We start from the raw sequence: 136462 nt of genomic DNA, 5'->3' as shown, positions 1-136462 counted from the left end.
GAGCGAAGAAATGGTATATGATAGAAGAATATGGAAGGAGAAAACATGTTGCGCCGACCCCAGGTGACTGGGAGAAGGGCAGGAGGATGATGATGATGATTTATTATATTTAGTTACTATAGAGCAGGGGTGGCCAACTTGATTAGAACCAAGATTTACTGTCTACCGATGAAGCACTCTGCGATCTACCAATGACCTTTCTTGAAATTTAATGAGACAATGTAGTTCAGTATACAAATAAGTAGCATATTTTATTTTATTAAAACTATTAAATAAACCTGAAAATATAGAATAAAAGAGAACTATTGTGTAGAAGAGAGGATAAATAATGTGAAGTAATGGTCATTAACAAATGATATAAGATGAAGATGATGATTTACTGGTGGTAGGACCTCTTGTGAGTCCGCATGGGTAGGTACCACCACCTCGCCTATTTCTGCCGTGAAGCAGTAATGCGTTTCGGTTTGAAGGGTGGGTCAGCTACATGCTGCTTGATGAGGCTGCTAGGGACGGAGTTGATAGATTTATTTAAATACTAACATATTTCTTAAGTTATAGAGGGAAGAACATATTGTAATAAAAAAAAATCCGCAAAATTATAATTTGCGTAATTACTGGTCGTCTTGTGGGTCCACACAGGTTGGAGCTGCAACCCTGTCTATTCCTACCGTGAAGCAGTAATGCGTTTCGGTTTGAAGGGCGGGGCAGCCGTTGTAACTATACTGAGATCTTAGAACTTGTATCTCAAGGTGGGTGGTGCATTTACGTTGTAGATATCTATGGGCTCCAGTAACCACTTAACATCAGGTGGGCTGTGAGCTCGTCCATCCATCTAAGTAATAAAAAAAATAAGATGATTACGTTGCGCAGTCTGTTCTATGTATTTATATTTTTTGTCTTTCTTCGATCAACTGAACTAATAGCCACGATGGACCGGTCGATCGCGATCTATCGGTTCGCCACCCCTGCTATAGAGGGTGTGGTGGAACCGATCCCGAAGAATCACAGCAGCAGTAAAATAATGCAAATGAAAACTTGTGTATGATTTGGCTGTGTGTACGCAATGTACGCAAAACAAAAGGCGTGCGAGGTCAAGTGACTTCACGATACATTGCCTGTTACAATATGCCCACATTAAAAGAAAAGCTCGGCTCGGCGAACGTTTTCTGCTAAGTTCAAAAGCAGTAATGTTGTCTGCTTTGTTAGTTTATAAATCGTTTTTGCAATCATTATGTTTGTTTCATTGTTATATATTCTCTGCTGTCTTAATCTTTCTTATATCTTTAAACGAGCAATTCTTGTATATATATATAATCTGACTCTCGGAAACGGCTCCAACGATTTTCTTAAAATTTTGTATACATGGGATTTAGGGGCAATAAATCGAACTAGCTACGATGTATTTTCAGAAAATGTTTGATTTATTCGTGTTTTCAATAATCAACTTTATCGATAATCAACTTTATGACTCTTCCCGACATCTATTGGCGAATAATTGTACTATTTTTCTTAATTGAGAGCGACCTGCTTTAAAGACACAAAAAGTTTAAGCTTTAAACACTAAAGCTACTTCAGCAGATGGCGTTGTTAAGTCACCCGAAGCCAATGAGTGTTTGGTTTAAGGTTAGACCAAGAAAATGAATTGTTTATATATATTATTTGTGTCTTTTTAATTCACGTGTTTACTTAAAAATGCCTAAACGATCTTGGAATATTTCATCATTTTATTAATATTTAATTCGTATTTAAATATAATTTCTAAAAAACAAAAAAATCATCTATTAAAACAATGTGTAGCGTCAGCCGATATAGTAGAAGATATTCGGCGAAACTTGAACCGCGGTGATGACAATTTCAGACACAGACCTCAAATCTTTACTATGGGAAGCGCCGTTATTACGTAAGTCATACCTGTGAACTCTAAGGGCAAACTTAATAACTATTTAGTTGATCCGATGTACATAGTCACATTGGATAGATGGGGCGTTTAAAATCAATATTTGTTTCCGAACCATTGCCGGCAATGCAGCATAGTTTTTTGTAAGGGCCCTCAGTGAACGATAGGTGGTGCGCGACCGCCTAAATCGATGTTTTGGTACAGCGGTAAACGGAACCCTTTAGGTCTGCAGCGCCCACAAGGGGGCGTTATCGCCCACTCTGAGAAAGGCTGATTTGAACAATGTCCGATGACTATATTTTGCGAGATACTATTAAATGTGTTTTTTTTTTTATTGCTTAAATGGGTGGACGATCTCACAGCCCACCTGATGTTAAGTGGTTACTGGAGCCCATAGACATCTACAACGTAACTGCGCCAACCACCTTGAGATATAAGTTCTAAGGTCTCAGTATAGTTACAACGGCTGCCCGATCCTTCAAACCGAAACGCATTACTGCTTCACGGCAGAAATAGGCAAGGCGGTGGTACCTACCCGTGCGGACTCCCAAGAGGTCCTACCACCAGTGATTACGCAAATTATAATTTTGCGGGTTTGGTTTTTATTACACGATGTTATTCCTTCACCGTGGAAGTCAATCGTGAACATTTGTTGAGTACGTAATTCATTAGAAAAATTGGTACCCGCCTGCGGGATTCGAACACCGGTGCATCGCTATATACGAATGCACCGGAAGTCTTATCCTTTAGGCCACGACGACTTACCCTTATCCTTTAGGCCACGACGACTTACTCTTATCCTTTAGGCCACGACGACTTACATTATTTTCATTATTTTAGTGTATAGTTAATTGTCTCGGTAAACATTTTAGCTCCGGATGACGTCAAACGTAATGATACGAAATTAAGCTACGTTCAATCACGTTCTTTAGAAATAATGGCTCCCATTTTAACGCAAAAGACAACCAATAGTAGTTTCACATGTATAGCTAGAATTAACTGAGCTTCGTTCGCTTCGAATTCGATAGTGACGTTCTTAAACGTGACAGGTCTTTTGGATGTGGTTATATGAAACCAGCATTCTCTGATCTCTGTTTTTATCGCACGCTTCGGTGATGGCAGACCCGTCAAAGTAGACGGTGTACCGTTAGAAGCAGTCACAGACCATAAGCTGAGCGCGTAGTACGTGTCTAATTCGTTACATATAAAAGTTGTTTGAGTATAAAACTTGTTTGACAGTATTTAAGTCTTTGTTTATTCGGTAAGTATTTATATTGAATACATAAAAATTTCGATTTTAAGTTCCTCGTGAGAGCGATGTGGCGAGTGTATGTGGGATCAGGGACGTCTTAAACTAGGATCGGGCCCTTGGGCACACAAGAATTAGAGGCCCTTTTGGAAAGTAAAAAAAGCGAATTATAATAACATTTTTTTACTGAGTATGAGACCATTTATTATAGGTAATCAAATACAGTATGATATAATATGTCATTAATGATATTAGAATGCTGCTGGTTCTTTGGTTACGATTTCGATAACGGTTTCTTTCTCGATTTCTGTTGAGCGAAATCTTCTATTATAGTCATACTATATGCCTTGTAAATACCTTCTGATTACTGATTTGTGAAAAAAGTGTAATGTGCCGACAAAAATGGTTTGAGAATAAACGTGTGCGAGAAATGGTCGGTCTTTCGGGGCCCCCTGAGAATGGGGGCCCTGGGCACGGGCCCCGCGTGCCCTTATGGTAAAGACGGTATTGTGTGGGATGCATGTTGGCTATTGGTACGGTCCCGTGCTACATTGTGGTAACCCATCCCAGTAAGCACCATTTCAAATAGGAGGCTGTCATCATCATTCTCCTGCCCTTCTCCCAGTCATTTGGGGTCGGCGCAACATGTTTTGTCCTTCCATACTCCTCTATCATATACCATTTCTTCGCTCATTCCCCTCCATAACGTCTTTCACGCAATCCATCCATTCTTTCTTAGCTCTTCCTCTAATAGGAGGGTGTAAATTCAAATTCAAATTCAAAATAATTTATTTCAACTTAGATGTCAGTATGACACACTTTTGAATGTCAAAATATAAATAACAATGTTAACTCTACCACCGGTTCCAAAAAAAAGCCACAGTCCTGAGAAGAACCGACGAAACAAACTCAGCGGGCTTTTTTTTGTTTTTTTCTCAAACATATTTTTTTTTTTAAAGTAAATAAAAATATTTACAATAAAGGAAAAAACAAGTAAAAAATACAATTAAAAAAATATATAATAATAATGAAAAATGAAAAGGCCAGGAGCGAACGCCTCATTCCCACGTAGTGCTATCTAGTAAATAATCCTTAACTTTATAATATGCCTTCTTGCACAAACGTTCCTTAATAGTTTTCTTAAATCTATGAACAGGTAGTAATTGAAAGTATTTACGCTTAATATCAACTGAGTCTCGATCCCCCGATGATTATAGAGAGTCTGCCCGTCTCGCCACAGCGGGAGTGGCCCTCGTTGTCGGGAGGATAAGGAGACTGGGCCTCGACGTGGCGCTCAGTAAATCCGAGGCCTTGTGGTTTCACGGGCCACGGAGAGCGCCACCTGTCGACGCCCACATCGTGGTTGGAGGCGTACGAATAGGGGTCGGGGTGCAGTTGAGGTACCTCGGCCTCGTGTTGGACAGCCGGTGGGCTTTTCGTGCTCACTTTGCGGAGCTGGTCCCCCGATTGATGAGGACAGCCGGTTCTTTGAGCCGACTGCTCCCGAATGTCGGTGGGCCGGATCAGGCTGTGCGCCGCCTCTACGCGGGGGTGGTGCGATCGATGGCCCTGTACGGTGCGCCTGTATGGGCTGAGCCACGCAACCGGGCCGCTATGGCTCGGTTCCTGCGCCGGCCGCAGTGCACCGTTGCTATCAGGGTCATCCGTGGATATCGCACCGTCTCCTTCGAGGCGGCGTGTGTGTTGGCGGGGACGCCGCCATGGGAGCTGGAGGCGGAGTCGCTCGCTGCCGACTATCGGTGGCGCAGCGAGCTTCGTGCTCTGGGCGTGGTGCGTCCCTCCAAAAGTGAGCTGCGGGCGCGGAAGGCCCATTCTCGGCGGTCCGTGCTCGAATCGTGGTCGAGGCGGTTGGCCAACCCCACGTGGGGTCTACGGACCGTTGAGGCGGTTTACCCAGTCTTTGATGACTGGGTGAATCGTGGCCGAGGACGCCTCATCTTCCGTCTGGTGCAGGTGCTGACTGGGCACGGATGCTTCGGAAAGTATCTGCACCGGATAGGAGCTGAGCCGACGACGAGGTGCCACCATTGTGGACACGACCTGGACACGGTGGAGCATACGCTAGCTGTCTGCCCCGCTTGGGAGGTGCAGCGCCGTGTCCTGGTCGCAAAGATAGGACCGGACTTGTCGCTGTCTGGCGTCGTGGCGTCGATGCTTGGCGGTGACGAGTCCTGGAAGGCTATGCTCGACTTCTGCGAGTGCACCATCTCGCAGAAGGAGGCGGCGGGGCGAGTGAGGCAAAGCTCTCCTCACTACGCAGAAATCCGCCGCCGCCGAGCAGGGGGTCGGGACCGGGTCTCGTCCGTAACCCGGCCCCCTAAAAGCTTCGGGCTCCACCCGTTTTGTGCGGGAAAGAGCCTAGGCGTGGGACGGCGTGGTAAGCCGCGTTCCCCCGACCGCTCCGGGGGAAGGTGAAGCGCGGCGCCATAAATGCGGGCTCTTGGCCCGTCGACCGAGGGAACCGGCAGTCGTGTCGCTGGCGGCCGCCGGTCCGGCGTCTGGGGGACGGCGGGATGGATGTAATATGCTCTGCGTAAACCCTGTCCCGCCGTCTCAATAGCTCCGACTGGGTTCCCACCCGGTCCTGGGGTAGGGCGCCGGCTGTGAGCGGCAGGAGTTTTTAGTGAGGTTCAACTCCCCACCCGCCGTGCGGCTGTTTTTTTATTGCTACGAACGGTGAATGAGCTCATAATCCACCTCCTTTGAGGGGTAAGTCAATCAAGTGCAATCATTTCTGTTTTTTTTTGTTTTTTTTATTGCTTAGATGTGTGGACGAGCTCACAGCCTACCTGGTGGTAAGTGGTTACTGGAGCCCATAGACATCTACAACGTAAACAATGGCTGCCCCATCCTTCAAACCGAAACGCATTACTGCTTCACGGCAGAAATAAGCGGGGCGGTGGTACCTACCCGTGCGGACTCACAAGAGGTCCTACCACCAGTAATTACGCAAATGATAATTTTGCAGGTTTGATTTTTATTGCACGATGTTATTCCTTCACCGTGGAAGTCAATCGTAAACATTTGTTGAGTACGTATTTCATTAGAAAAATTGGTACCCGCCAGCGAGATTCGAACACCGGTGCATCGCTCGATACGAATGCACCGGACGTCTTATCCTTTAGGCCACGACGACTTCAATGTTTTGTTGATAACCATCATATTTCCGAGCAATAAAGGGCTATTCATCTAGTATTTTTTTTTATTTATTGCTTAGATGGATCCCACATCATTTCACAGCCCACCTGGTCTTAAGTGGTTACTGGAGCCCATAGATATCCACAACGTAAATGCGCCACACACCTTGAGATATAAGTTCTAAGGTCTCAAGTATAGTCTCAAGTATAGTTATATGTTGGGAAATCCCAACCGTCTTGGATGAAGTTAAACGATACTCAGCCAACTATAAGAACCGCTTGAAAGCTCACCCAAACCCGTTGTCCAGCTTACTATTGCAGCCAAATCCGATTAGAAGACTCAAGAGAGCCGACGTGCTACCCTACTAAGGCGAGACGGAGCATTGGCTCTGTCCCTCCAAACCAATTGTTAAATCACAACTCACCTGATTATAGTCTTGGCGACTGATCGTAGGTGTTAAAGAAGGAAAAAAAATATGTTGGGATCACTATTCGTTCGTATTTAAGCCGAAAAATTGGTTTCAATAAACAAAAAAATGTACAGCTATACATACACATTCACCTTGTGAAGTCTATTAATTATACCTTAATTAGCATTATTATTGAGTTATTAAAATATAAATTTAAATCGCAAGGTTACACCAAATAAATATTATTTTATTAATACTTGCTTGTTGAAATACATTTGTTTGTTCGCTTGACTACGGCTCGGACGAGTTTTTATTTTAATATTCAAGGCTAATACCCGGACGGCACTGATAACTTTGATTTGTCCATAAGCAGGACAATGACTATGGAAGGTTTTACTGGTGGTAGGACCTCTTGTGAGTCCGCACGGGTAGGTACCACCACCCCACCTATTTCTGCCGTGAAGCAGTAATGCGTTTCGGTTTGAAGACCTTAGAACTTATATCTCAAGGTGGGTGGCGCATTTACGTTGTAGATGTCTATGGGCTCCAGTAACCACTTAACAACAGGTGGACTGTGAGCTCGTCCACGGTTCTAAGCAATAAAAAAATAAAAAATACGGAACGTGACGATTCCATTGCCAAAACGAAAGTAAATAAATTCATTGGTGCGGCTAAAATTAATTCTTTTACGGACGGTAGGGGCGCTGTTTAAATTCTATACATTGTTTCAGTGTGCTTAGTGTGAGTCTTTTTTTAATGTTCTCGATAGTGGCCGGAGGGTCGTCGCGTCCCCTTGCGGGGGCGCGGAGCGGGCCTCGGGGAAACCCCTCTGCCCGGGCTGAATCTCCCCGCCTATCTCGATAGCGTAAAAGTTAATCCAGTTTTGTATGCAGTTCCATTCCCGATCCTGCGGACAGAATGGAAAGCAGTCGACGTCGCCCCGAACACGTCATTTCGGATCCTCCCGATCCACTAACGGTGCTTTTAGGTACCGCAAGCACCGGTCATCGTTCTCGTCGAACCGAAGGGCTCGACGAGTAAATTAACCCTCAGACACAGCCCACTGAGTTTCTCGCCGGATCTTCTCAGTGGGTCGCGTTTCGGATCCGGTGCTAGATTCTGCGAAGCACGGCTCTTGCTAGGGATCGTGTTAGCAACGTCATCAGGTTTGAGCCCCGTGAGCTCACCTACTAGTTAAGGCGACGCTGATATAGCCTCTCAAGGCTATCAGCTTAGGTAGGAAAAAAAGCCTATATAATTTATTTCCTTTATATTTTCTGAGATCTATTTATTTATCAAAAGACCCCACGTTTGCTGTCAATGCATCACCTTTGGTTGACCGGTAGAAAATCTCTTAAATTACATCCACCGACGCATTGAAATCAATGTAATAAATGAATAAAAAAGAATGTGTTTTTTATTTTTTCAGAATACAATAATAATGAGCTATCAAATTTACTTTCGCTTGCTCGGCTATATGTCGACAATAGCGATGCACATCGGTAATCTAATTTACATGCGGCATACCATACTATCGGCTAATATCAGCGAAAAATCCCTGGATAATGTCGGAATAGGCACTTTCAAGAAAATGGAGTATCGATATTTTACTACTTGGACCGTGGTGAGTTCACAGATTTTGCTAGCCTTTTTTGACGTGACAACGTCTTATAATTCGATGGAGCCGGCTGCACGCACGAAAAAACATGACTCATGCGGCGTTACCTCGCTCTGAGGCGATGTGAGCGCTGCATCCGGGTGGACAGCTGCTATACAATAATACATTTACATGTTTTCGTCAAGTATGAAGTTCAGTGAAAAGTGAATGTGGTGTCAATTGTTTATAGCAACGATAATTGCGATAATTGAAAAATGAAACCATTCCATCAGTATTTTCTTATGACGTTGTCACGTTCAACTATCGTCAGTAAACCGACTTTACAGACAACCAATTTTTTTTGTATATGTATGCCAGTAGCCTCAGGGGGCTAATCTAGGTTCACCGTGATTGGTGACGAGCTCACGGGATTCAACCTGAGAGAACTTGGTATCCTAGCTCGAGCAGTGCTTCGCTGAACCATCGGATCAGAATCCCGACCTATGGAGAAGATCCGGTGAGAAACCTAGCGAGTACATGGTGCTAGGAAAGAGTCCCGCAAAGCTTGGAGCGGGCTTTTCTGGGGAACGTAAAGTAGTGCAATGAGGTGTTTCAAGAGCCAAAGCCGCAATCTTGTGCCTTATTAATCTGTGTTGTAAGCTCTATATTTTCTTTATCAGAGAAATATTCACTAAAAGTAAAAGAAAAAGGTTTCTGATATAATATGTTCGGGAAAAAGACTTTTCGCATTATAGTAAGTATAAACTTAGAGTATCTCGGCCACGTGCTCAGGAACGATCGATACATGCTGCTGCAGCTGATAATTATGGGCAAAGTGGACGGAAAGAGACGTGCTGGGCGAAGAAAAAAGTCATGGCTCCGGAATATCCGGGAGTGGACCGCTATTGCCTCCGTCGAACAGCTGTTCCGGCTGGCTGCTGACAGAAAGGAATACAGGAAGCTAACGGCCAACCTTCAGGATTGAAGAGGCACTGGAAGAAGAAGAAGAAGAAGAATAAACTTGTAATAAAATCTCTTTGGCTATACTAACTTATAATATGTAACTGTCTGGTTTTGGTACCATTAAAAGTTTAAATTTTAAAGAATATAATTCCAAATTCAAATTAGGAAAATGTGTGATTTTTATTTTACTTTTCGTACTGTCAAGCACTTATTTAATGAAAAAATTCGATGCATTTTAAAATTTTACTACAAAAAGGTAAAAATGTAATGCAAGCCGCGAAAAAAATTTGCAATGTTTATGGACCTAGTGCAGTGTCTGTGAGAGTAGTTAGATCATGTCCCTACTTACAAGATGGCAAAAAGTTATCGAACAAAATGGTACCTACATACTTTAGTTAAATGTAAATAAACTATATTAAAAAATGTGAATTTTCTTTAAAAAATGCAAAGAATCTTTTTTCCCAACCCATCATTATACAATATTCAGTGATTCCGATTTCATATGTGTCCGATTTTGTTTCAGGGTTTACAGATAGGATATGCGGCGCTGGGTACACTCTGCGATCTTCTGGTGCTACTAAATAAACACAAAAAGAACTACAGATTACCTAAATATTTGGGTTCGTCGCGGGAAATTATGTTCGCTGGTCTGGTATGGCCGTCTACTTGGGTAGGTACATATTGATTATCCTTCAAAAAGGTTCGGTAATGACACAGCCAGATTCACAAGTCGTCATGGCACTTCGATCAACAATAGTTGGCCTAAAGGATAAGACGTCCGGTGCATTCGTATCGAGCGATGCAACGGTGTTCGAATCCCGCAGGCGGGTACCAATTTTTCTAATGAAATACGTACTTAACAAATGTTCACGATTGACTTCCACGGTGAAGGAATAACATCGTGTAATACAAATCAAGCCCGCAAAATTATAATTTGCCTATTTACTGGTGGTAGGATCTCTTGTGAGTCTGCACGGGTAAGTACCACCGCCCTGCCTATTTCCGCCGTAAAGCAGTTAAAAGTTTCGGTTTGAAGGGTGGTGCAGCCGTTGTACTGTAAAAACTCAGACCTTAGAACTCATATCTCAAGTTAACTGGCGGAATTTACGTTGTATATGTCTATGGGCTCCGGTAACCGCTTCAGGTGGGCCGTGAGATCGTCCACCCGAATAAGCAATAAAAAAAAAAACAAAAAAAACGCACCTTCTCCAAGATGAAAGTCGTGTATTAAGGGAAATGTCGCTGAAACCAAAGAACCTCTCACCCTCGAGTTTATAATTTCAAATTTAATTTTAAAACCGGTCATTTGACCTGGCACGGTTAGTGTTAACGTAGTAGACATCAGTCGTCACCGGCACGCCTTCACGTATCGGGTCGAAATCTCCAGTGCATTGCCCAAATCGACGATATTTAGGCGGGATCTATAATTCATTTTTCAGGTAGTCTTCACTGTATTTTGGACTTTATTTAACTACGACAGAAGCCTGATATTCCCGGCTTACTTGGACAAGATCGTGACGCGTTTATCTAACCATGTCATACATACAATGATCGTTCCGGTCGTAGTCTGGGAGGTGATGTTTTGGCCCAGGAAACCAAAAAGCCACTACAGGAATATCGCGCAACTGGCGATACACATGTTGGCGTACGTCTTCGTGTAAGTGTTATGGCCAAATAATTGTATAGTAAAGGGTTTGAGTTTGAATGAGCTTCCAGGGTACTTCGGATTATTTGGCTACGATCATCGCTGAAGATCACACTGTAAACACTCGAGACAAAACCTTGAATTTCTATTGAATCAATTGCTATTGAGGCACCAATGGTATTAAATCTTAAAAATATATTCATCTCTTTTCTGCATTAAATCGAACTGTAATTGGGGCCTCTGCGCGACAGAGACACCCAGGTTTTTCTCGGCTCAGCGCAGATAGAAACGGATGAGGAGTATCTTTACAAAGCAAAGCCTTACTAGTCAAAGCTGATGAAATCTCGATTTAGGTGCTTCGATATATTATCTCACAGTTGCTGAAACCTTTAGGCCTTAAAAGTTGATGATATTCTCACACGACCTCACTCACATTACGCTCGACCCCCAATAGGCAGTTTTGCAGATCATCATAATTAGATGATGTGATTTTCTTTATTGTTTTTCCTCGTGTAAGGCATATATTTAGGAATGTTGGGAGCTGTATTTCAAGCACGGCATAATCGAGTCATTCTGCACGATTGCTATTTGTATCTTATCCATTAGGCTCTGGTGACCCTGGCTTCGCGCTTGGTATTGTGCTGAACATTATCGTTAGTTTTATAATGCATCGAGCGGTGAAACCCTCACGGCCAACCTGTTGTTAAGTGGTATCCATAAACCGCCGCCCACCTTTGGATTTATCTCAATTGTAGAAAAGATAAACTTGTGATGGATACACTGGGTGTCATATTCTTTACGCCAAGGTGATCTTAGAAAATCTGCTTTTACATTTTTAAGAGTTGATTGACACCTCGACCGTCGGGAAGGTACTTCGGATAAGACGTTGCAGCATGATATCTGAAACTACCAGTTATTAATGAATAAATAAAATTGTTTCAGGTTACATTTCACTTATCACGAGCACGGCGTCTGGCTGTACCCGATCTTCAAAGCAGTTCAAGGAACGATACATTTCTACCTGCTCCACTTTTATGTCGCAGTTATGTGCTTGATGTTCTACTGGCTTCAATGGTGGTTGAACTCTTTGATTCACGGCGTCGAAGACGTAAAAAAGATTCACTGAGTTATAGGAGTGGCTTACTTGGGCAGTGTTACACGAGAGATCACAAAACCGCGTAAAATATTTCACGCTTTTCTGATAGCCATATTTTTTTATACTTAATTAAATATAGAGGGTGTAATGGAACTGATCTCGAAGGATCACACCAGCAAGTAAAATAATACAAACGGAAACTTGTGTATGATTTGGTTTTGTGTACGCAATGTACGCAAAACAAAAGGCGTACGAGGTCAACTGACTTCACGATACATTGCTTGTTACCCGTGGCAACATTAAAATAACAGATTGGCTCGGTGAAAGTTCTCTGCTGAGGTAAAAATCAGTAATGTTGACTGCTTTGTTAATTTCATTACGTTTGTTTCATTATTAGACATTCACTTTTAGCTCACTGAGTTTCTCGCCGGATCTCCTCAGTGGGTCGCGTTTCCGATCCGGTGGTAGATTCTGCAAAGCACTGCTCTTGCTAGGGTCAGTGTTAGCAACATCGGTTTGAGCCCCATGAGCTCACCTAAACGTCAAGTAGAAACAGAAATAGCCTCTCAAGGCTATCAGCAACAAAAGGAAGGAACAAAAAAAAAGTCATTCTCCAGAAGATATTCGGGGAAACCCGAAACGCGGTGATGACAACTTCATGTCTTCTTCAGACTTTAGACCTCAAATCTTTACTGTGGGAAGTGCCTTTATTACGTAAGTCATACCTGTGAACTCTAAGGACAAACTTAAGAACTATTTAGTTGATCCGATGTACATAGTCACAATGGATGTATGGGACGTTTAAAATCAATATTTGTTTCCGAACCATTGCAGCAAACTGCAATCAGTTTTACCAAACTAGCAGGACGTATTGACATTCCATACGGGTAGCGTTCCATAGGGTACGGGTAAGCCAAATACATTCTCGCGGTAATCTGTGATATTGTTTACCCAATTATTAAGTCTAAGGGATAAGCCTAAAGGATGAGATGTCCGGTGCATTCGTATCTAGCGATGCACCGGTGTTCGAATCCCGCAAGCGGGTACCAATTTTTCTAATGAAATACGTACTTAACAAATGTTCACAATTGACTTCCACGGTGAAGGAATAACATCGTGTAATAAAAATCAAACCCGCAAAATTATAATTTGCGTAGTTGCTGGTGGTGGGACCTCTTGTGAGTCCGCACGGATAGGTACCACCGCCCCGCCTATTTCTGCCGTGAAGCAGTGGTGCGTTTCGGTTTGAAGAGTGGGGCAGCCGTTGTAACTATACTGAGACCTTAGAACTTATATCTCAAGGTGTGTGGCGCATTTACGCTGTAGATGTCTATGGGCTCCAGTAACCACTTAACACCAGGTGGGCTGTGAGCTCGACCACACATCTAAGCAATAAAAAAAAAAATTTGAGTAATAAGCTCTTTTTAGGAATTTGATTAATTGTATGTAATTGGTGTTTAGGAGTCACGATAAAGGAAATATCTTCCACGGAGCGAGTGAAATTGCTCGGTAGACCTTTGCTAAGGAAGGATCACTGGTGGCCCGGAGGTTCTTTTAATTTTTACCCGGACAGGTGGCGGTCACAGACTCAGCCAGGAGGAATGGGATTTGCTGACAGCTGCCCAATCCGCTGAGGGAGCTCAAGGACAACTGGTTCTCGAATGTATTTACTACCAGATCTGAATCGCGACTCGCCGAGAAGAACCGGCGAGAAACTCAGCAGGCTGATGTATAGGTTAGGTTGCACTACGAACACTTTGCCGAGTTCACGAGTACGGTTACCGGGGTCCCTAAGCCTGCTCCTAGCGTTAGAACTGAAGGCGTCTAATGTTAGAGTTAGTGGATCTGATAGATCCGTAAGGATGTGTCTAGGACGTCGATGGTGACTGGCCCCTGCGTTAGCCAGAGTCGGAGAATAGTCAACGGCAGCAACGATGAGGCGATTAATATGACGCATGGCGTTATCGAAGTTCGTAGGAGGATGAACCCCTTCCCCGAATAAAAAACTTGCTCTCACATTACAAAACTTATTCTCTCTGTCTGTCTGTCTGTCTCTCTCTCTCTCTCTCTCTCTCTCTCTCTCTCTCTCTCTCTCTCTCTCTCTCTCTCACAACTGTGGGTAACGTAAAGTACCTACTTAACTGACTCCTACATTTTTTTTATTGTCTTTGTAGGCAGACGAGCATACGGCCCACCTAATGGTCAGTGGTCGCCGTCGCTCATGGACGTCAGCGATGCCAGGGGCAGAGCCTACCATTAAGTACTCTCCGCAAGCCTCGTTTGAAGAACGACATGTCATAGCGCTGGGAAAACACCGTGGAGGGGAGTTCATTCCAGCCTTCCAGTATTTAACCTTCCAGGTTTAGCATAAGGGTTGACCGAAGAGGGTGATCCATTTGTTTTTTTTTTTTCGATCTAAGCTGAAAACCTAGGGAGTTATGCCAGCGTAACCGGGCGAGTAGGTAAGCTCACGGTTCGGTAGGTAAGCTCTAACCTAAAGACGTTTCTAACACTAGCCCTACCAGGAGCAGTGCTTCGCAGAATCTACCACGGATCGGAAACGCGACCCACTGAGAAGATGCAGCGAGAAACTCAGTGGGCTGTGTCTGAGGGTTAATTTACTCGTCGAGCCCTTCGTCGCAATTAACAACTTAAGCCGTAACAATGTGCAAACAGTGCTTGGAATACCTAAAAGCACCGCTAGTGGATATGGATAATCCGAAATGACGTGCTTAGGGCGATGCCGACTGTTTACCATTCGGTCCCCAGGATCGGGTGTGGGATGGTCCAAATCGGAACTTGCATGTAAGCTCATCTTGAAAATATCATTACCGAAATTCAGGCTCCTGTCGAATATCTTGTGTTAAATCATAGCTACCGTCACAAGTATATGGTTTAGCCACATTCCGAGGCTAACTATATACCGACGTTCGCTTGAGTATTGAATCTAATTTGTAATAAACTATGGTACAAATATTTGACGTATGATGTAACGTGTCTTTCAGTGAGTCAACATCTAACATTAACGACAAACATCATGAATTGCTAGTCATTCTATCGTGTTAACAAGTCTTATACAAAATTTAGGTACACGAGAAAAGTGATTGATATCTAACCGATATAAAGTGTAGTGTTTTGTTCGGTTTTCGTGTGACGTAGGCACAATTAAAACTACATTTGGAGTTTAATCTCGGGGTTTTTATTGTCGCTGTATCTATATCTATACTAATATATAAATCTACAGTGGTTTTTACGGATGTTCCTTTATAACTACTTAACCGTGCATCCGATTGACTTGAAACTTGGTATCCATGTAGAAAATACATGTACTTAATGGATAGGCTAATATTTATATGAGTGTTGGACTCCCTACACCAGTTGCGGGGGCGTTCATTAACGCGTTCATTCATCATTATGAGAATCTTTGTGGGGGTGAGAAATAATAATGTTAATTTTAAATGCCCAGCGAAGCGGACAGGTACAGCTAGTTATTTATAAAGTTGTGAATACTTAAAGTTATAGTCCGTGGTCGCGGACGGTAAAAGTTATAACACTGTCGTCTAACTTTGAAAACAGCGCCATTTACTTATTGGTCGGAAATAGCTTTAGGCGCCACGAGAAATTTAGAATAGTTGCTAAGATTTACTTTATCACATTTACGCTTTGCATAAACATTAAGGATCGCTCAATAAATTTTGAAAATCAACTGTTGTGTCAAATTGTTATTACACAATGTTGTTCCTTCGTAATCTATATAATATTAATACGTGAAGGAAAAACTTTGTATCCCTTTTTACGAAAATTGCGCAGACGGAGGAGTATGAAATTTTCCACACTTATAGAGAATATAGAGAAGGAGTGCAGAATGTTAATATTTTTTTAATTATGCCTAAAAAAAACAATTAAATCAATAAAAAACATTACACACACTACCATGTATTTGACGCACACACGCATGCATACCATTTATTTATTGTCAAAATTTTGTTCTTGACGTCGTGGTCAAATTGAGAATAGATTAAATATTGTTTTTCTTTAGTAATATTTTTCTACCTATAGTGTAGTATTGGCGAAATTTGTAATTATAGAAGTATAATAGTCGTTGAAAATACAATCATAATAGTGTACAAACTTACAATTTCAATTAATTATAGCCGAATTTCGACCACTGCGGGACCACTAGTCTTCATAAAGTGACCGTTGAAAATTGTATCTCCAATCCAGACGACGGGATAACAATTACCGCCGTTGCCTCAGATATTCGCCCTTTCGTGTTTTATCGATCAACTCTCATTACTTTTAGATGTTCGGCCTTCTAACGCGACGAAGAGTTCGAAGTGCAACCTATGCTATAGACGAAACCCATTGAGTTTCTCTTCAGATCTTCTGAGCTGGTCGCGTTTCCGATTTTTTTATTTTTTATTTCCTTTGTAGGCAGACGGGCATACGGCCCACCTGATGGTGAGTGGTTACCGTCGCCCATGGACTTCAGCAATGCCAGGGGCAGAGCCAAGCCGCTGCCTACCGCTTAATACTCTCCACAAGCCTCGTTTGAAGAAGGACATGTTATCGCGCTCAGGAAACACCGTGGAGGGGAGCTCATTCCATAGCCGAATGGTACGTGGCAAAAAAGATCTCTGGAAACGCACTGTGGATGACCGCAGTGGCTCTAGGTAGTATGGATGAACTCTACTCCGGTGGCGGGCGGTGCGATGGTAAAAACGAGATGCTGGTATCATCTCGAACAATTCCTCAGAGCACTCCCCATGGAACATACGGTACAAAATACAGAGGGAACCGAAGTCCCTCCGCAGACCCAGAGGCTCCAAACGATCCGAGAGAATGGGATTATCGACAATCCGAACGGCCCTCCTCTGTATGGAGTCAAATGGAAGAAGCTGGTATTTGGGAGCCCCGGCCCAGAGATGGGAGCAGTACTCCATGCGAGGCCGGACTTGTGCTTTATAAAGCAAGTCTTTGTCCAGGCGTGAAGTACCGCTTCGCTCTGTTGAGGACTCCCAGCATTTTGGTCGCCAACTTGGCTTTGCCTTCCAAATGACTCCGAAACTGGACATCGCTCGAAATGTCGACCCCAAGCGATCTGGTGGTAGATTAATCGAACTACTGCTCTTGCTAGACCAGATGTTAGCAAGCCTTCTTAACCTCTTGTCAATGAGTCAAGGTGAAGCTAGACTAGCCCTCAGAGGATAGATAATAATAATAATAATAATAATAATTTCTTTATTCTCCAAACCTTTTGCATTTTTGATTGGCAATTTAAAGTAGATTAACATAAAACAATATATTTTACAAAAATAAAATATAAAGATAAGATCTACACTTATACTACAAAATGCCTCTTTCGGAAAATTCCTCTTCCAACTCTCTCCACTGCTGTCTGTCTGTTGCTACTCTTATTCAAAAGGGTCCAGACGTAATTTTCAATTTCCATCCTGCCGTCTTCTTGGTTTGCGACAACTGGCAGATAGGTAGGCAAAAAAGAGGTCAACTTACCCACTACGACCATTCTTTAAAGTGTATTAAGCAACCATTAAATTGCTTGTGCATGTGATTATTATAATGGGATGGTTAGCTGCATGGTAGTGTTGGTTTTTCGGTCAAGGATAATGCAGACGAAGCGTATAGTTGAGTGTGAGGTCGCGTTAATTTGATGGCGTTTTGTATGAAGCTCCATATCTCCGTGAAATAATACGCGATTTTAGAACAGAGGTCATCAATCAGATCGAAAAAGTGCTCCGAAATTTTCTGAATACTTTCACTTCATTGTTTTATTAGAGTACATTATTGGTGGTAGGCAGCTTGGGAAACTGTACGGGTATTACTGGTGTTAGGACCTCTTGAGAATCCGCGCGGGTACCTAAGTACCACCGCCCTGCCTATTTCTGCCGTGAAGCAATAATGCGTTTCGGTTTGAAGGGTGGGGCAGCCGTTGATACTTGAGACCTTAGAACTTATATCTCAAAGTGGGTGGCGTATTTGCGTTGTAGATGTCCATGGGCTCCAGTAACCACTTAACACCGGGTGGGCTGTGAGCTCGTCCACCACTCTAAGCAATAAAAAAAAGGTACCATCGCCCAGCTTATTTCTGCCGTGAAGCAGTAATGCGTTCCAGTTTGAAGGGTGGGGCAATGTTTCCACTGTCGAACTGAAGACTTAGAACTCATTGCCATTGTACTGTAAAAATGGGTGGCTGCATTTACGTCGTAGGTGTCTTTGGGCTTGGGGGACTACTTAACACCAGGTGGACCGTGAGCTCATCCAACAATCTAGAATTTTTTTTTGCGCGTCCCTTTTCTTTAGCTTCGAATTATTAAAAATCTTTAGTTATCTTTTATATATTTATGTCTTTATATAAAACACATATGAAAAAAGAAACTGATGGACAGATATTGGCTTGTTTTGTTTTATCGTTTGTATCGGAACTTGTTTATATGCAAGCTTATTTTGGAAATGTTGTTAGCGAGATTCAGGTATCTGCCAAATATCTTATGTTCAATGATAACTACCCTCTAAAAATTTTAAATTGTATTCCATTAGAATGACAGCGAATGAATTGGAATGAACCGCGTGAGACTAAATAACGTCGCAGTAAAATTAAGGATATTTATTGAGACTTCAGGGGTCTTTGAACCCGCGAAGCCACCTCCAACGTGGTCAACCTCCAATACACAGATGCTAATCGGTTAATAAGCCACCATTAATTTTTACTTAAATCTGGAGCAATACTAAATAAATAAAAAAAACAATTCACATAACATCGCTTCTCGGTCTCCCGCCAAAAAGTCGAAGACATTATCTATGGTAGAGAGTAATTTTCTTTGTTTTTTTGTTGTTGTCTATTTGCGCCCTGTGTTACGTCACCTTTTAGGAAACGAAGTTCCTTTGCCTTATGTATTAAGTTCAGAATGTGTTAATCAATTTCTTTATCATATCCACAGATTCGTTCTGTCCTATGTTCTCTATGTAAGCGGTGGCTTTCTTCGCGTGATCCTCGTAGAGCATTTTAGTTTTATTGACCGCGTCCGTTTTCAGGATATTGAACTTCAAATCTTCGTAATCGACGTCTTTAACGTCGTTTTTCGCTTGATCAATGATTTTGTACAGATCCGGATTCATTTCTAAGGCGAAAAGAACCGGAGCGCTTGCCAGACAGAAGTGACCTCTGGAATCGGAGGTCAATTTCTGGAGTTCCGTAGCGGCCTGCCAGGCCAGACCCACGTGGCAACCGAAATGGTAAGCATACTTTTGGATGTCACGCCCTTGTTTGTCAAGGACCATGGCCGATTGGCAGCCCCTACCCAAAAGGCTGACTCCATTGTAGACTGTCCTAGCCGTCCATTCCTTTCGGGACTTTCCTAATACCTCGTCGACCGTAATGGAATCGGTGTCAAAGTTTATCTCCAAGCCGTCGTGCGTTTTAGGTCTTCCCGGCAACGGCATGTTCTGTTCGTCCCTTTCGCCGAAGAATTCTCCTTCCGAGAGATCTTTAAGCGCTGTAGAAATTATATAAGAAACGTCGGAGTTCCTCAGCTCTGCTAACATAGCGTTGGCGGTCACCAATAGATAATCGCCGAGAAGTATAGCGATTTTATTGCCGAATATCGCGGTTTCAGTGTCTTTTGAACGTTTCGCGAAAGGGACATTGATGATGCCCTTGTGTATCAAGTGGCCGGTTCGTATCATCTCCGTCAGCTCAGCCAGTACTCTCGTCTGTTCTTCAGCTTTCTTGGACTGGGCCCTGATCGATTTGGCCAGTAAGAGGATGATCAGGCCCCACGGCTGCAAGTTCTTAGAGTCGCCGTACAGAACGTTTTTTGCGGTCTGCATCACCAGATGATTGCTGCCGACCTGTGAATCAAATTGTGTACCAATTTATTATTATTAGCCAGATAATCAACTACCACAATAGTGGACATTTTTTTATTTTTTTTTTATTGCTTAGATGGGTGGACAAGCTTACAGCTCCCCTGGTGTTAAGCGGCTACTGGAGCCCATAGACATCTACGACGTAAATGCGCCACCCAGCTTGAGATATAAGTTCTAAGGTCTCAAGTATAGTTACAACGGCTGCCCCACCCTTCAAACCGAATCGCATTACTGCTTTACGGCAGAAATAGGTGGTGGTACCTACCCGCGCGGACTCACAAGAGGTCCTACCGCCAGTCAAAAATGACATGCTTAAAATATCGACGCACGATTCAACATCTAACTTATAGTAGTATTCTTGATCGAAGAACTTATACTAAAAATTTCGTGACGCATTAACAAACAGTGTGCTTAGTGCGAGTATTTTAAATGTTCTCGATAGCGTAAAAGTTAACTCAAATTTGTATGGAGTTGCAAGGTTTGCCTACGTTTGCCGCTAGTTGTTCCAACATGCATACATATTTGAGTTAACTTTTACGCTATCTAGTATTTACACTCGGCGTCGATGCGCCACTTCGATAAAGCGGCACGACACGAGAACCCTCTCATCGTGGCCGCCGGTAACTACATTCCCGATCCTGCGGAAAGAATGGAAAACAATCGACGTCGCCCAAAACACGTCATTTCGGATCCTCCCGATCCACTAACGATGCTTTTAGGTACTTCAAGCACCGGTCACCGTTCTTGTCGAACCGGTCGCTTGCGACGAAGGGCTCGACGAGTAAATTAACCCTCAGACACAGCCCACTGAGTTACTCAGATCTTCTCAGTGGGTCGCGTTTCGGATCCGGTGTTAGATTCTGCGAAGCACGGCTCTTGCTAGGGTTCGTGTTAGCAACGTCGTGAGGTTTGAGCCCCGTGAGCTCACCTACTAGTTAAGGTTACGTAATAGCCTTTCAAGGCTACCAGCATAGGTAGGAAAAAAAAAAAAAAGCTATCTAGAACGTCAAAAAGTCGCACTAAGCACACTGAGCCTCCTTTTAATCAAGTTCTACATACGCTTAGAATACTATCTGTTTTCTGGGTTATAAATAAACTAGCGACCCGCCCTCGCTTCGCTTCGGAAACATTAAAACACACATGAATACAAAAAAAAAAAATAAAAAAAAAAATAAAAAAAAGTAGCCTATGTTCATCAGGGACAATGTCGGCTTCTAATGGAAAAAGAATTTTTCAAATCGGTCCAGTAGTTTCGGAGCCTATTCGAAACAAACAAACAAACAAATCTTTCCTCTTTATAATATTAGTATAGAAAAAAAATATACAAAAAAACGACCAAGCTATCGCGTTCCAAGATTAAGGATGAAGCATCGATATTCGAATATTCCAGCAACCGGTTCACGAGTTCCGGTTTGCGAGGGAAAGTAAAGCGACTAATACGCTTTCACGGGGCTGTGGGGTCGCCTTGAACAACGATCATGACTCTGGTCCATTTTAAGGATACATCCTGAATTTAGTTTGAGCCCGAAATCGATAAGAAAATAATCGAGTAAAAAATTACGAAAAAAAAAGTGCGTGCGTACAAAGTACACATGTCAGAAGTGAAACTTTCCTGGCGAACTAATTTGTAAGTCTTGCTTATATTTATACAAATCTAAAACTTTAGATTTCCGAGACTTAGAGGAAGGGAAAAAGGAAGATATGTTCCCGCCAAAAGTCTGTCAAATGTCAATCTCAAACCTCAGTGTTGACAGTCACATTATGTTTAGATTTCTAAATTGTAAATGACTAATATTTTGCCAATTGAATTTTCACAAAAAAATTATAAAATATTAGGCTGTATGGTATGATACATTTGCCTTTTCAGTTGGAAAAATACAACAACTACTACTACTGACATTTGACAAGTACTTAATTTCAATAGTAGTTTGATGTCACTTCCGTTGCATACCTGCGTGACGTTCTGTAAAAATTTTATCCTCATGCGCCTAAAAAAGTTTCACTTCAAAAATTATAGTCGGTCAGCTGAATTAGCTTAAGTGACGGTTGGCTGCGACTTCGGTTTCATTTCGCTACCTATCCGCTGGTAGCCTCATGCTGCTTTCAGACTACGCTATAATATATTAGCGTATAGTTTTTTTTTTATGATTGAAAGATTACTGGTGGCTCGGAGGCCTTTCTAGTTTCACCAGCACAGGTGGGGGAGCAAAGGCTCAGCCAGAAGGGGTGGGATTTGCTAACAACTGCTCGAGCGCTTCCGAAGGAGACCTAACGACTCAAGAGCAATTGCTTCGCGAATGAATCTACTACCGGATCGGAATCGCGACCCGCTGAGAAGATCCGGCGAGAAACTCAGCGGGCTGATGCATGGGTTAGGTTGCACGTCGACCTCTTTTGTCGAGTTCGACGAGTACGGTTACCAGGGTTCCTAAGCCTGCTCCTAGTGTTAGAGCTGAAGGCGTCTAATGCAAAGGTTATTGGATCTAATGCAGTGCCGGATTAAGCAAGCGCGGGGCCTGTAGCAGGTTACTAAACTATACTAATAATAATGTAGACTGTTAATCTTACAAATAAATATATAATTTTAACAACTTAAATCGAGCCATCTCAATTCTGCTACACATCCACACTGTGTCGGGTAAGAGTGCTTGCATACGTCAGACTTTTTGTAGAGCTGATTATCAGGCTGATTGAAATTCTACACGTTTATACAAACAACTTTTTCTTAATAAGTCACTCAAAAAATTAAGCTCGGGCAGAGATGAGTGGGTTTAAATATGCGGGGCCCCCGTTCGCGCGGTGCCCGTAGCTATTGCTACTCTTGCTACATGGTTAATCCGGCACTGATCTAATGGATCGGAGCGTAAGGACGTGAGCGTATAGTATATAGCTCACAGCACAACAATATCGCGCACCATACATTGTTAAGGACACGTTCACACTGTACTGTACTATTTATTATTGGCTTAGTGCTATACATAGCACTGTAGTATAGGGTAGTCTGAAAGGAGCTGCAGGGGCCATTCCAGCTACGCGCGGACGAATAGGTGAGCTCACGGTCTCAACCTAACTAAATTTACCAACACTAGCCCTAACAAGAGCAGTGCTTCGCAAAATCTATCACCGGATCGGAATCGCGACCCACTGAGAATATATGGCGAGAAACTTAGTGAGTTTTGTCTGTGGGTTTAAGTGTCCGGTGTCACACTAATTAGCCTAACTGTTCTTCATAAGTATGCGGAGAAGAATATTCGTTTACATTTGGAAGATGAAACAATCGTTATACAGTTGAAACTTTGGCCTTCTTATCTATTGGATCCGGCAACGGTGTAAGGAAAGCAATGTACAATATCTCGATAGACCATCGCTAAAGGTGGATGAAAAGACGAAATCACTGCATAAATAAATGTAGTCCTGATATTAATATAATTTACTTTTTAGGTAGGACCTCTTGTGAGTCTGCACGGGTAGGTACCGCCATCCTGCCTATTTCTGCCGTGAAGCAGTTATGCGTTTCGGTTTGAAGGGCGGGGCAGCCGTTGTAACTATATTGAGACCTTAGAACTTATATCTCAAGGTGGGTGGCGCATTTAGGTTGTAGATGTCTATGGGCTCCAGTAACCACTTAACATCCGGTGGGCTGTGAGCTCGTCCACCGATCTAAGCAATAAAAATAAAACTTAGTGTCATAGACAAGACAAGTACAAGAATATGATGATAAAAACTCACCAGCTTCCTCAAATACAGAGCTAGGTTAGCAAATTCGTCACTCAGTAGGCATCTAAGATTCATAAAAGACGTTGGATAGCCGACCACTTTCTCGGCGTCCCTGATGGCGTTGCTCCAGTTCGAGAACGGGGGTCTTAGTAAAATCATTATTTCGTCCTTCGTGAAACTGGCCATTGTCGATTCGTGTCGTTTCTGAACGAAAATCGGCGAGGCGCGTCTCAAAACGCGCGAAACTGCATACGAGACGGCCATTTTGAATTTTTACAAATCTCTATGGAATCCAAACGTTTTGAGTTTGCTGTTCTTGCAAATTTATAATTTCACTGTCACTTTTATTAAATTTAAATAAAATATCTTTTAATTTTATTAGTTGATCAACAGTTGATCAGCACGTAGTGTGCCGCTAAACGCGTAGAAGTGAAATGCTACTGTCGGAACTCGGAATGATTGCAATGTGTTACCATGAAAAATATATACATTTCGCGGGATGTTTACATTTTTATTTAGTCGTAGGTCATAAACGACCTTGTACGAATGGTATTACCATGCTTATTGAATTCTTCGTATTTGTTTTTGAGGTGTGAATTGAAGACTACATAATTGGGATTGAAGTACATACATGAGCTGTTTTTTCTGCTTCAAAGTATAAAATATATTTAAATGTGGATTACACAATACTTTTTTATGCTTGGGATGGAGACGAGGTCAAAATTCTAATCGTATTGTAATTGTACTGTGGCAGTGGCTATAATAGAACACAAGGTATTTGACAGATGTCTAAATCTAGCTAACGTTAATTTCAAGATAAGCTTGCCTATATATACAAGTTCCGAACAACAACATTCGGACCGTCGATCTACCGACCCAAATCACCCGCTCGGGGGAAGATCTTCCTTGTTGTAAGTTCCAGCGAACTTTATGACTATCCTACTGAAATTGAAACGGATAACTACGTTGCAGAAATAGAATGATTTTATTATTTATGGAAATACTTACCAGTGTGAGTTCACGATATTCTACAATTAAGATTTTAATGAATAAGTCATAAGTTGATTTTGCATCGGAACATGCTAGTCTACTAATCTGCCGTTAGTCAGAAAACTTCTAAGTCAGAAGATTTCGTGCCATAGAAGTCTGTCTGGGTTTAAATCAGTAGAAACGGTCACACGAAGCGTCCAGGACCTGCTCCTAAAGGTTCGTTATTATTAAACCTTATTATTAAATCGAATCGTTATTATTAAAATAATCGAACGAACGAAAGGAATCGTTATTATTAAACGAATAAATCTCTAATAAAACAAATGTATGACGGTTGATAGTGCATGCACGAAAAAAGTTTATCCATTTACAAAGTTATTTTATTTTAGGAAAATATCAAGAATTACAGAAATATCTCGGAAACTTTTGTCTGCTTACAACACCGACGCTCTTGACCGTGAATTGGAAAGCGGCTATGAGCTACTCTCACTCCAAATGTACATTTTTATAAAAAAGTTCCTATGCAATCGAATTTAGACCTTATCGTAAGCCATTAAGAATAGCGGAAATATTCTGAACCAGCAAATGAAATTTGTGTTATTAAATTTAGAATTATAAAAATGCTCCGATTTTTTTAGGTAAGGCGTGTCATGAATTTTTTGGCTTTGTAGACATGAAATAAAGAACATTTCTAATTGGAACCTTAACCCATAAGAGACAAGGCAAAACATTGCATTAGCATAATCTATTTGTTATTAGAACATTATAACAGCAATAATAGAATGATCTACTTCTATGTACAGTTAAGAGGTGTCCGCATGTCTATTCCTATTGGTTTTTAGCTTATAATAATTTTTACACTTTGAACAAACAAGTTCTTACCAAGAAATGGTGTTTTATGTTGACCTAAAGACGTTTAGGTCGTAATATTTATAAAGATTGCCTTCTAGAACAATGATAGTGTGTCGCCATTTTGAATAAAAACATATTCCTCGGAAATAATGTGTAATTATTGTGGTATTTCTAATAATCCGATCGTGTCGCAATTTTTTAACTATCCGATACGATTTTTCTAATTTTTTAAGTCGTCAATTTGAATACTTTAGAAAACAAAAAAAAACGAATCAATCATTTAATTATTAGTTTATTGTTTTTAATTTATTTTTGAAACGATCGGTTTTCGCCTTCCCACCCACAGCATAGAGTACAAAATCCATTGTAATTTCTGTGTACCGTACAGAAATAACGCTATTATTGTAAAGGAGCCAGGTATAATTAGTAACTCATTGATTTTCCCGAAAAACGGGTAAATCCACACTCCAAAGTACATCTTGACGAATATTAACCTGAAAATATATACACACAAGATATTTAGGCATTTGTTCAGTTGTTATAATTTTTCTGTATGCACCTGTTTTGAATTGCAATCCAGATTTTTATAATAAATATTTAAACTTTAAATTTCTATGGTTGTAAATTGTTTTGTGCATCAATAAAGGAAAAAAACAACAATATAGTATTTTAGCGCATTTTAAGTCATCGTGGCCCAACGAATAAGACGTTGGTATAGACCGATGCGGTTGTGCCGGGGTTCAAATCCAACAGACAGATAACATTTTTTGTTGTTTTGTTTTCAAATACTTACTCAACAAATGTTTGACGAATATCTTTTTTTTTTTATTGCTTAGATGGATGGACGAGCTCTCAGCCCACCTGGTGTTAAGTGGTTACTGGAGCCCATAGACATGTACAACGTAAATGTGTAGGTACCACCGCCTTGACTATTTCCGCCGTGAAACAGTAATGCGGTTCGGTTTGAAGAGCGTGGCAGTCGTTGTAACTATACTTTTTTTTTCATCCTACCTATGCTGATAGCCTTGAGAGGCTATTTCAGCTTCACCCTAACGTGTGTAGGTGAGCTCACGGGGCTCAAACCGGAGAGTTGCTAACACTGACCCTAGCAAGAGCAGTGCTTCGCAGAATCTACCACCGGATCGGAAACGCGACCCACTGCGAAGATCCGGCGAGAAACTCAGTGGGCTGTGTCTAGGGGTTAATTCGCTCGTCGAGCCCTTCGTCGCAAGCGACGGGTTCGATGAGGACGGTGATCGGTGCTTGTGGTGCCTAAAAGCACCGTTAATGGATCGGGATGATCGGTAATTACGTGCTTTGGGCGACGTCGACTGTTTACCATTCGGTCTACAGGATCGGGTATGTAACTATACTGAGACCTCAGAGCTTATATCTCAAGGTGGGTGGCGCATTTACGTTGTAGATGTCTATGGGAGCTCATTACTGCTTCACGGCAGAAATAGGCAGAACACCTCCGAATCCGCTTTCACCCATTCAAGTATTTTTATTTCATAAGCATATATGTACTTATATTTTAAGTTGTTTATATTCATTTAATATTATTTCGGTTGCTGACCGAACTAGTTCGTCAGCCAGCCATTAACCACTTAACACCAGGTGGGCTGTGAGGTCGTCCACCCATCTAAGTTATAAAAAAAAACAAAAAAAAACTCATTACCGTTTGAAGTTCTTCTGGATTGTACTCACGTCAAAAAATAAATCACTTCCAAAGATATGACAGCGGCTGCTCGCCAGAATACATTTGCAGGTCGCTCTCTATAGTAAAACATCATCTCCCACAAAACGAACGGCAGTATATACGTGTGCATGATGTGGTTAGACGTTGGAGTTATAGCCTTATCGATTGCAGTTGGATATATTAGGTCCCTGTCCACCGCGTAGAACAACCAGAACATCATGAAGACCAGCTGTAACGGTGCAACGGTGTTATCCAAAAAGGAGCTTAAATAAACCAATTTAGAGTACACTTTGGCTCGCACTAAGCAGTTGACATTGAAAATTATTAAGCAAGTATAATATTTATAGTGGAATCACAGAGGCATATATGCCCAATAAGTTTCTCAGTGGGTCGCGATTCCGATCCGGTGGTAGATTCAGCGAAGCACGACGCAACGGTGTAATCCAAAAAGGAATTTAAATAGGCCAAATTAGAGTATACTTTGGCTCGCCCTAAGCGGTTGACATTGAAAATTATTAAGCAAGTATAATCTCTATAGTGGAAGCACAGAGGCATATATGCCCAATAAGTTTCTCAGTGGGTCGCGATTCCGATCCGGTGGTAGATTCAGCGAAGCACGACGCAACGGTGTAATCCAAAAAGGAATTTAAATAGGCCAAATTAGAGTATACTTTGGCTCGCCCTGAGCGGTTGACATTGAAGATTATTAAGCAAGTATAATCTCTATAGTGGAAGCACAGAGGCATATACGCTTAATGAGTTTCTCAGTGGGTCGCGATTCCGATCCGGTGGTAGATTCAGCGAAGCACGACGCAACGGTGTAATCTAAAAAGGAATTTAAATAGGCCAAATTAGAGTATACTTTGGCTCGCCCTAAGCGGTTGACATTGAAAATTATTAAGCAAGTATAATCTCTATAGTGGAAGCACAGAGGCATATATGCCCAATAAGTTTCTCAGTGGGTCGCGATTCCGATCCGGTGGTAGATTCAGCGAAGCACGACGCAACGGTGTAATCCAAAAAGGAATTTAAATAGGCCAAATTAGAGTATACTTTGGCTCGCCCTAAGCGGTTGACATTGAACATTATTAAGCAAGTATAATCTCTATAGTGGAAGCACAGAGGCATATATGCCCAATAAGTTTCTCAGTGGGTCGCGATTCCGATCCGGTGGTAGATTCAGCGAAGCACGACGCAACGGTGTAATCCAAAAAGGAAATTAAATAGGCCAAATTAGAGTATACTTTGGCTCGCCCTAAGCGGTTGACATTGAACATTATTAAGCAAGTATAATCTCTATAGTGGAAGCACAGAGGCATATATGCCCAATAAGTTTCTCAGTGGGTCGCGATTCCGATCCGGTGGTAGATTCAGCGAAGCACGACGCAACGGTGTAATCCAAAAAGGAATTTAAATAGGCCAAATTAGAGTATACTTTGGCTCGCCCTAAGCGGTTGACATTGAACATTATTAAGCAAGTATAATCTCTATAGTGGAAGCACAGAGGCATATATGCCCAATAAGTTTCTCAGTGGGTCGCGATTCCGATCCGGTGGTAGATTCAGCGAAGCACGACGCAACGGTGTAATCCAAAAAGGAATTTAAATAGGCCAAATTAGAGTATACTTTGGCTCGCCCTAAGCGGTTGACATTGAAAATTATTAAGCAAGTATAATCTCTATAGTGGAAGCACAGAGGCATATATGCCCAATAAGTTTCTCAGTGGGTCGCGATTCCGATCCGGTGGTAGATTCAGCGAAGCACGACGCAACGGTGTAATCCAAAAAGGAATTTAAATAGGCCAAATTAGAGTATACTTTGGCTCGCCCTAAGCGGTTGACATTGAAAATTATTAAGCAAGTATAATATTTAAAGTGGAATCACAGAGGCATATATGCCCAATAAGTTTCTCAGTGGGTCGCGATTCCGATCCGGTGGTAGATTCAGCGAAGCACGACGCAACGGTGTAATCCAAAAAGGAAATTAAATAGGCCAAATTAGAGTATACTTTGGCTCGCCCTAAGCGGTTGACATTGAACATTATTAAGCAAGTATAATCTCTATAGTGGAAGCACAGAGGCATATATGCCCAATAAGTTTCTCAGTTGGTCGCGATTCCGATCCGGTGGTAGATTCAGCGAAGCACGACGCAACGGTGTAATCCAAAAAGGAATTTAAATAGGCCAAATTAGAGTATACTTTGGCTCGCCCTAAGCGGTTGACATTGAACATTATTAAGCAAGTATAATCTCTATAGTGGAAGCACAGAGGCATATATGCCCAATAAGTTTCTCAGTGGGTCGCGATTCCGATCCGGTGGTAGATTCAGCGAAGCACGACGCAACGGTGTAATCCAAAAAGGAAATTAAATAGGCCAAATTAGAGTATACTTTGGCTCGCCCTAAGCGGTTGACATTGAACATTATTAAGCAAGTATAATCTCTATAGTGGAAGCACAGAGGCATATATGCCCAATAAGTTTCTCAGTGGGTCGCGATTCCGATCCGGTGGTAGATTCAGCGAAGCACGACGCAACGGTGTAATCCAAAAAGGAATTTAAATAGGCCAAATTAGAGTATACTTTGGCTCGCCCTAAGCGGTTGACATTGAACATTATTAAGCAAGTATAATCTCTGTAGTGGAAGCATAAGGGCATATACGCCTAATGAGTTTCTGAGTGGGTCGCGATTCCGATCCGGTGGTAGATTCAGCGAAGCACGACGCAACGGTGTAATCCAAAAAGGAATTTAAATAGGCCAAACTAGAGTATACTTTGGCTCGCCCTAAGCAGTTGACATTGAACATTATTAAGCAAGTATAATCTCTATAGTGGAAGCATAGATACGCCTAATGAGTTTCTGAGTGGGTCGGGATTCCGATCCGGTGGTAGATTCAGCGAAGCACGACGCAACGGTGTAATCCAAAAAGGAATTTAAATAGGCCAAATTAGAGTATACTTTGGCTCGCCCTAAGCGGTTGACATTGAAAATTATTAAGCAAGTATAATCTCTATAGTGGAAGCACAGAGGCATATACGCCTAATGAGTTTCTCAGTGGGTCGCGATTCCGATTCGGTGGTAGATTTAGCGAAGCACGACGCAACGGTGTAATCCAAAAAGGAATTTAAATAGGCCAAATTAGAGTATACTTTGGCTCGCCCTAAGCGGTTGACATTGAAAATTATTAAGCAAGTATAATCTCTGTAGTGGAAGCATAAGGGCATATACGCCTAATGAGTTTCTGAGTGGGTCGCGATTCCGATCCGGTGGTAGATTCAGCGAAGCACGACGCAACGGTGTAATCCAAAAAGGAATTTAAATAGGCCAAATTAGAGTATACTTTGGCTCGCCCTAAGCGGTTGACATTGAAAATTATTAAGCAAGTATAATCTCTATAGTGGAAGCACAGAGGCATATACGCCTAATGAGTTTCTCAGTGGGTCGCGATTCCGATCCGGTGGTAGATTCAGCGAAGCACGACGCAACGGTGTAATCCAAAAAGGAATTTAAATAGGCCAAATTAGAGTATACTTTGGCTCGCCCTAAGCAGTTGACATTGAACATTATTAAGCAAGTATAATCTCTATAGTGGAAGCATAGATACGCCTAATGAGTTTCTGAGTGGGTCGCGATTCCGATCCGGTGGTAGATTCAGCGAAGCACGACGCAACGGTGTAATCCAAAAAGGAATTTAAATAGGCCAAATTAGAGCATACTTTGGCTCGCCCTAAGCGGTTGACATTGAAAATTATTAAGCAAGTATAATCTCTATAGTGGAAGCATAGATACGCCTAATGAGTTTCTGAGTGGGTCGCGATTCCGATCCGGTGGTAGATTCAATGAAGCACTGCTCTTGCTAGGGCTAGTGTTAGCAAAGCTCTCCGTGAGCTTACCTACCCGTCTGCGCGAAGCTGGCATAGTCCCAGCGAATAAGTAGGGAAAACTTAGAGAAATATAAGCTGATTGTCTAGAGTCTAGAGAGACCATATCAGCGTAAGCTTAACTAGTAGGTGAGCTCACGTAGCTCAAATCTGACGACGTTGGTAACACGAACCCTAGCAAGAGCCGTGCTCCGCAGAATTTACCACCGGATCGGAAACGCGACCCAATGAGAAGATTGTTACTGGACCTTAGAACTGATATCTCAAGGTGGGTGGCGCATTTACGTCGTAAATGTCTATGGGCTCCAGTAACTTAACACCAGGTGGGCTGTGAGCTCGTCCCCCCATCTAAGCAATAAAAAAAAACCGGCGAAAAACTCAGTGGGCTTTTAAGAAGCGGATAGCTGTCATAACATATTTGACTTTTGTCTACTGCATCTGATCAAATAAGAAAACAGCTTTCTAAATCGGCTTAAATACATATAATTAACAAAAAGAAGACTTCCACAAAATAAATTGAGTAGGTAGGTATCTATTAAATATGTATTAATATGGATAACACAAAAAGTACAGGTCGAATTTTGATAAGCTTTAAATATGGCCACTACAAAAGAAGCCTTTTATTAAAAATAATCATCAAAATCGTTTGACCCTATTTTCTATTTATTTATTCATTGATTTCTTTTATTTTTGAATTAATTTATGTTATTATTATTTTTTAGTTACACCAACAAAGTGACCAAATAAAAATCAATAAAACATTGACAAATTGGCAATAAGTACATGACAGATGTCACCTCACATAAACATAGGTGCAATCGACAGTGCCATAGTTGACAACATCTTGAAATTAGAAAAATAAGAATAATTGAATAACAATACAATTTTAATATATACAGTCATTACAAAAAAATAATTTTAAGTTAATAATACATTCTCTTTTTTGAAGAAGACTGAAGATTATTTGGTTAAATATTAGGAGATCACTCACCGTGCTCGCTGGCCACACGATCGTATTGAAGAGTTCAACTCTCGCCTTCTCTAATATCTCAGGTAGCCTGTATGCTTTGTTCTTAGCGTTTCTCATAATCCCAACATCACAGTAGAGACTTAAGCCCGAAAAAACGACCTGGAAGAACTGTGTCGCAGTTCACGTTAATTATTGATTTATCATTCATCATCATCATTATCATCTCAGCCTGTCTACTGTTCACTGCTGAACATAGGCCTCACCAACTGATGTCCAGAGCGGCCGGTCCGTTACCACCTGCGTACAACGTGACCCAGCAATTTTCATCAGGTCGTCGGTCCATCTGGTAGGTGGCCGTCCCACACTGCGGTTGCCAGTACGTGGTCTCCACTCGAGGATCTTTCTGCCCCATCGGCCGTCCGATCTTCGCGCTATGTGACCTGCCCATTGCCACTTCAGCTTGCTAATCTTACGGGCTATGTCAGCAACTTTGATTCTTCTACGGATCTCCTCATTTCATTTTCGATCTCGTAGAGAAATACCAAGCATAGCCCTCTCCATAGCTTGCTGCGCGACACTAAGCTTCCTAAAAGGATCCCTTGTGAATATTATCATTTCATGTAAAGTGTTAATGTATTCACCGAGAAGTTCTCTATGATGGCCTGGAGCTTGACTCAGACAGTAAGTATCTACAGTCGGCATCATTGCGCCACTTCGAGAAGGCGGCACGACATGAAAACCCTCTTGTCGTGGCCACCGGAAATTACACACCCGATCCTGTGGACCGAACGGTAAGCAGTCGAGGTCACCCTAAACACGGATCCTCCCGATCCATTAACGGTGCTTTCAGGTATCTTAAGCACCGGTCACCGTCCTCGTCGAACCCGTGTGAATTAACCCATAGACACAGCCTACTGAGTTTCTCACCGGATCTTCTCAGTGGGTCGCGTTTCCGATCCGGTGGTAGATTCTGCGAAGTACTGCTCTTGATAGAGCCAGTGTTGGCAACACTCCCGGTTTGAGCCCCGTGAGCTCACGTACACGTCAAAGAGAAGCTGAAATACCCTCTCAAGGCTATCAGCATAGGTAGGAAAAAAATTGTAGCGGCAATGAGCGGCCGCGTAAATAAATAGAATGTTTCAGTTCAGTATCCTTAGTGCGAGTTTTTTAACGTTCTCGATAGCGTAAAAGTTAACTCAAATTTGTATGGAGTTGGAGCGTTCGACTACGTTTGCCGTAAGGGGCCCTGTTACAACTGCACAGAATTAACTTTTACGCTATAGAGAACGTTAAAAAACTCGCACTAAGCACACAGATTTTTAAGTATTCCGGGCGACGCAGGTGTGGACATGTCACGGCTGTTTTGGCCGATTCCTGGACCTCGACGCCCAGAGGGAGCAATAGCTGCAACAAAGCAAAAATACAAAAGCAAAAAAACTTCAATTTAACTCACAAAAGTCCAACAGGTGAAGAAAAAGGGCTGCATCTTCTGATAATGCCTTATCTCCGCTTCCTTGATATCGTCATCACGGAAGGAGGACATCATGATCACCGCATTTGCAACGTGCAAAACTATAGTCGTCATGTAACCAAATATCCGAAAATGAATCGCATCTGGCATTTTGCTGGAAAAGAAAAAATTTGTGTATTTTTCCAGGTATTGCTTTAGTCACTGCCGATTAGGATTGCCGGATCATCAGTCGTAAAACCGAAGGACGTTTCGACGAGGACGGTGACCGGTGCTTGAGGTACCTAAAAGCGCAGCAAAGCACAGTAAAGGTCTTTTTTTTATTATTAAATTCTTTATTTCAGATAATAATCCATATAAATGTTAGTAACAGTTATTTCTTAAAAATAAGTTAGTAAGGACACAGTAATAAAAGAAAACAACAACATACATACTACATACTTTTTGCCATGTACCATCCGGCTATGGAATAAGCTCCCCTCCACGGTGTTTCCCGAGCGCTATGACATGTCCTTCTTCAAACGAGGCTTGTGGAGAGTATTAAGTGGTAGGCAGCGGCTTGGCTCTGCCCCTGGCATTGCTGAAATCCATGGGCGACGGTAACCACTCACCATCAGGTGGGCCGTATGTTCGTCTGCCTACAAGTGCGATAAAAAAAAACCGTTAATGGATCGGGAGGATTCGTAATGACAAGAACCGACGATGGGGTACCACCACTGTAGCTGCGCTGCGGACACGGCTGAACATTAGCTTGCGCTCTACCCCACATGGTTAGGGCAGCGGAATGTCCTCGACACGCCAACAGGACGAAGGCGATGCTCGACTTCTGTGACTCCATCATGTGACAGAAGGAGGCGGCGGAATGAAAGAGAGAGATGCGCTCATCCGTGTCCGCACCGATCCATCGTAATCGGGTCACCGTGCTCACAGTATCGTCATATGAGGACGTGTGCGAATGAGCTAATGGGCTCCCGATCCTGCGGACCGAATGGTAAACAGTCGGTATCGCCCAAAACACGTCATTTTGGATCCTCCCGACCCACTAGCGGTGTTTTTAGGTACCCCCAGCACCGGTCATCGTTTTCGTCGAATCCGTCACTTGCGACGAAGGGTTTCTCGCCGAATCTTCTCAGTGGGTCGCGTTTCCGATCCGGTGGTAGATTCTGCGAAGCACTACTCTTGCTAGGGTTAGTGTTAGCAGCAGTTTTGAGCCCCGTTAGCTCACCTACTTGTTAGGGTTACGCTAAAATGGCCTCTCAAGGCTATCAGTATAGGTAAGAAAAAAAAGAGCTAACGAGCGGCGGTGTATCGCGTTCCCGATCCGGCAGGCTGTTTCTGGCCCAGCGGGATATCCCGGAACACTGTTGAGGAGATTTAACGAGCCACGGTACAGTAACGATCATTGTCGAATCTTCGACTGTCGCCTCGATTATTCCATTGGCCAGACGTTCTTGAAGGGAGTCGCACGTCTGGTCGAACTGTTGATTACGGGGATCCCCCCACTTACCCTGATCCGAGTTCCGCCTCGGGCGAGAATGGGAGAGAGTGATCGATGGGGTTAAGCCGGTAGATGTCTTGGAGTCCGATATACCGATATAGCCCGGCATGATCCCTATCGGCCGGTAATCGTTAAATTGGATTTCCCATCGTAAAAAAAAGGAAAATTTACAATATTGAAACAAAAAAAATAACAAAGGATAACTCTAATACTACTGGACGGATCTTAAATAAAATCGGCTCACCTATAAAAAACACACACATAAAAAAAACGATTCATTTTTTTTTATTGCTTAGATGGGTGGACGAGCTCACAGCCCACCTGGTGTTAAATAGTTACTGGAGCCTATAGACATCTACAACGTAAATGCACCACCCACCTTGAGATATAAGTTCTAAGGTCTCAGTATAGTGACATTGACTGCCCGTTCAAACCGAAACGCATTACTGCTTCCCGTCAGAAATAGGCAGGGCGGTGTTAACTACCCGTGCGGGTCCAGGCGGCTGGCCGATCTTTCGGCTGGTCGTAGGACTGTCGAGGCGATTCGCCCAGTCCTTGTGGACTGGGTGAATCGTGACAGAGGACGCCTCACCTTCCGGCTCACGCAGGTGCTCACTGGGCATGGTTACTTCGGTGAGTTCCTGCACCGGATTAGAGCCGAACCGACAGCAGATTGCCACCATTGTGATTGCGATTTGGACACGGCAGAGCATACGCTCGTCACCTGGCCCGCATGGGAGGGGTGGCGCCGTGTCCTCGTCGCAAAAATAGGAAACGACTTGTCGTTGCCGAGTGTTGTGGCATCGATGCTCGGCGACGACGAGTCGTGGAAGGCGATGCTCGACTCACCATCTCGCAGAAGGAGGCGACGGGGCGCGTTAGAGACGCGCAAGCCCGCCGCCGTCGAGCAGGGGCTAGGGAGGCGGATCTCGCCCAAGCCCTGGCCCTCTAAGTGTTTCGGGTCCCCCTCACATGTCGGTCTGGGGACCAGCGAGGGGGATCTAAGAAGACGACGTGCAAGCTGCTCTGCACGCGTTTTACGCAAGAGCATCCGGGTGATGGAAGGCCGGCTATCCTCGACCCACGCTGGTTCTGACCCAGCGGGGTATTCCGTAGGATAAGTCATTCTAACCGGCGCCATCTAGGCGGGCTCCGGATAGCCTGCCGACCGAGAGGGCTGGTGGTCGTGGCGCCGACGACCGCCAGTCCGACGTCCCGAGGGGGAGGGTGATGGGAGAGATGTGCTCCGCAGTAAGCACTTCACTTTCCCCCCTTTGCCTTTTCATGAGCTCTGTCTCATGCGAGGTTTGGATGCTGGTTGTTGAGCGACAGGAGGTTTTAGTCGGTTCGACTCGGACATGCCCCGCCCTCCATCCCCAGTGAAGGGCGGAAGTACGGCGATTTCCTCTTGACAAAAAAAAAAACCGTGCGTACTCACAAGAGGTCCTACCACCAGTAAGACAGTTGGCAACACCCACCCTTTTTGAAGTCGATTAAAAAACGTAAATTTCCTTTCGAAGCAAAAACAGTGTTATTGGTATTATGTCAATGTATTATCACACGATTTCTCTGTAATAATGAAGACGCTAACCACTGGTTAAAACTTGATTAAGATAGATCACACGATATGCATCAGCAAGCTATACAATTGAGGCTTCCGGCCTCATCTCTCAATCATTGGCTCCGCTTAAGACCAGTTGGCCATGCGCTCGCCCATCCCCATATGTAAATATATAAAAATACCTTTCTTACGTTGTCGATTATGTTTTAAATGTCAATATCACTCCAAAAACAGTAAATTTAATGAATATTGTTCTTGAAGCAACTATAGACAATAAGTTATAAACAGCTAATGTTTATTTAATACAATTTCCACTAGCGAACTATTAATGCTTTTAATTAGGTAAAGTCTAGTAATAATGATTACAGAATATTGATTGTTATATATTTTAATATGCGTTAATTTGTCTTCGAGGATAGTTGACTAGAAATTTTAGTTGTCAGCGCCGCTTTTTTTTTAAATTACATAATTAATATCTTTTGAGTCCATCTGTTTGATCTGAGATTGCTGTTAATTATAGAACGTGGATATTGATAATTCTTAACCTAGCTACGTTAACAAAAGCACTTTCTAAAAGGGATATGTCCGACTAAATGTTTCTGAATAATCAAATATTTAATATAATTAAAATATATTTAAAATAATTATAAGGTTTTAATAATAAAATAATAAGTTTTGATATGTACTTAGTATGTATGTAAGTCGAATTAAAAAGTGAATTGATCATGGTTTTTATTCTGGTCAGGCTTTAAGGCTAAAGTAATATCTATACATTTAAAAAGACACTCCGTCTGTTTGTAATGTACGATGTACAATATACAATGTGTAATGCAATCACAGCGATTCGGTTCTCTTTATCACCCCACTCCATTTTAATATCGCAAAATATTGTACAATGTATTGGCGCCAAAATGAGAAAACTCAATGAGCAATCATATAAAAATGACAGATTCCAAATTCAAATATAATATTTTGTTTATTTTTAATTGTAACAGTATTTATGGCCAGACTAAGTATATCTCTATTTCGTTGAAAGATGTTCGCCAGCACTCACATCAATGCTTTTTTGTGTGTCCTTTAAAGGCAAACCGGTGGCTCACTATATGGTATTTCCTCTTTACTGGTGGTAGGACCTCTTGTGAGTCCGCACGGGTAGGTACCACCACCCTGCCTATTTCTGTCGTGAAGCAGTAATGCGTTTCGGCCGTAGAACTCATATCTCAAGGTGGGTGGCGGCATTTGCGTTGTAGACGTCTATGGGCTCCGGTAACCACTTAACATCAGGTGGGCCGTGAGCTCGTACACCCACCTAAGCAATAAAAAAAAGGTCGCTGTCGCCTATGGAGGTAAGCAAGGTCAGGAGCACAACCAAGCTGGCGGTTATCGGAGAGGAATCTTATCAAGCCACGTTTGAAGGACATCAGGAAACACCGTATTTGAGTTCAGGAGTTCAATCCAGAGTGATGTAAATGAATGAAGGCTTCCAGGTAGCAGGGACGAACTCTGTCGAGCACTGAATCAGAATGCTTCCTTCTTAGTTCTGTACCATTTTTTATTTAAAAGAAATCGATTGAATCGATCGAAAACGGCATGATTTTCAACTGAGACACTTGAAATTAGAACTTTGACGCTTCGTAATAGAGACTAGGGCATTGATAGCTTATTTTTTGTTTTTAATTCTATTAGCATACTGTGCAGTGTGGACGCACGTTTAGTTGTGAAACCTCGACCTACGACCCATGTGTTAGTCGCCGTCGGCTAGTAAAGTAATATACCTACATATATTATACACTTAATATGGTCATATATTAGTCCGACTGAACGATTGATTAAGTTTATGATTTGTTTAAGGCCATTGGTAACTCGACATTTTGGCCATCTTGGTTTTAATAAGAGGACCATTGGGGTAACTCTCAGAGGAGCCCTTCATCAGCCAAGTCATAGATAATAGACACAGGCAAGTGACAGAGGGAAAAAGATGTCAGCTTTACTATAATGTCTTGTAGCAGTAGCTATGAAAAGAATACATTTAATTTTGTGGGAGACATTTTCAAGATAAATTTTTATTTAAATAAATCTCAGACAATAAATATCGTTTATCGTGTCTAAACACGCAAAACAAGGAACCGTCAATTCAAAATTAAAAAAACGATAACTTTTTTTTAAATTTTAACAAAATACAGCAGATACAGTAACGCATTCTCGACGAAAAAGGTTATGGGAGTAAAAACATTTGAAGCGAAATAGTGGAAGATTATTTTAATACACACGCTGGATCAATCACATTTCACACAAAATATATTCGTTTAGAAAGATTTTATAGGGTGGCAGCGCGACCTTTAAGCCAAGTCTTATTATTGTCATAATCCGTCATATGAAAAATTATATGAAGTTGATTAATTTGAGACTTTTATTAAATGGGATGAAGTTAAATGAAACATAATGGGATGGAATGAATTAAAGTCTCACTAAAATGGTGGTTATTAAGTAATCTTTTTCAGTAGACTTTTTGAAAGACCTCGAGAATCTACGTCCAGCGGCTTTGTTTCATTTTCTCACATTTGAGCACTTTTATAGATACCGACTAGTTAATAAGCCACCGCTATTGCAAATGTAAGCCTGAAGAAACACTAAATTAGCAAATCAAAATAATTCACACAACGTCACTAAAGTTTACACAAATGCTAGCAATTCCGTTGTACATAAAGACTTGACAAGATAGACGAGCCACCATGGCTTTGGAAAATTATAAAACTCAAACAGATACGTTTCTGAACAAAATCGAAAAGTTGTCTGTCAAAATCGTATCTAAATAACCTGGACTTTTTGGCGGGAACCCGAGGAGTGAAGTTGTGTGATTTGTTTTATTTTTTCTATTTAGTGTTTCTTCAGGTTTAAGTGTGTAATAACGGTGCTTTATTAACTCTATAATATCTGTGCAAGTCACAAATATGGGAAAATCACATAAAGCCGCTGGACGTAACTTCTCGGGATCCTCCAAAAATTTCACTGAAAAAGTCTCAGTAAATTACCACAGTTTTACTGAGATTATATTTCATACCATATCATTTAATTTCATATTACTTCACTTCACTTCATATTATCATTTTTCAAAAAAATAAGAATATAAATTAAAATAAGACTTGACCTAAAGGTCTTAGTAACCAGGTTCTAAAATCTCTTAAAAAAAGTAAATAACCTTTCAAAACATAATAAAATGAATTGTGTTTTATTGTCGCTATGTGTAATAATAAATAACTATTGCATGGTTTCAAAAATGATTGGATATTACATGAATATCAGGACACGTATTTAAAAAAAATATCAGTAATTTGGACTATTTTTTACAAGCCAGTCCCGAACTTTAAGCTAAGGAAAACTGGCAAGTCGTTGCGGTTGTGCCTATTACACCGGTGTAAACAATGAAGACATCTGACCGAAGGAACGTTACCTACTATACTAATGATTAAGTCGGATTACAACAGTAAAATGTATTTTGTCAGACGTAAATACATACAAAACATCAAACGTGTTTCCGTCAATATGAAGAAAAGAAAACGTTTACAATTCTTGTACAAAAACTAAATTGTAAATCACGATCTTAAGCAATTTGTTCAGCCTTGTATGAAGCCACGAAAATCGACGAATATTCGCAAGGATGGTATATCTGCATCTCATTCTAACTTTATACTTAAACGTACATGCTGGCTAGATAAATTACGGCGCTCTCAAATCCATGAATGCACAAGACATGTTAAGATTTCTTAACAATTTATCAATGCATGAAATACATATATTTTAGTTCACAAATTATCAGGTAATGGTGAGTTTTGATGTGGAGTCCGTTTTAATAGACATACCGATTGAGGAATGCCTTTATTTAAATAATGGGAATTTTAATGAGAATTTCTATTTTCTATTTATTCTATTCTATACATAAATAAATTAATCAATATCAATAATGTATCAATACCTATATTAGTGGCTAAAGATTTCTTTATTCACAGATCTATTTGGTACATCAATACATAAACATTGATAAAAAGGATTTAATATGTAGCTATCCAACCGAATATCTTTTGTGTGTCATCGTTAATCATTATGATCAAATACTTCAATTAAATGATTTTTTTATACATTGACACGAGAAATCAGAAATATTGTAACTTACATTTTGGGCAAGTAACTTTTTACCCTATTGTATTATACATAATAATATATGGCTCTTGTGTAAAGTTGGGTTTTTCAAGTTATGACAATTTCTGTTTCTTCTGTAGATATGTACTTTTTTTATTTATTATTTTGACCCCTAGAAATGTATCCTCCATAATCCCATAATAATATATGTGCATGAACATTCCATATTCACGGTTTCTGTATTCGTGGCACATTTATGGAACAAATACCCTGCTAATAAAGAGTTTTTACTGTACTGGTCAGTTTCTTTTGTTGTTCGTAAAGCAATGTTATAGAAGCCTAAACATATATCCATCTATGCCAATCTTCTCAGTTTCTACATAGCTATAGATCAAGAGAAGTGTTTGAGCCAAAACACTGGAGCCCATTTATGGAGGCTGCACACAAGACAATACGGAAACAGTTTTTAGGCTGTTCTGCACAAGATGTGCTTGGAATGTTGAATTTCAACCCAAAGTAGTTATATGTCAACAATAACAACAAAACCAACCAAATTCCATAAAATACAAATTGTATTTTTTATTCCAAATAAATATTTAAGAGGGAGCAAAATAATATCCACCTATCTGTTCATTTATTTATTCCAACCTTTCCTCACCAATGAATGTTTCCTCTATGATGAATTTTACTTGCAAGTTATAACGGTAACTATATGTATCTCCTCTGTGAACTAAGGTATCTGATGTCTATTTGTGGAATTTGAAAAGGCAATGCAATCTGTTCGACAAAATAAAAGTTAATAACTTTAGATCACAGTTACATGGTGTTACATAAGGCAAAGTTTTGGAAATAACTTGATTATTTAAATATGAAATAATTAAATATTATTGATCATGTGCATTAGAATGTGCATCAGAAACCGGCACAAATCAATAGATGCTTAAATAGTGAAATTATTTTAATGAAATTATCTGCCGTTTATGTGGTTTTGTTGTTATTGTTGACATATAACTACTTTGGGTTGAAATTCAACATTCCAAGCACATCTTGTGCAGAACAGCCTAAAAACTGTTTCCGTATTGTCTTGTGTGCAGCCTCCATAAATGGGCTCCAGTGTTTTGGCTCAAACACTTCTCTTGATCTATAGCTATGTAGAAACTGAGAAGATTGGCATAGATGGATATATGTTTAGGCTTCTATAACATTGCTTTACGAACAACAAAAGAAACTGACCAGTACAGTAAAAACTCTTTATTAGCAGGGTATTTGTTCCATAAATGTGCCACGAATACAGAAACCGTGAATATGGAATGTTCATGCACATATATTATTATGGGATTATGGAGGATACATTTCTAGGGGTCAAAATAATAAATAAAAAAAGTACATATCTACAGAAGAAACAGAAATTGTCATAACTTGAAAAACCCAACTTTACACAAGAGCCATATATTATTATGTATAATACAATAGGGTAAAAAGTTACTTGCCCAAAATGTAAGTTACAATATTTCTGATTTCTCGTGTCAATGTATAAAAAAATCATTTAATTGAAGTATTTGATCATAATGATTAACGATGACACACAAAAGATATTCGGTTGGATAGCTTCATATTAAATCCTTTTTATCAATGTTTATGTACTGATGTACCAAATAGATCTGTGAATAAAGAAATCTTTAGCCACTAATATAGGTATTGATACATTATTGATATTGATTAATTTATTTATGTATAGAATAGAATAAATAGAAAATAGAAATTCTCATTAAAATTCCCATTATTTACTAAGACTACGATGGACTTTTTTAAGAGCACGAGATGTCTCCTCTGATCTTTCCGCTCTTCACAGTTGTATATTTTTCTAACACATAATGGGTCATGATCCACCATTATTATACATATTAAACTTACAAAAAATACTTTATTGACAAATAAAACAAACCACATCAGATCACTCATAGTGTTCTCGCCAAAATATTACGTATAAAACTTATAGAGATATGTAGCTTGTTGACAAAATACAACAGAACGCTTAGTATCAGTTTTAATCTTCCCTCCAAAATCATTGAACTGTGATGTTGCCATATGTATAAGTTCTTTTATAGCCCTTGAAAGCAATCTTGAAGACAGCTGCATTGTAATTATCGTTATATAATTAGTAATTGTAATTACGAAACACCTGGTCAAAATAGCTGGTAGGGAGTGGATGCGAATAACAATAGAGCGAAGGGAATGGAGTGCATGTAAGGAGATCTACACTCAGCATTGCGTGGACACTGGTACAAGAAGAGAAGTCTATAAGTGTCTATGTGAATAATAATTAAAAACTTAATGTTATATATGAGTCGACTATTATCAAAGCCCGCAATCTGACTTTTGGACAATGATTGGTAAATCAGAAAAACGAATTATTGACTTTGTATTCCATTGGCAGTCACAAAACTCTTCGGAACGAAATCTTAGATAAATAACAGGTTAACTATTAACCTTTATTTAGTGAAGGTTTTGAACCGTATTCTTTGAAGGAGACGATTATATTCAAATCAATCTGTATTGACATATCAATAACATTTTTTTGTCCATATGCACAGATTGCCACCTTTGATAATAGACGACTCATATACCTAAATGTTGTTCAATTTACAATTATTTGCAACCAATTGCCATCTGTTGATCACCAGCGGAATAATTTGTAATTTGCAGATCTTTTTTGCGAATGAAATGATTTTCTGCTTTATCAAAACCAATCCAGATGGCGCTAGAAATTCAGAAATGAAAGTTTTTCCGTTGGCTTAAAATTTAGTCGGATTTTTATCACTACTTAGTGCGAGTTTTTTAACGTTCTCGATAACCTAAAAGTTAACTCATATTTGTATGCAGTTGGAACAGCGCCCCTAGCGGCAAACGCGGGCAAACGTTCCAACTCCATACAAATTTGAGTTAACTTTTACGCTATCGAGAACGTTAAAAAACTCACACTAAGCACACTGTTGATATTATTTTCATTGTTGTAGACGGTTGAAGTATTTAATCCTCACTCGGTGTGAAGTGATCACCAGGGACCGTAGATACAAAAGTGCAAGCAGAAACTTTGAGATCGACGTCATACTTTCAATAGTATGGTAGAAGTCTATAAAAAGGGCTCTTTCAGTCTTCAAAAAGCAGTCCTTTATAGCTTAATAGCGACCCGCTCTCGCTTCGCTTCGGAATCAGTAATTTATTGTTGATTTCTTCACTATTTAATGGATGTTATTATACATATAAACCTTCCTCTTTAATCACTCTATCTATTAAGAAAAACCGCATCAAAATCCGTTGCGTAGTTTTAAAGATTTAAGCATACATAGGGATATAGGGACAGAGAAAGCGATTTGTGATAGACTATGTAGTGATTGGCAGTAATACCATAGACAAAACCAGCTGATTTTCTCGCCGGATCTTCTCAGTGGGTTGCGATTTCGATGCGGCGTTAGATTCAGCGCAGCACTGCTCTTGCTAGGGCTAGTGCTAGCAAGTTTTCTTAGGTTGAGCCCCTGAGCTCACCTATCTGTTGGTAGCGCTTTAGGCTACCAAAGATTAGGTACGAAAATGGTACCAATAGCTGGCTAGGCTGCACTGTCTGGTTGAAGTTTTGACCGAGGTAACCCCCTACCTCACCCGGTTTCTGACCTCGAGGGGGACCGGACACTTGGGCGAGATTGCAGGGGAATCGTTTAGTGAGTAGGGCCCTAAATTCCATCTCCTGGGCCCGCCATTCGCTTTCAACATATGCGGACCGGTCCAACATAAATCGCCGGGACCTCGTAGGAGGTTCGGTTACCGGTCCGAAAAAAAAAGAAAAACGGGTGGTGGCACTCAGCCTTGCTGCTTCAGAGTACGCGGTACCATTGATACATACCAGTATGCCATAGCGACATATCATCAACAAAAACGTGCTGCTTGGAGTTGGAGTTGCGTCGTCGTGCCCTAAAGGATAAGACGTCCGGTGCATTCGCATCTCGCGATGTACCGGTGTTCGAATCCCACAGGCAAGTACCAAATTTTTCTAATGAAATACGTAGTTAACAAATATCCACGATTGACTTGCATGGTGAAGGAATAACATCGTGTAATAAAAATCAAAATCGCAAAATTATAATTTGCGTAATTACTGGTGGTAGGACGTATTGTGGAGTCCGCATGGGTAGGTACCACCGCCCTGCATGTATCTGTCGTGAAGCAGTAATGCGTTTCGGCTTGAAGGGTGAGGCAGCCCATGTACTTACTGTAAAAATGGAGACCTTAGAATTCATATCTCAAGGTAGGTGGCGGAATTTACGTTGTAGATGTCTATGGTCTATTATTTTACTGGTGGTAGGACCTCTTGTGAGTTCGCGCGGGTGTGTACCACCACCCTGCCTATTTCTGCCGTGAAGCAGTAATGCGTTTCGGTTTGAAGGGTGGGGCAGCCGTTTTAACTATACTTGAGACCTTAGAACTTATATCTCAAGGTGGGTGGCGCATTTACGTTGTGGATGTCTATGGGCTCCAGTAACCACTTAACACCAGGTGGGCTGTGAGCTCGTCCACCCATCTAAGCAATGAAAAAAAAAAGGTCTTCCGTAACCACTTAACACCAGGTGGGATGTGAGCTCGTCCACCAATCTAAGCAATAAAAAAAATCTTGACTTCAAATTGAGAAGAACAGTCAATGAAATCATTCGTTGTTTTGATTAGATCGAATTTTTCATAATGAGATTTATTTAAATACTTCACAGCTTTTGCGGCCACGGACGACTAGCAACTTACACACATTAATAGAAACGTCGGTAATAATATTATAATAATTATTAAAAAAAAACTCGGGATTAAACTGTAAAAACAGTTTTTAACGTGTCTACTCCTCGACAAAATCGAAGAAAACACTTTATTATAAACTAGCTGACTCAGCTGACTTCGTAGTGCCTCAATCGATAAATAAAATACCTAAACTTTTGTATAAAATAAACTTAAATCATACACATCAAAGAAAAATCAAAATTGTTATTTTTATTTAATTCCGAGCATTTTCATACTTATCTACCTTTTAAACCTTCTCTGGACTTCCACAAATAATTCAAGACAAAAATTAACCAAATCGGTCCAGTCGTTCTCGAGTTTTAGCGAGACTGACGAACAGCAATTCATTTTTATATATAATATAGACATAGATTTCTAAATAAAATTTTCTAAATTCAAATTTGAGAGCCACTGGATTACGTAGGTTATAATGTTATGATTCCTGATTCGATCGAGTGTATTTCCGCGTAACAAGTATTATTAGATAAGGTCATGTGGGAAATTGTTTTAAAGAGCAAATTTTTTGAGGTTTATTATTTATTTATTAAGTTGCACCAACAAAGTGTTCACCAATACAAAACATTGTTAAATTGATAAAAGCTCATGGTAGATGTCACCTCAATTATAGGTGCAATCGATAGTGCATTAACAACAAGAATAAAAAAAAAATATATAACTAAGATTTGATTAAATTTGATTGATTGCTTAAAATTAATTTATATTTAAGTATTAATTTATATTTATTTATATATTAAGTTATATTTTTATTTTTTATTTTTTTATTGCCTTTGTAGGCAGACGGGCATACGGACTTCAGCAATGCCAGGGGCAGTGCAAAGCCGCTGCCTACCGCTTAATACTCTCCACAAGCCTCGTTTGAAGAAAGACGTGTCATAGCGCTCGGGAAACACCGTGGAGGGGAGCTCATTCCATAGCCGGATGGTACGTGGCAAAAAAGACCTCTGGAAACGCACTGTGGACGACCGCAATGGCTCCAGGTATTATGGATGAACTCTACTCCGGTGGCGGGCGGTGCGATGGTAAAAACGAGACGTTGGTACAAAATACAGAAAGAACCGAAGTTCCTCCGCAGACCCAGAGGTTCCAAACGATCCGAGAGAATGGGATTATCGACAATCCGAACGGCCCTATTTATAATAATAATTTATATTAAAGAAAACTAAATCTGTGTGAAATGAATAAATGATTTTTTTTGTTATTATACATCTGCCAGGCGAGCAACTAAACCGCAAGAGGCACAGCCAAACTACTGCTTATTTTGAAGGCGATATTCTATAATTGAGACTTCAAACTCAATGTCAGTGGTGTTCAAATTCATTTAGTCCATTCAAGTTTTGATATCAAATGGGTTCTAGGTAGTTGGGCCGTAAGCTGGACCACACACGGTTTTTTTTTATAGCTTAGATGGATGGACGAGCTCACAGCCCACCTGGTGTTAAGTGGTTACTGGAACCCGTAGACATCTACAACGTAAATGCGCCACCCACCTTGAGATATAAGGTTTTTTTTTAAATTAGTTATTTATTTAGACACACCAACAGCAATACACACAAAACATTCAAGCTTAAAATTAACATGCATATAATTAAGTACTGGTATGTAAGCCATTTACAGGCATGTACAATCTCTTATAATACACTATGACATGTTACAGCAATTTTACAAACAGCGGAAAAATAGGCTAAATTTAAATGTTAACAGTACGACAAAAAAGTAAATAATTGAAAAGAACATGAAAACAAGAGTTAACTGCTTAACATTCTCTCATCAATTATAAACAAAGGGACTTGGATACTAGTTTTTTTTTGAGACCAGGACATGTGTCGTTAAAAATGTCAATGTCGTCAATTAATGCACATATTTGGTTATATTCACTACAAATCTTTGATAAAGGGTAATTAATATCTAAGGAGGTTTGTTCTACTTGCGGGAATATGGAAAATTTCAGTGATAGTACGGCGCGGGTAGCGGTATATGGAACGCTAAAGTTGATTTTCTGAAGTAAGTGGCTACAATCTATGCTTCCGGAAATTAGTTTTTTTAGGAACATGATATTAATTATTCTGCGACGGTTGCCGAGCGATATCGTTTTAAAATGTTTAAGGCGTAGATCATATGTGGTATGGTGAGATATGCTAGAAGAATGGAATGCCAAGTGCCTAGTGAATGCACGCTGTACGCTTTCAATACGCTGCGAGTGAGTAGCGTAATGGGGACCCCAAACTACTGATGCGAACTCAAGTTGACTGCGAACCAGTTCTAAGGTCTCAGTATAGTTACGACGGCTGCCCCACCCTTCAAACCGAAACGCATTACTGCTTCATTGCAGAAATAGGCAGGGCGTTGGTACCTACCCGCGCGGCCTCACAAGAGGTCGTACGACCCGTAATTACGCAAATTATATTTTTTGCTTGTTTGATTTTTATTACACGATCCTTCACCGTGGAAGTCAATCGTGAACGTTTGTTCATTCATGGGCTCTTATGTAAAACTGATTTTATCAAAAAACGGATGCTATATTAGAATCGCAATAGGCACACGGAATCGCGCGAAATAACTTGGCCCAACCCGATCTAACGTACACAACCATATTATATTTATATGTATATTGCGTAACATTAACTTAATGTAAACAAAATTAATGTATCTAATTCGATTAATAAAATTATGATTAATAATATAATTAATTATGTTATGAATGATCTTAAATATTAATTGATGTGAGACAGGGGTGAGGAACAGCTTTGAGTTCGATTTAATTAATAATATTGTGTTGATTGAATTTTTTATACACTTTTAATCTCATCCCGTCTTATTTTATCATATCTTAAGCCGAAAGCCGGGACTTGTGGTGCACAAGATATATACGTCATTGGTCTCATTTGCAACGAGCTATCGGAGATATATGAATCCTTTATAAGAAGACTCGAGTGCTCTGAGGAATTGTTCGAGATGATACCGGCAGGGACGTCTTAAATTAGGCTGGGGCCCTTGGGCACACAAGAATTTGAGGCCCTTTTGGAAAGTAAAAAAAGCGAATTATAACAAAAAAAAATTACTGAGTATGAAAATTTATTATAGGTAATCAAATAAAGTATGATATAATATGTCATTAAGGATATTAGAATGCTGCTGGTTTTTAGATGCGTTCGGAAATATTATTAATTAGTACAGTAGGAATAGGCGCAGTCATCGATATAATGGCGTATATGCCTTGTAAATACCTTCTGATAAGATTACTGATTTGTGAAAAAAGTATAATGCGCCCGACAAAAATGTTTTGAGAATAAATGTGTGAGAGAAATTGTCGGTCCTTAGTGGCCCCCTGAGAATGGGGGCCCTGGGCACGGGCCCCGTATGCCCTTATGGTAAAGACGGTATTGGATACCGGCATCTCGTTTTTACCATCGCACCGCCCGCCACCGGAGTAGAGTTCATCCGTACTACCTTGAGCCACTGCGGTCATCTACAGTACGTTTCCAGAGTTCTTTTTTACCACGTACCATCCGGCTATGGAATGAGCTCCCCTCAACGGTGTTTCCCGAGCGCTATGACATGTCCTTCTTCAAACGAGGCTTGTGGAGAGTATTAAGCTGTAGGCAGCGGCTTGGCTGTGCCCCTGGAATTGCTCAAGTCCATGGGCGACGGTAACCACTCACCATCAGGTGGGCCGTATGCTCGTCTGCCTACATGGGCAATAAAAAAAAATCTATCTAAATAAACGTCATAAGTTATGTATGTGTGTTCCTATACGTTTCCACTCGTCCGTCAGCAATGAAGCTTGGTAGAGTAATTTTAGGTATCCCAGGGAAGTTATCAGTGATAGTACCATCACCGTACGATAGGTGGCGCTTGAGTAGTTTCACGAAAAATAAGACTGACAAGAAATGCTATTTTTAGTTTCTAAGCGTTTTTTTTGTGTTCGAGTTAATTGTTAGTTGTGATTCGATTTGTAATTAAGAATACATCTTTATCATCGTATTTTAATTACCTTGCTCGATTTAGCCTCTTTCGTTATCCGATAATATAGTCGGTAATGTAGTCTTTGAATTGGCATCTGATCAAAGACTTAATTCCATTTGAATCAATAATTTTTCAACAATGGCTAGTTATCAATATTTGTAATTTCAATTGTGTTTTCAATAGCCAAAGCTATGCACATTAATATGGTTTTGCTGAGTGCACATACTATTTAGATTGCAATCCAGATTAGATCTAGGTACTACTTGTACGATTTAGCTGATATGTACTGTAATGACTGTAATTTGTTTTGTGCATCAATAAATAAATAAAAAATCAACACAGAAGAAGACGGATCGTTTTGAACCTCTACGAAGCCATTCCCGATCCTGCGGACAGAATGGAAAGCAGTTGACGTCGCCCCAAACACATCATTTCGGATCCTCCCGATCCACTAACGGTGCTTTTATGCACCTCAAGCACCGGTCACCGTTCTCGTCGAACCCGTCGCTTGCGACGAAGGGCTCGACGAGTAAATTAACCCTCAGACACAGCCCACTGAGTTTCTCGCCGGATCTTCTCAGTGGGTCGCGTTTCCGATCCGGTCGCGTTTCTAAAGATCTTTTCTGCCACGTACTTTTTTTTACTTTTAGGAAGGAGTGTTTACTGTTGGCCCGCAAACTTAAAGGCAATTGCTTCGCGAATGCATCTACTACCAGATCGGAATCGCGACCCGTTGAGAAGATCCAGCGAGAAACTTAGTGGGCTGATGTATGGGTTTCACATCAAACTCTTTGCCGAGTTCGACGAGTACGGTTACCAAGGTCCCTACACCTGCTCCTAGTGCTAGGAGCTGCATGCGTCTAATAATAGTACTAGTAGATCGGAAGAATCCGTAAGGACATGTCTAGGACGTCGACGGTGACTGGCTTCTGCGTGAGCCGGAGTCGGGGAGTAGTCAGCGGCGGTAACGATGAGATGATTATCATGACGCATAGCCTTATCGAATTACTGTTCCGACGCTAACTTCAGGTGTTTCCTGATCAATACAAGACTCAGATCGTCGTGTAGGTCGACGCTCCTCACGTGCCACGGTGCTCCGACGGCTAACCTACAAAAACTTGGTTGAAGGGATTGGAGGGTGTGTATGTGGGTTGCGGGCCGCGTGAGCGAACACCACACTCGCGTATGTCATGCCGGGGCGTATGCATGTTTTGTAAAGTGTCATCTTGTTCCGAAGAGACATTTTACTTCACTTACAGATCATAGTGTAAAGCCTGTCGAGGATAAAGGCGGCACGTTTGGGGAAAGACTGCCATGTACTATCCGGCTTTGGAATGTGGGGAGTCAACGGTATTTTCAGAGCGTTATATCATGTCCTTCTGTAAATGTAGCTGACGGAGAGTACTTAACGTCAGCGGTTTAACTCTACCCCTGGTATTGCTGAAGTTCATTTTCGATGGTGGCCAGCGATGGTTAGTGTACCATCAAGTAGGTGTTATGCTCGTTTGGCTACAAGGAAAATAAAAAATAACTAATAGTTTAAAAAAACTAACAAAATACGCTTTTATAGAAAATCCAACTAAAAAATAGAAAATATATTTTAATAAATTTTAATTAAAAATAGAGTAAGAAAAAATGATTTTATTGTAAAAAAGCGTGGGGTGCATGGTATAAGTAGCTATAATTATTTTATGAACAGATATGAGTAGAAGGGTTATTTTGATAATATCCTGAAAAGCACCCCACGCTTTTTTTATTTTGTTAGTTTTTTTAAACTATTATTTATTTTTCATATTTTAGTTGAATTTACGTTTTCAATTTTTTTTAAATTTTTTTTTTAAGTACTGATTTGTCATCGGTCCTTAATAAGTATACCAAATTTCGAGTTAGCTCGACGTTTTGAAGGGGGTCAAAATCATGTTCAAAGATTCCGTTACATACTAACATACATACATATGTCTGAAGCTAATAAAAGCGTATTAAAAAGGAAAAAAATCGTTTCAGTTTCAATCGCAGTAATCATAGTCGCACCGTCATACAATCCTCAAATAGTCAATAACTCATTAAGACTTTAATTACACGTATTATGTATCATTCTTGCTAAATCATCTGTTTATATTAGGAACAACGATGATACAGCGCTATCAAAGCGTGCTTCTAAGCAAATTCGTTTGGTGACTGTCATGTTTTTACCGACCAGTTTACTGGTGGTAGGACCTCTTGTGAGTCCGCACGGGTAGGTACCAATACCCTGCCTATTTCAGCCGTGAAGCAGTTATGCGTTTCGGCTCGAAGGGTGGGGCAGCCGATGTAACTATACTGAGACCTTAGAACTTACATCTCAAGGTGGGTGGCGTTTTTACGTTGTAAATGTCTATGGGTTAACACCAGGTGGGCTGTGAGCTCGTCCACCTGTCTAAGCAATAAATAAAATTTTGATTCTGGACAGAAGGGTAAAAAAGCGTTTATCGAGCCCGCTCGAGTAGGTACCACCGCCCTGTCTATTTCTGCCGCACAGCTGTAATGCGTTCCAGATTGAAGGGTAGGGCAACCGTTCTGCTAACGATTTACTAACTAACTAAAGTTGTGCTAACAACGACTTGAGATTTGGAACACATTGTTACGGCTTAAGTTGTTAATTGCGACGAAGGGCTCGACGAGTAAATTAACCCTCAGACACAGCCCACTGAGTTTCTCGCCGGATCTTCTCAGTGGGTCGCGTTTCCGATCCGGTTGTGTAGATTCCGCGAAGCACGGCTCTTGCTAGGGTTCGTGTTAGCAATATCGCGAGCTCACCTACTAGTTAAGGTTACGCTGAAATAGCCTCTCAAGGCTATCAGATTAGGTACGAAAAAAAAAAAAAGTTTATGCCACCCATTTAACACAGGCTAGGCCGTGAGCACCTTTACTAGATTTAACAATAAAAAAACAGTTTTTTTTTTTATTGCTTAGCTGTGTGGACGAGCTCACAGCCCACCTGATGTTAAGTGGTTACTGGAGCTCATAGACATCTACAACGTAAATGCGCCACACACCTTGAGATATAGTTCTAAGGTCTCAGTATAGTCACAACGGCTGCCCCACCCTTCAAACCGAAACGCATTACTGCTTCACGGCAGAAATAGGCGGGGCGGTGGTACCTACCCGTGCGGACTCACAAGAGGTCCTACCACCAGTTCATTATAATAATTTATTAACGGTTATATTCTTTAACAAGATTCATATTTTTTTAATAACCAATCCAAAAGTTTTCGAAGCCGTCGTCTGGTCAACTGCAAATAAAACGATTATAACGTAAAATACAACATAACAGAACGTCTTATCGCCAACAAAGATCTAATTATCAATTAGTGAAACGAATCTATTTTAAAAGATATCTTTACTGCTACACCGAACCGGTTCTCACGTTCATATCGCCTTCCTCGTTCTCTTTTTTCCATTGAACCCAGTTCCGTTCGTCGGGGTCAAGCTTTGAGGTCTATGAGGTTTTTCATTTGTTTCCCAGCCCAAGCACATCGCTTTCAGGACATTCATAAAGGAACTCATTTACCAAAATCATATTTTTTTTACATGTACCCGTAATGTTAAGCGCCCCGCGTTGTCTGAGGTCGTTGACCTCGGGTGACAGGCAACCCCTGAAAAAGGACTTCAGCAATTTTATATTATCACATACCGCATTAAGTGTCAGAAGTGCAATACTGCGATGCAGTCGGAAAATGATAAAAGAGGATTACCAATTTGAACATCATAAAATGAGGAACACGTCAATCTAGTAGAACCCACAGATACAGCCCACTGAGTTTCTCGCCGGATCTTCTCAGTGGGTCGCGTTTCCGATCCGGTGGTAGATTCTGCGAAGCACTGCTCTTGCTAGGGCCAGTGTTAGCAACACTCCGGTTTGAGCCCCGCGAGCTCACCTACACGTTAAGGCGAAGCTGAATTAGACTTAAGGCTATCAGCATAGATAGAAAAAAAAAAACCACTGCGTTCATCCACAGTGCGCTTCCAAAGATCCTTTTTGCCACGTACCATGCGGCTTTGGAATGAGCTCCCCTCCACGGTGTTTCCCGAGCGCTATGACATGTCCTTCTTCAAACGAGGCTTGTGGAGAGTATTAAGCGGTAGGCAGCAGCTTGGCTCTGCCCTTGGCATTGCTCTTGCTAGGGCTAACGTTAGCAACATGAGCTCACCTGCTAGTTCTGTGAATCTGATGTAACACCTCGAGATTACTAGAATAGTAAGGAAAATAATAATATTAATAACTAGCTGTACCCGTCCGCTTCGCTGGGCATTTAAAATTAACATTATTATTTCTCATCCCCACAAAGATTCTCATCATTAACGCCCCCGCAACTGGTGTAGGGAGTCCAACACTCATATAAATATTAGCCTATCAATTAAGTGCATGTATATTCTACATGGATACCAAGTTTCAAGTCAATTTGATGTACGGTTCAGTAGTTATAACGGAACATAAGTAAAAACCACTGTAGATTTATATATTAATATAGATTAAAAAGCTTACGTACTTACTTACGTAAGAATTTTAATGTCTTTCTACGTGATTACGTCATCAGATCAAGCGAAAAATAACGCTCTAATTATGCACGTTATTTATCAACGAGGGTCATCAAACGTCAAGATATAAATATTTATTATAAATTCATAATTTATTTGTAATAAATGCGTCCTGTTTTCATTGTTTGTTTTAGTGGGTCGTTATTTCGATCCGGTGGTAGTTTCGGCGAGGCACTGCTCTAGTTAGGGCTGATGCAACGTCCCTTAGGCGGAGCCCTGCGAGCTGTCATGTGGTGGCGAAAATAGCCCTCCGAGGATACCGGCAGATAGGTAGCCAAAAATCGTTTGGATACTTAAACTGACTGATTTAAAAAGATATTAAAAACATTTTTTAGATTATTTCCAATTATTTGTTGTAGTCATAATTACCCCGGTTTTTTTCACCTTAAATTTATTTTTTTATTCCATTCAATACAAAGTCAGGATTACAGTTTTCACCAAAACGCCTGACTCGTTAACACAAAAACATTATTGAAATTATTTTCTAAATAAAATAGTTTTAGAATAAAGTATTCCCCAACTGTCGGCAAATACGTCAGCATCCTGGATTTCGGACAGAAATTTGTTTAACAGCGCAATTGCCCTGGCCGTTGGACAGTTCCCAGCTGTACGGGTCCTCAGCCCCGCCAACGCCGCGAATAAGTGGTGGTGGCGCCGCACTCCCGCCCGGGCATACTGTTGCCCGACAAATAGTGTCTTTTGCCGTAGTGCCAAGGGATTATTGACTCTATTCTGTAATAAAGAACAGTAATGTACGAGTAGATGCATCTGTATTTTGTACCGTATGTTCCATGGGGAGTGCTCTGAGGAATTGTTCGAGATGATACCGGCATCTCGTTTTTACCATCGCACCGCTCGCCCCCGGAGTAGAGTTCATCCATACTACTTGGAGCCACTGCGGTCATCCACAGTGCGTTTCCAGAGATCTTTTTTGCCACGTACCATCCGGCTATGGAATGAGATCCCCTCCACGGTGTTTCCCGAGCGCTATGACATGTCCTTCTTCAAACGAGGCTTGTGGAGAGTATTAAGCGGTAGGCAGCGGCTTGGCTCTGCCCCTGGCATTGCTGAAGTCCATGTGCGACGGAAACCACTCACCATCAGGTGGGCCGTGTGCTCGTCTGCCTACAAGGGCAAAAAAAATAAAAAAGAAAAAAAAATGCAACTTTCGCCTGTGGTTTAGGGTATCCAGTCCAATCATACCTGCGCAAAGCGACGGAAACAAAAACGGATAATAACCATATAACCTCTTATACATAATAATATGAAAATATCGTGTTTATAAATCGAGCGACAAACTTCACAAAAGGGTTTGAGATGCACCAGTCTGTCGCGCCGCGTCGGTTGAGAGCCACTGGTCTATCCTCTCTTCCTCCCTGAGTCGCATTCCTCATGTCTGAGGGTCGTGACCATCTCCTCCCACTATCCTTCTTTGGGTGATGTTTCGCGATTTTCCTCTGTTCTCGGCGGTGTGTATGGCATCATAGACGGTGTGGTGCCGGTTTGGTCGGAGCAACGCATTGGATTGCGGTCGCGATGTCTATCTATATATAGCTTTGTTATTTCAAGAAAATGAAAAATTACAGTAGATTGGGAGTAATAGGGACTAGAAGTAGAATAGGGACAAATCTGGGACGTGACAATACTTTTATTGAGTTGTTTTAGTTTTAACTTTGTCGAACTGAAAATGACTTTTATTTAGTGTTTATAAAAATATTAAATAGTTTAATTTAGTCATTTCAAAGTTTTGTAACTCATTAAGGATATTAAAAAGTTAATCACCTAAAGTTAGGTACCTACCTAACAACTAAATAGTTGGATTTGGAAAGGGTCCCGATGCCCCCGATCTTAATAAAGGAATAAAACCGTAATGTCAAAATTGCAATATTAGTTATAGCTGTTATGTCAATGTTGCAATAATCTTGATTATTCACAACAAAAAAAAAAACTAAAATGCATTTATTAGTAATTAATTTTTGACAAAACTATTTTTAATTAATTTAATTCCGTAACTATATAATAAAGCTGTGTGTTCAGTTTGTGCATTAGATTATCATCCACTTTCACTATTACGGTATAAATGGAATCGTGGCGCATAAAATAAAATCATTCCACTATTGCACTTTTATTCTTCTTTTCCAAAATCTTCTTTATTAATAATAATAAAAAAATTAATAATATAAGTATGTACTTAACTGACAACTTTTTACGCCTTACGCCTTTTAGCTCATTCAATCGTCTCTGCCATCTTGTTTTTTCTCTTAATGCATTCCACACTATTTCAATGCGTTCCGTTCTTACCAATCCTACATTATTGTGCTTGATTTTGGATTCCGCATTCAATGTGATAATTTATCGGAATCATGATATTAATGTTTAGCGGTAGCTAACACAGAAATAACACAGAACAAAGCTAGAACAAGAGACATTTGAGACGGATGTCTGATATGCGGCTAATTAGATTTTCAAAATAAGTTTTCATAGATACATAAGAAACGTTTCTAGATTCATTCAGAATTTCTTCGTCGATAACTCAAATTCATTTAGATTTTGTTTGCTTCCGATTTATCTAATTGGAACCAATACGATAATCCTAAAACTTAATGCTACTGAGATTTTTTTTATTGCTTAGATCGGTGGACGAGCTCACAGCCCACCTGATGTTAAGTAATTACTGGAGCCCATAGACATCTACAACGTAAATGCGCCACCCACCTTGAGATATAAGTTCTAAGGTCTCAGGTATAGTTACATCGACTGCCCCGCCCTTCAAATCGAAACGCATTGTTGCTACACGGCAGAAATACCCGTGCGGCCTCACAAGAGGTCCTACCACCAGTGTGATGACTAAGCTACGGAAGGATGGCTTAGTGGATTGAATTCCCTTAGGATCTCAGCAGGTGGTTGAGGGTTCGAAACGAAAACAAAAAAAAATCCTAACATGTTTTTCGTTTAGAATCGAAGCCTTCAAAACCTAATTTACAACTGACAAGGGCCAATTAAAACACTTTCACATACACACACACACGCCTCGCCAGTCAAATCGTCCGCATCCGAAAGAAATCGCAGCGCCGAATTCACGCACGAAACTTTGTTATTAGAACGAAATCTATATCAATACTAATATTATAAAGAGGAAAGATTTGTTTGTTTGTTTGTCTCGAATAGGCTCCGAAACTACTGGACCGATTTGAAAAATTCTTTTTCCATTAGAAGCCGACATTGTCCCTGATGAACATAGGCTACTTTTTTTATTTTATTTTTTTGGTTTCATGTGTGTTTTAATGTTTCCGAAGCGAAGCGAGGGCGGGTCGCTAGTAAAAAATATATCTATATACATATATATGAGAGATAAGTATCGATGAGAGATAATGATCTGTATTTGAAGTTCAACAGGAAAATATATTGAGAACTATAACTACGCAGACATTTTTTAAGTTTGTGGTGTCCTCCGGCTTCAGGCGGCTCGGTTAGTGACGAGCGGAAGCGATTCTCGTTATTTTAAGCGAACTTTGTTATTTTATTTTAGTTTTTCGCACGAAGAAAACTTCAAGCGATAGTCTTTTCTCGTTGATCGTGAGAATAAATTAATTAATTTGTTATTTAGATGTGGTGTAATCAGAAGAAATCCAAATTTGATATTACATTCTAAAAAAATTGTATTAAGACGTGTTCTTTGATTGAAAAACTCTATGAAGCTAATTCAAAATTCGGTTATTTTACAATTCGATTATTTATTTTTATACATGATATATTCGGTAGTATCATTATACATTCTTAACTTATGGGCTTTATTCTTAGCTCTCAAAGGTAGCAGGCTGAAGTGGCAATGGGCCGGTCACATCTGTCGAGCCAGCGACGCCAGGTGGGAGAGGAAAGTCCTCGAATGGAGGCCACGGATGGGTACCCGGAGCGTGGGACATCTTCCAAACAAGTGGACCGACGACTTAGTGCGCACGGCGGGAAATCGTTGGATGCGGAAGGCGGAGGACCGTATTATGTGGAAGGCATTGGCGAAGGCCTATGTCCAGCAATGGGCAGATAAAGGCTGATGATGATGATGATGATGATTATACATTCGGTTATTTTACTAATTAGGTCGTGATTTAAATTGGTTTGCGGTTCTAGTCGCTGCTGAGAATCAGATAAGACATTGGTTCCTAGCCTAACTTAACTATTTAGGACAGCTAACAGTGCATGTCATTATGGTATTAGGGTACTGGCTATGAAATCCTGCAGGAAGAGAAGGGATGGGATATCTGATTGAAAAATGACTGAGGTGAATCTTGGTCAACGAAAAACCAGTGTCTTATATTTAATGATCTGTAAACATTCTTTTGCGTTTGGTAACCAGACACTAGAAAATAGTAATAATAAAAATGTAGTCGGAATGATACCATGACCGAAAATCTTGTATAGCTATAGGTAGAAGCCTAATTGTGTCACCAATATTGCCTAAAAGGATTACTTTAAAATATACAACATTAAAAAAAAAGCATGGAACTATCCGTTTTTAAAAAGACTTAAGACATTTGGCTGGAAAGATTTCATTAAACAAGCTCTTCGGAGTGCCGAGCAAAGTAGTGGTAGCTACCATTTTGGGCTCACGACGCCCGCATCAGTTCTTACGCGAATTATTTTATTGAGTATCATCGTTACGTTGCAAAGAATAAATCTAAGTTCCTCGCTCATTCGTCCGCTGTCGCTTATGTTACGTGTCAGCCTCCCGAAACAAATCGAGCGACTGGTAAATACATCGGCGTGTACAACCAACCCCCTATATAAGCTTGGCTTCGGTTCTCGCTGCAACAGTTCCGTGACACCCTTCCTCCAGTGAATCGTTGACGGAGCAGCCCCTAAAATTAATTGGTGAATTGAAAAAAATATATATTGGTGAGTAATATATAAATTTCCTGGTGTCATCACGTAACCTTGACCTAAAATTCGTTGTTTTAGTTCGGAATATTTTATTTTGTTATTGTCGCGTATGTTAGATTTAGTCGAAAAAAAAAAAAAAACCCCACATTATCAATCTTTATGTATTTATTTCATAATTTTTTTTATACATGTATTATATAGTGTCAATTAAGAACAGAATTAAAACGTTTTGAAGAAAGAATTGCGTGAAGCAATTTTAGATTAGATTAATCGTAATTTTAGGAATTATAGTTTTGTTATTGTCATATTGTTTAATTCGATAATAATTTAATAACTAACAAAGGACAAACCAATCAAACAATGAAAATATTTATTCAAAAGCTATACCATTTATTACGAGCGCTCTAAATTTAAAATGAGTTATGGTGAATGAAAAATAACCCCAAACTTTATTATTAACTCAATAAAATTATTCTGAGATTTACTTTTAAGGTCTACTTATTAAGGTTTCTTTCAGTTTAATTAAACGGATAATTCTAATTTAATTCTGTTTATTTAAAATTAAATAAAATCGTATGTGCTATACTACTGGATAAACGCGATGTTTCCCGAGCGCTATGACATATCCTTCTTCAAACGAGGCTTGTGGAGAGTACTTAACGGTAGGCAGCGGCTTGGCTCTGCCCCTGACATTGCTGAAGTCCATGGGCGACGGTAACCACTCACCATCAGGTGGGCTGTATGCTCGCCTGCCTACACGGGCAATCAAAAAAAAATACGCATGTAGATTGTAGCAAACAAAAATAAAATCGCGCCTTTTATTGCAAATTTAACTAAAAACGCTTACTTTTCTCCCATCCTGAAAATTGTACCAAATATGTATATATAAAAAAAATTGTATAGTCAAAAGTAGCTGAAACGCGGACAAATTTTTACCCGCATATATGAATCTGCAAAGACCTGCATATATATTTACTAACAATATTTTTTTATATTTACTAACAATCACGCCGCGTTAACTGGTCCCGTGCTAAGTTCGTAAAGAACTTGTGTTACAGGTACCATATAGCGGATATAAATGTAAGATTTTTATTATACACATACATATATTTAATATACATCCATAACCCTGGAAAAGACATTTATATTTATCATACAAAAATCTTCCCTTGGCGGGATTCGAACCCGCGACCCCCTTGTGTAGTGACCATGTCACTTACCACTACACCGGACGGTATATATGTACATATATTCGGATAAAACTAATAAATGCGTTTTAAAAAAATTAGGCGGACTTTTTAGAGCCTCACGTGGTTCGGTGTGTCTCGTGAATTTCACAGAAACTAAGAATTGATACAAAGAATAATAATATTATTATGTATCTTTATTTCAGTAAATAAACCATAACATTTTGTTAATAAGTATTATACTTATAATCTACTAGCGACCCGCCCTCGCTTCGCTTCGGAAACATTAAAACACACATGAAACCAAACAAAAAAATAAAAAAAAAAAATTAAAAAAAGTAGCCTATGTTCATCAGGGACAATGTCGGCTTCTAATGGAAAAAGAATTTTTCAAATCGGTCCAGTAGTTTCGGAGCCTATTCGAAACAAACAAACAAACAAATCTTTCCTCTTTATAATATTAGTATAGATGTTAGTAACTTAAAAACCTAACACATAACTATTTGACTATTTATTACAATTTTTTTCCAAAGCCATTTGCTACAAAGACTATCAATTATTAGTCCCTCGATATATAATTCCCGGAAGCTACGTGTGTATAAAATATCTCTATACTCCCGGAGATCACTTAACAGCGGGTTGGCCGTGAGCTCGCTTAGACATTTGAGCAGTTTTATTTATTTATTGCATAGATGGCTTGACGAGCTCACAGCCCACCTGGTGTTAAGTGGTTACTGGAGCCCATAGACATCTACAAGTAAATGCCGCCACATACCTTGAGATATGAGTTCTAAGGTCTCAGTATAGTTACAACGGCTGCCCCACCCTTCAAACCGAAACGCATTACTACTTCACGGCAGAAATAGTCTTAGTGGTGGGATTTACCCGTGCAGACTCACAAGATGTCCTACCACCAGTAAATAAAAATTAAGAATAAAACAAGCATAAAAATATTAAGATATGGAGCGGCTTGGCCATGTCACAGATGTTCCCGCAATGGCAATAAAAAATAATACTGTTACTAAATATTTCCTTAATTCTTATTGGCACGACGGGCAAAGGAAATTCTTGCAACCATGCAACTTCTCAATGCAACTTAAATTCCATTAAGTATAAGACGCTAAGATTTTGAAAAGTTACGGATTAATAAACAAGAAAAAAAACGAAGAAATTGCGTCGTTCAGACCTCAAAGGTATAACACCCCACATCGATAAAGCGGCAGACATGAGAACCCTCTCATCATGGCCGCCGGTAACTACATTCCCGATCCTGCGGACAGAATGGAAAGCAGTCGGCGTCGCCCCAAACACGTCATTTCGGATCCTCCCGATCCACTAACGGTGCTTCTAGGTACCTCAAGCACCGGTCATCGTTCTCGTCGAACCCGTCGCTTGCTACGAAGAGGTCGATGAGTAAAGTAGCCCACAGACACAGCCCACTGAGTTTCTCGCCGGATCTTCTCAGTGGGTCGCGTTTCCGATCCGGTGGTAGATTCTGCGAAGTACGGCTCTTGCTAGGGTTCGTGTTAGCAACGTCGTCAGGTTTGAGCCCCGTGAGCTCACCTACTAGTTAAGGTTACGCTGAAATAGCCCAGGCTCTCAGCTTAGGTAGGAAAAAAAAGGTACAACAGACTGAATGAACATAAACAAAGAAGTTCGGAATAAAACTAAAGTTTAATCTTTAAAATTCGACCTTTCACCTTTTTCGAGGCGAACCAGCGCGGCGGTCCCTTCCATCGAGATTTCTTTACAAAAGCACAAGCTAAACACTTTTAAACGATGTTATATCATCACGACCACATTTCGGGTGGACAGGGCAATCTTAATAAAAAAATAATAACTGCACAGCTTATTCTCGGATGCCTTACAGTTTTCGTATTTGAAGACGGTCGTCTTAATTAGATTTCTAGAACAATTGCTGAGTGCTTTAACCTACGAAGCTTGTCGGAGCAGTGGTTTACATCATATGAAAATACCAAAAATTGGGTTGATTCGTGGATAGCGTCAAAAGACGAGGAGTTCTTCGGACGTGGAATCCGAACTCTGCCTGAGAGATGGAAAAAAGTGGTTGCTAGTGATGGACAATGCTTCGATCAAATTCAAATTACCGTCCTTTCATAATAAATATTACTTTTTCGACAAAAAAACGGCGGAAACTTACTTGTACTCCTAATATATATTTTCGTGTGTGCATACTAGACATTCTTCCCTCTTTGTTGCGAGAAAACGTCAACGCATACTCTGTAAAGTAAAGCGGGAATATAGTTCGCAATTCGGTTTTTAAGCTAGTTAATCGCAGATAGCCTAATGGACTATACTAGGCCACACTCGGGAACTGAGAAAATTTAATTAGTCCACTGAGTTTCTGTCCACTGTGTTTCTCGTCAGATCTTCAAAGTGGATTGCGATTCCGACCCGGTAGTAGATTCTGCGAAGCACCGCTCTTGTTAGGGTCTGCTAAGGGCAGTGTTAGCAAATTTTCTCAGGTTGACTCACTTCTTATTAGGGTCTTGCTAAGGCTAGTGTTAGCAAATTCTCTCAGGTTGACTCACTGCTCATGTTAGGGTGTGCTAAGGGCAGTGTTGGCAAATTCTCTCTTGAGCCTGCGAGTTCACTTATCTATCCACGAGAATCTGAAGTAGTCCTTTAAGCTACCAGTAGGGAAAAAACCCTGACTCTGACCTTGAGCAGTGCTTTGTTGAACCTACCACCGGATCTGAATCGCGACCCACTAAGAAGATCCGGGGAGAAACTGACCGGGTTGCGTCTATGGGTTAGTTCGCATGTCGAACTCTTCGACGTATTCGACGAGAAGGTTTTTAAGTGAACAAAACGAACGTAATTCTTTAATCCGCTAAGCTTGAGCGAGTTTACGAAACCTTTGAAACGCTTCGTAGTACGTACGTAGGTACATACGTGTAACATTATAACACGCTATTGTTTGTCAGTTTAGATAGCTTACAATTCGATAATATATTATTTTACTAGCGGTAGGCACTCTTGTGAGTCCGCGCGGCTAGGTACCACCACCCAACCTATTTCTGCCATGAAGCAGTAATGCGTTTCGGTTTGAAGGGTGAGCCAGCCGCTGTAACTATACTTGAGACCTTAGGACTTACATCTCAAGGTGGGTGGCGCATTTACGTCGTAGATGTCTATGGGCTCAAGTAATCATTTAACATCAGGTGGGCTGTGAGCTCGTCCACCCATCTAAGCAATAAAAAAATCTATATATAGGCAGAGGCATATCCCTTTTTTTTCTCCCTACCTATGCTGATAGCCTTGAGATGCTATTTCAGGCATATCTCAGGGTATTTGCAGAGATTTTTTTCGCCACGTACCATTGGGCTCTGGAATTATCTACCCTCTACGATATTTTCAGAAGGACATGTTGTTCTCCGAAGGTTTGCGGAGAGTAATAGGCAGTAGGCAGTTAGTTTGGCTGTGCTATTTAACATCAGGTGGGTCGTATGCCTAAACTAATTCAATCAAAACTAATAAACAACTGGAACATTTTTTTAATTTTCTTTCTTTCTCTCACTATCTGCTGAAGATTTAGTGCTATCAATAAAAAAATAATTATATATATAATTTTATTTACATAACAACAGAAGGAATACATATTATGAATTTTAATCTTGACCTCATTATCTAATTCAGTCGTATGTACTTGAACTAGTTACCAAATTTTATATAAGATGATTATTTTTTAACGTATATTGCGAATTCACGGAAATTATATTAAATGAATATAAACAAAGACTTTTGCTTTACAAAGTCCGGCCTCGCGTGGAGTACTGCTCCCATCTCTGGGCCGGGGTTCCCAAATACCAGCTTCTTTCATTAGACTCCATACAGAAGAGGGCCGTTCGGATTGTTGATAATCCCATTCTCACGGAGCGTTTGGAACCTCTGGGTCTGCGGAGGGATTCGGTTCCCTCTGTATTTTGTATCGTATGTTTCATGGGGAATGCTCTGAGGAATTGCTTGAGATGATCCCTTCATCTCCTTTTTATCATCGCACCTCCCGCCATCGGAGCAGAGTTCATCCATATTACCTGGAACCACTGCGTTCATCGACAGTGCGTTTCCAGAGGTCTTTTTTGCCACGTACCATCCAGCTTTTTAATGAGCTCCCCTCCAGGGTTTTTCCCGAGCGCTACGACATGTCCTTCTTCAAAACAGGCTTGTAGAGAGAGTATTAAGCGGTAGGCAGCGCCTTGGCTCTGGCCCTGGCATTGCTGAAGTCCATGGGCAACGGTAACCACTCACCATCAGGTGGGCCGTATGCTCGTCTGCATACAAGGGCAATAAAAGTATATGGTTATGAGAAGTATATACGTGATGATAGCTCTGATAAGTGATGCGTGACCACGACCACTCTGTCAATAGTGTACGACTAGGAAGAAGCTTATGAGATTAAAAATACTTGTATGAGCTCGAGAGGTTATTGGAGGGAAGGGTGAAATGACGTATGACTGTTTCACCCACAGCAGGATAAGGGAAGAAATAGAACAAGAAATTATTAGTACTAGAGGCCCCGCAGTAGTCGAAATTCGACTATAATTAATTGGAATTGTAAGTTTGTACACTATTATGATTGTATTTTATACTTCTATAATCACAAATTTCGCCAAGACTACACTACAAAAAATATTAACAAAGACAAACCATATTTAATCTATTCTCAATTTGACAACAGACGTCAAGAACAAAAGTTTGACAATAAATAGTATGCATGCGTGTGTGCGTCAAATACACGGTATGTAGTGTGTGTAATGTTTTCTTTATTGATTTAATGTATCTTTTATGCATTATTTTAAAAAAATATTAGCATTGTGCACTTCTTCTCTATATTCTTTATAAGTGTGGAAAATTTCATACTCCTCCGTCTGCGCAATTTTCGTAAAAAGGGATACAAAGTTTTTGCTTCACGTATTAATATATAAAAATTCGCTAAATACTTATCGGTCTTCTGTTTCGAAGCGGCGCGTCGGAAATTTAAAGACTAACTCATAAAGAAGTCAGCGTAATATTAAATACTAGCGACCCGCCCTCGCTTCGCTTCGGAAACATTAAAACACACATGAAACCAAAAAAAAAAAAAAAAAAAGTAGCCTATGTTCATCAGGGACAATGTCGGCTTCTAATGGAAAAATAATTTTTCAAATCGGTCCAGTAGTTTCGGAGCCTATTCGAAACAAACAAACAAACAAATCTTTCCTCTTTATAATATTAGTATAGATAGTATAGACGAGATATCACTCGAATATCACCCGAAGTCGTCGCGGCCTAATGGATAAGACGCCCGGCTCCGATAGCCTCTGAGCATTGAATAGGCCATGACTCCAGATGGTTGGACGAGCTCACAGCCCACCTGGTGTTAAGTGGTTACTGGAGCCCATTGATATTTACAGCGTAAATGCGCTACCCACCTTGAGATATAAGTTCTAAGATCTCAAGTATAGTTACAACGGCTGTCCCACCCTTCAAAACGAAACGCATTACTGCTTCACGGCTGAAATAGGCAGGGTGGTGGTACCTACCCGCGCGGACTCACAAGAGCTCCTACCACCGGTATAAAGTAAATATAATCTCGTCTGAAACTGTAAATAAGCGTAAAGTAAATAACGTTTCTTTTCTGTGATTGATTACACCAACATCACTGTAGTTCAGTAAATATGATTTTTGGCCAATCGTTTGGCCAACCGTCTGGCTAACACCGGAGCTAATAGGTCCATGTTTCAATTGTATTATTGTAGCAGTAATCCCATCTTGTGAGGGCCCTATGTACCAGCGGGATACCCTAGGACTACAACAACAACAACAACAACAAAAATCCCATCTCCGATTGTACTCATGAATAATACGCAATGTATTAAAACAAACGCGCAAGGTACGCGGGCTTACAGTAAAACATTAATTGCTTTGTATTGAAAAATGAGATGGAAAAAATGGTCCGACGATCTATTGAGGTTCGGGGGGATCCGTTGGATGCAGACAGCGTAAGACCGGTCTTTGTGGCGAGGCTTGGGGGAGGCCTATGTCGAGCAGTGGACTGTGGCTGATAAGGAGAAGAAGAAGAAGAAAAATCAATAAGTTTTTGGTTCGGGTACAAGTGATTGGAAAAACAATTTTGATGCTGATTAGCATCGCTAAGGAATTCGGGGTTCCCTTCTCTTGCATTACTGAACGCTGACGATAGATCCGATCTGTCGCGGTTTTGTCTGGTGTTTTTTTTTTGGTAAATAAACCTTCGCTACTATTTTTTTTTTTTTTATTGCCCTTGTAGGCAGACGAACATACGGCCCACCTGATGGTGAGTGGTTACCGTCGCCCATGGACTTCAGCAATGCCAGGGGCAGAGCCAAGCCGCTGCCTACCGCTTAATACTCTCCACAAGCCTCGTTTGAAGAAGGACATGTCATAGCGCTCGGGAAACACCGTGAAGGGGAGCTCATTCCATAGCCGGATGGTACGTGGCAAAAAAGACCTCTGGAAACGCACTGTGGATGACCGCAGTGGCTCCAGGTAGTATGGATGAACTCTACTCCGGTAGCGGGCGGTGCGATGATAAAAACGAGATGCCGGTATCATCTCGAACAATTCCTCAGAGCACTCCCCACTAAGAAGATACTTTAAATATTCCTCCTCGCGTCGCGCTTATTTATATATTTATTGCCCTGGTAGGCAGACCGGCATGCCGCCCACCTGATGGTGAGTGGTTACCGTCGTCCATGGACTTCAGCAATGCCAGGGGCAGAGCCAAGCCGCTGCCTATCGCTTAATACTCTCCACAAGCCTCGTTTGAAGAAGGACATGTCATAGCGTTCGGGAAACACCGTGGAGGTGAGCTCATTCCATAGCCGGTTTGTACGTGGCAAAAAAGACCTCTGGAAACGCACTGTAGATGACCGCAGTGGCTCCAAGTAGTATGGATGAGCTCTACTCCGGTGGCGGGCGGTGCGATGGTAAAAACGAGATTATGGTATCATCTCGAATAATTCCTCAGAGCAATCCCCATGGAACATTCGGCACAAAATACAGAGGTAACCGAAAGCTCCGCAGACCCGGTCTTCTCTTAATTGAGAGTCGTGACTCCCCCACTGCATTATTTCTCATGTACAATTGCTCTCTATCTGCTGTGATTCTTGGCCTCGTGGAGGGAGTCGTGGAGCTTGATGTCCAAACAAGATTTGGTCTAAGCATCTCGTGGGACTGCGTCATCTGCGACATATTAACTTGGGTCATTGCGGTTACGATTATTCACGTTTTCAAATATCATTTTTGCTAATTACCAACCAGAATGGCCATTATGGTGTTTCCTGAGAACTCCAACGTGTTCTTAACTGTACAAATTTCTACAATGGCGAGATATAATTTTACTAATTTATTTTATATTTTGTTCGCAGGTTAATTGTAATTTGGAAAATGGACCACACCGAATTCCGTGTGAAAGGTAAGTCGGAACTACTGTTTTAAATACTATTTAGCTTGTCATAAAGCTCCTCCCGATCCACTAACGGTGCTTTTAGGTACCTCAAGCACCGGTCACCGTCTTCGTCGAACCCGTCGCAAGGGTTCGACGAGCGAATTAACCCATAGACACAGCCCACTGAGTTTCTGGCCGGATCATCTCAGTGGGTCGCGTTTCCGATCCGGTGGTAGATTCTACGAAGCACTGCTTTTGCTAAGGCCAAGGTTAGGAACACCTCTGGTTTGCGCCCTGTGAGCTCACCTAGACGTTAGTGTGAAGCTGAAGTAGCATCTCAAGGCTATCAGCAAAGGTAGGAAAAAAAAGAAATTAATTTTTTATTTTTTTATTGCTTAGATGGGTGGACGAGCTCACAGCTCACCTGGTGTTAAGTGGTTACTGGAGCCCATGGACATCTACAACGTAAATGCGCCACCCACCTTGAGATATAAGTTCTAAGATCTCAGTATAGTAACAACGGCTGCTCCACTCTTCAAACCGAAACGCATTACTGCTTCACGGCAGAAATGTGCAGGAAGGTGGTACCTACCACTGCTGGCTTTTTTATTAGAAAGCTGACGCTTCCCGTGTGGTCCCATTATAATTTAGTCCAGTTCTGATAATGGTATCCATGAGAAAACCATATAAGTCTTAAATTAGCATTAAGTACGTGCGCGACAAATAGATGAATAACTCAATAACTCAATATCACGCCAACCAATTTCGATGATTATTGTTTTTAGTGTATATTAATTTGATTTGGAATATCTTTTTTTCTGTATTTGAAGTTGGTTTTTGTTAAAGCATGCCTATTTACACTTCTTAATCTTTAAATTGTCCAGAAATTTTGATTGACCCTTTCAAGCGTGCATTTGAGGTTTTAATTGCCTTACATAGATCAATTGACCTCAATCACGAAAAAACAAGATATCCTATTTAATAACGCCATTACAAATAATCTAGACGTAAGTACAGAGTAATTTTCGAACAATTATTTCTTTATGCATCAAGTTAGACAAGCTCTGTTTCAGACGTTGATAGAATATTAAAATAGTTAATTATTGTGTTAAATAGATGTTGTCTTGTCTGGTTTTGTTGTTGACCTTGCAGTTAACAGTTGGTATGTTCAATGACGTGCGGATTGTCTGAAAGTTGGAGGGCGTTCAACCTGGTGCACTTTTGTTTTTGATTCTTTATTTTTTTATTGCTTATATGGCTGGACGAGCTCACAACCCACCTGGTGTTAAGTGGTTACTGCAGCCCATAGAAATATACTACGTAAATGCGCCACCCACCTTGAGATATAAGTTCTAAGATCTCAAGTATAGTTACAACGGCTGCCGCATCCTTCAAACCGAAACGCATTACTGCTTCACGGCAGAAATAGGCAGCGTGGTGGTACCTACCCGCGCGGATTCACAAGAGGTCCTACCACCAATAAAGTTACTTTTTCTGTACCTGTACAAATAAAGTTTTGACTGTCGCACAACCTAGGGTTCTCATTCACACTAACTAGAACCACTGAAACCGGTCACCGCCCTCGCCGAACCCGTCGCCTGCGACGAAGGGCTCGACGAGTAAATTAAACAACAGACACAGCCCACTGAGTTTCTCGGCGGATCTTCTCAGTGGGTCGCGTTTCCGATCCGGTGCTAGATTCTGCGAAGCACGGCTCTTGCTAGGTTAGTTAGTAACGCTCCCGGTTTCAACCCCGTGAGCTCACCTACACGTTAGGATTCGGCGAGGACGGTGACCGGTGCTTGAGGTACCTAAAAGCACCGTAAAGTTCCGAACGACAACATTTGGACCGTCGGTCTACCGAGCAATATCCGCTCTAATCTTTAATTCCAAACACACTATAGAATTTTTGCTTGAATTAGGGTTGTAACGACGCTTAGTAAGGCGATATTCAGTCAGCTTCTTTTTTTTTTCCTACCTAAGCTGGTAGACTGGAGCGGCTATTCCAGCGTAACCGTGTCCTAGTAGGTGAGCTCACGGGGCTCAAACCTGACGACGATGCTAACACGAACCCTAGCAAGAGCCGTGCTTCGCAGAATCTACCACCGGATCGGAAACGCGACCCGCTGAGAAGATCCGGCGAGAAACTCAGTGGGCTGTGTCTGAGAGTTAATTTACTCGTCGAGCCCTTCGTCGCAAGCGACGAGTTCGACGAGAACGGTGACCGGTGCTTGAAGTACCTAAAAGCACCGTTAGTGGATTCGGCAGGATCCGAGATGACGTGTTTCAGTCAGCAATATCGCGTCTAATACGACAATGTCTAACAAAGCTCCTATTGGATAAAACGGACTCTAATAAGACATACATCGGCCGGGCTTAACTGAGACGTCGGAGAAGTTTACATGTATGTGTGTTTAGCATATTATTGTGTCATAAATTCGTATTACCGACAATGAAACAAATGTCCCATTCTATATTGTTTTGTTTAGACGTTCACGCGATCGCCAATTTCATTCTATTTACGGGCTTTGCGACCTTTGAAAGATGGGTTTCGATTTAATAAAAGAATACGTTCGCTTTTTTTTTAAGTGACTTCAAAAAAAAAGGAGGTGTTCAATTCGACTCTATGTTTTTTTATAGGTTTGTTACCTCATAACTTTTGACTGGGTAAATCGATTTTAATGATTCTTTTTTATTAGAAAGCTAATGCTTCCCGTGTGGCCTCATTATTTTAGTCCAGTTCTGATAATGGTATCCATGAGAAAACCATATAAGTCTTAAATTTGCATTAAGTACGTGCGCGACAAATAGATGAATAACTCAATAACTCAATATCACGCCAACCGATTTCGATGATTATTGTTTTTAGTGTATAGTAATTTGTTTTGGAATATCTTTTGTTTTTTCTATTTGAAGTCGGTTTTTGTTAAAGCATATCTATTTACAATTATTATTATTTTCTTTCGCAAACCTACTATATTATTACGCATGGACTTGTAGTTCACATAGACGACATAATCGTCTTTAGTGAATATGTCTTAGGATAGATTTTTTTTACAAAAAATGTTATCGGGCTGCGAGATTCGAACCGGGACACAATCACATCGTTCGATGCGAGTATACCGGGCGTTTTATCCTTTAGCCCATTCGATTCAAATTCTGGTGCCTGCTTTTTATCTTTTTAAAATGATAAATCTACATACCTATTTTAATAGTTATTATAGTATAATTACGAGTATATATTTGGACTGTAAATATCTTTTTTTTACTTTCATTACTATTTGTGGTTCCTTTTCTAACCGTTTAAGCGGAGTTTTCGCGGTTTTCTGGATGAAATTCTTCAATAACTTTATACTAAATACATGGAGTTTTGCGATTAAATAAAATATTTACTTATTTATTACTATACAATTTTGTTTTATAGGCACATTATCACAATAAAAAAAATCATGTCATCTCTTAATACGGATTTACATTTTCATTCGGTTCGATTTGCACAATAATCTATATATTAATACGTGAAGCAAAAACTTTGTAGCCCTTTTTACGAAAATTGCGCGGACGGAGGAGTATGAAATTTTCCACACTTATAAAGAATATAGAGAAGAAGTGCACAATGCTAATATTTATTTAAAATAATGCATAAAAGATACATTAAATCAATAAAGAAAACATTACACACACTACATACCATATATTTGACGCACACACGCATGCATACTATTTATTGTCAAACTTCTGTTCTTGACGTCTGTTGTCAAATTGAGAATAGATTAAATATTGTTTGTCTTTGTTAATATTTTTTTATAGTGTAGTCTTGGCGAAATTTGTGATTATAGAAGTATAAAATACAGTCATAATGGAGTACAAACTTACAATTCCAATTAATTATAGTCGAATTTCGACTACTGCGGGACCTCTAGTTACACTCAATATATAAAGTCACTTTTGTAAATTCGTTAAAGCGGAACTACATAGTCTGAAGTTTCCGTAGAAAAAAACATATGTACACATATTACATATCATTCTAATTTTTTTTCCGCGCATAACAAACAATGAAATGAGTATGTGGATAAGACTTTTTTTTTTAAAGTTTTCAATTACAATCGCTGATGAGTTCGAGAATCGATTCGCATGAAGTGTTCGATACAAAGCCGACTCCGCTCTTAAACACAAAGAAGCTAGAAAATAGATTCGTTACACTCGATAAGAAAGGAGTGTGTTGAACGACTGTTTTTTTCTGTCTTAGCTGTTAGTCAGATACGAAAATCGATTGGAAAATCGATACAAATCGAATTTAGAGAATTGCTGCGTGGTGCTATAAGCAACATGACTTGATTGTGGAAGGTATTGTTAACCAGCTCGGGCAGGTAGCGAAGTTCTGCCTATTCCTGCCGCGAAGCAGTCACGCCTTCCGATTTAGACGGTGGAGCAGTTGTTATACAGTCGATATTTCGAGCTCATATCTAAAGGTTGCGAAATTAACAAGCCATCTAACGTTTACTTATTTTATTTATTTATTTATACTTATTGTACACAAAAAGAAAATACAATAAAAACAGATTTAAAGAATGTCTAAATACTATGTACAAAGGCGAGCTTAACTCATTCATGAGTTTTCTTCCAGCAAACCATTAGCAGAGAGAAATACGATGTATAAGAGGGGAATAATGTACAATATAAAAGCTATTAAAGCATGATTTTTAAACTAAGCTTTTAAAAAAAAATCTAATATAAAATGAAAAATACATATAAATAAGAATATATAAAACAATAACTTAAATACAATTAAAGTGATTAACGAGTGAGTAACGTTATTATCTATACTAATATTATAAAGAGGAAAGATTTGTTTGTTTGTTTGTTTCGAATAGGCTCCGAAACTACTGGACCGATTTGAAAAATTCTTTTTCCATTAGAAGCCGACATTGTCCCTGATGAACATAGGCTACTTTTTTTAATTTTTTTTTTTTTTTTGTTTGTTTCATGTGTGTTTTAATGTTTCCGAAGCGAAGCGAGGGCGGGTCGCTAGTTTATAATAATTTTACTATCCATATTAAGTCCGTTTCAGTTTTTTTTTTTATTATGAATTTACTTCATCTACAAGTCACCTTCGAGAATTTAACTATACTCTTTCTGTTTAGTTAATTTTACACTAGCGATAAATAAATTAATACAAGCTAATGTGTACACCATAGTCTAATTTTACTAGCGGTCTTGTGAGTCCGCACGGGTAGGTACCAACGCCCTGTCTATTTCTGCCGTGAAGCAGTAATGCGTTTCGATTCGAAGGGCGGGGCAGCCTATAAAAAAAAATGAGACCTTAGATCTTATATCTCAAAGTGGGTGGTGGTATTTACGTTGTAGATGTCTATAGGTTCCGGTAACCACTTAAAACCAGGTGGGCCGTGAGCTCGTCAACCCAACTAAGCAATAAATAAAAAATACAATCGAGATTACGATAAAGTGATATTTTTTTAATTTCGTTCTAATAATAAAAAAAAAAACATTATTTTAAGCCGTCTTAAAACTTTATTATGGTTCTTATGAAGCTGTGTCTACATTACCGTAGCCCATGGACAGCAAAGCATCCAAGCCACTAGACATGAGGTCGATGTGCCATTTGCATAACACTATTGGACTCTTCTCAGTTTAGCTAATGATTCATATGCTGCTGAAATGGTGAGGACGCTTATACCTCCTTTGCGGTTCTGGGAATAGGTTATAATAAATGAGCATTGGTTAATTTTATCTCTGGATTAATCAAAATCAGCTACATACCTGATCAGCGTAATCATAGAACTGTGGTGTCACTTAATTAGATCTGTCGTATTATCGACTTTATTCCCATTAATTAAGGTCCGAAAGATGGACGCCTAATTGATATTATCCTATAGAGTCACCTAAGAATTAGGGTACGGAAGTTGCTGAGCAGAGATGAAATCAACTCTGAAATCATCTCGTGTTTCGTACCCCCGCATCCTCGAAAGAACCCAGAGCTACGTTTTTCGTCAATTTTCAACAGAACTACATACATTGTAAAAAACCGTATATTTAAGACCAGACTGACACCATCAAACGATTTTTGTACCTTTATTTATTTATTACAACACATCATGTAAAATGTACGTTGGCGGACTTAATGCCTAAAGCATTCTCTACCAGTTAACCAAAGGTAGTGCAGAGTAAAGAGCGGTAAGGTCCGAAAGATGGACGCCTTATGGATAAATTGATATCTGGGTCTACAATTTTACAACGTATGTTCCCTTGGTAATACGCTTTTATTAGCTTCAGACGTATGTATGTTAGTATGTAACGGAATCTTTGAACATGATTTTGACCCCCTTCCAAACGTCGGATTAACTCGAAATTTGGCATACTTATTAAGGACCGATGACAATTCAATATAAATAAAAAATTGATAAAATTGAAATTTAACTAAAAAATGAAAAATAAATAATAGTTTGAAAATACTAACAAAATACGCTTTTATAGAAAATCCAACTAAAAAGTAGAAAATAAATTTTAATAATTTTGAATTAAAAATAGTGTAAGAAAAAATGATTTTATTGTAAAAAAGCGTGGGGTGCATGGTATCAGTAGTTATAAATATTGTATGAACAGATATGAGTAGAAAGGTTATTTAGATAATATCCTGAAAAGCACCGCACGCTTTTTTACAATAATCTTTTTTTCTTACACTATTTTTAATTCAAATTTATTTTTAATTTATTAGATTACCAGCTATAGCATTGCCTCCTAACTACCCTGAAGTAGCGGGATGGCAGACGGTAACCACTTAACATCAGATGGTATGCTTTACCCTGCTTGTTTCTGCCGTGAAGCCGTAATGCGTTTCGGTTTGAAGGGTGGGACAGCCGTTATAACTATACTTGAGACCTTAGAACTTATATCTCAAGGTGGGTGGCGCATTTACGTTGTAGATGTCTATGGGCTCCAGTAACTACTTAGCACCAGCTGGGCTGTGAGCTCGTTCACCATCTAAGCAATAAAAAATAAAAAATGTTCGATAACCTCGCAGAAGATGTATCCTTCTATTCTCGAATCATACTAGTACTTACTAGGAAAGAAGCACGGTTTTGAGGCTTTTCTTAGTTTACTATTGCTACCTATTTTATTACTATTTATCATAAAATATTCTAAGTTACCGCAAAAATCGAATTCTTGGTCAGATTCTTATTGCTTAATGAATTTTAGTTTGTTTTTACGCATTATGTTGCCAGTTAAAAAATCGTGCAGAAATTTTTTGTGTTCATAGTTTTATCATCCTAAGTGTCAAATGAGGTCCAGTAATTCTATTCCATTTCTCCCTTGTGGTGCAGCTAAGAAAACCTAAACCTTTCTCTGTTGTGTAAAGGCCGTAAGTTCCATTTGATCTAGTGTAGGAAAGAGATGAATATATACCCAAGATGTCCTACTCAAGAAATTCCTAATATGGTGTAATTGTGATCAAAACTATTGGTGTGTAATGGTGGCGAAACAATTCGGTATTAATAATCTCCAAGTATTTTTTAGTAAATTATCCAATCTAATAAAAAAAAATTGTTATTTTAATGTTTATCAGTGTCTCAGCATCAGTTCAGGAAATCCTAGTTTGGAGCCAAATGCAGTGGTGCATTTATACTAGGGGCAATCGGGGCAAGTGCCCAGAGCGGCAACATTTTGAAAGTAAAAATTTTTTTTTTAGTGTTATCAAGATTGCCCTTAATTAATTCTAATAATTAATATTTTCTTTTTAATTGATAATTCAATTCATCGATTATTTGTGAATTATAATTTTGGCACTTTAGTTAAAAATTAATAATCAAAATGATTTAATCAATTTATTTCCTTGGAGATTTAAAATAATATTCAATTTTTCTATTTTCTGTAATTAAAGAAATTTAATTAGTTTTTTTTTTTTGATGCAATATAATAATTAAGAGTCACCCTTAGTCAAAATTTATTAACGAATATTTATTTATGTTTTTGGAATATATGACTTAAGATAATGTTTCTGCAATAAATTAGTTATTTTAATTTTGAAAAATAAAATATATAAATTTAGCTAAAATTCCAGTATTGGGGCGGATTTTTTTCCGGTGCCCAGGAGCGGCATTAAGTTTAAATCCGGCCCTGGCCAAATGATCGTGTGTGATTTATTTATTTTATTTATTCAATGGAAAATATCTGGTGATTTTCATTATACCGTTCCTTTACAGCAAAAGAGATGGTGGACTACATTGCGGACTATTTGGAGAACATCAGGGACCGCCGAGTCTACCCGGGGGTCCAGCCTGGCTACCTCCACAAGCTGTTGCCGACCGAAGCTCCAGAAAAGCCTGAGAAGTGGGATGATATTTTCAAAGACGTAGACCAACACATCATGCCCGGGGTGAGTTTTTATTGCTTAGATGGGTGGACGAGCTTACCGCCCACCTGGCGTTAAGTGGTTACCGGAGCCCATAGACATCTACAACGTAAATGCGCCAATTACTGATTTACAGCAGAAATAGACAAGGTGGTGGTACCTACCCTAGCGGACTCACAAGAGGTCCTACCACCAGTAATTACGCAAATTATAATTTTGCGGGTTTGATTTTTATTACACGATGTTATTTCTTCACCGTGGAAGTCATTAGAAAAATCGGTACCCGCCAGAATCAACATTAAGCTTTGTCAATTCGCAACTTTAAGCAATTGCCATGTCAAGTTCTATTGTCTCTCACACAGCTGGTCCATTGGCAGAGTCCGCACATGCATGCGTACTTTCCGGCTCTGACGTCATATCCTTCAATTATGGGGGACATGTTATCGAGCGCTCTTAACGTCCTCTGCTTTACCTGGGTAAGTTTAACCTTCTTCTTCTATATCGTTCCCTCAATACTGAGGATCGCAACCACATGCGACGTACTTCCAATGTGCTCGATCATGGGTGGTATGAACTGCATGGTACAGACTACCACCAAGTGCTTCTTTTGCTAGATCTGACCATGTGGCTGGTGTTCTGCCCACGGCGCGCTTGCCCTCTATGCGACCCGTAATTATGAACTTCTCTAATTCATGTCTGGGAGACCACATGATGTGTCCGAAGAAGCTCATATCACGTTCCCGGCAGATGGAAGAGAGCCTTTTTCGGATGTCTAGCTAAGTTTAACCTAGGCAGAATTAATTATGTTTGGAGCTTCACGTGAAAGCGAAGGTCTTTCCTTATTGACGAAGTCGTTTGGTAGACCGATAGTTCCAATTTCTTCCGAAAATTCCAAAAATCTTTTGAAAATTTCGATAGCGAGATTAAGGAACCTATCAAATATCTTGTGTTCTATGATGGCTACCCACTATATTAGGAAAGGAACGTAAGTGAAAAACGTTGAGCAAGTTGAATTATGGAGAAGATTATTTTTCTTTGCACATTAAATGACCAGGGCAGACGTGATTCTGACTACATGGAATTAGAGGGTGCATCTTGGCCTGGAGTTATCGGCAGCGTTGTGCATATTGTTCTGCTAACCAAGTTTTAATTAAGAATTTATTTGCAATAGGCAGTGAATTGTGCTTTTGAAAAGACCGATGTGTATTGCTAAGGTCTGTTTGACCACATTTTTTTAATACGCTTTTATTAGCTTCACACGTATGTAACAGAATCTTTGAACATGATTTTGACCCCCTTCAAAACGTCGGATTAACTCGAAATTTGGCATACTTATTAAGGATCGATAACAATTCAATATTTAAAAAAAATTGAAAATAATGATGTTCAACTAAAAAATAAAAAATAAATAACAGTTTAAAAAAACTAACAAAATACGCTTTTATTACGCTTTTATAGAAAATCCAATAAACTAAAAAATAGAAAATACATCAAATCATTTTTTCTTACACTATTTTTAATTCAAATTTATTAAACTTTATTTTCGTTGGATTTTCGGATTATAAAAGCGTTTTTTTTTTGTTTTTTTTTAAACTATTATTTTTTATACTTCAAAGGTTTAAAAGGATATGCTTTTGATTAAAATACACTAGGCATCTTCTCCGGCCGGTACTGAATTGGAGACTATAGCGATGAACTGGCTGGGCAAACTCCTGGGATTGCCGGAGTGCTTCTTAAATGAGAAGAATGATAGCCCGGGCGGCGGAGTTATCCAGGTATGTTTCTTAGAAATTTAGTGGTGGTATTCATTTTGCGACGTCCATGGATTCGATTGCCGGTAGCAATGCCGCGTGGAACATTAAATTAGTTTTCTTTTATTATTTTTTATTGCTTATATGGGTGGACGAGCTCACAGCCCACCTGGTGTTAAGTGGTTACTGGAGCCCGTAGACATCTATAACATAAATGCGCCACCCACCTTGAGATATAAGTTCTAAGATAGCATAGTTACAACGGCTGCCCCACTCTTCAAACCGAAACGCATTACTGCTTCACGGTAGAAATATGCAGGGTGGTGGTACCTACCCGCGCGGACTCACAAGATGTCCTGCCACCAATTAAAGTCTAGATGGGTCATGTGTTCCGCACTAAACGCTTCATTTTCCCCCCTTTGCCTTTTCATGAGTTCTGTCTCATGCGAGGTTTGGATGCTGGTTGTTGAGCGACAGGAGGTTTTAGTCGGTTCGACTCCGATATGCCCCGCCCTCCATCCCCAGTGGAGGACAAAAGTCCGGTGATTTCCCCCTGACAAAAAAAGAGTCTATCTAGATGGGTTGAGAGAGCTTTTTACGATGCGAGACTTTGATCCATTCAAACAGACTACGGCAAGTGAAGCGACTCTGGTCAGTCTACTGGCAGCTCGCACCAGGGCTTTGATGGAGCTTTCCAAGCTCAATCCAGAGCTCCAAGCGGCAGAGCTGTTGGGACATCTCATCTGCTACTGTTCGGATCAGGCGCATTCTTCTGTCGAGAAGGCCGGGTTAATTGGTGAGTCCTTATTCAACGATCTATCTGAATTTTAACGTAATTATCTTTTTCTGATGCAAAAAGTAGAGCAACTATCAGGCGTTTTTGATGTAGAGAAATGTAAAAAAATACTCATGTAAAAATGTTAACAAAATAATTCAGAAATAATCTTCTGATCATTTGGTATTTGATGGAGAAAATTATGAAGAAATTTGAACGTTTTTTTCTCTCTCAGGCTTGGTTCGTATGAGGTATATCGAGTCTGATGAAGGGCAGAGCATGCGAGGTCCTAAGCTGGAGGAAGCCATCGCTGCCGACAAAGAAAAGGGCCTGGTGCCTTTTTGGGTGAGTCTCCACTTGCCTCAAATTTTGATAGGAAAGTCTTTTTACCATTAGGTAGATTGGAAAGAACATTTCCAAAGTACTCCAGTCTTCAATTAACCAGTCTTATTGATCGTCCAATGTTGTGATGTTGTTGTGAATAATTAATAAGTATCATCTGCGTTTCTTCTATTATTTTGATTTCTGCCATAATTGGGTAGGATACGATAACTACCAGCTACTAAGATGGTACCAAGGTCCAACCAGGTCCTGCCAAGGTCGGTTGGTGATCGCAGCGTCTTGATATAATACTGAAAGAGCGTTGTTGGTCATTATCTGATGAATTTCTTACTCGTGTTCCACACCAACAGGAGAAGTAAAGTTAGATGGTACTGTTTTTAGTCTAATTACCCAAAAATAAACACGGCGGATTCAGATATTGAAATTGACGTGTTTGCTGTTAACCTTTTTATGGAAATCACTGCGCACGACTGACGCATGCGACCTTTCAAGGGCAAAATATACTCTATCAACGAACTATAGAGGGTAGAGGTAAAGAGGATTATCTTGTATAGGGGACGAGTTGAAAAAGTGATCACCTCTAAACAGCAAGTTATTGTTGGACGACTTACCGAAATACTTAGTGGTAGTGGTAGGAAGTGGAAATGAATATAGCAGTTTTAAGCAGAGTGAAGTGTGCCGGATTTAAGTGAAACGTGGTAGTTTATGGCTTGCTATCATGGCGCACATTTCATTGGCACCTTTCCAGCTGACACTTTTTAGTATGTGGCGTTTAAGAACGCACCTTTTTATAATGCGTAAGCCGGAACGCACGAGAGGTGGGTATAAGAATATAGTCTGTGTCACGGGACCTTTTTACCGCCGAAAATTTAAAACGTAAAAACAGTTTATAATGTGTTTAATGACTAATATAATATAATAACCTAGAATTGTTTATGCCGCTACAACAATCAAATGTCTATTGTTTCAACTGTGGTGTTAATTACATAAAACACGACTTTACGGCGAAATAAAGAAGAGACTCTATATGAACTCCCTCAAGTAAATTAAGATCCTACACTAAGGCTCCTTACTTCTACCCTCCATACAATGAACGAACCCATTACTGACAGTTGCAATAATTCTGTTGGTGATATTGAACATTTCATATTTATATGTGAGTGCTTTTCGTTCGACAGATTGATTCTTGTCAGTGAAATTAGCGACATAGTGCAAAATCAAGTGACAGTGCAAGATCCCTCTCGCCGCCTGAGTGATATGTTAAAAAATAATTCCTATTACGTGCCTCTATATAAAAATTCATCAAAAATACAGAGGGGAAATTATAATAAACCGAATAAAAGTACTCAAGACTTGGCCTAAAGGTCTAGATACCAGGCCATAAACTCCAAAACATTACTGACAGTTACATTGACATTAATAGTCAACAGTTTGACATTTGACAATTTGCAATATGTCTGTGGCATTGGTGCAGTGTTGCCATGTGAATAACTTAGATATCTAGTCCAATACGTGGAAATCTATACTGTTGTATATCTATTATCTCTAACATATAGTACATGCATATATTACCGCTAAAACACACTTTAAATTTCCTCTAAGCGATTCAAACAGTTACCACTTTATGCCTATGCCACTGACGGTGAAAATAATAAATTTAGAATACAAAGTAATGAAGGAATTAAGTACAAAATGAAGCACCATCAATGAGAAATTTAAATGTATTACTTAGCCAAGGTATTAGCGGGTGGGCCAAGTTATAAAAGAAATACCGGTAGCCAATTAAGTTCTATAAAGCACGGTTTTAAGATTAATTGCATGTAGTAGTAGGTCTGCGAGAAATCGTTTTTTACGAGAAAACGGATTTATATTAACATAACCGTCGTTATTAATGCTAATATACTTTTTTTTTGTTTAGATGGATGGGCGATCTCACAGCCCACCTGGTGTTAAGTGGTTACTGGAGTCCATAGACATTTACAACGTAAATGTGCCACCCACTTTGAGATTAAGTTGTAAGGTCTCAGTATAGTTACAATGGCTGCTCCACCCTTCAAGCCGAAACGCATTACTGCTTCACAGCAGAAATAGGCGCGGTGGTGGTACCCACCCGTGCGGACTCACATGAGATCCTACCACCAGTAAGACAACCACAGGCCATAATGTGAATCTTTATCAGCGTAAATCAAACACTTATCCACAGACACAGCTCACTGAGTTTCTCGCCGGATCTTCTCAGTAGGTCGCGATTCTAATTCAGTGATAGATTCTGCGAAGCACTGCTCTTGCTAAAGCTAGTGTTAGCAAATTCTTTCAGGCTGAGCCCGTGAGCTCACCTATCCGTCCGGGCGTAGCTAAAATAGCCTCTTAGGCCACCAGCGAATAAGTAGGAAAAAAAATCATAAATCATTTAAGAGCCTAAATAAAATTCTGTGAAATTCACTGACGATCAAACGATTCATCATCAAAATATAACGATGCGAAGGAAGCAAAAAAAAAACGCTTTTCTCTCGAGAATCACACCAAACTTTTCAGACATTTATAATCCTTGCTTCAACACAAATTGGTCTCAATGGGACGGACCACGTTCCTATGTTTATAGAAATGAAAACAATCCCATTTTAATGATGAAATTGAAAGGCTTTGTCGCAATATCATTTTAAAAATATTATACTTTCTGCAATGGGATTTGTGGTCCTCCATAGACTGGAGAGATGCTTTTTAAATTGACGATAATTTATTGTTTGGTATTACGCGATAAAGTTTAATCAAAAGCGAGAAAGAAAGACATAATAATTATTTATTACTCAATTCAACATGTTCTTATTTTTTTAGATGGGTAGACGAGCTCACCGCCCACTTGGTGTTAAGTGGTTACGTACCATAGACATCTACAACGTAAAAAAATTAACGAATAAATATATTGCAGTTGTCCTAGTCCAATTACTACTAGTGATAGTAATCCTACTGGTGGTAGGACCTCTTGTGAGTCCACGCGGGTAGGTACCACCACCCTGCCTATTTCTGCCTTTAAGCAGTAATGCTTTTCGGTTCGAAGGGTGGGGTAACCGTTGTAACTATACTGAGACCTTAAAACTTATATCTCAAGGTGGGTGGCGCATTTACGTTGTAGATGTCTATGGGCTCCAGTAACAACTTAACACCAGGTGGGCGGTGAGCTCGTCATCCCAACTAAGCAATAAAAATAAAAAAAACATGATGTCTATGGACTCCGGTAGCGTAATAATACCCGCATGAGCAATTAAAAAACTTAAATTGATCGACATAAAACAAACTTAATTTGTCGTACGCTCGCCAAAATGACTCGTAAATTTTTTGTCAACAAGCCTATTTTACCTAAAGGGAGAGATACGCAAAACTCCTTGACACGGCAAAAAGTAATTAGAAGCCTATATGAAACTCGGAAGGGTTCATAATTGAATAACGCCTGAAGATAGCGAGATGGCTCCATCTTATTATTACATGATTATCGAAAAGCGCTACATAATTAATTGACTTAAAATCGATTTCGAAAAAGAGGTATTTGTCGATTATTATAGATGAATTATATACGATATAAACGGAATAAAAAATTAAGGATAATAACCAGGGCAATGTTTTCTTTAGTATTTTGACTGTAAAAAAATTGCAATTGTCGCCTTTAATATGTGTAGCAAACGACTTTCATTAGGATATAGATTTGCAAAATGAAATTCTGATTTGAGGATGGGTTAGCTATTGTACAGTAGTCTTGAGAGCTCGACTCGACTTAGGCTATGTATTTTTGGAATCCGTCAGCCACTTAACCAGGCGGGTCGTGGTCTGGCCAATCTCCCCCTTGCACCCCGATAGATTAATCCCGAGAAAGTTTGCACAAAGCTAAATCATATCTCAGCTTTCTAATCTAATCGATTGCATCGTTAGCGTCCCGAATCGTCTCGTTAATGTTTGCAAAATATAATGTTAGCGATTTTAATAAAAGCTCCGATTAGAGCTTTATTAAATTGCATTATTCAGTGGTACTTTAGGTTTCTTTTTTACGTATTCTCATAACACTCTCTTCTCTTCTGTTCTTCAACCTGCGTCCACACAATGTTGAGTGGGTCTCTTTGTATGCATCCCATTCTTTTCCTTCTTTTTTTAAATTTCTGCCTATGCTGATAGCCTTGAGAGGCTATTTCAGCGTTGCCCTAGCGTGTAGGTGAGCTCTTGGGGCTCAAACTGGAGGTGTTGCTATTCGCAGAATTTACCACCGGATCGTAAATGCTACCCATTGAGAAGATCCGCCGAGAAACTCAGTGGGCTGTGTCTATGGGTTAATTTACTCGCTGAGCCCTTCGTCGCAAGCGACGGGTTCGGCCAGGACGGTGACCGGTGCTTGGGGTACCTAAAAGCACCGTTATCCTTTTCCTTCCGATCCTTATCAACTATTTAGACCAAGTCATCGGTCCACCTCATTGGCTATCTGTTCACGTTACGACGTCCAGTATGCGGTCTCCGCGCAGAATGATGCCTGACGTGGTACGCCTTACCACCAGTAGTTCAAAACCGAGAATTCTCAAAGAATATAATAGGCCTGAAATTAATTAATTCCCGAAGAAAACAATAAAATAATAACTGTAGATATGTATATTCAGTGGTATATGTCTTATGTGTTTTCTTTAATAATGTCGTAAATGGCTTGGTCGATCTTGATTTAATAGCACATCGCAACACACTGCTGTATCTTTTTCAGTATTTCTCTGAATAATTTACTGGTGGCAGGACCTCTTGTGAGTCCGCACGGGTAGGTACCACGACCCTGCCTATTTCTACTGTGAAGTAGTAATGCATTTCGGTTTGAAGGGTGGGGCAGTCGCTGTAACTATACTGAGACCTTAGAACTTATGTGTCAAGGTGGGTGGCGCATTTGCGTCGTAGATGTATATGGGCTCCAGTAACCACTCAACAGCAGGTGGGCTGTGAGCTCATCCACTCATTTAAGCAATAAAAAAAAAATTGTCGCCGCAAATGTTTGTTGCCGCATTTTGTGCAATTACACCTACCAACCTGTTGATAGTTTTCGAATTTCAATTGTGTTTTGGTGTACAATAAAGTCTAGTATATTCTCTCTGTCTCTGTCCCTCTAAGCTGCAATTGTTTTTAAGATTGAGTTTGTATTAAATAGAAAACAAACTAGAAATAAGTTTTGAAAAGTGATTTGGCTTTGGGGGACTGAATTATCAGTTCATTTTGGAAATTGAACCGTCTTACCCAAATACTTTGGGAATCTCCAGTTTTCTTCTTCTATATCGTTCCCTTACTACTGAGGATCGCGACCACATGTGACGTTCTTCGTCTGTATTCGATCATGGGTGGCATGGACCGCATGGTGCAGATCTCATGATCACTGTCATTTCCAGTTTAGATGACAGTTATTATGAAAGAGAAGGTGAAATTCCTTCACTGACATTTTCATTTATTTAAATCTTTGGCGCGTTTCTGTGTAGTTTAATTAAAACATTACTAATATGAGTACGGCACTAGGGCAAGGCTATAATATCTTGGTATTGTTATGCTGGTACGAGTAACGCCATCTGTCGTCATTAAGCTAAAACTGATATCGAAACAACTTGAAAATCTTTTGAGTGTTCTGGAAAATTCTAAACGCAGCCGACTAAAAAGCGTGGCATAGAGAACAAGAGAATGCAGTTCTATTTGAAGCGAAGAACGGAACACAGATAGAGATTGAAGAAGTAGATAATGATAGTTTTTTTCATGGGATGATGAAGAGCTCACGGCTCGCCTGGTGTTATGGTTACCGGAGACCATAGAGATTAAGAACATAAATGTCGCCACCTAACTTGGCACACGAGTTTTTACTACTAAGTCTCACAGACTTACACAACAGAAATTAGAAGTTCGTAAAGATGCACAAGCAATTAAGCAAACTACGACTTAAGAAAGAATAAGAAACATTGGTACCCGCCTGCGGGATTCGAACATCGGCACCGTTGCATCGCTCGATACGAACTCACAAGGCGTCTTATTCTTTAGGCCAAGACGACTTCAAAAGCATACCATTAATTGCAATTATAATTACCTTTAATTTTGATAGGTATTTCAGTGAAGAGTTTTTAATTATCTTGAGTTGCAGATCGAGACAATATTTAAAAAAAAAACACTCGCTATTTTCAGGTGTGTGCAACATTAGGCACAACAGGATCTGTGGCGTTCGACAATCTCCGTGAGATAGGTCAGGTCTGCCAGAAACACGGAGCCTGGCTACACGTGGATGCGGCATATGCTGGAAGCGCTTTCGTTTGTCCCGAATACAGGTATCGCATATCCTAATTCGCAAAAATAATTTTCTAATGAGTCCCCATAGCGTTGTTTTCTTTGAGTGGTAAATAGTTTTTTTTTTGCAATGAAACAAAGCTGTCTAGCATTAAGTGGAAGAAGAATAGGAACCTATTGGGTTTTCGGAAGAAGGAATGGAAGGAGTGGAAGAAGAATAGGAACCTATTGAGCTATAAGAATAGGAACCTATAGGGAGAATAGGAATAGGAGCCTTAGGTCTATTTAAATAACTTTCTGCAACATAACTGATGATGGCATCTTGGAGCGGCTCAACGGGCAAGAGAAGTCGAGGGAGACCACTAACCAGATGGGAAGACGATCTTAGACGAACAGCTGGCCCAAACTGGATAGACGTAGCACAGGATAGAGACGCTTTTGCGCAGGGACCTCGTAGGAGGTTCAGCCCTCTACCCGAAAAAAAAAAAAAAAAGATAGAGACGCTTGGGCATCTTTGGAGGAGGCCTTTACCCGATCCGGGGTTCTTGCTAACTAAATTTTACTGATTCATTACAAAACTTTTACATCCTAAATACTAATACATACATTTATATTTATTATATATTTTTTTAAACTTTGTAAACCAAGAAATAAACGACTTATTATTATTATAATAACTGATGATGGGTATACTCAATAGGGCACATGCTCAATTTCTGTTCGCAATGAACAAACGCACTCTATACATTCACTTTATATAGTGAGAAATTACAAAATGAACAATTTTCAGACATTGGCTGGATGGCGTGGAACTTGCCGATTCCTTCGCTTTTAACCCGTCTAAATGGTTAATGGTGAACTTTGACTGCACTGCGATGTGGTAACAATTATACTTATTCCTTTTTTCAATGAACAACAAACAGTAAAGAAAATTTTCAAGCGATTTTTTTTTTTTGCTTAGATGTGTGGACGAGCTCACAGCCCACCTGGTGTGAAGTGGTTACTGGAGCCCATAGACATCTACAACGTAAATGCGCCACACAACTTGAGAGATGAGTTCTAAGGTCTCAGTATAGTTACAACGGCTGCCCCACCCTTCAAACCGAAACGCATTACTGCTTCACGGCAGAAACAGGAAGGGGCGGTGGTACCTACCCGTGCGGACTCACAAGAGGTCCTACCACCACTATTTCCCAGAACTTATTTTTTGAAATCTTTGGAGAGATAATTTCCATCGAAGTAAATTTTAGAAATAAATCTACGTTACAATCATATCAAAATTACCTCAAATTTTAATGTGTGTCTCTGTATCTACGTTTTTATACGGTTGGATGGAGTTTGATGTTTCTTATTTTTTGATTGTTTTTTTCAATTTAATTTGTTTGACATCACTATTATACTGAAGGAAGCTGGATACAAACCCCAAACCAAACGCAGACACCATAAGGCACGTCTAGTTTGGAGTAGATATCCAAAATAACTTCTCAAATTGGTCCAAGATATAGGCGTTTTGGTGTTGGTTGGTTGGTTTTGGTGGTTAAATATCCAGATGTAAAAAATATAACTATGAAATAAATCTACGCTAGAGACTAGCCTATTATCGTTAATATCCAAAATAGATTAGACCGATATATATCTGATCGCCTCTTCGATCTACTGGTTAATTTGACTATTGAACTTTTGCACGATTGTTCGGTGCCTGATCTGAGTCGTTCAATATTTTTTATGAAAGATACTATGGATATTCGAAGACTGAATCTCTTAACTCAGAAGAAAATTCTAGCTTGGCTAATGAGTCTGAATAAATTCTATTTAAAACGGTTGTAGTTACGGGAGAAGTGGGTTAAAGCAAGATTACTGGTTGTAGGACCTCTTATGATTCCACACGGGTAGGTCACCTATTTCTGCCGTGAAGCAGTAATGCGTTTCGGTTCGAAGGGTGGGGCAGCCGTTGTAACTATACTGAGACCTTAGGACTCATATTTCAAGGTGGGTGGCGGTATTTACGCTGTAGATGTCTATGGGCTCTAGTAACCACTTAGCACCAGGTGGGCTGTGAGCTAGTCCACCCAACTATGCAATAAAAGAAAATTATGAAAAATCAAATGTATAAATGAGTTTTCTAGGTTATACGAATAGAAATAAAAGTATTACAGACTTGTTCTCTTTTATAGGGTAAAGGACAGTACTGCTCTGCATCGAACCTTCAATGTCAATCCAATTTACTTGAGACACGAAAATTCAGGTAATTGTGTTTTTTTTAACTTCCCGATTACAAGCATATCGTCTAAAAGTGGCTTTAGTGAGCACTTGTGAGTCGATCGACAGCCTATGACATTGTATTGTAATATTATTTACCTTTAGTACATTTAGGAGTAATGAGAGAAATATATGTATATGAATATATTTACCAACATACTAGCATACTATATTTTGCCACAATTCGACTCACCTGTTTGTACGCTGTGGCGTATTTTATTTACAATCAATAGTATTTATGCATTAATACATTTAGTTTCATTTTTCAACAAAACTAAAACCGTTTACTGTAATTTGAAATTAATTAAACAAAAATAATGTTTTCTTTAACAGGAAAAGCAATAGATTACATGGTAAGTTTTTTTTTAAGATTTCATTTTTTATCAGTTCGAAATTTTAACGGTTTATTTTGTTTCTTTCTTATTAACATTCCGGTTTTTTTTTAAATGTGACTAAAAACTCAGGTCGGATCCCAGAACGAAGACATAAAAAAGTTGACACTAAAAAAGATAAACATTATGAAAGATATTGATCATCCGAAAGCCGAGGATAACAAAGTTGATAGCAAATTTAACAAAAACAATGGGGTAATCACACAAATTGAGAATCGTAATATTACCAAAGTTGATGCCGTCGAAGTGAGTACCGATGTTGATGGTGATATTGGTAAAGATGACGATTTATACGATGCTGTTGGCGAAACAAAGAACCTTCATGGCTACAATAAAATATCACACGGATGTGGTAAAACAATACAACTGGAAGATCCTAATAAGAAGGAGCTACTTGTGAGATGTTTGATGATAGGTGATGGGTTTTTGGTGGTGGGGTATTTAAGCTTGGACAGCGCCACGTTGCCAACGCTGCTGGGGGTTGATGCTTAGTGCATGGGAAATTAAAACTTAGTGCTTGATTTTAAGAATTCAATACTGCTCAAATAAAAACTATTGATTCGGTTGGTAGACAACAGCGATATTTAGAATCAAAAACTGTGAATATAAATTTAGGACTGGATACCAGATTAAATGTATTTAACATTCATAAAGTCACGAGGTGTTGGTAAGCATTTAGCACCAGGCGGCTCTAATAGAAATTGCAAACGAAAGTTTTAGTGCACAACTTAGTACCTACTAACTGTAAAATGAAAATACGATATCTAAGCTATACATTTCTGACCTGTAACTGCAGACTTAAGCAGTCAAAATTTATCCGATTGAATACGTATTCGCGAGATAAAATCCTTCAATAGATGCATGATGCTACATTCACCTCTATAGCGGATATTGGTAGCACATTTAAAAAAACATAAAAGACAATTAAGAAAAATGAGGATTATTTTAAATTTGCAGCATTGGCAGATCCCGTTGAGTCGTCGTTTCAGAGCTTTAAAGCTCTGGTTTGTCCTGCGAAACTACGGTGTTGTTGGTATTCAAAAACATATTCGTGAGGTGAGCAATAGTTAACTCTATTTTCCTTTTGAAAGAAGAATCTAGAAAACTACTCTATTGATTACCTCAGCGTGCTTTTAACAATGTGACGTACTGTTATTAATATTAAGTTAGTTGGGAGCCAGGACACTTTGAAAGCAATGTCTTATTTATTAATTTGCTGCCAAAAAATTGTATGAATTTGAAGAATAGGTCTTTATTCAAGTTATTGAAGATGTTAATTGCAACCGTTCACATTTTTATATCTACATACCAGAGATTTGGGCAATTTTTTAAATTTGTTTTATCCTAAATTCCATTTTTTAAACATCAAAACTTATATATTATTTCAGGGTGTGCGCTTGGCCCAAAAATTCGCGGCTCTAGTGCTGGCCGATCCGAGATTCGAAATTCCACAACCAAGTAACTTGGGTAACTTGAGCTTTTTTTAAAGTTTTAATTCGAAATTCGCTTTAGAAAACTATCAACTTATCAATAATCGGGGCCGCGTTTGATGAAAATTAGACTGATTCGCAATAATATCCGTATAGGCTAATTGAATTAGTAGTTAATTGAACTAGCTTCATTATGCATAGGGTGCTTTTCGGAATCGAGATTAAGAGAAAATCTGATATATACAACTCTGTAAGGGCAACACGGTATTCTTAGAATGAGTATGCTTAGTATGCACAGTATAATATGAATGGTCTGACTTGATCACAAGGTTTATAATTGTAGAACCCACACCCCTGATAAACTTTATAGTGGTAATATCTCTTAGGTATGGTGGCATTCCGTCTGAAAGGCGACAACGCTTTCACCGAGCGTCTCCTGAAGCGGTTGAACGCTCGTGGCTACATCCACGCCGTCCCCGCCTGTTTCAAAGGCATCTACGTCATCAGATTCACCGTCACCTCTCAGAGGACGACTAATCAGGATATTTTGGGTATTTTTCTTTTACACTGGCCCGATTATTTGTCAATGTTAAGAGGGTTAAGTAATGGAGACAAAAGCTTCATATTAAAAAAAATGAAGTTACAATTGAGTTAGTAATTAGCTACCCTCCTACGAAGGCTAACAAGCCGTCGTGGTCTAAATGATAAGCGATGTACTCGTATCCAGCGATGCGAATATTCCAGTGATTCAAATCTCTCAGGCAGATAAGAATTTGACTATGTAAATCTGTACTTAAGGCGTGCTTATGACTTCCAATGAAATCGAAGAGCAAAATTATTGGGGCTTATGATATTGTTACGCGCTGAGGGTTCAGGATAAATAAAATTTCACCAAAGTATAACTTAAAAACTGTATTCAACACTTCACAAACACTTTAAAACACTCAACAAACACTTTAAAACTCTCAATTCGCTTGTTCCGCTCCGATTCAGGTGATCCGTTCGCTGTTTCGCTTCGAGTAGTTCCGATTACTGACTGACTGCGTGCCATCTCTACAACGTTTTTATAGCCGATACCTCATCCCTAGAACTATCGAGAATATTCTACACATCTCTAGTAGTTGTTTCCGCTATCTGTCAATAGATGGCGTTTTACTTCTCGAACGTTCTAGATAATACTATATCCTTCGATATTCGCTCGACTATTCGGCGATTGATGGCGTTACTCTTACCGGCGTAACAATATCTATGGACTTCGGTACCTAATATGACTGTTGGTTAAAATTCTGGAGCCTTGAAATCCAGCTATTCACAGATGAATTCTTCAATAACTGTTCGGTATTCAATTGTGACGCGACATTTGCATTATGTTCTTAAGAGAATTATGTATCTGTATTTCAGACGATTGGAACGAAATCAAAATTGTAGCTTCCGAGATATTAACCGACGCGTTTGGTTCGGAGAACGGTAACATTGCTGTGGTCAAGAAGCCAAGAATCTCATTAAAAGGTAAGGTTTTTGTTTCCAACTTACAAACTGTTATACGGAATTGAGAGTGGATCTTTTAAAAAAAAATTCGTGGCAGCGTAAAGGGATCAAAAAAAGTAATAAAATATCTGCGGTATCCTCCAAATACCTTCAGAAAGCAATAAAGTGAAGTGAAACATAAAAGTGTAAAAGAATACTTAAATACAAAAGTGTATAACAAATCTTAGGAGTGAAAATCGAAGTGTAAACAAGATAAACTTGTGTTTACCTAATCATAAAAATCTAAAATTCAAGTTCATCTGTTCGAGCCCGTCTACTTTTGTTCGTCTACGCAAATGGGGTGAAGTCGAGCCCCAACTACATCTCCATCCTGAGGCCACGCAATCCATCAAGCCAAGACCAAGCAACAGAAGCCACAGCATCACGCCTCCGAAATTCTTTCTATGGTGGTGTTCATCTATGTAGTAAGTGAACCAGTGCTATCTCGAGTCAAGAAATTGTGGATTTATAGACATTACCTAATTAAAGTTTAACATATTATATCCCCTTAATATTAATTAGTATAATCTGTAACGAAAATTATTTAAGAACTTTTGTATCCGAATGTAAATTATATTAAACTAATTTTAATAACTTAAGTTACAATATGTTTAGTCCTTGAGAACATCGAATAGCTTCGTCGACTATCCAGAACTTATCACGTCGAGATGGTAGCGTTATCGAATTACTTGTTTGTCCGACTATTACACCGTGACGTAACTTCATTGTTGCTTAAATATTTCTCAAACTTCAACAACCATGTCTTAAAAGAAACGCAATGGAGGACAGCAATAACCCGCCAAACGAGTGCAAAAAATATGCGTATCGAAAATTTAAGCGAACAACACTCACCCCAAACTCCAATAAAAACAGTTATTATCAACAAATCGCCACACGATTCTGAATCTATTTATATTAAACTACTAATATCTTCCATAAATATAGGTACCTTATATAAAAATAATTACTTCTGTTTCTTCGAAGCCATTTTCATTGGTTCTTTTTTGATGAGGGTAAATAAAAAAACTTGTCAACTCACGCCCGGTCATCGAATGACAGTTACACGAATATCGCGCGCTTGGTACGAGCATCTGCCGCTTGTTACATCTCAATATCTTAGACTTTTGCTACTTTTCTCTTACGAACTCCTACGGACGATCATCATCGTCGTAGTGCGAGTGTTATACCGGTTTAGTGAGCATAACTAATTTAGAGGAGAGTTCTCAAGCCGTCAGGCCGACTGCCGCCATTACGCGTCGTCCAGCAGTCAAGTTTCTTGGATTCTGCAGCCTACAAGGAGCCATCGACGGGTTGCCAGGTACGTCTACTACTCATTTTAAAATTACCTAGCCTCGGCCTCTTTTTGTTCATCCTTTGGCGATACTCGCCCCCCCACAGGAACCTACGGGATACTAGAACCAGTGCACCGCCGTAGTGAAAAATTCTAAAAATTTAATTTTCCCCCGCCAATCGTTATTAATTGACACAGGTGCGTCGTCTATTATCCTGATATCTAATTTGTCAATCGAAGTGTTACCTGAAATCACTCAAAATATTATTAAGTTCAAATTGGCTCGTCGGGTACAAAATCAACCCTTGGGCATATCCCTAATCCAATTCGACGCACTAAAACACAACTTTGACGTTGTCACCTTACGATAGTACACCTAATCGGGAATGACTTCTTTAATGCAATGCACGGAAAAATCGATTACCCCAAACATCAACTAAAATTAAATAAAATTCCCTTTAAGTTACAATTTAACAAGTCTGGCGTAATTCCAAGATTTCCGAAACTAAAATCGAATGTACTGTACTAAACACTAAAATTCATGAAGGTCTCATTTTAAATCAACATCCGTACCTACATTGCCAACTGGATCATCAAAACCAAAAAAAAATCCAGAATCAACATATCCGTCGTGAATACATACGAACAACCGTACTAAAGTTAAGATTGACACCACTGGATAAAATAGGACAAATTCTTATCGCCCATCTAAACTATGAGGAGAAACCACAATTTTTCCAACCTTGCCAATAATTTTCAGATATTTTCCATCTCCCTGGCGATCTGTTGACATATTCAAATGAAATAAAACACGAAATAAAAACGACAACATCTACCCCCCTCTATGTTAAAAAAACCTATCGCTTTCCGGAGTGCCACAACCAGGAAATCGATACACAAATCCGTAAAATGTTAGAATAAGGTATCATTAAGCCTTCAGCATATCCCATCTCTCTTGGTCGTCTCCAATCTACCCAAAAAAGAAGACGTTTCTAGTGAAAAGAAGTGGAGGGTAGTCATAGACTACCGAAAACATAATGAAATCACTGTCTGGGACTCATACCCCATTTTAAACATCCGAAATATGAGATCAACTTAGTAGAAGCAAATATTTTAGCACATTGGATCTCGCCTCTGGGTTTCATCAAATCCAAATGAACCCTGAGGATTCTACGAAGACTGCTTTTACTGTTCCCCAAAGCCGATTCAAATTCAGCCTTGGCCTTAAAAACGCATCATCTACATTTCAGATTGATTTGGCACTTTCAGATTGCAGTGTTTTGTCTATTTAGATGACAGATCCTGATTTTGTGAACTCTAACATCAGCTTTTATTTTGATCCGGTTGGTTCACGAACATCTAAGTATAGTGATACCTGTAGACATATATTTTATCAAGCCTCACCTAGATATATATAGGCAGCTCTAAAAGTAGCATGTACTCTATGTTACAAGAGTCAAATATTTGTAGAAATTGAATGCGAAAATGTTATTCAACCTCTTGAAGTCAGATATGCAGACATGCTCATAATTTCGACTCATTTCCTCATCTCCTTAATCATATGACTAAGAGGTCCGCATGGTTGTCCAATATTGTTGAAGCTGGATTCAAATATTTATTCGGCACCATGGATGAGGACGACGCTATTCATTACGACAACGCTGTTCAAACTCTACAAAAGGACTTTGGTCCTTATGAAACAAAACATTGTCATTTCTACCTCTACTCTTAAAATATTCTATGAAATTATCAAAAACCTCGTAGCTAATATAAAATCCTTGAACAGCATTGTCAACTGGATATTAGAAAGATCAAAAAATGTGACTAAAGAATCCTTTAATTAAATATTAGAACTAAAATTATGAAAGTTGTTTATATGTTAGAAAATAGCTTAATCACTTTATCATTTAAACTAAAAGATATTTCTAACGTTCTAACGTTCAGTAAGAATAATGTTCTTTATGTTGCTATATGTTCTCCTCAACAGCTATGTAATGACTTAGTGGGTAACTATAGACTCCTACCAAGTTCTAAAGAGCTTCCAATACATTTAAACCCATGTAATGTTCATACATTAATGGATGTATCTTGCTTAAGTACATTTTGTCACAATAGCAAAATCATATTTGTTGTTATGATACCTTTAGTTAACCCTTTATATGTATCGTGTGTAAGAAATAAGCATGTATCGTGTATTAACTTACCAGAAATAAGTATGTATTAATTGTCATTTAAAAACGAATCTTACCTTACTACGAGTATTATTCCTATTAATATTTATATTGCGTTTTCAAGAGACAGAAGTCAATATTGTGATTTTAATGATTTAAGTAAATGTAAGTTAATATCCGAAAATTATAATTGTAAAAATGTCAACACCCTGTCCAGTATAACCTATTCTTATATGTGTAAGCGAGATTGTTACAAAGATATTAATTTCCATGCCTGATAATCGTGCGATTAAAACGATAGTATACCTAATCGGGAATGAGTTCTTTAATGCAATGCACGGAAAAATCGATTACCCCAAACATCAACTAAAATTAAATAAAGTTCCCTTTATGTTACAATTCAACGAGCCTAGTGTAATACTAAGATCGAAACTATAATCGAGTGTACTGCACTAAATCCGAAAAATAGCGAAGTATGGTAGGAACTAAACGGGAACAGATGGATATTTAATTCCACACGGCTGTATATTGGAATGGTATCCAAACGTTTAAACAAAAATAGGTCATTTTACCGGTGACTTTGAAATTATCAAATACATTTCAAACCATCCAAATAATTCTGATCCAGCCGTGTCCTTTCCTAGAACTCGTCTTAAACATACTAGCCTTTTCATTTCATAACTTCTAAATTTATTGACTACTTCGTTTATTAACTAGAAAGATAACCTCGAAACTCTTAACAGTAAGCTTAACAAGATCATTGAACAACCTCAGGTACTTATAGGTGACGATTATTTCATAAATAAATAAATTTCTAATTGTATACACTATTGTGATAATTTTAAGTGTAGCTTTAGTATATAAACTGTTTAAGATTCAATTATTCCCATAATCCAGATGTATCTCCAGATCCGGAATCCTATTTCTAATAATCCTAGAATCCGCATCATTACACAACATAACATAAATTCACCATTAAGGGTGTGGGTTTAATCCTAGCCGGGGGGCAAATTGGTGGCAAAAGTGGGATACCGAGGATCTTTTATTATGTTTTTTGATCCCACCGCTGCTACTTATTTGCTATAAGGAATTGAGAGAGGATATTATTAAAAAATATTTAATAATAAAATATTAAGTATTACAACGACAATGACGGTATTCGTGCCGTGTCGAATTAGGAATAGGACTGATTGGATTGGAGAAAGCAATCCCTTTCTAATAAAGAATCATGAGTGCTGATGTTATCCAGGAAAATTGATGATGAAAACAAAGTTAGAAACCAGAGGGTATCGTAACAAAACGAAATTCATCTCAATCTTAATATCCTAAAAAGGCTAATTTAAATCGTTTCAATAATCAATTGAAGTCGTCGTGGCCTAAAGGATAAAACGTCCGGTGCTTTCGTATGTAGCGATGCATAAGCGTTCGAATCCTGCCGGCAGGTACCAATTTTTCCAATGAAATACGTACTTAACAAATGTTCACGATTGACTTCCACGGTGAAGGAATAAAATTGCGTAATAAAAACCAAAGCCGCAAAATTATAGTTTGCTTAATTACTGGTGGTAGGACGTCTTGTGAGTCCGCACGGGTAGGTACCACCACCCTGCCTATTTCAGCCGTGAAGCAGTAATGCGTTTCGGTTTGAAGGGCGGGGCAGCCGTTGTACTGTTAAAAGTGTGATCTTACAACTCATGTCTCAAGGTGGGTGTCGGCATTTACGTTGTAGATGTCTATGGGCTCCGGTTACCACTTAACACCAGGTGGGCCGTAGGCTCGTTCCAATCTAAGCAAAAAAAAAACTTTTTTTCAATTGGAGTTGACATTCCAGAAACCCGAGAATTAAACGCGACTTTCGGGACAAGTCTTCTTCTCGCAAACAGTCCGATGAGTCCAAAAATCGTGAACGGAACTCACGCTGCCATCTGTGATTACGAACAGGTTCTAACATCGTGCGCGCAGACTTTTGCGCAACTAAAAATGGAACCTAAGGACAGTCCTGGTAAGTTTTGATTCTATTAAATCCTTGTCAATATTTATTTAAATCAGAAGAGACCAAAACCGCTAATATATTTATACCTAAACATATTTGTTTACCAAGAGTCAATCAAACACTACTAACCTAACCCACAATGCTTGTACTTACTAACCAGAGATGCGCCGACGTATCCGTGGCATCAAAATGTGTGGCAAGAAGTTCTCTCTTGACTCTTGCATGGATATGGTCCAAGGCATGATGATAGAACAGCCTCTGCCGCAGTTCGAGGAAGAAAGAGAAGATGCTTCCAATGGTGGGTTTACGTATTAGACGCATTGGTAGCTATATGTGTTGCTAGTGAAACGGTCAAGCTTGTTTTAGTATCATTGCGTGTATTTGCTAGCTATTGTGAACTCATATTTTCGTTGTAATTTTATCACCGTCTATTATTTCATTCAAAACCTTGCTCAAACCGAACTTTTCATATTCATTTAGATTTAACACGAAGAACAAAAGTAGAGCTTTATCTCATGGCTAGTTGTATCGCGAAGTGTGAACTAATAATTTTTCTGTGATTTTAGGGGCAAACACTGAAACAATTGAAGCCAAAATATGTTGAGGTAAAATATTATCTACAGGTGGAGGCTTATAATTAAATGAAAAATAAAAGAGTACCATAATTTGAAATAACAATTTTATACTAAAACAAAATCTTTGATCAACTACCTAATTTACTTACTAACTATGTAATCAGCTAGCACTGTGTGTATGAATGCTTATTTATGATTTCGTTTTCTAGGCTCGAGTCCTGGGGAAAGGTCATCATTGTCTTCATCACCAGTTATATCAACAGGAACGATCAAACAAGAGACCAGCGTTGATGCCAATCAACTGCAACTTCCAGCACCATCGCGGCAGCACAGATCCAAATCTGTAGACGTGGCTTTAACTGGCCTGTGCCTTGACGATGCTAAAATAACAATCGACATGAAGAATAGCGAAATCATAATAACTCCTACGGGATCCAATAAAATCGTTGAAGAAACTGAACACAAGCCAGTCCAGTTAAGCGATATCCAAGATAAATTGAATATTGGAGATAAAATAACCCAAGCTTTCGAGAATTTTCAAGATGGCCTACAAATGCTTAGCGATTATCGTAAGAATGATGATGGATCTGAAAAAACTCAGGATGGTAATACTAAATTGACTATCAGAGGACCCGGAAGCTACATTAAAAAGTTAATTCAGCAATTCAGTGAAGGACCTTTTGACAATGAAGATTCTAAGCCTGAATCTGAGAGGGCTGTTTCGACTCAGTCAATCAAGAACAAGGCAGATGCAATTTGCAAGAAATGCCTCCATTACAAAGGCAAAACTTCCAAGTAAATTAAAACTTGGTAGTGGTAATTAATACGGATACTTTAAATTAATTGCTTCAATGATTCTTTCTTGTATAGCATCCAAATGTACTGTCACTGTGAGCAGAAAAATTTGCTAGTTTTAGAGGAAAAAACTGCTTAAATTAGTATTGAAAGCAAATATAATACATACAAAGGCGTAAAACAATATATCGTCTATGTTATCGATTAGATTAGATTAGAGCCTAATAGATCCGCGCTTATAACGTAGTTTGCACAATAATAGCGCTTAAGTATTACATTAGGTATCAACTGTTTATCATAACAAGATTATAACATAAGTTTTGCATTAGAATTTAGAAAGGTTCTGAAGAAAAAATTTAGTAAAAGTTGATCATATCCTTTACGGAACTCTATATTCAACGTTACATAAAGAGTTGGTTTTAGCATATGCTTTTTGGATAGAAGTATATATGTAATAATAAAACTATATATCTAATTAAATCTTTGAAATATACTCTACTTTATAATTTAGGGCTTAGTAAATTAAAAAAAAAAAACTGCTGTGCTGCATCAATAAAAATTTGAGAAAAATAATAGTAATTAAGATGTAGATGAACACATATCGATAGAAATATTATCTTCTGTTGAACATAATTGTCAAATACTGTAATTATTATTAATTGTAGGTTCAAATATGTATTATTGTAACTGTGATGGAATACTTCAGCTATTTTCGAAATCAGAGGCTCCGATAGCCATTTTTTACTTTGTTTAATTTAGCGAAACTTCTATAGATGCTACAATTTATTGTGCTTCTACTTAATAAGTTCAAATGTGGTAATTTTACGATAAGACTTCTTTAAAGAATCGGTTAAAAAATCACCGAACACCCTGAAAAGACAAATACACCTGAATTCGTGTTGGAACGATTTTTTTGATGCTTTTAATGATTTTTATGCTTCTAAAAATGTGTAGCCTGAGGAATGAAACCTCATCTTTTTTCGAACTGAAGTTTATGATTAAAATAATAAAACATTTATCATGTATTAGTAGAAATAGAGGAAGGCGTTAATGTAAGCGCGAATAAATATGTAAGTAGTTATTGTTAAAGCTTACGAAATATATGTTACAAAGCAAAAATGGCTTTTAGTTACAACTGTTTCTTTTATTTATATTGAACCAAAACGACAAGAAAAATCTAACCAAAGAGTTCATAAACACCACGACATACTTATTATATATTGGTATATTGAAAAAGGGCGACTGATTTCTGCCAACCTTCGTGGCTACGATGCCCAATGGTGAATAATTCTGGAAGGTGATGCTTCTGTGAGTCATTTTTTTCTCTACATAATCATGGGGCTATACCATCTACACACGGGTAGGCGAGCTCACGGGCTCGACCTGAGAGACTTTGCTAACATTAGCTGTAGCAAGAGCAGTGCTTCGCAGAATCTACCAATGGATTGGAATCGAGACCCACGCAGAAGATCCGAGCGAGAAACTCAATGGGCTGTGTCTACGAAACCTAACAGAATTCAACGAGTTAAATGCTTATCAACACGGCGATTATGCATATAATTTTGTATAAAAATTTCACACTCACTAGATTTGGTTGCAGCCAATAAAAAACTCTATTTTGTTTTAAATAAAATTTTATTCGTAACTTAAACATTTAATAAATGCACAAATTTAATTGAACAATTAGCAAAATTGAACGAACTCTTTAACAATACAATAATAAATTATCTGCTCATTAGAACTGGTAAACAATGTTTTGTTATTACTTTGAGAGAAAATACAGCAAAAATTTGGACCGATTTCGTGCATTAACAACTTGAAAGATACACAAGTATTATCTAACGAAAATCCAACACTTACATCAGTCTTAAACTAGTTATTAACAAATAAATAAATGCGATTTATACAATAATATCGATCGATCTTCCCATATCTCGTTCACACGGAAAGCGCTTTAGATCTTCATTCACTAAGACAGATCAGCTAACATCAATCATCGATCCATCAGTGACTTTCCCGAAGTCACATATCTACCAAACGCAAGAGAGGCCATATAGCCAATATTAGCTCTGAGAATTTCTAATCTGAAATACCTGAAATTATTGCAGTGGAAGAAAACCATGTATATAAAGTATTGACTATAGCCGACACTTGTATCCGCAATTCTTTAGATATTTATAACCTATCAGCTGTGGGTTTGGCTGATAGTGAAAAAATTTCAAATACCTAAGAGTTTTTTATGTACATTGCTTTAATGCTTTTAATCTAATTAAATACACGAATATGATAAAATCAAAACATATAGTACTTATTAGTATCCAAGCTACTTCGAGGCTCGCATAAAACGAATATAAATTTGTTAATTTTCCTAATTTTAGATGAGCGTTATTCTGTTGTGAATAAAGTCGGTTTTGTGCATGCAGTATTTCTACTAAATTCACCCCTAGCGAATATTTCTCGAAGAGGAAAGTACCACTGACGATCTGTTAGATTATATCTTCTAAAGTCGTGGTTAGATAATTTACTTAGAAACTTGCACAATTGGACGTGTCGTCTTTTGGAATTAAGTAGCGCATGTTGCTTTAGTCAATTTAATTGGTGCTTAGTCAAGATCTTCGCGAGAGCGGTGACATAGCTCTGCCCTTTATTGCACGGACTGATGCCTTCGAAGTGTGATTGGTGTTGGAGGCGTATTCTGATGATACATGGATCGCGCTAAGCTCTCAAACCAGTCAATGCTGTCAGAACTCAAAATCAACTCGCGAGTGTACAACATTTTGCGAACAGCGCTTTCTCAGTTAGCTTGGCCATATAATGAGAAGTGGAGACGAAAGAAGCTTGGAGGGGTTAATTGCTTAAAATACAGAGGGGAAAAGTCAACTGACCAAGCACCAGCTCGATGGACCGACCAGCTTAAAGACGAAGGACCATCTCAAAAATTCTATGATTTTATGAGTGACGAATAAGAACCAGAGTCACCTAGCCATCTCTCATCCTTATTCCCGTTGATCTACGGAAACCTTACAAATTGGATTTTCGTAACAAAAGCGCTTTCCCATTCATAGAGAGCTTTTATGGTTTCTAATAATAAATTATTTTGTCACTAATATTATTTACATACAACCATACATGTTTCACGCACACACACACACACAAACAATAGATTCATTAATTCAATTCTAATGAAATGATATCATGATGATGACAAAGATGAAGAATTGATGAATGAATTAAGCTAATAAACTGATGTAATTATAAATAGATTTTAAAGAAACCCAAACCAGAACAACAAGCTCTTGGAGCTTTAAATCTCTCTAGGAGCTATGAGAGAGCAGATAGGCATTTTAATATAATATTTAGTTTAGTTTGATCACTGCTACAATTGCAGCTCCTATTTTGGTTTGCCTTAATCGTTTATTTGATTTATTTATTCTCACAAAGAAACGATGGTGGGTGATGAAATGGTTCTGATTAGCGATGATTCAGATGATAATAAAGTTGATCATGAAATGAATCGTGTTATGCTTACTGTACATGATAAAATTATTATGAAATGATAGTAAATGTAAATCGCGTCAATTTTATACTAAATTTTGAGCGGAATATGAACTTGAACTCTTACAAGTCTTTTTTATACATCCGTTGATTTGTGCTTGAAACACAAAGTAGTCGTAGGTTTTTAAACCAATAACAAAGAATAATTACATTTTACTAAAATTGGTAATTAGCACCAGAATATGCCGAAAGAGTGGCCGTTTTTTAACCCGCGAACAATTAGCCCTTAACAGCGGTGATACTCTTCAGCCAGGGTTTATAGAAGGTGGTCCTCATGTAGACTCCAGGTAGGAATGGAGCTGCGCATTTGATGCCATGAGATACAGTGCCAACCAGTTGCCAACGGCCGTCGTCTCTCTGTAGAACCAAAGGTCCTCCACTGTCGCCCTGGGGTAACACAAAATATCCATTTTACTCTGGTATGGAACCAGCATTTTACCTAGTCTTACCGCCATGCTTTTTGATAAGGTATTTATCATCATATGAAATAAAGATTTTAAAGTTTCAAAATGCGGTGTCTATAAATTCAGGTAATCTTTTGTTTTAGTCCTTTTTGTTTTGTTCTGAGAGTTAAGAAATTACTGTTCTGAGAGTTCGTTGAAGAGTATCGATTTCTCAATCACGATAACTCAAGGCTGTGAGAGCATATTACTATGTCATCTAGCTAGACTAAACAATATGAGCGGTATTCCGTTAAATATTCCGCTAAAATGACACGAATATCTGGTGCCAACCTTTATCGGATCTAACGAATGGCTTGTTAGAATGAAGATTCAAGCTCACCTCACAAGAATCCTTCTGGCCATTAGCGTAGCCGGCGCAGAGGAAGGACGATTTGATGACCTTGTCGTGACCCGCTGTGTGGAACATCTCTTGGCAGGCGCTGTTCTCTATTACTGGTACCTAAGGTTGGGCAACAACGTTAAATTGGGATTTTGTTTATGAATTGTATAGATAAGTGGGATAGCGTATAGCACACTGGGAATTGTGTGGTTATAAGAATCCGTATTACAGTGCAAATTCGTATATAGGCCTAAATATCTCGATTATGTAGTATAACAGAACTAATCCTCAAACTGGAAGGTATTGTTGCTTAGCCACAGAAATAGCCAGGGCGATGGTCCATGCGGACTAAGTAATTCCATCCGTGCTTTTGGATATTTTAATTATCTATACTAATATTATAAAGAGGAAAGATTTGTTTGTTTGTTTGTTTCGAATAGGCTCCGAAACTACTGGATCGATTTGAAAAATTATTTTTCCATTAGAAGCCGACATTGTCCCTGATGAACATAGGCTACTTCTTTTAATTTTTTTTTTTTTTTTTTAGTTTCATGTGTGTTTTAATGTTTCCGAAGCGAAGCGAGGGCGGGTCGCTAGTGTAGATTATAAAACCAACAATGAAATAATACATTAAGTAGATATTTTCATCTATACTTCAGCATCATGAACTAATTAATATTAAGTCCCTTCTTACTTTCGACACACAGGAAAGAAATAGTGACAATTACTATTTTATGATCGATTTTTGGTTGCGGTCTGCAATTTAGCAATTAGCGTTCGAAGTCTATGTTTTTTCTAGTGGTCTTGTTTCGTCGCGTTTGTTTCCAGGATTCAGAAGATCTTAGCTTGTACATAGAGTGTTTACTTATTTTACACTTACCTGAACTTCTTGGAGCACAGCAGGTATTCCACCACCATATTTGATTCGACCCCAGCCCGTGACTGTTGCAACTCTGCCAGTGAAATCAGCGTCATCAGGAGGCAGACAGATGGGTACTGGAATTAAGAAAGTCTGGTAAATTCCAAAAGTTGCCTTATATACGCCATGTTTACTACGGCTAACATAGACTGCCTACAAAGGCAATAAAAAAAATTAAAAAAGACGTCAACGATGATAGGGACAAATAATTCTAAAAGGATAATGTCTATTGTTGAGTTTCAAAAACACTGAGTTTGGTACGAATGGTTCAATATGATTCATTAGTGTTGAAGTGTAAAGAGATAGATGTTGACGCAGTAGGGATTGATGATGAGTGAGGAAATCGAAAAATGCACGATGTCTGTTAAATTGAATACATAAATATATTATAAATAAATATATCTCAGAGCAATTTTTGTTACGCTTTGTTATATCAGCTAGAAATGTATCTGTCTATGTAATGGAATCTTTTAATGTAATTTTCAACAACTAATTAATTTTAAGTTTATTAATTGAATTAACTTCAAGATTTGCAAACGTATGAGAAGTCGATGACGTTATAAACATTGCTTTGCCTTAATATTCTGAAATGATCAATAGGATAGAAAATTAAACAGAGTTTTTGTTTGGCTTGCTATTTAAGTTTATTTTTTTAATCCAAATTATAAAGGCGCATTTCTCAACAGCAATCAGCAAATTGACGAAATAGAATAGATTTAATGATACTTCTTGCTGCAAAGTGCTCAGTGTATGTGCGGACTCAGAATACGTACTACCACTACTACCAGTAAAAGCCGTGTGTATACTTTTATTTCCTTTTGTTACTAAGCTACCTTTTTCTAGTAAGCTGGAGAGGTTATGCTTAGTTTCACCGAACGTGCTAGCGAATTCATGGGGCTCCGATTTTTCCCCCCTACCTATTCGTTGCTAGTCTAAGAGGCTATTTCAACTTTACGCGGCCCTGTAGGTGAGCTCACGGGCTCAACCTGAGAGAATTTGCTAACAAGAGCCCTAGCAAGAGCAGTGCTTCGCTGATCTACCATTGGATCGAAATCGGGACCCATTGAGAAGATCCGGCGAGAAACTCGGCGGGCTGTGTCTATGGGTTCATTTACTCGTCCAACTATTTTCTCTCACTCACATCTTAATACACTATTCCACATTATTTCCATGCGCTCCGTTATTACCAATCCTACATTACTGTACTTGTTTTTGGATTTCGCATTCAACGAGGTAATTTATCGGAATCATGATTTTAATGTTTAACGGTAGCTAACATAGAACAGGAGATATTAGAGATGGATGTCTGAATCGAGCTAGTTACATTTTCAACATAAGTTATATCAGGTGTCACCACTGAGTCACCGATATATCAGGTGACTTAGTGGTTGCGTGTGTGTGGTACTTTAAGCTTACCTATATGAGAGTCAAATTTGATTGGAGTTTCGAGTTCTAAAATCGCCAAATCGTTTTCGAAGGTCGCAGGATCGTACTGCCTGTGCACGATGACGCGACGCACGTTGCGAGTGACCGGAACCTTTGGCTCCTTGTCACCTGATATATCGTTCTCCCCGAAAACGGCTACTAGAGAAGCCAAGAATCTGGAATATAATAATGGACGCTAGTTCAAAGTTTGGTCATCAAGCTAATTCCATGGTTGATCTGCATTTTATGACATTTTGAGCGAGATTGAGATAGTTCGAGGCCATTGAGTCTGTTTGTACGAATATTTATTTTTCTAAACAAGATCAGAGATTCTAATTCAAACCATTTATTATGAAAGTGTCCTTATTTTTATTTTTTTTATGACTTGTTTGCATTAAATTCTACAAATGCTTCATATATGACGGATTTTTTCAGTAAATGGAACATACCCAGGTTGACAATGGGCAGCTGTGGTCACAAATCTGCTGGTAATCAAGACACCGCCACATTTGTTCTTTACGAACAGTCCAAGCCATGTAGCTTCTCTGACCAGGACCTGCCAAGGCCAGTCTCCGAAGTGCGCGTTCTTTCCACCGACGATACGACCAGATTTCGATAATGGTCTAACACCGCAGACTGAAATGAATTATTTATTTTGATGTAAATATCGGTAATGCATGTCCGTCTGGTGGAAGCGAAAGATGGTGATGAGCCAAAGTGAAAAAGACCGATATACCGTCAAACTTTGATTTATATACAGTAAAATTTGAGCTTCAACCTCATCTTGAACTGGATAAGGACATCCGCGTTGAGAAACTTGTGATTTATGGCAGCGATTAACATGAAGGAAAAAAAGACTTAATTAAGAAATTATTGATAATAACGACGAGGGATTTTAAACCCAATTAAGTGAATTCCCTCAGGGAATTTTGGAATTAAATATAGTAGTGGTATAGTTAATATAACAAATGGCATATTATTATTTGAGATTAATTATCAAATTACAAAATGCTCGATTTCGGTGCCAAAGTTACTTTGTTTTGGAACTTCGAACTTACGATTCTTGTCATTGTAATCCACGACTTGATCGGCGAGGTTTTCAATAGTGATGTCATCGTAGTCGACGGTTGACGTCGGCGCGACCGTGGTAGTCGCTTTCTTGGTGGGTTTGGTTTTTTTGGTTGTCGTGACCTGGAATATGGTGGAGTAAAGGCCGGCGTACAAGTTATGTGTGAAAGAATTGAAAAATAATAACACTTTTTAAGCTATTGCATAGATTTTATCGCGTTCTTTGAGCGCGGCGACTGAATCAAGAAATTCCGTAACGAAAATAACCTGACACCTCCACTACGCCTACTACGTAGCTCGCGTTCAAAACATTCACACGTTGCGCTTGTGTAGTGTTTGTGAATAAGCGCGTGGTGTGACGCCACACTGCATGCGCATCATGAAAAGTCTGCCCATCTCTTTCTCGCGCGGTCTAGCTTATGAGTGTAAAGGGGACAGTTATTTTTGCTTAAATGGGTGGACGAACTCACTGGCCCACCTGGTGTTAAGTAGTTACCGGAGCCCATAAACATCCACAACGTAAATTCCTCCACCCACGTCGCGACATGAGGTCTAAGGTCTCAATTTTTACAGTACGTTACAATGGCTACCCCACCCTTCAAACTGAAGCGCATTATTGATTCACAGCAGAAATAGCCAGGGTGGTGGTACGTACTTGTGCGGACTCACAAGACGTCCTACCACCAGTAAAAAATATTAAATAGCACGTATTATATCGTCTCTCGGTATAACAGATCCATCTTTGATGCCAACTTACAGAGCACCTTGTTTATAAAATTGTATAAGGCTTGATGAAATCGTTTTTGTAGTTGATTATGGATGTAATGTTTTAGCCGATTCTAGACAGAGTCACAGCTCTGAGAAACAAGGGGGCGCTTTTATGTATATGTACGTATTCATTAAATAAATATTTAATATGCGAAAGCGCAATGGAAGCTAAACTAGGGGTGTTGCTTGCTAATTGCATTACATTGCCTGAACTCAAAAGTTTTTAAAATTTTGTAAGGAGAAGACCAAGTGACATGAGAGAAGCAGATCAAAATACTTATATAGGATTCGCCCTAATTTTTTAGGTCATCGAAAGCTGAAACGCTTTTCTGATGGTTTGTGATAGTGTTGTTTACGGACACACATAATATGAAGGTCTTATCTACCGTCAATGCGGTTCAAACCTCATTTACTTAAAATCGTTGGATGAGGTTGGTTGGGAATGAGTTTGGTTGGTTGGGCACTTAGCTTTGTGAAATCTTTTACTTATTTAATTTGTTTCTAATGTCGATAACTTTATGGTAAATGAAAGAAATGCTTTTTTAAACTTAAAGCTGTGTATTAGCATTTTTGCGGGCATTCCCACCAATTATGTACTTACCGGTTTCTTTGTTGATGCAACGGTTGTTGTGGGGGCAGCAGTGGTTGTCGTTCTCCGAGCCGCAGTTGTCAATTTAGTTGGCTTTTTAGTTGTCCGGGTAGTCGGTCGTCTTGTCGTCGGGGTCAACCTCACTGGTTTCCTAGTCGTAACCAAGGGTTTCTTGGTTGTCGCTAACGTCTTCTTCGGTTTTTGTGTGGTCGTTGTCAAATTCGGTTTTTTATCCAGAATTACTATGTCATGTAATTCCTGGAAGGTACCTTGAAGACTACCCACTATTTTACTGACGAAAATGTTCATTTTGTCCTTGAATTTATCGTCTTCCTTCCATGTTGGCGTTGTGAAATCAATGTCATGTAATATATCCAGCTCGTTGTCAGCTAAGGAAATGCTTGTGTTATATAAAGCGGTATTAGAGCCTGTAGCGTTGAGCATAGGGTTACGGACGGGTGGGAAGTTTATCAAGTCATCCGGAGAAGTTTGCAATTCCGGTTTGTATGTGGTCGGTGATTCGGTTTCGAAGGCCGCTGTCGTAAAGACCGGTTTAGTCGCTGCCTTAACCGGGTACGGAGTTGTGTTTGGAACCGGCTTAGGTGTAATTACTATGGTGGGGGAAGATGGTTTTTCAAATGTTTGAGGCGGTTTTCCCATGTAAATGTTATTCGTTGATTCGATATGATTGTTAACTGTTATCTGACTGACTGGTTTTTTGAATGGTTCCTGAGATATCTCGACGAATTCCGGTTCTTTTTCAGGTTCAGGGGTTTGGAAGCCGTTTAGAACTATAACCGTTGGGGTCACGCTGGAAAATGAATCAGGTGCTGAAGCGTAACTTGGCATTGGAGTCGGTCTTCTGGACGGCTGAGTTCCTATGACGTAGCTGGTAGACGGTGGCCGTCTGGATGTGGTTGTGGGCTTTGTTGTAGTTGTAGTACTAAAATAAGCAAACGTTGTAACTTTATCTCCAAAGTCATTTGGATCTGTTGGATATCTATTAAAGGCATCTATAGCCTGACTAGAAGGATTCAAAGAAACGTAAGGTTTTGTAGAAGTCTTTTCATCATCTTGAATGGTATTAGCAGTTGTATACGATGGTAGTTTGTTTGTCTGTGGTCTGTTTGTTGAAATACCATTGGTCTGTGAGTATGTACTTGAGTATGAAGACGGCTTTAAGGTCACGTAATGACCTGATGTTGGGTAATGGTTTGTACTGAACGAAGCTGATGATACCGTCCCGATTGGAGTAGGAGACGATTTGGTTTCTAAGACATCTTCAATGGGGGCTTTAGTTGCATCATCATTGAAATTCGGCGTTGAATCATTAAGCATGTTAATGATTGTATTAATTGAGGTTAGTTCGGGCTTCGTGGGTTCTTTCATAATAGTGGAAATCATGATATAATTTTCTGTTGTAGTTGTCGGTTTCGGTCTAAAAACCGGCTTAGAGTAAACTGGTCGGTGGGTTGATATGGTCATCGGCGAAGCAGTGCTGCTGGTCGTCGGTGACGCTGTAGGTTTTGTTTGCATCGACGACACTTGGACATTGAAATCCGAAGGTCTGGCTACGTCGTCAACAATGCTTCCGTTCGTGTGCACCAATATAGTCTCAGGCACGCTGTGGTCTATACCGCTGTACGTGTAATCTGGCTTCGGTTTTACATAAACAAAGCTACTGTCTTTCGGTGGTGTGCTAAGTAGAGTGTTAGTTATTTGTGTCAGTCCTTCGGATAGTATTTCGGCGGAAACACTTTGCGTTTCTTCTTCCACCGGTTTAGTTGTCGTTGTTTTGTCGGCTGGTCTATAGCCCGGCGTGACTACAGGCTTGAAACTGTTATGCCACGCGTTTATTTGTTCGACGTCATAGTCTTCAGTGGAATCCGCGTCCGGGTAGTCTAAGTAGCTGGTCATGACGACACCGGGGCCTTTGGGTATGTGAGATTGGCTGTCGGATTTGAGTTGGCAACAAGCTCCGAATAGGAATCCGTCCATACAAGCGCCAACGACCTCTCCACCTCGTTGCCCGCATTCATGATTGAACATGCAAATGGTCTTCCCTCTATTGTATTTGGCGACGCGGCTCGCTTTGCAGTACATAGGCGTTATCCGGTATCCGCCAAACAGTTTCCTCGAGTCTGAAATAGAAAAGAGATAAACATTAAAGATTTTTATTTATAACTAGCTGACCCGGCAGACTTCTTAATGCCTCAATCGATACATAAAAGACCTAAACTTTTGTATAAAATAAACTTAAAACAAACAAAAGGAATCCGTCCGACGGGGGACACATCAAAGGAAAAACAACATTGTTATTTTTATTTAATTCCGAGCATTTTCATATTTATATACTTTTTAAATCTTCCCTGGACTTCCACAAATAATTCAAGACCAAAATTAGCCAAATCGGTCCAGCCGTTCTTGAGTTTTAGTGAGACTAACGAACAGCAATTCATTTTTATATATATGTATAGATGAATATTTTCGCTCAGACGAGTGAAAATGCTCACGGTGCCTAGTCTAAAATAGTTACAGAACCTCATAGGCATCAGAAACGTAAACCCCGACACTCAACTTAAGACTCTAATTCTAAGTCTCGTTTCTAGAGGACAACGACTACCCGACCCTTAAAACCAGAAGGGATTACTGTTTCGCGGAAGAAATGGGTTGTGATTGTAATGGGTTATATGGACGTAATTTATGTAGATGTGTTAAGAACATATTATTTCATTGGAAAAAATGCAGCCTGTCCGCGAGACGGAAGTGGAACTCATCCTTTAATTCGAACATCGCATATTTAGCACACTAATTACACTAGTTAAAACCAAATTAAGGAATAAGATGATCAATAAAAGACCCAGATCTTTTATATTTTTTTATTGCTTAGATAGGTGGACGAGCTCACAGCCCACCTGATGTTAAGTGGTTACTGGAGCCCATAGACATCTACAACGTAAATGCGCCACCCACCTTGAGATATAAGTTCTAAGGTCTCAAGTATAGTTACTGGTTATTTGACCTTAATAAGCGAAAATTCCGTATACAGTCCTTATTCACGCTTCGTTCGAAATATATGACCCACTTTCTATGTTCGTGGCTAAAGATTTCATTATTCCCTGATCTAACCGGTACATTGGTACATACACATTGATAAAAAGGATTTTAATGTCTAGGTCGATCCAATCCAATTGAATTTAGCGGCCGTCTGGTGTGGTGGTAAGTGACATGGTCACTACACAAGGGGGTCGCGGGTTCGAATCCCGCCAATGGAGGATATTTATATGATAAATATAAAATGTCTTTTCCAGGTTTATGGATTTATATTAAATGTATGTACGTGTATAATAAAAATATTACATTTAATTCCGTTATCTGGTACCTGTAACACAAGTTCTTCACGATCTTAGCACGGGACTAATTAACGTGGGGCGTGATTAAAAAAAATCAAATATCCTTAGTAAACGAAGTCGTCGTGGCCTAAAGGATAAGACGTCCGGTGCATTCGTATGTAGCGATGCACCGGTGTTCGAATCCCGCAGGCGGGTACCGAGTTTTCTGATGAAATACGTACTCAACAATTGTCCACGATTGACTCGCACGGTGAAGGAATAACATCGTGTAATAAAAATCAAACCCGCAAAATTATAATTTGCGTAATCACTGGTGGTAGGACCTCTTGGGAGTCCGCACGGGTAGGTACCACCACCCCGCCTATTTCCGCCGTGAAGCAGTAATGCGTTTCGGTTCGAAGAGTGGGGCAGCCGTTGTAACTATACTGATACCTTAGAACTTATATCTCGAGGTGGATGGCGCATTTACGTTGTAGATGTCTATGGGCTCCAGTAACCACTTAACATCAGGAGGGCTGTGAGCTCGTCCATCCATCTAAGCAATATAAAAAATAAAACCGAGATTGTGCATATTCATAGTTTCTGTATTCGCGGCATATTTTTGCGGAACATATGCCCCGCGAATCAAGAGCTTTTACTTTACTTGTTGTTAGAGACGAGGGGAGAAAACTTTTGTCAACCAGTATTTAACGAGTGCAAGTGAAAGCTCGTAAAATCATTGGAAAGCTCGAAGAAATTTCAACAAAAATATATTTTTAGTTTTTGGTTCGTTACGTACACGGGTGAAAGAGCTTGCAGCGCACCTGATTTTAAATGGAATCGTAGACGTAAAAGCGCCATCTACCTCGTGTTTTAATTGTTTAGTAATTACGCATATTACAATTTTAACGGGTTTGATTATTATTCTGCGATATTGCTCCTTTATCATGGAAGTCGTTAGTGAATATATTTTCTAGAGATACGTTTTTTTTATTGCTTAGATGGGTGGACGAGCTCACGGGCCACCTGGTGTTAAGTGGTTAATGCCGCCACCCACTTTGAGATATAAGTTCTAAGGTCTCAAGTATAGTTACAACGGCTGACCCGCCCTTCAAACCGAAACGCATCACTATTTCACAGCTGAAACAGGCAGGGTCGTGGTGCCTATCCGTGCGGACTCACAAGACGTCCTACCACTAGTAAGTAAAGTACGTATTTCATTAGAAAATTTGGCAATTGTCTGCGGGATTCGAACACCAGTACGGTCGCATCGCTAGATACGAGTGTACTGAGCGTCTTATCCTTAAGCCAGGACGATTTTTATGGCGATAAATTGGAGAATTATCCAAACTATGTAGGGGGCAGTATGCAGTCTCGTGTTTCAACCGGGAATCGCTTTTCGTTATGTTCATAACAATGACAAGATAATGATGATTGCGAAAAATGATTTCTCTGACCGCCCCAAAAAGAATGACCGGTTCGTAGATTAAGAAAGCGTCCATGACGCACATGACGAAGCCATCAACTTTTCCCATAAAGATTTCATGACAGAATAGCAAGTCACTTCATACGACGGACTGTGTGTACGTGCGAAGAGAAACTTAAAGAAAATGCACAATCATATATATCTCTAGTTATGGGATAGTGAGAATGAAAATGACTCAGGTCCGTTCTCATTATGACGATCAGTGTACACGGCTGCGTCACCCTCCTCCGTGTAATGACAATTTACAATTTATCTATCTATATACTAGCGGACCCGGCGAGCTTTGTTCCGCCACACGGTTTGTTTCAAACACATCAACCGGTCAACTTCAAAATTTAACCATAGAACGTTTAGCTGTCAGTTGCGTTTTGTTATTCCACATCAGTTTTGTTATACCACGTTTTATGTCACGTCCCACGGGAATGTGATAAAGAGTATCCTATGTCCTTCTCCTGGCTCTAAGCTACCTTCTCAGCAATTTTCAACCAATTCAGTTAAGCCGTTCTTGAGTTATAAATGGTGTAACTAACACGATTTTGTTTTATATATATAGATATATAAAAATGAATTTCTGTTCGTTAGTCTCGCTAAAACTCGAGAACGGCTAGACCGATTTGGCTAATTTTAACCTTGAATTATTTGTGGAAGTCCAGAGAAGGTTCAAAAGATAGATAAAGATGAAAATGCTTGGAATTAAATAAAAATAACAAGTTTATTTTTTCTTTTATGTGTCCCCCCCCGTCGGACGGATTCCTTTTGTTTGTTTTAAGTTTATTTTATACAAAAGCTTAGGTCTTTAATTATCGATTGAGGCACTACGAAGTCTGCCGGGTCAGCTAGTACTAATATGTAAACCTACAGTGGTTTTTACAGATGTTCCTTTATAACTACTGAACCATGCATCCGATTGACTTGAAACTTGGTATCCAAATATATGTACTTAATGGATAGGCTAATATTTATATGAGTGTTGGACTCCCTAATAATAATGTTAATTTTAAATCACCAGCGAAGCGGACGAGTACGGCTAGTTATCTATATATTAATACATGAAGCAAAAATATTGTATCCCTTTTTACGAAAATTGCGCGGACGGAGGTGTACGAAATTTCCCACAATTTTTGAGAATATAGAGAAGGCAGACAGTGCACAATGCAATATATATATATATTTTTTAATTATGCATAAAAAGACATTAAATCAATAAAAAAAAACATTACGCACACTACCATGTATTTGATACACATAAATCTTTTGTTTATTGTTAAAGTCTGTGATCTAATTGAGAATAGAATAATATTGTTTGTCTTTAATATTATTTATTTATAGTGTAGTCTTGGCGAAATTTGTGATTATAGAAGTATAAAGTCTTTTACAAAAGAACCATAATAATGTTCTAACATATAAATTAAATTAATAATTATAGTCTTACATTAATAATTATATTACTAGTGGTAGGACCTCTTGTGAGTCCGCGCGGGTAAGTACCACCACCCTGCCTATTTCTGCCGTGAAGCAGTAATTCGTTTCGATTTGAAGGGCGGGGCAGCCATTGTAACTATACTGAGACCTTAGTACTTAATCTCAACGTGGGTAGCGCAATTACGTTGTAGATGTCTATGGGCTCCAGTAACCACTTAATACCAGGTGGGCTGTGAGCTCGTCCACCCATCTAAGCAATAAAAATTAAAAAAAAAGTCAAATTTCGATTACTAGGCGACCGTTAGTTATTTATCAATTTGTCTCATATTGTGTGTAGTTCGCTAAATATCAATCATCGGCCGGGTTTCGGTTGCTATAAATGTGAAACTGGCACAGTTTCGTTCGTATAACGGTGCGGCCCGCAGGTCCTGGGATATTTCGGTTGCTAAGACGGAAATTCGCTCACGAGCGGAGCGATTAGCGTTTCGAACGCAAGAAAAATGGTACACATCAGTTTAATGGAAAAGATAATTATTTTTATTTTATTTTTAAAACGAATCAATACGATTAATTTTAATACGCTTTTATTAGCTTCAGACGTATGTATGTAACGGAATCTTTGAACATGATTTTGAGCCCCTTCAAAACGTCGGTTTAACTCGAGATTTGGTATAATTATTAAGGACCGATGGCAATATAATATTAAAATTGAAAAATAAATGAAAAAATTGAAATTCAACTAAAAAATTAAAAATAAATAACAGTTTAAAAAAACTAATAAAATACGCTTTTATAGAAAATCCAACTAAAGAATAGAAAATAAATTTGAATTAAAAATAGTGTAAGAAAAAATGATTTTATTGTAAAACAGCGTGGGGTGCATGGTATCAGTAGTTATAAATATTTTATGAACAGATATGAGTAGAAGGGCTATTTTGATAATATCCTAAAAAGCACCCCACGCTTTTTTACAATAAAATCATTTTTTCTTACACTGTCCTGCATAACCATTTATATGAAGTATATAAATTACATTAAAGATAACGTGATAATTACATGCAGCGGTGGCTATCATTTAATATAAGAAAGAGAGCCTTCAAAAGCCTGAATCGCGACAACGACTTCTACTAGATAAGTTAGCGAATTACCTCAGCGGAATACCTTCACTATGTCCTTGGTCCTTAAACTCATTGGGGTACATACACGCGAATCGACTACTTACAATTATGGCCATATACTCGTCAAACACGAAAAATTCATTCACATTTTTTAAAATCAAAGTTAAAATATTATATTAAAACTAGCCGTACCCGCCCGCTTCGCTGGACATTTAAAATTAACATTATTATTTCTTACCCCCACTAAGTATCTCATCATTAACGCTCCCGCAACTGGTGTAAAGAGTCCAACACTCATATAAATATTAGCCTATCCATTAAGTACAAGTATTTTCTACATAGATACCAAGTTTCAAGTCAATCGGATCTATGGTTCAGTAGTTATAACGGAACATCCGTAAAAACCACTGTAGATTTATATTCATCCTACCTCTCTACATTGTTTTCTTTAAATTAGTTTAAATTTTATTGTGTTGTACAATTAATAGTTTATTTGTATTTTTTTTTTGGTGACGTTGCTTAATTTTGCTTCTTGGTCTATTAAAGTCATTTCAATCCTACAGTTAGATTCGTTAAAATAGATTTTTTTTCAGGTATTTCAACTTTAAATTAGTCTACTATAAAGCTCACGCATTGTCGCTTAGTCACGTTTGCCTTTCAAGCGTCGATATATAGATTATCTGATAAATAAATGAATTATTATCATTATGAAGAGGTTAAATAATTATTAATGATGATTAGCACGAAATAATCGTATGCATTCCGGAAACGAATCGAAGTGTGCCAAGAACGGACCGTGTCAGCAACACGATCCGAATAGGCAATCGTTGTTAATGAACTCGATATGTGAACTTTCCAAAAGAAATTCATCGTTTTTTTTTTTTAATTCTGCACACTGTGATGATTGTTTTTTGTTTTTTTTTTTTTGATCGACTTGAAAAGTTTGCTTTCAATAAGTCTCTATTTTTGGAATTAAAACTACTTTTACTGTTTAATATAATTTTTTTTTTAAATAGTTTTTCTGTAAAAATATCTGTATCATTAAAAATTACCTTATAATATCGTTTCTGTTTTATTAACAAATAATAAATTAATTTACGTTGTAGATTTTTATGGGCTCCGGTAACCACTTAGCACCAGGTGAGCTGTGAGCTCGTTCGTCTAACTATCTATGTAATAAAACGAAAAAAATAAAAATAATTTTCAATAAAAAATATTTCTTCGAATCGTTATATAGGTGGACGGCAGTTAATATTCAAGTGTTGTCGAATAAGAATGACCACGAATACTGTAAAGGAATAGTTACTTTAAAATCGGAAATAATGTAATGGTAACAAAACCACCAGATTTAAGCGTAAAAGCAGTTTTAATTATCTCTACGGTTCGTGAAAAGCGAAGAAAATCCCTTATTCTCTTAATATATACCTTTAAACCCTATATACCTTTAAACGAGCAATTCTTGTATATATATAATCTGAATCTCGGAAACGGCTCCAACGATTTTCATAAAATTTAGTATACAGGGGATTTCGGGGACGATAAATCGATCTAGCTACGATTTATTTTCAGAAATTGTATTTTTATTCGTGTTTTCAATTATCAACTTTATCGATAATCAACTTTATGACTCTTCCCGACATCTATTGGCGAATAATAATACTATTTTTACTGCTTTAAAGACACAACAAGATGGCGTTATAAAAAATAAAAATAAGGCGAGCAATGCTCGGTCATCATCGAGTTTCCATTACACTAGAGCCTCGGCAGTAGAGTGAGAGTTAGTATCTTGTATTCAATGGCGGATCCAGGGTTGGGGGTCATGGGGGTCATGACCACCCCCTGAGCTGGTTCCAGGATTTAGGTGGACCACTAATTGAATATAATGATTTTATTTATATATTTTGTCACCATACAGATTTTATGTAACTACATACCTTCAATATTTAATTTATTTAATATAATATAATAACTTTGTATAATGGCAAACGTCTGGGAACGAATGCATCTAAATTTAACTATATGACCCCCTCCTGGCGCCAAAGCTGGATCCGCCCTTGCTTGTATTTTACACCAATATAATTGTGAATACATAAGATCCAGTCAGATATAAAAGTCAGTTTTGTCGAGTAAAACGCTGCCACAAACCCGTTACGGAGAAAAGATTAAAGGAATAAAAGTCCCTCGATCACTTAAAGCAGTAGGCAGCGACTTGGCTCTGCCCCTATCATCGCTGATGTCCATGTGTGTATTTTTTTTTTTTTTTATTGCCTAGCTGTGTGGACGAGCTCACAGCCCACCTGATGTTAAGTGGTTACTGGAGGCCATAGACATCTACAACGTAAATGCGCCACACACCTTGAGATATAGTTCTAAGGTCTCAGTATAGTCACAACGGCTGCCCCACCCTTCAAACCGAAACGCATTACTGCTTCACGGCAGAAATAGGCGGGGCAGTGGTACCTACCCGTGCGGACTCACAAGAGGTCCTACCACCAGTAATTACGCAAATTATAATTTTGCGGGTTTCATTTTTATTACACGATGTTATTCCTTCACCGTGGAAATCAATCGTGAACATTTGTTGAGTACGTATTTCATTAGAAAAATTGGTACCCGCCTGCGGGATTCGAACACCGGTGCATCGCTTCAACACGAATGCACCGGACGTCTTATCCGTTAGGCCACGACGACCACTGATTGCGACTACTTAACACCAGGAGGTCCATATGCTCGTCTGCGAATAGAGTAAATAAAACAACTCTTGTCTGAATATAAGCGAGATAATTACCAAGTATTATTAGTTACATAAATTCTACGCACGGTACTACAAAATTATAGTTGTTTGCTTATGTTTTCTTAAAGTAGTTATTTTAAGAATTAGAATCCTGATAAGTTTTTTTTTTTTTAATTGCTTAGATGGACGGACGAGCTCACAGCCCACATGGTGTTAAGTGGTTACTGGAGCCCATAGACATCTGCAGTGTAAATGCGCCACCCACCTCGAGATATAAGTTCTAAGATCACAGTATAGTTACAACGGCTACCCCACCCTTCGAACCGAAACGCATTACTGCTTCACGGCGGAAATAGGCGGGGTGGTGGTGCCTACCAGTGCGGACTCCCAAGAGGTCCTACCACCAGTTTATAAGAATATTTGAATTCAAAATTATGAGTAAACAAAATACGCAGACAGTATCTGGGTCTGTTTTGTTTTAGTATAATAGTCACGAGAACGGCGTGGTGCTTTTGTTTATTCGATTGTGTTGAAACTTAAGCATTGTTTTGGGTTTTCTAGGGGGAAGCGTCTTCCTTAGCTTGCCTACCTATTCTAGTAGGTGAGCTCACGGGGCTCAAACCTGAACGACGTTGCTAACACGAACCCTAGCAAGAGCCGTGCTTCGCAGAATCTACCACCGTATCGGAAACGCGACCCACTGAGAAGATCCTGCGAGAAACTCAGTGGGCTTTATCTGTGGGTTAGTTTACTCGCCGAGCCTTTCGTCGCAAGCGACGGGCTCGATGAGAACGATGCAGAATACACAGAGCGCATTATCAAATTATTTTTCACAAAGACACTAGCTGCGATTAAAAATCGAATAGCCTAATAATAGATCACTAATTTCATTACTAGACCATAGAGCTAATCTTAAATTGAAAAAAAAGAAGGAAACACACACCGTAGTTAAACAACAAAAGTATTACTGATAAAAAATCGTTGCATCAGATGGGGGCGACGTTAATAGGGCTATTATTATCGATAACATTACAAAAATAGAGCTAATGTCGATTGAAGTTTCTTCAATGCTGTTTTTTGTTCTAGGGTGGGCGATGATGAACTTTATCGTTTGATTGGTAGACACTTCCCCCCCTTTCTACTGGGCTTCTGGCATAGCTCAAATAACGCAACGTAGGCATTTAATAGCAGTAACTAAACTTGGCCTTGTTACACTAATAATAATACAAAATTTTTTTTTTTTTTTTTGCATATATGTGTGGACGAGCTCACAGCCCACATGGTGTTAAGTGGTTACTGGAGCCCATAGACATCTAAAACGTAAATGCCGCCACCTACCTTGAGATATGAGTTCTAAGGTCTCAGTATAGTTACAACGGCTGCCCCACCCTTCAAACCGAAACGCATTACTGCTTCACCGCAGAAATAGGCATGGTGGTGGTACCTACTCGTGTGGACTCACAAGAGGTCCTACCATCACTAATTACGCAAATTATAATTAGGAATAGGAATCTTAATTTAAGAGTTTGTCTGCATTTTGTATATCTGCCGGTTTTAAATGCAGATTAATCTTTGTTACTACGTTCGAGGGATCTACATACATTGAATTCTGAATATTTGATGATAATTAATTTATTTTACTGGTGGTAAGGGCTTCTTGTGAGCCCGCACGGATGGGTACCACTATCCTGCCTATTTCTGCCGTGAAGCAGTAATGCGTGACACGAATGACAGTGATGCGTTTCCAGCAGTAATGCGTTTCCGTTTGAAGGGCGGGGCAGCCGTTGTAACTATACTTGAGACCTTAGAACTCATATCTCAAGGTAGGTGGCGGCATTTACGTTTTAGATGTCTATGGGCTCCAGTAACCACTTAACACCATGTGGGCTGTGAGCTCGTCCACCCATCTAAGCTATAAAAAAAAAGGTCGCCCATCGTCGAAGCGACAAAAAAAACCACATGTATTTCTTTATACGGTTTTCACAAATTCCACTGCAATGAATCATTTACGCGATTATTAAACACATTCGAACTTTCTATTTCCTCAAAAAGCTTCGTTACATCACGAACTTAAAGCTCCATTGCAATAAAATTAGTCACAGTAATAAATTTTTTTGCAAGTTATTTCTGTGGTTCTCAAAGTGGTATCACTTAATGGAAGTGTTTTGGCAGAATATTATTTTTTGTGACATTTAGGTATGAGCTCTGTTGAAACTGTACTATTGAGCTCTTATGAGTAGACCCATCTTTTGGTTTTATGTACAGTGACGTCATAATTGTTAGTTCATCCCGCATGTAGTATTCTCGACTACAATAATTATTTATAAAACTAAAAATCTAAAATATGCTTAAAATATCACATTGGAAAAAGAGTCAATTAATAAAAACACGTGTGGCACTCGGGGACTGCCGCATTAAAGCTATTGCATAGCATTTTTATCAACTTATGCAATTATAATTAGACAATAATAATTTAATATTAAAACAATAATAAAATAAGACCACGCTATATTTATAAACATTAACAAAAGCAAAACATTAACTGTCCCCTTCACACCTTAGCTAGACCGCGCGAGAGAGAGTTGTGCAGACTTTTCATGATGCGCATGCAGTGTGACGTCACACCACGCGCTTATTCACAAACACTACACAAGCACAACGTGTGAAGGTGTTGAACGCGAGCTACATGGTAGGCAGAGTGGGGGTGTCAGGTTATTTTCGTTACGTTTTTTTTTTATTCGGTCACCGCGCTCAAAGCCCGCGATAAAAGCTATGCAATAGCTTAATAAATTACAATAGAATGTACAATTATATGTGACATATCTAATTGAAACTCACTTATAGAACAAATTTAATCATCCATATTTTTTTTGTTTTATATATTATCTCCAATACAAGAATATTACAAGTCGTCGGGGCCTAAAGGATAAGAAGATCGGTGTACTCGCTTCGAATCCCGCAGACAAGTACCAAAAATGTACTGTGTGATGTATTTTCTAATTTAGATTCTTCCGGATCTTCTCAGTGGGTCGACATTCTGATCCGGTTGTAGATTCAGCGAAGCACGGCTCTTGCTAGGGCTAGTGTTAGCAATTCTCTCAGATTGAGCCCGTGAGCTCACCTACCGGTCCGCGTGTAGTTGAAATAGTCCCTTAGACTACTAACGATTAGGTAAGGGAAAAATATACATAGAAATTAAAGAATATAATTCATGTGTGAAATAGTGTTTTATATTTCCGTTTTGTATTTTAAGATTTTCAATTGTGTTTTTGGGTACTGCAAACACACACACACAAGCGAAGGAAAAGCACTAAGAAATACCGAAATTCTTTCATAGCGGTACTGGTTGCGACTATGAGCCGACCCACCTTTATTACTGGTGGTAGGACCTCTTGTGAGTCCGCGCGGGTAGGTACCACCACCCCGCCTATTTCTGCCGTGAAGCAGTGATGCGTTTCGGTTTGAAGGCTGGCACAGCCGTTGTAACTATACTTGAGACCTTAGAACTTATATCTCAAGGTGGGTGACGCATTTACGTTGTAGATTTTTTTACCATCGCACCGCCCGCCACCGGAGTAGAGTTCATCCATACTACCTGGAGCCTCTGCGGTCATCCACAGTGCGTTTCCAGAGGTCTTTTTTGCCACGTACCATCCGGCTATGGAATGAGCTCCCCTCCACGGTGTTTCCCGAGCGCTATGACATGTCCTTTTTCAAACGAGGCTTGTGGAGAGTATTAAACGGTAGGCAGCGGCTTGGCTCTGCCCCTGGCATTGCTGAAGTCCATGGGCGACGGTAACCACTCACCATCAGGTGGGCCGTATGCTCGACTGCCTACAAGTGCAATAAAAAAAAAAAAAGATATCTATCGGTCCAATAACCACTTACCACCAGGTGGGCTGTGAGCTCGTGCACCCGTCTAAGCAATAAAAACACTTATAACTCAACGAGCCAATGTTTACTGTAAAACACACACCCGATCTTAATAACAAAAGTAAAAGAGTAGTAATGCTGATAAAAAAAATCGATGCATCAGCGGGTTCTATCGATAACACGGATAACAAACAGAGCGTATTAGAAACGCATTCCGTTTTACGTTGTAATCGCGTGCGTCTTATCTCTAAAGGTGAGTTTCCTTATTATCTCTACACCGGAGATCATTGGCGGGCCTCGAGCGTATTTTTGCTTAGCAGAAACTTTTTTTTTTTATTGCTTAGTTGGGTGGACGAGTTCACAGCCCACCTGGTGCTAAGTGGTTACTGGAGCCCATAGACATTTACAACGCAAATGCGCCACCCACCATGAGATCTAAGTTCTAATGTCTCGGTATAGTTACAACGGCTGCCCCACCCTTCAAGCCGAAACGCATTACTGCTTCACGGCAGAAAAAGGCGGGGTGATGGTACCTTCCCGTGCGGACTCACATGAGGTCCTACCACCAGTAAATAACTATTGGAATTAGGCGGTATTTCAATAAAACACTTATTAGATTTCCAAGTCGTCGTGGCCTAAAGGAGAAGACGTCCGGTGCATTCGTAAGTATGTAACGATGCAACGGTGTTCGAATCCCGCAGGCGGGTACCAATTTTTCTAATGAAATACGCACTCAACAAATGTTCACGATTGACTTCCACGATGAAGGAATAGCATCGTGTAATAAAAATCAAACTGGCAACATTATTATTTTTTGTAATTACTGGTGGTGGGAGCTCTTGTGAGTTCGCGCGGGTACCACCACCCCGTCTATTTCTGCCGTGAAGCAGTAATGCATTTCTGTTTGAAGGGTGGGGCAGCCGTTGTAACTATACTGAGACCTTAGAACTTATATCTCAAGGTATGTGGCGCATTTGCGTTGTAGATGTTTATGGGCTTCAGTGACCACTTAACACCAGCTGGGCTGTAAGCTCGTCCACCCATCTCAGCAATAAAAAAAGGTACATTAGTCTATATTCGCAAGAGAACAAAACGCCACCACTGACAGAAAGACAACCTAAACTTACATAATATTTATAAAGGCGATCCACAACAAAACGTTTACAAAGACACCTACGGACGACTATCGGGCCCCAATAATGAAAGTAAATTCTACTAAACCAGTAGAACGGTTCGCGATTATTCAATTGGTACATTTTATCGTCAGCCGAAGATACAAGAGTGGTCAATCTTGCTTCTATTAATAGACTAGCTGACCCGGCAGACTTCGTAGTGCCTCAACCAATAAATAAAAGACCTAAACTTTTGTATAAAATAAATTTAAAACAAACAAAAGGAATCCGACCGGGGGGGGGGGACACATCAAAGTTAAAACAATATTTTTATTTAATTCCGATCATTCTCATATTTATCTACCTTTTAAACCTTCCCTGGACTTCCACAAATAATTCAAGACCAAAATTAGCCAAATCTGTCCAGCCGTTCTCGAGTTTTAGCGAGACTAACGAACAGCAATTCATTTTTATATATATATACATTGCACTGTCTCAAAATAAGTAAGCAATCTTAGCTCGATATCAGGCTTTGAGACAAAGCAGTCGAGGCTACAAGTTTTGCTTCAAGGCGCGTGGACCACATATCATCTTGATGTCTAAGGCCATCAGTATATCGCGTCTCGTCGTAATAAAAAGAAAAGGCTTAATTAATATAACGTTAAGTTCCAATCCCACGTTATGATTACACGGAAACAATGATACGTATTTTGGTGTAATTATATTTTTTATTTATAGCGTTGATGAAAAGATCTATTAATGGTTTAATGCGGAGGTTAATTGTTTTTATTGCTTAAATGGGTGGACGAGCTCACAGCCTACCTGGTGTTAAGTGTTAACTGAAGCCCATAGACATCTACGACGTAAATGCGTCACCCACATTGAGATATAAGTTCTAAGGTCTCAGTATAGTTACAACGGCTGCTCCGCCCTTCAAACCCAAACGCATTACTGCTTTTGCGGCTGAAATAGGCAGGGTGGTGGTACCTACCCGTGCGGACGCACAAGAGGAACCAGGAAAAAGAATTAAAAACATCTGACCGCCTATTAAGCCCTACTGTTTTACCGTAACTCCTTAATTGCCGTCTTATCAACTATAGCACGAATTACAAGAGCCAAAGAAGCTCTTTTTGTTTCCGTTCCCATGTGAATTATGTCAAAGCGTTGACACACATAAACATACTTAGCGCTGCGGCTGTGTGTATTAGTTAAGGTAGTTAGAAATTGTGATTACTGTTTACCACGCCGAGGAGTGACATGGTGTGTTCTTTCGTGAGACTTGTCCGCGATCTCAGGGCACTTATCTCGTGAATGTGGTTTAGATGATGGCTCATTCGGCCAGCTTAACAGCGGACGTACATATGTAGGCCCGGGGGTTTGTTAATTACGCGTAATCTTAAGCCAGGGAAACTTGTGGAAGACCCGGAGTCAGCCAACCCAAAGGAACTTCAAATGGTATTAATCGAGAAATGGTACCAACATTCTTTGAATACCATACCATTGTGAAGTCGTCAGGGCCTAAAGGATAAGACGTCCGGTGCATTCGTGTTGAGCGATGCACCGGCTTTCGAATCCCGCAGGCGGGACCTTAGAACTTATATCTCGAGGTGGGTGGCGCATTTATTAAGTAGATGTCTATGGGCTCCAGTAACCGCTTAACACCAGGTGTTCACCCATCTAAGCAATGAAAAATAAAAAATAAAAAAATCTTCTATGTTTACAATCTAACTTTTCAATTTGCGTGTACATCATTCGTGATTGAAATCAGCGAAGAGCGAAAAATAATATAGAAGCTGCAAGCGGCTAACCTTATATGAATCGTGGTTTATGTGTGGTATTAACTTATTCGGCTTTATTTAGTGATTTGTAATGTAATTCATATGTATTCCGCCATATTAGTGATCCATTAATTACATTAATATATTTGTTTTTAATATTAACGCTCTGTTGTCCGAATTTAAATTAATTTTAATAAAGTTTCCTTTGCTACATTTTGTAAAATGTCTTGATGAAAGTGAACATTAATAAATCAATAAAACCAAGTATTTTGTGAAAGTGACATTGTATTGAATACGAATGTCAAGACAAACCGTGTTTTAAAAATACTCATAGGTACAGAGTAGGTATACCAATTTTTCTAATGAAAGACGTACTTGACAAGTCTTCACGATTGACTTCCACGGTGAAGGAATAACATTGTGTAGTAAAAATCAAACTCGAAATATTATAATTTGCGTAATTACTGGTGGTAAGACTCCTTGTGACTCCGCTACTTGGAAAACCTTGATATCTACCTCCTACGCATGAGTTATTCCATTTCCATTCCCAATTTTTTTAGAGGTTATTACCCTTCTTTGAAAAAAATCAGTTTTTTTCCTAATTTTTTCATTTACCTGTTTATTTGTTTAATTTGGAAGCGAACAGCACTTTTTTTTTTTTATTGCTTAGATGGGTCGACGAGCTAACAGTCCACCTGCTGTTAAGTGGTTACTGGAGCCCATAGACATCCACAACGTAAATGCGTCACCCACCTTGAGATACAAGTTCTAAGGTCTCAAGTATAGTTACGACGGCTGCCCCACCCTTCAAACCGAAACGCATTACTGCTTCACGGCAGAAATAGGCAGGGCGGTGGTACCCACCCGCGCGGACTCACAAGAGGTCCTACCACCAGTAATTACGCAAATTATAATTTTGCGGGTTTCATTTTTATTACACGATGTTATTCCTTCACCGTGGAAGTCAATCGTGAACATTTGTTGAGTACGTATTTCATTAGAAAAATTGGTACCCGCCTGCGGGATTCGAACACCGGTGCATCGCTTCAACATGAATGCACCGGACGTCTTATCCTTTAGGCCACGACGACTACAAAAGCACAATACATTCCATACTATAACAAAGATGGGTAAACAAAAGCCAAACAAATTTCCCACAATTAACAAAACACATTTAATGCATTTCAAACTGCGAATGTCTTTATCATTTCAACCTATTAACTTCTAATTTTTGGGCATTTATTAAAAATATATATGTTACCGGAAATGTATGAAATCAAGGAATTGTATACAAATCCTAGGAAATGTGTACAATTCCGATACCATTTAGGAAATGTATAAAATATTGTTTGAAAAACTATTTAATGTATATGTTACCGGAAATGTATGAAATCAAGGAATTGTATACAAATCCTAGGAAATGTGTACAATTCCGATACCATTTAGGAAATGTATAAAATATTGTTTGAAAAACTATTTAATGTATAGATATCCTAGGAAATTTATAAATTTCCTCGGAATTGTATATAATTCCAATATCGTATTAGGAAATGTATAAAGTAAATGCTTTCTGTAATAAAACACGTTGTTAATAATATTTTTTTATTATAACACTATTGAGACAATCGGGTAACAGTCATACCGTAAAATAATAATAATATATTCATATTATCTTACTAATTAAAACTTCTAAAATCAACTATCTATTAACTTTTAACGTATCACAAAATCAACTTATTCTTATAAAATAAAATTTTCATTTGGCAAGTAATCAGTCTGATAATTAAGTAATTATAAATGTCAAAGTATAAAAGTAAATCTTTATATTATAATACTTTGTCAGTCCATATAGCTATTTATTTTTGCAGGGTAAGCTCGAGTGGCATTTGGAAGTACATAATACTTTATTTTTAAACACAGACATCTTGATGTAGCACAGTTTTTCTTGCAAAGGCACTTCTTAAATCCCTGGCCGGTTCCAGTGGATTGCAAGTTGGCAACTGACCGTAGTGCAAGACTCGTCCCGCTGTCCCCGCGTACCCACCAATATCTTAAATGTTTTACATTTCCGATTGCTATTTAGGAAATGTATAGATTTCCTAGGAAATGTGTAATGTGTAAGTATAATATAACTTATTTCACACATTTCCGTGCGATTTTAGGAATTACATACATTTCCTAGGAATTGTATACAATGACGGATTACATACATTTCCGTTAACATATATATAAAATCAATTCTGCATCCCTACTAATATATAGATGTGAATGTAAGTTTGTTTGTTACGCTTTCACGCGAAAACTACTCAACCGATCATCATGAAACTTTGAAAACATATTCTTGGGGGTATTAGAAGTAACATAGGATACTTTTTATTAAAAAAAAAACAAATACTTTTTACGAAAAATTAAAAAATGGTTTGTTAAAAAATCTCAAAATCTAGCTACTTCAACGCTATCTACCGGTTCAGTAATGAAGTTCCAATCCTGAGTACTGTAATACCGTTGCACTGTATTACCGACGGTCACGTCAAAATCCAATCCAATTGACTATAGTTTTAGCTGTTTGGGATTTTTCTATATTTATTTCACTTTCAACGTAAATGAAGAGGCGGGTAAAATTTAGCGTTACGCCAAAGTAACTATTCCACGCGGACGAAGTCGCCGGCAAAAGCTAGTATTTTATAAAAGAACATTATACGTCTCGTCTATAGCAAACCTTGACTAACGCGAGCAACACCTAAACGCAACATTTCGTGTTTACCGCATCCAATGCCGCCGCGAAAACAAGAGCCATTAGTTTAATAGGAACAAAACGAGCAGTGTATCGGTGGTCTTACAGCATTGACGATAGAAAGTGACGAAGAGGTCAAAGAAAGCGAATGTAATTTTAAACGGGTCGGTGTCGGTGATACACCTTGGCTTGCGGCTCGGAACGTGACACTGGATTTATTAGACTATGGCGTTTGATAAGAGAGGATTGTGAGGTCAGGTGGATACGGGGTCGGAAAATGCTCGGAATTAAATTACAATAACAATTTTGATTTTCCTTTGATGTGTCCACCGTCGGACGGAATCCTTTTGTTTGTTTTAAGTTTATTTTATATAAAAGTTTAGGTATTTTATTTATCGATTGAGGCACTACGAAGTCTGCCGGGTCAGCTAATAAATAAATAAATAAGTAAAACAAAAATCTTATCTAAATCACAGTCAGTCTCCGTCTGTCCCAAAATGAAGTTCAATGAAATATTTTAATAGATTTGTCGTCACGGTCAGAATGAATCATGTCTTAAATGCTGATAAGGTTAGTATTCTACTCGCAGAGCAAGTGATCCTTTTCGAAGACTGCATTGACTTTGTTCAAATGGGTGACAGCAAGTATTTATATAGACTAGTGGTCTTCCAGTAGTGGAAATTTCACCTTTATTCATTTAATTTTTTTTTTTATTGCTTTGATGGGTGGTTGAGCTCACAGCCCACCTGGTGTTAAGTCGTTACTGGACCCCATAGACATCTACAACGTAAATGCGCCACCCACCTTGAGATATAAGTTCTAAGATCTCAGTATAGTTACATCGGCTACCCCACCCTTCAAACCGAAACGCATTACTGCTTCACGGCAGAAATAGGCAGTGTGGTGATACCTACCCGTGCGGTCTCACAAGAGGTCCTACCACCAGTAAAAAATAAATAAATACATACTGATGCAATGCCAAAATAAATTTTGAATGAATCGTTAACGCGGCTCTGTTACCGGTTTTAGCGGCCGACATACCGGACAGGTTACAGTTGCACTTTTGAAAAGTAGAGCTTTCGCATTAAGTTGAAACTGAAAAATTAAAAAAAAAAACGAAAAGGATTACTGTAGCTTGTAATGTCGTCCACTTTAGTTCATGTAGAAGAGAGATGAGTGACGTGTGAAATATTTATTTATTTATTTAATATATTTTATACGCACAGCTTTTAGAAGAAACACGACAATAAGGATACAGAGTACAAGGGCACTATTTATTTCATGTTGAAATCTCTTCCAGTAGGCCCGCAAAAGGAAAGAAGAATTAGGAACACAAACCTAGTGAATACAGTAAACATTACATATAATAATATATACATATTACAAGATACAAAACAATATGTATACATACAAATACACACACACCCACATATATACCTATATACACAAATACATATACTTACTTAATTTTCAAAATTTAAATAGAACAGATTCGTCGTGGCTTCCAAGATAAGACTCTTGATGTATTTAGAGCAAGCGAAATGACAACGTCAGGGTTCGAATCTCGCAGACGGGTATACATATTTTTTGTTAGGAAATACGTAATTAGCCCATGTTCACGAAGGAATTCCACGGAACAACCGCTCAAAAAACGTCATGCAAAATTTATAAATTTGTGTAATTACTGGTGGCGGGACGTGTGATCACGCATGGGTAGGTGCCACCTTCCCGCAGGTTGGAAGCTTTGGGATATCCGATTTATATTACAATCAAGGTCTCAATGGAATCCTGGTTTTAATGTAATAATAAATACTTTGCACGAGGCAGGCCATGAGCAAGTTCAATAAAGGCATTAAAAAATATATGAACATTTGATCATACGCCTCTGACAAATAATATTGTATATGTGTAATAAATTTATAAAGCTATTGGCCAAAATAGATCACTTATGGCAGGTCGTGTCTAGACTTAAACCTTGTAGTCGTCTACCATCTTTAAATACTGACACGAATAACAATGGTGGTCCCTATTATGATTTCCACGATGAAGGAGTAACTAAGAGAGCCTCTATTTGCTAGTCGCGAAACATTTTATGGGGTAGGTAAGTCAGAAGACTTAACAATCCAACCGAAAAATCGACTGCTGGAAACTATTAAGTCCAGTAATTTTCTGTGACTCCATATTATCGTCAAAAAAACAACATCATCACCAATATCGGTGATGGCTGATCTATCAGACTTGCAGCCGGGTTCTATACACGTGCTGATAATCCTCGTCGTTTGTGATTCTCACCTAAAAGACTCCAAACATTGGTGGATGTTCCACAAATTTTTGGGGTATTTGGGGCATTGTTAGAACGTTGTTTATATGAAAGTAGAAAAACTAGCGAACGGCAATGTCTATGCTACGGACGATACTACGGTACAATCTCTATTCTTAGTTTATTTAATAAGGTATTTAACCGTGTGACGACGGCTTTGGAACTTAACCCATAGACACAGTCCAATGAGTTTCTCGCTGGATCTTATCAGTGGGTCGCGTTTCCGATCCGGTGGTAGATTCTGCGAAGCACTGCTTTTACTAGGGCTAGTGTTAGCACCTCCGGTTTGAGCCCCAAGAGCTCACCTACACGCTAGGCTAAAGCTGATATAGCCTCTCAAGGCTATCAATCAGCATAAGTAGGAAAAAAGAAAAAAGAAATCTTTAAACTATTTGGAACATTGCGCAGTGCATAAAATTGTAAATACAAAAGGTGGTTTCGTGTTTATCACTTGCTTCTGAAATCCTATCCTACTCGACATTTGATAAGGAGCACCACGATGCTACCGCGACAGAGTTGACGTTTTAACCGACCCGCAAATAAGGAAGTCACCCGGATATCACGACGATGAGCACTGAATAAAAATTTCCTATTAGACGCGACCCTGAATTCTGATGAAGCAAGACTCGGATCACTTTCTCAAGACATTTTTGCGAGCGATCCAATTTACTATCGACCGTGTGTGACGGTATGGATTTGAGTTCACTGATAATACAGGTTGCGATGGACGACAGCCAGTTTTCTGTTAATTGCTGAGTAATTTCACCAGATTTCGTGTGAAAAGTCATTCTAACTAGATTCCTTGAACTTCATGACTTTAATGCCTTCTCCTGACCTGATGGTGAATGGTTACCGTCGCCCTTAGACGTCAGCAATGACAGAGGCATAGACAGTCCGCCGTCTGCCATTGAAGGTTCTCCGTAAGCCTCGCTTGAAGAAAGATATGTCATAGTACGGATCCATCAGATCCAATAACTCTTGCATTAGATACCTTCAGCTCTAATACTAGGAGCAGGCTTAGGGATCCCAGTGACCGTACTCATGGAATTCGGCAAAGAGTTCGACGTGCAACCTAACCCATGCATCAGCCCGCTGAGTTTCTCGCCGGATCTTCTCAGTGGGTCACGATTCCGATTCGGTAGTAGATTCATTCGCGAAGCAGCTACTCTTGATTTGTTAGGTCTTCTTCGGAGGCGCTCGGACAGCTGTTAGCAAATCCTACCCCACATCCCATCATAAAAAAAAGGGCTCAAGAAACTCCGAGCAGGTTTATTTCAAACTAGCGACCCGCCCTCGCTTCGCTTCGGAAACATTAAAACACACATGAAACCAAAAAAAAAAAAAAAAAAAAAAAAAGTAGCCTATGTTCATCAGGGACAATGTCGGCTTCTAATGGAAAAAGAATTTTTCAAATCGGTCCAGTAGTTTCGGAGCCTATTCGAAACAAACAAACAAACAAATCTTTCCTCTTTATAATATTAGTATAGATTTGGATGCTACTTGACAGAAAAGATTTTTGTCAAGTTTCACTAGTCTCTCCTCAACACATGCTAAGGTCTTAGGTGTCCTTCTTTAAATACTCAGCAGTAGACTGTTTCTCTAGCATTACTGGCGAATTGATCAATCATCAGCAACAGAGCGAAAGCCTTCAAAAAATATATATGATAATGCACTATAATTTCAAACCAGTAAAATTTCCCACGAATCTTTACATAAATGTTAACGAGTCGAAAGTATTAAAAAATAAAATGGTGGTAAAATCGTAAAATTTCACTAATACGTATGTACATATATTACGATCGAGCGAAAGTTTCAATGAACAAAAAAAAAAACCCACCGAACATCCCATAAACCACAACCTGTTTGTTGGTGAAAGTGAATAAACTTTTGATTCAAATGCAATTCATATAAAATTACGATTCATAGACAACCGGACAACGATCACTGAACAATTCAAGAAGTAATTAAGTGGAAAGCATAAAAAATCATCCAATTACTATTAATGTGTAATATCAATGTTTTAGCACTTCCATAAAGCAGCACGACACGAGAACCTTCTCATCGTGGCCGCCGGTAACTACATTCCCGATCCTGCGAAAAGAATGGAAAGCAGTCGAAGTCGCCAAAACACGTCATCTCGGATCCTCCCCATCCACTAACGGTGCTTCTAGGTACTTCAAGCACCGGTCACCGTTCTCGTCGAACCCGTCGCTTGCGACGAAGGGCTCGACGAGTAAATTAACTCTCAGACACAGCCCACTGAGTTTCTCGTCGGATCTTCTCAGTGGGTCGCGTTTCCGATCCGTTGGTAGATTCTGCGAAGCACGGCTCTTGCTAGGGTTCGTGTTAGCAACGTCATCAGGTTTGAGTCCCGTGAGCTCACCTACTAGTTAGGGTTACGCTGGAATAGCCTCTCAAGGCTACCAGCTTAGGTAGGAAAAAAAAAGTTTTAGTTTTGATTTAGCTTATTGCTCGTTATTTTGTGCTTAGAGGTATCTTGTTTGAGAAATACCAAATTACGTGTATATCTTATGTTTAAGCAGAACTAAGAAATCTATATCTATAAAAATGAATTGCTGTTCGTTAGTCTCGCTAAAACTCGAGAACGGCTAGACCGATTTGGCTAATTTTGATCTTGAATTATTTGTGGAAGTCCAGAGAAGGTTTAAAAGGTAGATAAATATAAAAATGCTCGGAATTAAATAAAAATAACAATTTTGTTTTCCCTTTGATGTGTCCCCCCTCGGACGGATTCCTTTTGTTTGTTTTAAGTTTATTTTATACAAAAGTTTAGGTCCTTTAGTTATCGATTGTGGCACTACAGAGTCTGCCGGGTCAGCTAGTATAAAAATAAAACTCATTCAAAAACGTTTTAACATCAGCAATGACGTATGCTGATGTCACATGTGGCTAATCATTTTGTTTCATTGCGAGGTTCGGTTATGCGCATCGATAACACAGAAGCGGGTCGCCATTGCCGAATTCAGAATGGAATGCATCATAGCTCTATCGTTAGCTCGTCGTCGATTTTGACCCCGAATTATGTCAATAGCAATTTAGTTGCGTTCGGTCGTGTATTGTGAAGATTGCGCGACAATTCGGACTGCCTGTTTTTTTTTAATTTTTTAATATTTTTGTAGGCAGACGAGCATACGGCCCACCTGATGGTAAGTGGTCACCGTCGCTCAAGGACGTTAGCAATGCCAGAGGCAGAGCCAAGCCGCTGCCTACCATTAAATTACTTACTGAATTACTGGTTACTTACTAAATGCATAAACCTTTAAAGGCTCGGATCGTTTGGAACCTCTGGGTCTGCGGAGGGACTTCGGTTCCCTCTGTATTTTGTACCGTATGTTCCATGGGGAGTGCTCTGAGGAATTGTTCGAGATGATACCAGCATCTCGTTTTTACCATCGCACCGCCCGCCACCGGAGTAGAGTTCATCCATACTACCTGGAGCCACTGCGGTCATCCACAGTGCGTTTCCAGAAATCTTTTTTGCCACGTATCATCCGGCTATGGAAAGAGCTCTCCTCCACGGTGTTTCCCGAGCGCTATGACATGTCCTTCTTCAATAGGCAGCGGCTTGGCTCTGCCCCTGGCATTGCTGAAATCCATGGGCGACGGTAACCACTCACCATCAGGTGGGCCGTACGCCCGTAGCCTACAAAGGCAATAAAAAAAAAATCGCTACGGTCTTAATTCTTGATTGTTTTGATAAGTTAATGAGCTCACGGTACACCTGTTGTTAAATTCCACCACCTACCCCGAGATATGAGTTCTAAGATCTCAGTTTTTACAGCGGCTGCCTGATCTTTCAAACCCAAAAGCATTACTACTTCACGGCAGAAATGGCAGGGCGGTGGTACCCACACGTACGGGCTCGCAATATTCTCTTAGTTGCTTGCTGATATTGTCAGAGTAACCGGGTGATGGAAGGCATCGCACAGCTGCTTGTAAGTTAATGGTAATATGTAATGAAACATATTTTATTCGTAAGCTTATATGTGGTCTTGTATTCCTACAGGGGTATGTATAGGCTCACCGCATATATTTGGTCTTTAAAGGCAGGACTTATTAATGTGGTCCTCAGTGTTTTAAGGGATCTTTCATATTAGCGACCATAAGGTTGTTCACCAAAAAATCCGTCTTAAAAATCCCCGCCAAACTCGAATCTACGGAGACGTTATCGCTTCCAATATGTCATGTTCTCGGGGTGAAAGTGGTGAATGACTCAACAGGGTTACAGCGAACAAAATTAATAACTGCTACAGTGACTCAAACTGGGCCACAAATGCTTTCTTTACTCATGGATGCTTGCAGAGACACTAACTACGATTCAATGGCCTGGATTTTTTTTCCTACCTAAGCAGATAGCCTTGAGAGGTCATTTCAGCGTAACCTTAACTAGTAGGTTTTGCGATAGGCAGGAGCTTGGCTCTGCTCCTGGCATTGCTGAAGTCCATGGGCGACGGTAACCACTCACCATCAGGTGGGCCGTGTGTTCGTCTGCCTACAAGGGCAATAAAAAAAAAGGTGAGCTCACGGGGCTCAAACCTGACGACGTTGCTAACACGAGCCCTAGCAAGAGTCGTGCTTCGCAGAATCTACCACCGGACAGGAAAAGCGACCCACTGAGAAGAATCCGGCGAGAAACTCAGTGGGTTAGTTTACTCGTCGAGCCCTTCGTCGCAAGCGACGGGTTCGACTAGAACGATGACCGGTGCCTGAGGTACCTAAAAGCACACCGTTAGTGGAAATGAAAGTGAGCCTAAAAGGCCTAAACTAAGTTTATGTACGAAATCAGACAATGCCAGTTGAATAAGTATCATATATTTGTGCCGAAAGAGCGTTAGTATGTCAAAAATCTTTCAAAAGTTATTACTTATATTATGAAAAGGCCAATCTAGTTGCATACTGTTCAGTTATTGATAGCTCATTGTTCTAATGCTCGGTACTAAAAAAAATGAATTGATATTGGCCTTATCCACAAATTAGTACTGGTTTGGCGAGTTTACGACGAAAGGAAGATCTTCCACCGAGCGGGTGATATTGCTCGGTAGACCGACGGTCCGAATGTTGTTGTTCGGAACTTGTATATATGCGCTTTATCTTGAAAATGTCGTAAGCGAGATTCAGGCATCTGTCAATTATCTTGCGTTGTATGATGGCTACCCGCCACACTGGCATCCTAATTTGGGGCTAGACTACAGTATGTGCCTTGTCCACAGTTTTTACCATTATTAAGTAACTGTAGTTTTCCTAATTTATTTTTATATCATGTCTCATTCATTTATATTTCAGTCTTGTTACAAACTAAAAGTATAACCAAAACATATTTGTAAGGTATATTAATTTAATTAACTTCTAGGAACAGCTACAAAATCGACAGCTAAATCTCCATTGATAGCTTTATTGGAGATTACTTCAGGGATGAACGCTATAAATAAATCTTCACTAAGAACAGGCAAGTAGGGCTGGCCTTATATATTAACCTAGTCTATCAGTGTTTTCGCCACAATCCGTCCCCAACCTAGTTACCAAATGCGTTTTATTGAACTCAAACTAATCCTAAAAGCTAACTTGGTGATATTGCTACCTGAGAACATCTCGCCATATCTAAGCAAAATTAAGTAACGTCACCAAAAAAAATACAGTTTAACTATTAATTGTACAACACAATAACATTTAAACTAATTTAAAGGTGTAAATGGAACTATGTATTTAAATAAAACTCAAGACGAAAGTTACATCAACGAAAAAAAAATAAAAAAAAATGAGATGCCAAACTTCTCCGTTCCATATCGATATTGCTACCGAGAATATCTCACCATATCTAAGCAAAATTAAGTAGCGTCACCAAAAAAAAAAACAGTCAAACTGTAAATTGTACAATACAATAACATTTTAATCTAATTTAAACAAAATAATGCAGAGAGGTAGGATGGAACTATATATTTAAATAAAACTCAAGACGAAAGTAATGAGTTACATCAACGAAAAAAAAAAAAACACAAAAATAATGAGGTGCCAAACTTCTCTTCCGTTCGTTATCGATAAAACAAAAACAACAAAAAAAAACAACGTTTTTTAAAAACACATTCATCGATACACCGGCCGTTACTTCTCCGAAGCGAGCCGGTTCCGTGATACAAACTAATTATTGCAGTTTATGTGAACAACTGTTTTACCGGTTAATTATCTCGAATCACGGGATACTTGACTCGGCGAAGCTGCTCAAAAAGAAATTGAAAACCACCTTCGTAAATCTGCTATTATTAACAACTTGATTTTACTAAAGATCCATGTATTATGTGTTATTATTTTCTATTGATATTACACACACAAACACACAATGACTACGGTTTCAGTAGAGATCTAGAATTAGCTTAGCTAACTGGATTAGCTAGATTTCGTATATCAAAACCAAATCCTTCGATGTCAGTTTTAGGACAAGGCGGTTTCTAGTCATAGATGGTCTCGCTTCGGTTGCTAGGCGATAACTTTAATTTTTTATTGACTTTGTAGTCGGACGAGCTTGCGGTCTACATGACAGTTAGTAGTTTTGAGCAGTCAAGAGCAGAGCCAAGCCACTGCTTACTTCTCGAGTCTTTTTTTTTTTGGGCCGGGTCCTAACCTCCATCGAGGTCCCGGCGCCTAGGAGGCGCGCGGGGTATATGAGACTTAACGATCTGCTGATGTTGGAAGCAGACCGCGGGCCCAAAAGTTTTAGGGCCCTACCGCACTAAGCGACTCACTCTTACAACCGACGTCCGATCTCCGTCCGGAGTCAGAACCCGGTCAGAGTAGGGGGGTTCTCTCCTACCTCTTCTGTTATAAAACATTGAGTTCCATTGACTTGGCGACCATCAAAAACGTCGGCAGATAAACCAATCCTTATGTATATAGACTGAATAGACACAGCTCATTGAGTTTCTCGCCGGATCTTCTCAGTGGGTCGCGATTCCGATCCGGTGGTAGATTCTGCGAAGCACGGCTCCCACTGAGAAGATCCGGTGTGAAGCTCAGTGTGTGAGCTGTGTCTATGGGTTAATTCACTTGTTTATCCCTTTTGATGACATCTTGTAGTAGGTACTACTATTATGTAGGTAGGTATTGTTACACATGTTACAGAATTATAAATATTGCTTATATCTCAAGGTGGGTGGCGCATTTACGTCGTAGATGTCTATGGGTTCCAGTAACCACTTAACACCAGGTGGGCTGTGAGCTCGTCCACACATCTAGCAACAAAAAAAAATCTCAATAAGGTTTTTTAGATCGAATTTGATTTTCGTTTCATATTATTTTCGCTAATGTTCTCGATAGAAATCGTAAATTTATCTATAGAACTCACCCCTGTCGTAATTTTCTCCTCTGCACATATACGATAAGTCGTCGACTATCGATAAAAGCACTAAAATAAGAAACAAATGTTTCACATCACCGCCCATTTTGAACCACTTTCGAACTGTCATCTTGACGTTTGAATTCCCGCGTAAAAATGAAAAAAAAAAAGATTTTACGAAATACCAATATTCACATTTTACATTTACTTTAATATTTAATTAATTTCATTTAACGGCACCGAAATGGTTTCCGCGTCATTTTTTAATTCATTTAATTATTTTTTTTTTTAACTTGACGACACACGAACTCTTTGGCTGTTCAAAACCTACTAGCCGAGTGACCAACTTAATACTGTAAAATAAGAACCACACATATTTCCACCTTACTAATTCACTTCCAACAAGTTTTAAAATCAACAATATCACATCCTGTAATCGTCTTTAACTCCATTGAACTTAAAGATCAAAATCGTTTGTCGTTTCAGCCCTAAGAACTCGGTCATAGTTAGTGGCAAGTCGCTAAACAAGTGAACGGTGAAATTGTGAGAGACAGACGTACGCCGCGCGAAAGAGATAGCATAATATTTCTTTGATA

The 136462-nt window shown here is 39.3% G+C and overlaps 5 protein-coding genes across 8 annotated transcripts; 2 read left to right on the top strand and 3 right to left on the bottom strand.

The window, feature by feature from the left end:
• The first annotated feature begins 3072 nt into the window (after nucleotides 1–3072).
• Nucleotides 3073–12232, top strand: LOC114241965 (androgen-dependent TFPI-regulating protein). Its single transcript, XM_089735280.1, has 5 exons — nucleotides 3073–3158; nucleotides 8144–8338; nucleotides 9798–9948; nucleotides 10718–10931; nucleotides 11862–12232. The coding sequence occupies exons 2-5, from the start codon at nucleotides 8156–8158 to the stop codon at nucleotides 12043–12045; spliced, it is 732 nt and encodes a 243-aa protein (XP_089591406.1). The 5' UTR covers nucleotides 3073–3158; nucleotides 8144–8155; the 3' UTR covers nucleotides 12046–12232.
• Nucleotides 12233–18625: 6393 nt separating this feature from the next.
• LOC114241948 (all trans-polyprenyl-diphosphate synthase PDSS2) lies at nucleotides 18626–24084 on the bottom strand. The gene is made up of 2 exons (XM_028172947.2): nucleotides 23632–24084; nucleotides 18626–19884 (listed from the first exon to the last, which is right to left on the bottom strand). The coding sequence occupies exons 1-2, from the start codon at nucleotides 23881–23883 to the stop codon at nucleotides 18937–18939; spliced, it is 1200 nt and encodes a 399-aa protein (XP_028028748.2). The 5' UTR covers nucleotides 23884–24084; the 3' UTR covers nucleotides 18626–18936.
• A 1653-nt stretch (nucleotides 24085–25737) lies between these two features.
• LOC114241853 (androgen-dependent TFPI-regulating protein) lies at nucleotides 25738–36816 on the bottom strand. Of its 2 annotated transcripts, none has more exons than XM_089735291.1 (5): nucleotides 36729–36816; nucleotides 33464–33635; nucleotides 32032–32178; nucleotides 27169–27389; nucleotides 25738–25955 (listed from the first exon to the last, which is right to left on the bottom strand). In XM_089735291.1, exons 2-5 carry the CDS (start codon nucleotides 33629–33631, stop codon nucleotides 25763–25765), a joined length of 729 nt encoding a protein of 242 aa, XP_089591417.1. In that variant the 5' UTR covers nucleotides 33632–33635; nucleotides 36729–36816; the 3' UTR covers nucleotides 25738–25762. The 2 variants fall into 2 exon arrangements, with proteins under 2 accessions (XP_089591417.1, XP_089591411.1); XM_089735285.1 differs by having other exon boundaries at nucleotides 36720–36810.
• A 22007-nt stretch (nucleotides 36817–58823) lies between these two features.
• Hdc (histidine decarboxylase) lies at nucleotides 58824–98621 on the top strand. 3 transcript variants are annotated; one of them, XM_089735263.1, is made up of 20 exons: nucleotides 58824–58950; nucleotides 67535–67581; nucleotides 75777–75949; nucleotides 76288–76401; nucleotides 77578–77700; nucleotides 78304–78472; nucleotides 78687–78796; nucleotides 84971–85110; nucleotides 85860–85949; nucleotides 87244–87314; nucleotides 87662–87681; nucleotides 87793–88116; nucleotides 88678–88776; nucleotides 89109–89187; nucleotides 89537–89701; nucleotides 90552–90659; nucleotides 95971–96141; nucleotides 96293–96430; nucleotides 96699–96737; nucleotides 96917–97055. In XM_089735263.1, exons 2-19 carry the CDS (start codon nucleotides 67554–67556, stop codon nucleotides 96734–96736), a joined length of 2160 nt encoding a protein of 719 aa, XP_089591389.1. In that variant the 5' UTR covers nucleotides 58824–58950; nucleotides 67535–67553; the 3' UTR covers nucleotide 96737; nucleotides 96917–97055. The 3 variants fall into 3 exon arrangements, with proteins under 3 accessions (XP_089591389.1, XP_089591382.1, XP_089591386.1); XM_089735256.1 differs by lacking the exon at nucleotides 96699–96737 and having other exon boundaries at nucleotides 58832–58950; nucleotides 96917–98621; XM_089735260.1 differs by lacking the exons at nucleotides 87793–88116; nucleotides 96699–96737 and having other exon boundaries at nucleotides 58833–58950; nucleotides 96917–98621.
• A 497-nt stretch (nucleotides 98622–99118) lies between these two features.
• Nucleotides 99119–136221, bottom strand: flz (transmembrane serine protease filzig). Its single transcript, XM_028172927.2, has 8 exons — nucleotides 135876–136221; nucleotides 106622–108750; nucleotides 105243–105375; nucleotides 104634–104820; nucleotides 104176–104360; nucleotides 102721–102836; nucleotides 101841–101960; nucleotides 99119–101444 (listed from the first exon to the last, which is right to left on the bottom strand). The coding sequence occupies exons 1-8, from the start codon at nucleotides 135994–135996 to the stop codon at nucleotides 101277–101279; spliced, it is 3159 nt and encodes a 1052-aa protein (XP_028028728.2). The 5' UTR covers nucleotides 135997–136221; the 3' UTR covers nucleotides 99119–101276.
• Nucleotides 136222–136462: the final 241 nt, after the last annotated feature.

This window comes from Bombyx mandarina, chromosome 02, assembly GCF_030267445.1.
Source record: "Bombyx mandarina strain Sakado chromosome 02, ASM3026744v2".
Classification (NCBI taxonomy): Eukaryota; Metazoa; Arthropoda; class Insecta; order Lepidoptera; family Bombycidae; genus Bombyx; species Bombyx mandarina.
This window is presented reverse-complemented; position numbering and strand designations above follow the sequence as displayed.

Bases quoted from the DNA above. Each gene is read 5' to 3' on its own strand.
- LOC114241965 (XM_089735280.1), top strand. From the start codon at position 8,156: ATGAGCTATCAAATTTACTTTCGCTTGCTCGGCTATATGTCGACAATA. The intron at 8,339-9,797 runs GTGAGTTCACAG...ATTTTGTTTCAG, and splicing joins ATTTTACTACTTGGACCGTG to GGTTTACAGATAGGATATGC. The intron at 10,932-11,861 runs GTAAGTGTTATG...AAATTGTTTCAG, and splicing joins ATGTTGGCGTACGTCTTCGT to GTTACATTTCACTTATCACG.
- LOC114241948 (XM_028172947.2), bottom strand. From the start codon at position 23,883: ATGGCCGTCTCGTATGCAGTTTCGCGCGTTTTGAGACGCGCCTCGCCG. The intron at 19,885-23,631 runs GTGAGTTTTTAT...TTTGATTCACAG, and splicing joins CTCTGTATTTGAGGAAGCTG to GTCGGCAGCAATCATCTGGT.
- Hdc (XM_089735256.1), top strand. From the start codon at position 67,554: ATGGACCACACCGAATTCCGTGTGAAAG. The intron at 87,315-87,661 runs GTAATTGTGTTT...TTTCTTTAACAG, and splicing joins CTTGAGACACGAAAATTCAG to GAAAAGCAATAGATTACATG. The intron at 88,777-89,108 runs GTGAGCAATAGT...ATATTATTTCAG, and splicing joins TTCAAAAACATATTCGTGAG to GGTGTGCGCTTGGCCCAAAA.
- flz (XM_028172927.2), bottom strand. From the start codon at position 135,996: ATGACAGTTCGAAAGTGGTTCAAAATGGGCGGTGATGTGAAACATTTG. The intron at 102,837-104,175 runs GTAAGCTTAAAG...TCTTAATTCCAG, and splicing joins CAAATTTGACTCTCATATAG to TACCCATCTGTCTGCCTCCT. The intron at 101,445-101,840 runs GTGAGCTTGAAT...GTGTTACCCCAG, and splicing joins GCCAGAAGGATTCTTGTGAG to GGCGACAGTGGAGGACCTTT.
- LOC114241853 (XM_089735291.1), bottom strand. From the start codon at position 33,631: ATGCCAGATGCGATTCATTTTCGGATATTTGGTTACATGACGACTATA. The intron at 32,179-33,463 runs GTGAGTTAAATT...ACTGCGACACAG, and splicing joins TCTTCACCTGTTGGACTTTT to TTCTTCCAGGTCGTTTTTTC. The intron at 27,390-32,031 runs GTGAGTGATCTC...GCACCGTTACAG, and splicing joins TCGTGTGGCCAGCGAGCACG to CTGGTCTTCATGATGTTCTG.